This window comes from Oncorhynchus tshawytscha, linkage group LG01 (assembly GCF_018296145.1).
Source record: "Oncorhynchus tshawytscha isolate Ot180627B linkage group LG01, Otsh_v2.0, whole genome shotgun sequence".
Taxonomy (NCBI): domain Eukaryota; kingdom Metazoa; phylum Chordata; class Actinopteri; order Salmoniformes; family Salmonidae; genus Oncorhynchus; species Oncorhynchus tshawytscha.
In genome coordinates, this window is record NC_056429.1 from 53,440,648 (window position 1) to 53,584,826 (window position 144,179).

Here is a 144,179-nt window from a genome sequence, read left to right on the forward strand (position 1 = left end):
CTTTTAGTTTATGGTTGAAGCAGCTTGTTGGCTATTAGCCAATTGGCGTTTCTTAACGAGTTCAAAGCACGTGAATACATCCAACTGGTATTTACCATGGTGATGGGAAGTTCAGCTCTTTTTACTGACTTTTTATCGGAGCATTTGTGACTGAGACTTGTAAAAGTGTGCTTAAACATTTTTTTCTTTTTTGCTAGGCATACAAATAATTGTATTTCTTGATACATCTGAAAAGAGGTTTAGTTGTGGCCGCAACCGGATTAGATTGTGAGCAACTCTTGGCAGAAGGCATTGCTTGACTGCCGGAGGGTAATAAGCACAATATAGTTCATGATTCGTTCTGGAGTTCGAGTTTGTTGAGCAGAGGCTTTGTATATTTTGGTTCTATAATGTTGTGTCCATCATAACATTCAATAATCCATTAATCAAAGTAATTCTTGCACCATGCGATCAATGATCAGTTCTAGGCATATCTTTCTTTGCCGTGTTGCCTGCAGCATGATCTATTTTCCTGCGTGCATATACTGTACAATGAGAATACAAAACATTAAAAACACCTGCTCTTTCCATGACATCGACTGACCAGGTGAAAGCTGTGATCCGCTATTGATGTCACTTGTTAAATCCAGTTCAATCAGTTTAGATGAAGGGGAGGAGACAGGTTAAAGAAGGATTTTTAAGCCTTGAGACAATTGAGACATGGATTGTGTATGTGTGCCATTCAGAGAGTGAATGGACAAGACAAAATATTTAAGTGCATTTGAACAGGGTATGGTAGTAGGTGCCAGGTGCACCAGTTTGTGTCAAGAACTGCATCACGGCTGGGTTTTTCATGGCCAACAGTTTCCAGCGTGTATCAAGAATGGTCCACCACCCAAACGAAATCTAGCCAATTTGACGGAACTGTGGGAAGCGTTAGAGTCAAATGGGCCAGTATCCCTGTGGAATGCTTTTGAACCTTGTAGAGTCCATGCCCCGACGAATTCAACTAAATATTAGGAAGGTGTTACTAATATTTGCTATGCTCAGTGTATGTTGGTTGGAGACATAGGTCAGAGCACGTCTCTGGTGACACTGAGCCGGAGGAGCGTGTATCAATCTTTCTGTACGACTCATTGCGGCTAGTAGATCAAATAACGACTAAAATGAGCGAGTCACTCAGAAAAACAAATCATAACTCTCGAATCAGTAATATGAGTTATTGAAAAAACAAACAGATTGCTCTCGAACAGCACATCACTAATTTACGACTTCACAGCTGGTAATTACCACCTTCCCACTTGGTTATGAACGCAGCATTAACCCCTTTTTCAATGATCTGGCGCCAATAATCTCTGAATTAGATTCGCATTTTTGCAACGACTGAATCCAGTTGTTTAATATACAGCAGAACTTCCTGTAATATTGAAAACGGTCTTACATTATAACACGAGACCTGCAGAAAGGCAAGGTTCTTGACATCCATGACAGAGACTCAAGCTACGACGACTAGAGGCGAAGTGTCACACACAGCTCCGCGAACATAGCTAAATCAGTTGAGGACGGAATAGAAAAATAGGCAAACCGAGTGTTTTTCTTTGAAATACAGTATTGAGACTCTCTCTCCGATCTAATCGCTCGTCTTCATTGGTTTAGCGAGACAAAGTCGCGGTGCGTAAATGAGAGAAAATCATCGACAAATAATAACCGAGAACGGAGCGATGCATTTGTTCAACGTGTGCAATACAGAGCTGTAGCTAGTTTTTTAAGTGGCGAGGAATGCTATCTGAGCTCACGCATCAATGTTTCACTGGGGCAAGTGGAAGAAGAGGATGGGCGCGAATAGTTCTAAGAGACCGGTCTACGATGAAAAGGAAGATGGTAAGAAAACACAAAGAAACGAACGCATCGCTATTCTTTTGCGTTGATAGTGAACTATAGCGCAACATTGTAGCGCCACCTAAATTGCATTTGAGTCAAAGTTAGTTCAATGGATCAAGCAATTTCATCACGATGTTGCCTAGGCTATAGATGATGAACTCCTATTGATGTCACCTCGATCATTTTTGGGGGAAATATTAGCCTCCTCAAAATACATGGTCTTGCAGCCTAGAGATGAAAGCATATGTCGGGGGTGTGGGGTTCAACTTTAGATTGATGGACAGTGAAACAAAATGTAGAATGTCGGCTAAAGTCTAGCAACTGACACCATATTTCACATGTACACTTTTTTTTTGCCAAATTATACCAATGTTTTGTTCTTGATGATGACACAGGACACTGAAATATTGGTTGCAATTGATTCATTCTGGAGATCAATCAAGTGGTTACAGTGTCATACAGTCAGTGTAATTACTGGGGATTGCATTTCATGTAGATGTCTCATTATTTGATTATTTTTCTTGCTATTCTTCAGACTTCTCAGGATGTGTTTGCTGAATGCAATACCTGCACACTTCACTTCACCTTTACATGCCTCGTTTGTATGCAGCTGTCTTTGGGGAACTATTATGAAATATGAGTATGTGGAGTCATTGTGTTAATCGAATAATTCTTACAAGATTAGTGGCATGCATGAAAGTAATGCACGTTCATGTCTGTCACTGTGATGGAGAATAAGCCCATTCGAGCTGAACCAAATATGCCTTGCTTTGAATCATCAATGCCCCTTTATACTGTTGCCAACAAATCTGAAATGACAGATGAACTGACTAAATCAGTGAAAAACTGTAACTAAATGAGGTCAGTTCACTGCAGACTTGTGGTCATATGATTAGGAGGGGATGGAGATTGTGTGTGTGTTCCTGTGTGTATGTGAGTTCTTGTTTGTTTGTGTGTGTGTGTTTAGCTACAAGGGTGACCCATTTAGAAGCTACATTTTGTCCATACAGTTCAAATGGTACTTTTGATGTATCAACAGACATCAGTGAAAATGATGTAAATGTTATGAAAGGTGTAATGAGAAGCTGTGAACTTGCAAACAGTGCAATTTTTGTTGTTTTTGTCAATGTTAATTTTTTTTATGTGGAGCTGTGTACAGTATATCTGTGTTTGTCAAATAAACAATTATAGAGGTGGTTCTATTTGCAGAGGGAAAAGGGTCGGCAGTTTGACAGGCATTATGATATTGTTTTTTCCCCTATACTTTTGATTAACGAGGAGCCTTGAGGCTCAAGGCTGGCATGGCAAAAATGGGGAGGAGACAAAATACACTGAGTATACAAAACATTAGGAACACCTTCCTAATATTGAGTTGAACCCATCCCTTTGCCCTCAGAACAGCCTCAATTTGTCGGGGGATGGACTCTACAAGGTGTCGAAAGCGGCCCATGTTTACTCCAATGCTTCCCACAGTTGTGTCGAGTTGGCTGGATGTTCTTTGGGTGGTGGACCATTCTTGATACACACGGGAAACTGTTGAGTGTGAAAAACCCAGCAGCGTTGCATGTCTTGACACACTCAAACTGGTGCGTCTGGCACCTACTACCATACCCCGTTCAAAGACACTTAAAGCTTTTGTCTTGCCTGTTCACACTCTGAATGGCACACATACACAATCCATGTCTCAATTGTATCAAGGCTTAAAAATCCTTCTTTAACCTGTGTCCTCCCATTCATATGCACTGATTGAAGTGGATTCAACAGGTGACATTGTAAAGGGATCATAGCTTTAAAATGGTCAGTCTGTCATAGAGAGATCAGGTGTTCCTAATGTTTTGTACACTCGGTGTATATTCTGTTTTTAAGTCTTATATCATCTCTATGGGCCGGGGTGATTGCTGCGTATTCTTTACCATACTGCCGTATCTGAATCACTAGTTACATGAATAACTAACCCCGCCTCTACTCCACCTCACCCAGAGTGAGCATGCCATGTATGATCATAATCACCATCCCATCACAGGAGGTTGGTGACGGCTTAATTGGGGAGGACGGGCTTGTGGTAATGGCTGGAGCGGAATCAGTGGAATGGTATCAAATACACTACCGGTCAAAAGTTTTAGAACACCTACTCAATCAAGGGTTTTTCTTCATTTGTACTATTTTCTACATTGTAGAATAATAGTGAAGACATCAAAACTATGAAATAACACACATGGAATCATGTAGTAACCAAAAAAAGTGTTAAACAAATCAAAATATATTCTTCAAATATCCACCCTTTGCCTTGATGACAGCTTTGCACACTCTTGGCATTCTGTCAACCAGATTCATGAGGTAGTATGGTATGGAAAGCATGTCAATTAACAAGTGTGCCTTAAAAGTACATCTGTGGATTTTTTTTTCCTTAATGCATTTGAGCCGATTGGTTGTGTTGTGACAAGGTAGGGGCAGTATACAGAAGATGGCCCTATTTGGTAAAAGACCCAGTCCATATTATGGCAAGACCAACTCAAATAAGCAAAGGGACGACAGTCAATCAGTAATTTACGAAATGAAGATCAGTCAATACGGAAAATTTCAAGAACTTTGAACGTTTCTTCAACTGCAGTAACAAAAAGCATCAAGCGCTATGAGAAACTGTCTCTCATGAGGACCGCCACAGGAATGGAAGACCCAGAGTTACCTCTGCTGCACAGGATAAGTTCCTTCGAGTTACCAGCCTCAGAAATTGCAGCCCAAATAAATTCTTCACAGAGTTCAAGTAATAGACACATCTCGACATCATCTCTTCAGAGGAGACTGTGAATCAGTCATTCATGGTCGAATTGCGGCAAAGAAACCACTACTAAAGGTCACCATTAAGAAGAAGAGCCTTGTTTGGGCCAAGAAACACTAGCAATGGACATTAGATCGGTGGAAATCTGTTCTTTGGTCTGGAGTCCAACGGATGAGTGGAGGGATGATTTCCGCATGTGTATTTCCCACCATAAAGCATGGAGTTGGAGGTGTTAATGACCCAACAATGACCCAACACAACCCCAGGCTGTGTAAGGGATATTTTACCAAGAAGGAGAGTGATGGAGTGCTGCATCAGATGACCTGGCCTCCACCATCTCCCGACCTCAACCAAATTGAGATGGTTTGGGATGAGTCTGACCGCAGAGTGAATGAAAAGCAGTCAACAAGTGCTCAGCATATGTGGGAACTCCTTCAAGACTGTTGGAAAAGCATTCCAGGTGAAGCTGGTCGAGAGAATGCCAAGATTGTGCAAAGATGTCATCAAGGCAAAGGGTGGCTACGTTGAAGAATCTCAAATATAAAATTATATTTTGTGTTTAACACTTTTGTGTACTACATGATTCCATATGTGGTATTTCATTAGTTATGTCTTCACTATTATTCTAAAATGTAGAAAATAGTAAAAATAAAGAAAAACCCTTGAATGAGTAGGTGTTCTAAAACTTTTGACCGGTAGTGTACATCAAACACATGGTTTGATGCTATTCTATTTACTCGGTTCCAGCCATTATTATCAGCCATCCTCCCCTCAGCAGCCTACACTGATCCCCATCATCATCATCATCATCATCATCCTCATGCGTAGATGCACATACATTAAGTGGAGGCTGTTGATTGAATTCCGTTCACAAAATGAAAAACATATCTTCACAGAGCAGAAATACTCTCCTGAAAGGGTAGGTAAAGGCACAAGTAGGGTTGCACATTTTGGGGAATATTCAGGGGTGGACACTTTCTGTGGGAATTAACGGGACTATATAGGAATTAACGGAAAGATATGCAAATTAATATTAATACCATTTAAATGTAGATGTTTTTTGCTTTGGATATATTTACCATATCATATGGAGACAGAATCATAAACATTTTACCTTATCATAAGTAAACATAATTGCAAATGACTAAATTCTTCCAATAGAATTTAAATAAACAATTTAGTTATGAATTGAACTTTAATTAAATTAGTTGACTCTTGACATGGGATGATTTTGCTGAACAACAAAAGAAAGGGAATATTGAATGATCCATCGCATCTCCCAAAAACTTTTTCAAAATGCATCTGTAAAATGATAGTCTAAAAACGAAAGCTTTGGTTGTCTTCTTCTCAAGCTTTTCTCGTCTTCTCCCTGGACCTCCTCAATGTCCACCTCTTGAACATCAGACTCTGAGGCCTCATCTACACTGTCACTTTCCAACCTTGTTGAGGATGGCTTTGTTGTCGGGCTCAAAAAGCCTCAAATTTGCCCGGGTGGCCACCAATTTTTCAACCCTTGTATTGGTTAGCCTGTTGCGTGCTTTGGTGTGTGTGTGTGTGTGTGTTCCAACATAAGGAACAGTTGCGCTCTGAGGTGGCTAATGTTGGTGGGATTTGGAGGATGATGGAAGCAACAGGGGAAAGAGCCTCAGATCCACAAAGTCACTTCCACCAGGTGGCTGATGAAATATGTTGGCATGACTGCCATATTGCATCTCCATCCCAAAGCCCTTGCTATGCAGTGTACTTCACCAGACTGCCAAGAACCATGCCCTCATCCAGGCAAAGGTGGCTAGACATGGTAGTGATGACACCATAGGCATTGTTGATCTCTGCTCTTGCCAGCATACTTGGAGTCTAACATGTACGCTGCTGCGTGTTTTGACTTCAGGCAGAAGTCTATACGCTTTTTGATGTATTTCAGAACTGCAGGTTCCTCTGCTTGGAGCAACAGTGAAGTGGGCTGGGCAGTACGGATTTCCACTCTTACATCTGCAAGCAGAGTCTAAACATCAGTCAGGATGGCATTGTCTCCCTCAATCCGTGCAATGGCTACTGCTATAGGTTTCAGGCTGCTTACCACTCTCCCAAAATACATCATCAGGATCCTCTTGATATGGCTGTACATATCGACAGAAATATGACCATTTCTTGGAAAGACTCCTTCCCCTCCAGGAGACTGTCAAACATGATGACAACACCACCCCAGCGGGTGTTGCTGGGCAGCTTCAATGTGGTGCTCTTATTTTTCTCACTTTGCTTGGTGATGTAGATGGCTGCTATATGACCCTTCACATACCTAACCATTTCCTTGGCTCTCTTGTAGGGTGTATCTGTTGTTTTTAGTGCCGCAATGTCCTTGAGGAGTAGATTTAATGCATCAGCAGCAAAGCGAATAGGTGTGATGTGAGGGTCGGACTCCTCCACTTTAGACCAAGTAGCCTTCATGTTCACAGCATTGTCTGTCACCAGTGCAAATAACCTATGTGGTCCAAGGTCATTGATGACTGCCTTCAGCTCATCTGCAATGTAGAGACCGGTGTATCTGTTTGCCCTTGTTTCTGTGCTCTTGTAGAATACTGGTTGAGTGTTGGAGATGATGTAGTTAATTATTCCTTGCCCACGAACATTCAACCACCCATCAGAGAGGATTGGAATACCGTGGCACTTATAACTCTTGTGCCTAGGGTTGCAAAGGGTCGGAAACTGCCAATACGGCCTCCTTTCTCTATGATTTGCTTGACCTTCACTTGAACTCTATTGAACTCTGCATCCAGCAAATTAGTAGATAAAGCATGTCTGGTTGGAGGGGTGTATGCTGGGCGAAGAACATTTAGAAATCTCTTCCAATACAAATTACCTGTGAGCATCAGAGGTGAACCAGTTGCATACACAGCTCGAGCAAGACATTCATTAGCATGTCTCTGACTACGTTCCTCCATTGAGTCAAAAACACTTCTGATTCCAGGAGGACCATGAGCTGTTGCTATCGATAATGTGTCTGATTCGTCATTTTTACCTCAAATAGAAGTAGAGGGACTTTTTTCAGAGGTTACTTGTTGTGAGCACTGAGGGAACTTTATGCACTTGGCCAGATGATTCTGCATCTTTGTTGCATTCTTCACATATGATTTGGCACAGTATTTGCAAATGTACACAGCTTTTCCTTCTACATTAGCTGCAGTGAAATGTCTCGACACATCAGATTGTGCCCGTGGCATTTTCCTGTAAAGATTAGGAAAATAATTGTAAAAAAGAACCCCAAATACAATTCCATGTACAGATAAATAGTTATGTAGTTAGAATAAACAACTCCGTTGTAAGATAAATGTTTTAAAATTAACCCTGTATGGAGTTAGCTCTCCTCAGTTAGCAGGCTCATGCAGTTTTAAAACCCATATGGTAGCAAAAACTAACTAGCAGAAATTGTTAAGTTAGAAATGATTTAAACACGCTTTGCTGTAGGCTACTGTTTACTAGTTAACAAAAAAGTATGTATGTCATCTAAAATATATTCACCCCACCCAGTATTTTATTCAAAACTTACCAGAAAGCATGTAGTCCTTGGCTCAGACAGTGTGTGGTAGTGTGGGCTCAATAGCATCTCATTAGTGTGCAAGATTTTGAGAATCAGCTGTAGATGTGATGGAAGAATGCACTGTGTATGCATTCCATTGAATTGGTGGATAGTTTAACCAAAATATGCCACAAGACCTAGAATTGCCTTATGCAACCCTAGGCACAAGAGTTATAAGTGCCACGATACTATCTTAATGTATTATCCTTCGATGTATATGATCTCTACTAGGGATGTGATGAGTCACCGATATGCACCGGTGCATCGGTCTGCGGACCCCAAACTGATCCAGATGTAGCATGCATCAGTCAGAAAATCGCTTCAAATGTTATGGATCGCCATGTTACATTCTTTTTAACTTCCGAAAATACCTCATCTTTTGTGACAACTGATGTGTCGTCTCCTTCAGCATCGAACCACATGTAACTGTTGACAGTCATTGATCTATACTTTATTTTTCATGCCGAACAACAGGCAATATCAGTAACCTAGTCAAACTGCACTGTGCCCAGCTCACTAACGCGAGGTAGGCAGCCTGTTCCTGATCTTGGGATAATACAGGGTAAAGTAAATAATTTCATAACGAGGACAGCAATCACATTTACGAGATGCGCTGCACGGCCAAAGCGAGAGGAGAAGAAAAGATCACTTCCTAAAAACTTCCAAAAACATTTGATATTAAGATGGGGAGTGAAATCCAAAGTTGTGCTATATATTCATTACCTATGTTGTAGCCAATTTGTAAACGATCAATATTGATGGATACTAGCTCAAACAGTTCATTTGCAAAAATGACAAGTTAATTAGAGGGTGATGATATTTCACAACCAAAGTGAGGGGACAAAAAACATTGGCTACATTGCCTACTAATCCGATGGTGGTTAGATGCCTAGTCTCCTTTATGGCTGAGCTCAGGTGCCTACATAGTACACACACCATAGACACTCACACACAGAAGTAATTTCAGACAGATCCAGCTCCGAGAGGCCCATCTCCTGATCTCTATCAGCAGCAGAATTTAATTTAGAATGGAAAATGAATGTGTTCATGCAACAAATGTATCATATTGCATCCGGCTCCAATTGTTTTCTAATCAAACCGAATCCCACCGAATTCTTTTAAACTACAACGTATCGTATCAGAGCCCATGTATCTAAATACGAATCGAATCGTCTTGAAAGGGAAAGATGCACATCCCTAATCTCTACACATTACACCAATAGTAGCATCACATCCCATTCAGCCGACTGTATCGAAGTTGCTGAGTTGGCTTCATGGAAAGAGCATCCACTAAGTGTTGTTTGTTTCTGCCTGGGTCTCTCAGAAACAATATCTCTTGGCTTCTTGGAAAACGGTATATGGTCTACATTGGGCAGTAATATTAGAGCAGCACTTGGCTAGAATGGAGTTATCAGGTTAATGTCTAACAGAAGCTGCCCGAGGGCTATTTTAGTAGATTTTTAAATTTTTTAAAACATTTATAGCAAGGAGATAAGAGAGAGCCTATGGGATTGATTAGGGCACTCATCCTCCTTGCTTGGCTGTTGTACAATGCATTATTTCTCAGAACTACTTCCAGCCTTGGTGACAAATGAATTATTTCTCAGAACTACTTCCTAGCCTTGGTGACAATTTAACTTGTGTCGTATAAACAGACCGACATATGACCGGATCCCACTGCTCCACTCAAGCCTTTCTTCAGAAAGGTCATGCAAACACTAGCTGGATGAACGTGTTGAAGCACGTGCCAAGGCAAGCCCCAGGAGAAAGAAGCACTTTCCTTTGAGAACCTTGACCGGACCACTGCAGTAATGCACATAACGTCGCCCGCTTTTGAATGGAATGTGTTCGCATCAAAAGAGTAGACAATCCAGGGAGACGCCGAATGGAGATATCCATGCGTTCTTTGATAGAGCCCACCAGGCATGTTCTTTGTGTACTCCATACGTTTCATTGCTCCTTTGATTGGCTATACAGAGAAGCCTACTGTGCGCGTAATGTGCTCGATATGTAGTGTGTGCAAGTTTGTATGTTGGGGATGTGTACTTCCGTGAGTATGAGGGTTTGAGGAACAAAACAGCGAGGCAGACATGGAGGAGTGTAGGAAAGAGATAAAGAGAGAGATGGCAGATTGCTTGCATGGAATACTGAGTCCCGGTTTTCTTTCATCTCCAGCATTAGTGTCTCTCTCTCTCGAACAGAGCAGGAGCCCTATGCCTGCAGCTTTTAGCCTCACTAGTACTGACTAATTCCCCTTATGCCAGTAGTAATCCAATACGTGGCTGATTATGGTGGTTATATGTATTATCTGATTTGTGGTGAGAAAGGAATACCTCACCAACTTCACAAGTTGGACATACAGTACAGTTATAGAATAGCAATAACATCACAAACTTTGGGTGACGGATAGACTACTTTGAACAATACCCCTTTTGTGTAGTAGTAGGCAGTAGTCCTTGTTAAAATAGTGTATCTACAGGTCTTGAATATATTTGCAATTCCCTTAACTTACTTCCGGTGATAAACAGGAGACAGGTTTCATAGCAAAACTAGTTTCAGACTGTAGGTGTCTTCAAAGAGATCAGCTCAGTTGGGTTCTGAGATTAAAAAAAAAAAAACGAAAGGTCGCTCGGTGTGCGTGCGTGTGTTGGCCAGCGCATGATGTGAGGAGCGGATGAGGGCACACAGAGAATGTAATTGACGTCAGCCCAGTGGGTTGGATGAGAACCTGTCATATATTCAGGGTGTATTCTCACAGCTGCAGACTTCTCTTTTTTTATGTTTTCCTTTCTCTTTACTGTGCTTTTTGTTGCTCTTATTCTCCATTGATTTTCCTCTCAGTTTTAAAATGTGTATTGATGTAGGCTAATAAGAAAATGATTGATTATGCAAATCTCTTTCTGCCCTTTTGCAGTGTTTACTGTCACTGTTGTTTCCGTCGCTATTGCAGATGGTTGTCTATGCAGCTAAGAATGATTAATACACACAAGTAAACCTTGTTCTTTTAAAAAATGTTATGGACAAAACATTATTTAACACTGCTTATAACCCCCACAGTTTACAGTCTACTACACTGAACAGAAATATATAAATGCAACATGTCAAGTGTTGGTCCCATGTTTCATGAGCTGAAATAAAAGATCCCAGAAATGTTCCATACGCACAACAAGCTTATTTCTCTCAAATATTATGCACAAATTGGTTTCACATCCCTGTTAGTGAGAATGTTATCCTTTGCCAAGATAATCCATCCACCTGAGAGACGTGGCATATCAAGAAGCTGATTAAACAGCATGATCATTACACAGGTGCATCTTGTGCTGGGGACAATAAAAGGCCACTCTAAAATGTGCCGTTTTGTCACAACACAATGCCACAGATGTCTCAAGTTTTGAGGGAGTGTGCAATTGGCATGCTGACTGCATGAATGTCCACCAGAGCTGTTGTCAGAGATTTGCCTATGCCCTCACAGGCCCACTCATGGCTGCACCCCTACCCAATCATGTGAAATCAATAGATTATGGCCTAATGAATTTATTTCAATTGACTGATTTCCTTATATGAACTGTAACTCGGAAAATTCTTTGAAATTGTTGCATGTTGTGTTTACTGCATGAATCAGGCCTTCGTGGTCGAATTGCTGCCAAGAAACCACTACTAAAGGACACCAATAATAAGAAGAGACTTGCTTGGGCCAAGAAACACGAGCAATGGACATTAGACCGGTAGAAATTTGTCCTTTGGTCTGGAGTCCAAATTTGAGATTTTTGGATCCAACCATCGTGTCTTTGTGAGACGTGTGTGGTTGAACGGATAATCTCCGCATGTGTATTTCCCAACGTAAAGCATGGAGGAGGAGGTGTTATAGTGTGGGGGTGCTTTGCTAGTGACAATGTCTGTGATTTAATTAGAATTCAGGGCACACTTAACAAGCATGGCTACCACAGCATTCTGCAGTGAATACGCCATCCCATCTGGTTTGTGCTTAGTGGGACTATCATTTGTTTTTCAACAGGACAATGACCCAACACGTGTTATTTCATCATTTTGATGTCTTCACTATTATTCTACAATGTAGAAAATGTTAAAAATAAAGAAATTCCCTTCAATGAGTAGGTTTTGACCGGTAGAGTGTGTGTGTGTGTGTGTGTGTGTGTGTGTGTGTGTGTGTGTGTGTGTGTGTGTGTGTGTGTGTGTGTGTGTGTGTGTGTGTGTGTACAGTACCAGTCAAAAGTTGTGACACAACTACTCAAGCTTTTTTCTTTATTTTTTATATATTATACTTTGTAGAATATTAGGGAAGACATCAAAATGATGAAATAACACATACGGAATCATGTAGTAACAGTTATTTTACATTTTAGACTCTTCAAAGTAGCCACCCTTTGTCTTGATGACAGCTTTGCACACTCTTGGCAATCTCTCAACCAGCTTCACCTGGAATTATTTTCCAACAGTTTTGAAAGAGTTCCCACATGTGACCCGATTCAGGAAACTAGGCGTATGTCGCAAGTCACGACATCACAGGAGAGCAATTTTGAATGTAAAAAATATATTTTATCAAAATGCGTTTTGTGATAGAAATGCGTTTTTTTCCGAACATGTGAACGTTCATGTGCCTTAATAACAAACTGTATGCCATCTGTAAATATGAATAAGATTGTTAAATTACGAGCCTTGTTAAGCCACAGAAAGAGAGCATCTTTCCCACTAGCCATGATTGGCTGAGATAATGAGTAGCCTGGACATGCCGAGAGAGGAGTTCGGATTGGTCTGCCACATTGAAGGCTTCTGTCAATTTGAGCTCGTCAGTCTGTTTTGGTAATCCTGTTTGAACGCGGCTTTAAAAAAAAATATATTGGGTAGTGGAGCTGCATAAGTGTTGCTCTCCACTTTCTGGAGGATCAAGTTTTGAAATCAGTGGAATTAGAGTACGATAGCTAAAGAGCTGGAGAAAACACCTGTCTCTGGATTACATCTTCAAACTAAGGGCAACCATGGTATGGCATTCCTGACCGGGTGACTCGTCCATCATGCATGATGATGTATACAGGTAAGATAGTCCAACATTAGCTAACTACATTTTCAGATATTACACGTTTCTAATTTTGACAGAAAGTGGTTTAATTTCAAGCTAAAGTGTACTGTTAACTAGCTAAAGTGCTAACGTTAGCTGGCTGGCTCCCTAGCTAACATTAGGCTCTAAATAGAAAAGCAAACTTTGGACCTGGTTGGTTAGCTCCCAGCACTGTGGCCTTGTTGTTCGTTGTTTAACTAGCTAACGTTAGCGGTCTGGCTCGTTAGCTAACGTTACGTGATGTGTGTGTGATCTTAAACGTTGTTTACCTAGCTTGGTTCATTGTTTAGCTAGCTAGTTAATGTTAGCTGACTGGCTCTCTAGCGGAGGTTATTATTAGATTCCCAGAGCTGTTTGCTTTTCTTGTTAGAGCCTAATGTTAGGCATTGTTGGCACTTTGTTCATTGTTGTTTATCTAGCTAACGTTAGCTGGCTGGCTCGTTAGCTAACGTTAAGTGACGTGTGTACAACACTCGTTGAATATGGCCGGTGTCAGTAATCGTCTGCAAAAAAGTAATACAATTGTTTCCAGCAGAGCTGGTTAGGCTGTTTTCATGTTATCCAGAGGTAAACAAATAATCGGCCAGAGCGCCAAGTGTGAGAGCGAAACGAGATGAGTGGGGCTAAAGCTTAAGAGTGTGTGAAAGATGCTGAATGTGTGTAGTCAAAGAAGAGCTCTTCAGTAGATACCAAAACATTCAAAGGCTGTTTTGTCAAAAGTGAAGTTCCAAGTTTATCAACTTTCAAATCAGAATTACTTTCCCATTGTTCCTCAAATGCAGTGTATGATATACCATTTTGTAGCTCGGAGTGTTTGTAGCTCGGCTTTTATCCAACGTAAAAAACACAATTTCAAATTTTGCTACATGAGACTGAATCAAGGCGGTTGGTCACATTTTTTAAATTTTTTAATTTGATTTTTTATTTCACCTTTTATATAACCAGGTAGGCTAGTTGAGAACAAGTTCTCATTTGCAACTGCGACCTGGCCAAGATAAAGCATAGCAGTGTGAACAGACAACACAGAGTTACACATGGAGTAAAAAATTAACAAGTCAATAACACAGTAGAAAAAAAGAGAGTCTATATACATTGTGTGCAAAAGGCATGAGGAGGTAGGCGAATAATTACAATTTTGCAGATTAACACTGGAGTGATAAATGATCAGATGGTCATGTACAGGTAGAGATATTGGTGTGCAAAAGAGCAGAAAAGTAAATAAATATAAACAGTATGGGGATGAGGTAGGTAAAATTGGGTGGGCTATTTACGATAGACTATGTACAGCTGCAGCGATCGGTTAGCTGCTCAGATAGCAGATGTTTGAAGTTGGTGAAGTAAATAAATATAAACAGTATGGGGATGAGGTAGGTAAAATTAGGTAAAAAGTTTGCTGAGTAGAGTGTTGGAAGCTATTTTGTAGATGACATCGCAGAAGTCGAGGATCGGTAGGATAGTCAGTTTTACTAGGGTAAGTTTGGCGGCGTGAGTGAAGGAGGCTTTGTTGCGGAATAGAAAGCTGACTCTAGATTTGATTTTAGATTGGAGATGTTTGATATGAGTCTGGAAGGAGAGTTTACAGTCTAGCCAGACACCTAGATGTCCACATATTCTAGGTCGGAACCATCCATGGTGGTGATGCTAGATTCACTGTCCATGAGAAAGCAAGCGAGAACGATACTAAGCAGAAAAGAAGAGAGATGATAAAGATGTCAATTTTCAATCCCAAAAACGAAAGAGTTGTTTGACTAAAGCATATATTGTAATTTTCCTTAATTTATGTATAAATCCTGGCTCAGTTTTTTTTAGACCAGTGGTTCTCTTTTTTGTGTGTGTGTGTGTGTGTGTGTGTGTGTTCAAAGGGGAGTACTGGAGCTTCTTCTCAATCCTCTGGGCAGTGCACTGAAAGCTGGCCAGATTCTTGCCTTTCATTTGGCCCCTCTGCTTTAGACATTTCAGAAATGCCTGTTGAATCCAATTAGGCTCAATTTATAGGTAATCTCATAATCTCAAACAAGTCTCAGATTGGGCTGTGGAAGTTCTGCAACATTTTAAGATGCGACTGGACTTGCCTACTTTTACATAGAAAACAAAATAGCCTCTGGAAACCTGTCTGTGCGTGGAGGTGTTGAGGGGTGGTTGTCCTTTAGGAATAAGAGATGCCTTGGGAAGATTTAGTGTGTTAATTTATTCATGTGGCACTTTGGAGTTCAGGGAGGGATTGTATTTTGTCTCGAGCAGCAGATTCATAACAGTAAGAGATTGAGGCCAGGGGAGGTTACTGTAGTGCTGTATTCTCAGGCTGGTTGTGTGTCTTCCGCGCTGTGCATATTGATTGCTATATTGAATGAAATTGCATTTTGATTGCTATATCATGAAAGAGAGAGTGTGAAATTTTGGCAATTAAGCCCTTTAGCTACTTACCCAGAGTCAGATGAACTCATGGATACCATTTGAAGGAAGTTGAAGATAGTTTTGCGAGCCATTGCTAAAAGCGTTAGGGCAATGACTGGAAGTGTACCGGAACAACTAGCATGCTGGTACCCATGAATTCATCTGACTCTGGGTAAGTAGAAAAAGTGCTTAATTGGTAAAATCTCACACGATACTTTTGAATGTTTTCTGGGAAGTTTAACACTTCTCCAAGGCTTTTTGAGGTGTGATAATATGTGCAACACGACTGTGTTAAAGACGGGTCGGAAATACATCAACCGATATGTTAGAGTCAGCCTGTTGGGCTTAGGACAATGCCAGCTCACTGTACCACACCACGCCTCTAAAGATGTGAGCCTCACTCGTGATGCCAGAGGGGGTGCCACTCACGGTGGCAGCATGCTTGGCTCATTCATGAAACACTGCTCACTGAACCCATGAATCGGCCATGAAATGTGACACCATCAAAGCTGACAGAGGCCCCTCCCCCCCAGCTGCCCGTTGGTCCCCCAGGGAGCATATATGCAAATCAACCTGCAAAGAAAATCCTACAACAGGTGTAGACTTAAAGTGAAATGCTTCATTATGGGCCCTTCCCAACAATGCAGAGAGAAATTAAACAAATAATTGAAAGATTATAACACAAGGAATAAATATACAGTGAGTAATGATAACTTGGCTATATACACAAGGTACCAGACTGTGCAGGGGTACGAGGTAATTGAGGTAGATTTATTCATATAGGTAAGGGTAAAGTGACACCCCCCCATTGGTTCTTCAATCACATTCGGAACACAGGACTTCTTTCAGGTGCCACGAGGGATCTGTCATGCCCAATTGAAAAGCAGCGTTTGAAGAAAACTGTCTGGAATAATCATGTAAATAGCTGTGGTGTAGCCAAAGCCACAACACAGATTATGGCCATTCCACTATGCCTGTTTGTGCAGATGGTGGATGGACATCATTCACAATTTACTGTGACTAGGGTGTTTATTTTAGCGTTTTAGAAAATTAAATGATAATGTGTGTTTGTGTTATGCACCTGTGTGTGTGAATGAATATATAATTGCTGGAGCGCTGTGTCCCAGATACCTGGTAAGGCTCACAGAAGCAGGTGTATCTGGGCCAGAACTCAACGTGTCCTGCCGCAGCCCCAACCAAGAGCTGGACAGAGAACTAGGCCAGCCCCCCCCCCAGTCACATGCAATGTCAGAGGTTGTACTTATGAATTTTGTCATGCACGATTGCCAAAATAATATGTTTGCAGCGTCTGAAGTTTGTAGGTGCCATCAACACTTCTCGTTATGAATCAATATGCCATGAAGGAGCAGACTCATTTTTCATGGTGTTCATCCTTCCCCTTTGCACCATGCTTTCAATTTTACACCGTAATTGTTTTTGTGCGTGTTTCTGTTTGTGTTTCTTTGTTTGTGCATACCTGTTTGTGTGTGTGTGTGTGTGTGTGTGTGTGTGAGGACAGCTGTTGTAAAGATGAATTATTCAGCCCTCTATGTGTACTTCTCACCTCGGAAAGAGTCTTAAAATAGAACAACGGTGTAATTCCCTCTCCTCACAATCACCCCTTAACCCTTTACACTTGTGGGAATTGGCCTATATAGATGTTTCTTACAGAAGAAATATGAAAAGCATATGCATAACCACGGTGGCAATTGAAAGGGAACAGTGTGTAGATTATGGACAAATTATTAGACCAAAAGTGAGGACACAACAAGTTCACCTGACACAAGACTGAATCCAAACATTCCACTGTGGATTTGTATGTGCATTCTACATTTGTTGTACTTTTTGCCGTATTTGTTGATAAGCAAATCTGAAACTACTCTGGATACATTTAGTAACACCATAAGAATATTCCTGGAAAATATGGGGTAGGTGCAACATAAGAAAATAATTGCAAGGGTTTGAGTGAGAGGACCAACCAGACCCACCATGATAAAGTGACCAAGGGGGCAGTTGAAATCCGTGAGGGGCAAAACATTTTGAGGTTCTTGCAGTGGAATTTATATTTAATTCTGCTGATATAAATCACGCTATTCCACAATAAACATAAAGTTCAAATGCCAAGACTCCGAGATCATTAAATGATTTTGAAATCTGTAGCATTTCTCTGCTGCGCTGTATCAGCATAATGGACAGTGCTCTACAGTTAGGCAGTTTTGGTAATTAATATAGGCTATAAGATAGGCTGTTTGTAATAGGAGAATGCAGCCATATACATGGCTGGCTTACCAAAAAAATGCGAACTAAATGCCGAAAGTAATAGCCTAGTTATTCATGCATGCAAACAAAAATACTGAATAGCAGTTTGGCTTAGAATACCGACTGCGAATGCAACCTAGGGTTGGGCAATATGGCCAAAATATCATATCACTGTATTTTTCAAATCTTTGATGGTATTTTATGGTTTAGAAATATAAACTTTCTACATTTGCTTTATGAGTAGTATGTGACGCTAGGGTGTCGACACAACTTCTAAATGATTTCAATGGGTCTCCCTCCATTTTGATTGTTATATACTGTTCAATATATACAGTGGCAAGAAAAAGTATGTGAACCCTTTGGAAAAGCTGGATTTCTGCATAAATTTGTCATAAAATTGGATCTGATCTTCATCCAAGTCACAACAATAGACAACAAGTCTGCTTAAACTAATAACACACAAACAATTATACGTTTTCATGTCTTTATTGAACACACAATGTAACCATTCACAGTGCAGGGTGGGAAAAGTATGTGAACCGTTGGATTTAATAACTGGTTGACCCTCCTTTGGCAGCAATAACCTCAACCAAACGTTTTCTGTATTTGCGGATCAGACCTGCACAACGGTCAGGAGGATTTTTGGCCCATTCCTCTTTTCAAAACTGTTTCAGTTCATTCTTGGGATGTCTGGTGTGAACTGCTCTCTTGATGTCATGCCACAGCATCTCAATCGGGTTGAGGTCAGGACTCTGACTGGGCCACTCCAGAATGCGTATTTTCTTCTGTTGTTGATTTACTTCTGTGTTTTGGGTCATTGACCTATTGCATCACCCAACTTCTGTTGAGCTTCAATTGGCAGAAATGTACTAACATTCTCCTGCAAAATGTCTTGATAAACTTCGGAATTAATTTTTTCAACGATGATTGCATGCTATCCAGGCCCTGAGGCAGCAAAGCAGCCCCAAACCATGATGCTCCCTCCACCGTACTTTACAGTTGGGATGAGGTTTTGATGTTGGTGTGCTGTGCCTTTTTTTCTCCACACAGTGTTGTGTGTTACTTCCAAACAACTCAACTGTAGTTTCATCTGTCAGAATATTTAGCTAGTAGCACTATGGAACATCCAGGTGAACTTTTGCGAACTTCAGACTTGCAGCAATGTTTTTTTTTTGGCAGTGGCTTATTCCGTGGTGTCCTCCCATGAACCCCATTCTTGTTTAGTATTTTACGTATCGTAGACTCGTCAGTAGAGATGTTAGCATGTTCCAGAGATTTCTGTAAGTCTTTAGCTGACACTCTAGAATGCTTTTTAACCTCATTGAGCATTCTGAGCTGTGCTCTTGCAGTCTTCTTTGCAGGATGGCCACTCCTAGGGAGAGTAGCAACAGTGCTGAACTTTCTCAATTTGTAGACAATTTGTCTTACCGTGGACTGATGAACATCAAAGATTTTAGAGATACTTTTGTAACCCTTTCCAGCTTTATGCAAGTCGACAATTTTTAATTTTAGGTCTTTTGAGACCTCTTGTTCGAGGCATGGTTCACATCAGGTAATGAGTTTTTATAGGGCAAGGCAGCTCTAACAACATCTCCAATCTCGTCTCATTGATTGGACTCCAGGTTAGCTGACTCCTGACTCCAATTAGCTTTTGGAGAAGTCATTAGCCTAGGGGTTCACATACTTTTTCCAACCTACTCTACACTGAATGTTTATATTATGTATTCAATATAGACAACACAAATTATTGTATTTTTCTTATCTGTTTAAGCACATTATGTTTGTCTATTGTTGTGACTTAGATGAAGATCAGATTCAATTTGTTGACCAATTTATGCAGAAATCCAGGTAATTCCAAATGGTTCACATAAACTCCTCTCACTGTCAACTGCGTTTATTTTCAGCAAACTTAACATGTGTAAATATTTGTATGAACATAAGATTCAACAACTGAGACATAAACTGAACAAGTTCCACGGACATGTGACTAATAGAAATGGAATAATGTGTCCCTGAACAAAGGGGGGGTCAAAATCAAAAGTAACAGTCAGTATCTGGTGTGGCCACAAGCTGCATTAAGTACTGCACTGCATCTCCTCATGAACTGCACCAAATTTGCCAGTTATTGCAGTGAGATGTTACCCCACTCTTCCACCAAGGCACTTGCAAGTTCCCGGACATTTCTGGGGGGAATGGCCCTCACCCTCCAATCCAACAGGTCCCAGACGTGCTCAATGGGTTTGAGATCCGGGTTCTTCGCTGGCATGGCAGAACACTGACATTCCTGCCTAGCAGAAAATCACGCACAGAACGAACAGTATGGCTGGTGGCATTGTCATGCTGGAGGGTCATGTCAGGATGAGCCTGCAGGAAGGGTATCACATGAGAGAGGAGGATGTCTTCCCTGTAATGCTCAGCGTTGAGTTTGCTTGCAATGACAACAAGCTCAGTCAGATGATGCTGTGACACACCGCCCCAGACCAGGACGGACCCTCCACCTCCAAATCGATCCCGCTCCAGAGTACAGGCCTCAGTGTAAGGCTCATTCATTCAACGATAAACACGACTCACCAGTGAAGAGCACTTTTTGCCAGTCCTGTCTGGTCCAGCGACGGTGGGTTTGTGCCCATAGGCGATGTTGTTGCCGGTGATGTCTGGTGAGTACCTGCCTTACAACAGGCCTAGAAGCCCTCAGTCCAGCTTCTCTCAGCCTATTGCGGACAGTCTGAGCACTGATGGAGGGATTGTGCGTTCCTGGTATAACTCGGGCAGTTGTTGTTGCCATCCTGTACCTGTCCTGCAGGTGTGATGTTCGGATGTACCGATCCTGTGCAGGTGTTGTTACACATGGTCTGCCACTGCAAGGACGATCAGCTGTCCGTCCTGCCTCCCTGTAGCGCTGTCTTAGGCATCTCACTGTACGGACATTGCAATTTATTGCCCTGGCAACATATGCATGCCTCCTTGCAGCATGCTTAAGGCTCGTTCACGCAGATGAGCAGGGACCCTGGGCATCTTTCTTTTGGTGTTTTTCATAGTCAGTAGAAAGGCCTCTTTAGTGTCCTAAGTTTTCATAACTGTGACCTTAATTGCCTACCGCCTATAAGCTGTTAGTGTCGTAATGACCATTCCACAGGTGCATGTTCATTAATTGTTTATGGTTCATTGAACAAGCATGGGAAACAGTCTTTAAACCTTTACACTGAAGATCTGTGAAGTTATTTGGATTTTTACAAATTATTTTTGAAAGACAGGGTCCTGAAAAAGGGACATTTATTTCTTTGTTGAGTTTACTTTTTCTTGCCACTGTGTGTGTGTGTGTGTGTGTGTGTGTGTGTGTGTGTGTGTGTGTGTGTGTGTGTGTGTGTGTGTGTGTATACACAGCATTTTCTTCAATTTCTTTATTTCCTTCTCTCATTTGTGATCATTTCCACACTGCCATGCAGGGCGACTGCACAACATGTTCCAAAAATATAGACCTTTTTTTTAAACCAAATGTTACAATTGCGATTTACTTGCGATTTAGATCAAACTGTTTGAATAATGGAAAAATTATGATTATTCAAATTCTATAGTGGGCAAATTTGAATATAGTGTTTGACATGAAAACGAATACAAATGCCAGGGAGAAGTTTTTGTGACCGTGTAGGAACCAAAGTGTTGGTTAGGGTTTCCTAGGGGACCATATAATCTTTGGCTACATTAAATGTTTTCTCTTAACTACTTCATGTAGTTAACATATTCATGCGTTGCCTATTCCTCTTTGATTTAGAAAATAATGTTGCACAAACAACATACTGATTTAGCCCTACACCACCACTGGTATCAGGCTGTATAGCTAGCTACATTTATTCTGACTCCGTACATTTATTAGCTAGCGAGTTAGCCAGCTAGCATTAGCGGCTAACTCGACTTAGCCACAATCTGCTAAGAAAATACAAACTTGCTGTTTGCAGATTTAAGAAACACAAACTAATAATGTAATTGTAAAATCAACATTGTTGCATATGCTGCATTGACCATGCAGACTGAACGCAAGTGTCTCGTGCTTGAGCAACAACCAATGCTTTCCTTGAGTGACAGAGGGCGGGACAAGGTCTGTATGGAAAGCAGCATGGAGTGTAGAGAGTGTAGAGCGGAGAGAGATGATTCGAGTAGCGAGTAAACTATAAAAACGGATGTTACACAAAATTAAACTTTTAGCATTTCCCTCACTGAGACAACAAAACATTTGCAAAACTTGGCAACTTCTTGTTGTGCGAGGTGCTTAATTTCAGAACTTCTGTCTGTCAACCCATACAGCGTTGTGAAGCGCAGAACCAGAGCTCCGACGTCATGTATAGCATGTCACTGCACAGCCACTACTTTCCAATTTATTAGTGCCCAAATCTGGAATTCTAACCCGTATACGGGGACTTACGGGTATGAGTGTAAAGGGTTACCCCATTGCAACCTCCTCCAACCTGAACACAGAAGGCTGCTACACACTATTAATATATTGTAGCTCTCACCCCCGTCTTTTCATTTCTTCCAATTCCTCCCCTCCATCCCTCGCTCTCTTCCTGTGGTCTTTAAATAGGTATCTAATGTTATCCTGTGTGCTTTGTGAAGAGGAGAATATGGCATTTTAACCATGCAATATGGGCCATTACCTTTCCGACCCAATGGTTTGTTGATTCATTGGCTGCGAAGGAGGACAGTGTGGTAATGATGATGTTTATGATCAATTTAATATCTTGATCATATTACAAAAAACAGACAGACATAGAGCCCTCTCAATGCATGTTGCCGCTAGTCTGTTGAGATTGGTACTTTTGGCAGTCTCTTTAGCTAACATTCCAGTCTCTTTAGCTAACATTCCACTCCTTGCCACTCCTTCTCATTGCCAAGGAGACTGACATTTTGGCAATCTCAACATTCAATATGTGCTGGATTTACGGCAGAGTTGCTCATTGGTTGTTGTAAATAACATGAATATTTTCCATGGTAACATGTGGAGCCTCGAAAATAGAATTAGAATTTATAACAAAGTCCCCCAAAAACATTTAGCTGTAGCTAGGCAAGTTGATGTATTCTGTGGCTTAAAAATCTAAACTAAGACAGTGGCCAACATGTTTATAAAAATGTTAATGACATTTTATAATTAAAAAACATTATTTTAATGAGTATTACTAGCCTGTTCAACCTCTCTTTCGTATCGTCTGAGATCCCCAAAGATTGGAACGCTGCTGCGGTCATCCCCATCTTCAAAGGGGGAGACACTCTAGACCCAAACTGCTACAGACCTATATCTATTCTACCCTGCCTTTCTAAGGTCTTTGAAAGCCAGATCACCGACCATTTCAAATCCCACCGTACCTTCTCCGCTATGCAATCTGGTTTCCTAGCTGGTCATGGGTGCACCTCAGCCACGCTCAAGGTCCTAAACGATATCATAACCACCATCGATAAGAGACAATACTGTGCAGCTGTATTCATCGACCTGGCCAAGGCTTTCGACTCTGTCAATCACCACATTATTATCTTAACAGCCTTGGTTTCTCAAATGACTGCCTCTCCTGGTTCATCAACTACTTCTCAGACAGAGTTCAGTGTGTCAAATCGGAGGGCCTGTTGTCCGGACCTCTGGCAGTCTCTATGGGGGTTCAAATTCAGGGGCCGACTCTTTTCTCTGTATACATCAATGATGTCGCTCTTGCTGCTGGTGATTCTCTGATCCACCTCTACGCAGACGACACCATTCTGTATACTTCTGGCCCTTCTTTGGACACTTTAACTAACCTCCAGACGAGCTTCAATGCCATACAACTCTCCTTTCGTAGCCTCCAACTGCTTTTAAATGCAAGTAAAACTGAATGCATGCTCTTCAACCGATCGCTGCCCACACCTGCCGGCCCGTCCAGCATCACTACTCTGGACGGTTCTGACTTAGAATATGTGGACATCTACAAATACCTAGGTGTCTGGTTAGACTGTAAACTCTCCTTCCAGACTCACATTAAGCATCTCCAATCCAAAATTAAATCTAGAATCAGCTTCCTATTTCGCAAAAAAAGCATCCTTCACTCATGCTGCCAAACATGCCCTTGTAAAACTAACAATCCTACCGATCCTTGACTTCGTCGATGTCATTTACAAAATAGCCTCCAACACTCTACTCAGAAAATTGGATGCGGTCTATCACAGTACCATCTGTTTTGTCACCAAAGCCCCATATACTACCCACCATGCGACCTGTATGCTCTCGCTGGCTGGCCCTCGCTTCATATTCTTCGCAAACCCCACTGGCTCCAGGTCATCTATAAGTCTTTGCTAGGTAAAGCCCCACCGTATCTCAGCTCACTGGTCACCATAGCAGCACCCACCTGTAGCATGCGTTCCAGCAGCTATATTTCACTGGTCGCCCCCAAAGCCAATTCCTCCATTGGCCGCCTTTCCTTCCAGTTCTCTGCTGCCAATGACTGGAACGAACTGCAAAACTCACTGAAGCTGGAGACCTATATCTCCCTCACTAACTTTAAGCATCAGCTGTCAGAGCAGCTCACAGATCACTGCACCTGTACATAGCCCATCTGTAAATTGCCCATCCAACTACCTCATCCCCATTCTGTTATTTATTTATTTTGCTCCTTTGCACCCCAGTATCTCTACTTGCACACTCATCTCTTCAGTATCTCTTCTGCACATCTATCACTCCAGTGTTTAGTTGCTATATTGTAATTATTTTGCCACTATGGCCTGTTTATTGCCTTTACCTCCCTTATCCTACCTCATTTTCACACACTGTATATAGACCTTTTCTATTGTATTATTGACTGTATGTTTGTTTATTCCATGTGTAACTTTGTGTTGTTTGTCGCACTGCTTTGTTTATCTTGGTCAGGTCGCAGTTGTAAATGAGAACTTGTTCTCAACTAGCCTACCTGGTTAAATAAAAGTGAAATTAGAAAAAGGTGGCCCAATCGGCTAAGACGTTTCAGGCAGGACGGTCACGTGTTTGTGAAGCAGAGGTCCCGAGTAATGCTCCAGGTTTGGGCCAAATCGGAAGGAAGTGTTACTTGCCTAGGAAGTGAGTAACTTGCTTAGCAAGCTGCGTGCTGTCATTTACACTTCGCAACCGGATATCAACGTGTTCTGTGGAGAGACAAAGTATTAGAATTCCAATACTAATTGCGTAATCATTGTTATTGGAAGATAGCTGTGAGGGTGATCGAATCCAGATCAAATCCTCTGTGCTCCTCTAGCTCATTGATGATAGAATGGTCTTTCTGCCATCTTCAAATATGAACAGTTTCTTTGGCACATGACATGAGTACAGGAAGTGGCCTGCATGCAGTGCCATGAATAGATATTAGGTTTTTATCGGTATCGGACGATAATTTCACCGATAACAGATATTCAATATATAGGAGGAAAAAGGGAATCTCAAGCTTATCTGAACATTTGTGGCTATTCTTATAATGTAAGAAATCAACATTTGATGCATATTTCTTGGACAATTGCTCTTTGGGACTGCAATTTATGAGAACTCAGTGTGGAAAAATGACACGTTTTAGTTTCCCTGATGGAAAACAGTATATCGGTAGATGTATCTGTAAGTTTTGTATGCCGCGATGATATGGCATGTCATTACTATGGTAACCTCAGATGTTTTCTTGGGTATTTTGATCAAATTGCTTCTTGTTGCTTAGTGGCACCAGGCGCACCACTGTGCACCACTGTGCAATGTCCCGATCAACTGAAGGATTGAAGGTTCTCTGTCTGTCTCTTTCTCGCAAGAACATTGTTACCCTTTAGAATCACTGTATATTCTCCTGTTGTGAATGCTGTATGCAAAGTAGTCCAATTTCACATCACTATTAGAAACTCAACATGTTTGTGAGGATCTGCTGTGTGGATTTATCATCCCTCCAAACTTTTATAAATGAGTCATTCATACGCGTGAGCATGCACGCACACAGAAACACACACACACACACACACACACACACACACTGTAAACATAAGCATAGCCAATTTGATCTCTTTTTGTGCTGAGTGTAGAGGATTCAACGTAAACAAGCCACTTTGCGAGATGTGTCAAGCAGCAGTGCTTTCAGTGTGTGTGTGTACAAACAGCTGATGAAGCACATCTGTCTAACAGCAGTGCGGAGAGGGACCCTGCCACTGCTTACTGTAAGCCAGAGACTATAATGACAGGGTACCGGAGAGACAGGCAGGAGGAGGTTTGGCTCATCATGTTAAAGCCTCCATCTGGGGTAATGCACTGAGTCATAAGGCATCTCTTATGATGTTTTATTTCTGATAGGCCTACAGAGAATGGTAAGATGGAGAGTCGAAAGTATGGACCGAAGAATTATGTTCACAGGTGAAAGCTAGTCTGTAGAACAAAGACCTAGTGTTATTGAAAGTTAAAATGAATGGGCAGGCAAAGAGAGAGAGGAAAATAATTGGACAATTTGGAGAGGATGTTAGACTTTTGAAAACTGATTACTGATTGAGCCCATTTCCCCTCTGTCGGAGTCCGTGGAACACAATCATTGAGGATGTGGAGGTACTAAGGACAAATAAACAAGCGCAACCCCCTTGTTGGAAAATCAATGGCTTCTATTCTCTGCTGCTGAGCCACCCAATAGTGTGGAGAGTGTTGATGCACAAGCCTGTGATCTGTGCCCTCTATTGATCCGACTGAGATTCACACAAGTTCATTCTAATTCGATCAACAAGTTTAGACATGGGTTTTTTGGGGAAAAGGGATGGATTTCATGCCTCACTGTATGTTTTGGAAGAGATGTGCATTGCATTAGGGAGTCAGTCCAGTTAGTGGACAACATGCACAGGAGAAGCTGAAATGCATGGGGCGGCGCGCACACAATATTTTGTCACCATAAGATCAGCCTGACATGGGATGTAGGGTATTACACTGCCTTTGATGATGAGGGATAAAACAATGGTACTAAGGACAATTAATACACTGCTCAAAAAAATAAAGGGAACACTTAAACAACACAATGTAACTCCAAGTCAATCACACTTCTGTGAAATCAAACTGTCCACTTAGGAAGCAACACTGATTGACAATAAATTTCACATGCTGTTGTGCAAATGGAATAGACAACAGGTGGAAATTATAGGCAATTAGCAAGACACCCCCAATAAAGGAGTCGTTCTGCAGGTGGTGACCAGACCACTTCTCAGTTCCTATGCTTCCTGGCTGATGTTTTGGTCACTTTTGAATGCTGGCGGTGCTTTCACTCTAGTGGTAGCATGAGACGGAGTCTACAACCCACACAATTGGCTCAGGTAGTGCAGCTCATCCAGGATGACACATCAATGCGAGCTGTGGCAAGAAGGTTTGCTGTGTCTGTCAGCGTAGTGTCCAGAGCATGGAGGCGCTACCAGGAGACAGGCCAGTACATCAGGAGACGTGGAGGAGGCCGTAGGAGGGCAACAACCCAGCAGCAGGACCGCTACCTCCGCCTTTGTGCAAGGAGGAGCAGGAGGAGCACTGCCAGAGCCCTGCAAAATGACCTCCAGCAGGCCACAAATGTTCATGTGTCTGCTCAAACGGTCAGAAACAGACTCCATGAGGGTGGTATGAGGGCCCGACGTCCACAGGTGGGGGTTGTGCTTACAGCCCAACACCGTGCAGGACGTTTGGCATTTGCCAGAGAACACCAAGATTGGCAAATTCGCCACTGGCGCCCTGTGCTCTTCACAGATGAAAGCAGGTTCACACTGAGCACATGTGACAGACATGACAGAGTCTGGAGACGCCGTGGAGAACGTTCTGCTGCCTGCAACATCCTCCAGCATGACCGGTTTGGCGGTGGGTCAGTCATTTCTTTGGGGGCCGCACAGCCCTCCATGTGCTCGCCAGTGGTAGCCTGACTGCCATTAGGTACCGAGATGAGATCCTCAGACCCCTTGTGAGATCATATGCTGGTGCGGTTGGCCTTGGGTTCCTCCTAATGCAAGACAATGCTAGACCTCATGTGGCTGGAGTGTGTCAGCAGTTCCTGCAAGAGGAAGGCATTGATGCTATGGACTGGCCTGCCCGTTCCCCAGACCTGAATCCAATTGAGCACATCTGGGACATCATGTCTCGCTCCTTCCACCAACTGTCCAGGAGTTGGCGGATGCTTTAGTCCAAGACTGGGAGGAGATCCCTCAGGAGACCATCCGCCACCTCATCAGGAGCATGCCCAGGTGTTGTAGGGAGGTCAAACAGGCACGTGGAGGCCACACACACTACTGAGCCTCATTTTGACTTGTTTTAAAGACATTACATCAAAGATGGATCAGCCTGTAGTGTGGTTTTCCACTTTAATTTTGAGTGTGACTCCAAATCCAGACCTCCGTGGGTTGATACATTTGATTTCCATTGATAATTTTTGTGTGATTTTGTTGTCAGCACATTCAACTATGTAAAGAAAAAAGTATTTAATAATAATATTTCATTCATTCAGGATGTGTTATTTTAGTGTTCCCTTTATTTTTTTGAGCAGTGTATATAAGCCAGAGACAAAAAAAAAAGGCAATTCACACGACAGTCAACCGACTTGGAGCAGCAACTGAGGAATGGCTTTAAATAGACTGCCTGACTATCGGTAGCAAATGGCTATATTCATTTCAACATCCTTGAAAGTGGAATTGCCTAGTTAAGATACTCCAGCCTGCAAAGACAATGGACCTGCTTCTGCTAGTGCTCATGAGTATGTATGAGTGTCTGTTTGGAAGGCAAGCAATTACACTGTATTAGGACTGCAATGTATAAGGGGAAAATGATGATGACTGCTTAACAATGATAGTAATTTAAGTAAACAGATTCGCCAAATGTAGTCTTCAGTGTTGCGTAGGGACATTGGCCCCTGTTTTGAAAGTATGTTTACTTACTTTTATGTTAAGTGTTTGTTTGATGTCAGTTATGTTGCTTTTCAGTCCTTTGTATGTCACTTTGCAAAGTGGCAAGTTCAGCTCATCAATTATGTAGTTCTGTTAGAGCTGGGATGATAATCCAAAAATGATTGACACCGACCACTTACCGAGACATTTTGCTGATTTCGTTCATTACGAAAAATAACCTATAGGGCCCTACTAGAGAAATGTGAAGTTTGAACTGAAATAATTTTTCTAATATCGATGAGTATTGTTGGGACATTGATAGCTACAACATATTAAAGTAGTCGTAGTGGCCTTGTGGTTAGTGTCCGCCCTGAGATTGGAAGGTTGTGAGTTCAATCCCTGGCCGAGTCATACCAAAGACTGTAAAAATGGGACGATGCGTCTCTGCTTGGCACTCAGCATTAAGGAGATAGATTCGGGGTAAGGCCCTGCGATAGACTAGCGTCCTGTCCAGGGGGTGTACTTGTACATCAAGCTGCCTCGCGCTACAGAAACAGGAGATAGGGCAGGAGCCTATGAGCCGTTCCGGCTCGCACAAGCCAAGGTCCGTGCAAGGCTACTTACATGGCTGTTCTACATGTATCGATCAATGAATCGTTATCGTGATAGTTCAGTCAATTTAGTGTGATATGGAGTTTTGTCCAAATCGCCCAGCTCTAAGTTCTACCGTGTTAGGAATGTTCCTCAACCTAAATGGTAATGCAATTCCAAGAGTGACACACTCTCATTCTTTGAACACAGTATGCTTTTTGTCTTTAGTCTGTAGCACACCAAGGCACATGTCTGCAATAGAAATGGCAGAATTGCTGCCCCTCGTGCTGCCATAAACAAGAGTTCAAAAGAACATGATTCTCATCTCCTGTAGATCAAAGCCAAGGTCTGCCTGGAGACGGGATGGGCTTTACAAGTTGCACTCCAACATTGAGCTCTCATGAAAAAAATGAACACTGCTAGCAAAGCTGTCACCGTTCCCGAGCCGAACACGCTCTTCTCCCACATGCTGCTCTCGATGGCCTTGTTTGGGGAGATTGTCATTAAAGACTCTGTCCTTGTGGTAGGAGTAGTTATTCCACCACTACAGCCTATGTAATCCAGCGTGATCAGGGTATCGTATCACTGTCAGGGCTGACCTATATAACCGTGGTTAAGAGACGTCACTATTTCCCCCATATGATTAATATTTAATGTATATGAAATATTAATCATATGGGGAAATAGGGATGTCTCTTAACCACGGTTTTATAGGTCAGCCCTGACAGTGATACGATACCGTGATCACTGCGGTGTGGTGGGTCTCACGTGTTCATGCGTGATGCCGAGGCATATTCTCAGAGCAAAACACAGGTTGATCGATAATGGGATTTTTTTATTTATTATTTTATTTTATTCAGCTCAAATCAATCTGTGCCAGCTCTGTTCTAAAAAGTGCAAACAGGGTGCTTTTCACTTACTGTGAGATCTAATTAGTCATTCACTTTAGAAAATATATTCTGTGAATGACAGATTGTGGAGTTGGTTATTCAGTTGAGTTTTCAAAGGCTATTAGGTCTTTGAAATGTTATCCTTTCTATGTTATCCTTTCATCCATAATCTGGGAAGTACAGACTGCAGAGAATATTGGGCCACTTACCAGCTTCAATTCACCTTCCAACTGCCACTGATCACCTACTGGAAGGCTAATTTCAATGACGCTTATTCAAATGAACTTTTATTCATTTACCAGACAGTGTCCACTGCAAAACAGCAAATGTATCCCAACAAGTCACAAGCTTTATGTAGTCATTGTGTTCTATGAATATGGGACCCAATATTTACATTTATTCTACTTTAATACACATACAGTTGAAGTCGGAAGTTTACATACACCTTAGCCAAATACATTTAAACTCAGTTTTTCACAATTCCTGACATTTAATCCTAGTAAAAATGTCTTAAAGTGTCTTAGTAATGATGGACTGGCATTTCTCTTTGCTTATTTGACCTGATCTTGCCATAATATGGACTTGGTCTTTTACCAAATAGGGCTATCTTCTGTATACCACCCCTACAACACAACTGATTGGCCCAAACACATGAAGAAGGAAAGAAATTCCACAAATTAACTTTTAACAAGGCACACCTGTTAATTGAAATGCATTCCAGGTGACTACCTCATGAAGCTGGTTGAGAGAATTCCAAGCGTGTGCAAAGCTGTCATCAAGGCGAAGGGTGGCGACTTTAAAGAATCTCATATAAAATATATTTTGATTTGTTTAACCCTTTTTTTTTGTTGGTTACTACATGAATCTATTTGTGTTATTTCATAGTTTTGATCTCTTCACTATTACTCTACAATGTAGAAAATAGTAAAAGTACAGAAAAAGCCTTTAATGAGTAGGTGTGTCCAACTTTTGACCGGTAATGTACTGGTATATAAAGCTGATCTCACAGTTCAGCAGCATCTGCATTCTCCATGAACCTCCGCCATAGCACCCCCTAACAACACTTTGTGCCGAGGAGCGGTGACGTTGATGGTGATTAATAAAGAACGACTCATGAAAATGACGTCATCTCTGGATTCATAATTAATGCCAAAATATGACCAAAAAAGCTCAGCGCCTGGGAGCAAATTTAGTCATTTACATATATTTATAACTTCTTTTTTTTTTAAGCCTTTTACAGTCTGTCTCACACCCTGTCTTATTTAGGTCCCATATGTTTTCCATATCTTCGCCATTTGGTGTTTTATTGAAGCACACGATGTGTCAGTACGGTTCCCACTGATCTCGCCTTTAGCTGAGTGAAACCTGTACTGTTTTCATTGCCGTTTCATTCCACATCTCCATTTGTTGGAACTTGCCGTGTGAAAAAAAGTGAGTGGTGATTTGTTCATATAACAGGTTGAAAGGGATGTGTCTCCAGACAGTCTAAACCCACAGTTGTCAGTATTGTCTTGTGTAGAATTAGTCTGGGTAATGATGCTGTCACATCATTGACCATCTTGCAGAGCCTTTTTTGAGGTCTCTCACTAAACTCGGCAAAGGGTACCATGTTTCGCAGCCTGTAGGAAAACTCACTAAATGCTATTAGGGTTAACCCACTTGGGATAGACTGTAATGACACTACCTAGTTAAGGGTCGTTACAGTGTTGTGGTCCTTTCTCGATAGCAGATTCATTTCTGCAGCCCCAGATGGTTGAGGTGGAGGTTTTGATAGGATTAAAGGATGTTAGACCAGCGAGCTACACTATGGTGCTCTCTCTCGCTCTGTCACCCCGGGCACTTCCTGTTTCATCACTGGAACCAGAGTTGCTCAGGGGGTTATACTCCCAGTTCCAGAGTAGTTACTGTCATTTGTCCGAACAAGCCAGAGGGAGGGTTAGATCCACCCCCCTGCCTCAACCAACCATTCACAACCCCCATGAGGCCTACACTAAGCTGCTTCTACATAGCAGTGGAGTTTTGTCAAACTGATGTGGTGCCATGTAGTGCAACGCAGTATCAAAGAGGCTGAGGAAAACGTTAATCTTGGTATAGAATCACAATCGGGCTTATCTGGTGTTAAATGCCTTCTTTGCAGTCATGGTATGTCATGTCAAATCTTGCAAACGGGTTGCAGTATATATCATGAAGGCTAGCCAAGTGTAATAGAGTGGACACACACACACACACACCTACTCTGTGGGCCCAGGAGCCAACCAATCATCCAGAGAGAAGCCCATCACACAGGGGAGCCTGCTTAGCACATCCTGGTGTGTCAGCAATCAGCTTCTTATTGTGACCATGCTGCCAGATCTCTAACTCTTGGAAGCTCAAATTCACCTGCATCACTCTGTCTGCTTGAGGGCAAAAAACCACAGCCCTAATGCAAGCACTCACAGAAGCCTGAAGCGGGAGAGAGGAGGAGAGTCGATGTCATGATTTCAGACGCTTTCTCTCAATCTATCAAGTCAACCCCGGCTTCCGCTGAGCACCACTTAACCCAGAAGTGACCCAAATTACAGGAAGCGTCTACTCGATCTTTGCCGTTTGAATATCGACGTCTCTTCTCAGACTGGAGGTAATTTCCAGAAAAGTTAACTAATGAACTGATTCAGAAGATGGATTGCAATAACATAATTAAAGTGTCCCCTCTTTCAGTGTGGATGAATCCTAAAATAGGCAACCACTATCCCTCACTTTAGATTCACCCCTGTGATATGAATCCGTTCCTGGGTGTTATTCTGTGTCAATTATGCAATAAATCCAAGACCAAGGACACTTGTTGTGGAAGAGAAGCAATTGGAAGTAAACACATTTTTGAAGTGGTGACATTGATGACTGAAAGAGCGAGTGTGCAGAGAGAGCAATACATATCACTTTTAAAGGGGTGAAAGGATCCGTGGGATATCCAGGGAGACTCATTGTGAGAGGAAAGAAACTGGGACATTGGTTGCTGAAGTTCAAGGGGCGATAACATGGCAAGGTCAGGCAGAGTTGACGATTGAAAGAACGACTGCAGTAAAACGGAACGAGGAGGCGGAATCTGCGGCCCGTGCTGCCGTTTAGCAGCAACGTGTTTTGTATTGGGTAAAATGTGTTGAACCTGGACACTTACTGAACTCAAACAAGGGTGATTTGTTAGTCACAGAGTCACTGTCATCTAAAGAGTGTGAAGCAGGCTTAATCCGTGTCTGGGAGCCACATGTCTGCAACATGAAAGCCCGGGAACTGCCTCCCCCATAATCATGCTCTCAGCATGACCGTGAGCTAGCAAAGCGTATGAAGAGACTAGGGCCTCTGACAATGAATGGATGGCTACAGGAAGTAGCGTGTCCTTTCTAATTACCTTGGCCTTTTCTACTCCATGCTAATTCAAAGGAGTGGCCTGATTCACAGGACTACTACGGGCAGTGTTATGTTTCCCATCATACAATGACTCACACTTCTGGGAAGATCCAGATTGATGAGATGAGCTGGAAAGGTTGAGGCAAAGGGTTTAACCGTCACAAATGATGCTGGTCATTTCCATGTAAAACGACCCATAAGCACGTGAAGTTCATAGGAGCATGTCAAATTGGGTGTCAAATGAAAGCGAAGAGTCCATATGTTTCAGTTATGTTTTCAACCATTTACCATCCTCAAAATGTGGAATAAGCGAAGGCTTTGATTTCTGGTCAAACAGATAGAAAAGGGGTCTTAGAAAACATCTACCAGTAATAGTCTTCAAATGTATTAGAAATACATCAAAAGACAGTAATGTTGAAGTAAAGACCCTTGCCAACTAATAAACACTCTTATTTAGTTTTACTGACTTCTGTAAATGTTGCCTTGTGCCTTGAAATTGCATCAACAAAAACCCACATATCTTTAATTTCTCTCCCTCATGAGGGAGGATAATGAAAGTTCACAGAAGTAACAAGTAAAGGTAGACCTATCATTTACTGATATCAGTTTTGTATATTCATTATTAAGTGATTAACCAAATCGGTAATGGAATTTCTGAATTTTTTTTAATGAAATATCTGCAATTGAATTGGCTAGAATGGGAAATCATTGTCACAAACTACAGTTGGGTTCACAAGTTTGGACAGCACTGTACAGTAAGTACAGCATAGTAGAGTACAGTAAAGAGTAGAGTATAGTTCAGTACTCTACTGTAGAGTTCAGTACCGTACACAGTAAAGCACGAGTTGAGTACACTATAATGTAGTTTATTTTACTGTACTGAACTCTACTGTACTGAACTCTACTGTACTCAGTGGTGTAAAGTACCAAAGTAAAATTACTTTAAAGTACTACTTAAGTAGCTTTTTGGATATCTGTACTAGAAAAGCCGATACCGATTAATCGGACGATTTTTATATATATATTTGTAATAATGACAATTACAACAATACTGAATGAACAATGAACCCTTTTATTTTAACTTCATGTATTTTATTTATGTATTTAGTCTCAAATAAATAATGAAACATGTTCAATTTTGTTTAAATAATGCAAAAACAGTGTTGGAGAAGAAAGTAAAAGCGCCATGTAAAAAAGCTAATGTTTCTTGCTCATAACGTGAACATATGAAAACTGGTGGTTCAATATTCCCAGTTTTAGGTTGTAGTTATTATAGAAATTATGACACGTTGACTATTTCTCTCTATACCAATTTTGTATTTCATATACCTTTGCCTATTGATGTTCTTTTTTTTGTTCTTTTTTGTTGTTGAATTTTTACCCCTTTTTTTCTCCCCAATTTCGTGGTGTCCAATTGTTAGTAGCTACTATCTTGTCTCATCTCTCGTACTGGCTCGGGAGAGACGAAGGTTGAAAGTCATGCGTCCTCTGACACACAACCCAACGAAGCCGCGCTGCTTCTTAACATAGCGCGCATCCAACCCGGAAGCCAGCCGCACCAATGTGTCGGAGGAAACATTGTGCACCTGGCAACCTTGGTTAGCACGCACTGCGCCCTGCCCACCGCAGGAGTCGCTGGTGCATGATGAGACAAGGATATCCCTACCGGCCAAACCCACACTAACCCAGACGACGCTAGGCCAATTGTGCGTTGCCCCACGGACCTCCCGGTCGCGGCCGGTTACGACAGAGCCTGGGCGTGAACCCAGAGTCTCTGGTGGCACAGTATAGCACCCTTAACCACATCTCGGGAGTTGATAGGCTTGAAGTCATGAACAGTTCTGTGTATCAAGCATTGTTAAGAGCTGCTCGCAAACGCAGTAAAGTGCCTTTTGAATGAATGCTTACGAGCCTGCTGCTGCCTACCACCGCTCAGTCAGACTGCTCTATCAAATCATAGACTTAATTATAAACACACAGAAATATGAGACTTTGGTCATTTATATAATGTCAAATACGAAAATGATAATTTCGAAAACAAAACGTTTACTCTTTCAGTGAAATACGGAACCATTCCGTATTTTGTTGAAAGGGTGGCAACCCTAAGTCTAAATATTGCTGTTATATTGCACAACCTTCAATGTTATGTTATAGTTATGTAAAATTCTGGCAAATTAATTACGGCCTTTGTTGGAAGAAACACATTTCGCAACGAGCCAGGCGGCCCAAACTGCTGCATATACCCTGACTCTGCTTGCACTGAATGCAAGAGAAGTGACACAATTTCCCTAGTTAATATTACCTGCTAACATGCATTTATTTTAACTAAATTTGCATGTTTAAAAAAAAATACTTCTGTGTATTGATTTTAAGAAAGGCATTGATGTTTATGGTTAGGTACATTTGTACAATGAATGTGCTTTTTTCGTGAATGCGCTTCTGTTAAATCATCACCCGTTTGGCGAAGTTGAAGTAGGCTGTGTTTCGATGATAAATTAACAGGCACCGCAATGATTATATGCAACGCAGGACAAGCTAGTTAACCTAGTAATATCATCAACCATGTGTAGTTAACTAGTGATTATGTGAAGATTGATTGTTTTTTTTATAAGATAAGTTTAATGCTAGCTAGCAACTTACCTTACCTCCTTGCAACCACAAGGTCCTTTTGATGCTGCACTCCAGTAACAGGTGGTCAGCCTGCCACGTAGTTTCCTCGTGGATTGTAATGTAATCGGCCATAATCTGTGTCCAAAAAGGCAGATTTACCGATTGTTAAGAGACCTTGGGATCGCCCCTAAACAATCGGCTATGCCGATTAATCTGTCAACCTCTAATCTGTACTTTACTATTTATATTTTTGGCAACTTTTACTTCACTACATTCCTTAAGAACATTATGTACTTTTTACTCCATACATTTTCCCTGACACCCAAAAGTACTCATTACATTTCGACAGGAAAATGGTCCAATTGACCCACTTATCAAGAGAACATCCCGGGTCATCTCTACTGCCTCTGATCTGGCAGATTCACTAAACACAAATGCTTTGTTTGTAAATGATGTCTGAGTGTTGGCGTGTGCCCCTGACTATCCATCAATAAAAAATAAAAAACATGGACTACTTTTTCCACCTCTGACTGTACTGAACTATACTCTACTTCAGCGGTTGTCAAAGTGGGGTCCAAGGGGGTCCTCAGCCAGATCTCAAAATATGTAAATATTAATGATTATTACTAACAACAATCACGTTTTGACCAAGGGATCCATGGAATAATTATATTTAGAGTGTGTAAAACAATACAATGTAATATTATTAATCTACAATGTACACTACCAGTCAAAAGTTTTTAGAACACCTACTCATTCAAGGGTTTTTCTTTATTTTTACTATTTTCTACAATGTAGAATAATAATGAAGACATCAAAACTATGAAATAACACATGGAATCGTGTAGTAACCTAAAAAGTGTTAAACAAATCCAAATGTATTTCATATTTGAAATTCTTCAAATAGCCACCCTTTGCCTCGATGACAGCTTTGCACAATCTTGGGCATTCTGTGTATGTTCTTAACCCTGGGCAACATGGGCCTGAGAGGTTTACAGGGATATCCACAGTACTCCCCCAATTATACATTTTTCAACTCAATACTATTCCCCGAAAATTGTGTGGAATTGCAGGAAATTAACTTGAAAGTGCAACATTTTCTCTCCGATGCCAAGGGCCTTTAAGGCCAGGCACCACACGCAGAAATTACTTTTTGCATCTACCTATCAATTTTGAGATTTGTTGGTATTTTGGTCCATTTTAATATTAATATTAAAAAAAAGTAAACATAAAAATGTCAAAATCGTGATGAAAATGTATATTTTCTTGATTTTGTTATAACCACCGTCATCAAAATTGCATGACTTTTAACCACTTTAAAATGCACATACATCCATAATTTCAAAGCTCACTACATTGAATTACACATAATTCAAAAGACAATTTCACAGAGAATGTAACAAACTGGACAATACCGTATGTAGTAACTTACTTTGAAGAGATGGTGATTGGGTCTAAATAGGTGTTGGGCATTTGGTAGTCTAAATTCAGTGTACTTGACATTAACTGCCATTTGCTGAAAGTCTGACTCTTCCCAAATGCTTTCCTCGGCTTCAGAAGCCACTACATTCACCACATTGTGTGTGGTTATCCAATATATTCTTGAGACTTGCCCAGAGGAAAATGTCCGGAGTTTCTGGAACAAAATTAAACCAAACTGACTTATTCCAGTGACCTTGAAAAAAGGATTCGCTGAATATGCAAATAATGTGCATATTTAATGCCATTTTTGTTTGCACATTTTAATACAATATTTTAGACATATTTTAATACAAAAAAAGATTGTTTTTTAAAATTCTACATTCAACTGGTAAAAGTTGACTATGATATGAATAAATACATTTAAATAATCCCTATTGGGGTGTGGTGCCTGGTTTTAAATGTTGGTTCGTCCTGCCATGCACTGCCAAAGTCATAGTAAAACTTCTTTGTATGCTATTTAACTCGCTCAAGTTGTATTCTGATTATGAGGGGGTCCCTGATGAATTTGCTATCGCAAAAGGGGTCTCCGGCCCCAAGAAGTTTGAGAACCCCCTACTCTACTGTACTGAACTCTGTTCTGTACTGAACTCTCCTTTTCTGTGCTGTACAGTATTGCACTCTACTGAGCTGTACTGTACTTTGATGTCCAAATTGTGAAACATAGACATCTATTATTGGTTCAGATTTGGTCCAGACCGGACCAACCAAATATTGGTATTGTTTGGGGGCTCATTAAAATAATAGCCAGTGTGTAGAATAATACCCCAATATGCAAAAGAGGATATTGAATATTTATACCTTTTGTGTAGCTATTTAGGCTACATCACCATGAAGAGACTGTTATTATTTTTTACCTTTCATTTAACTAAGCAAGTCAGTGAAGAACAAATTCCTATTTACAATAGCGGCCTACCGGGGAACAATGGGTGAACTTCGTTGTTCATGGGCAGAACAGATTTTTACCTTGTCAGCTTGGGGATTCGATCCAAAAACATTTCGATTACTGGCCCCACACTTTTAACCACTAGGCTACCAACTAGGCTACCTAATTATGATATCCTTAATTAGGCATTTTTATGTAGTAGAGTTCAGGGGCCCATGATGAAATTCCGTTACCGTAGTTCTGTTACCGGATGTAAATCCACGTCACTTACTGTAGTTCAATAAAAAAAAACATTGTTGAATCATAAATCGGAGCAGATATTTAACAGAACCCCCCCAAAAAAAAAAAATGTGCCTCCAAAAAAACAGAGGGAGATTTTACTGAAATTCTGTTACCAAACTTTGCATCTACACAGTTCTTCCTGGAAATCAAATCAAATTGTATTTGTCCCATGCGTCATAAGCACAGGTGTAGACTAACGATTAAATGCTTACTTACGGGCCCTTCCCAACAATGCAGAGAGAGAAAAAGAATTAGAATAGAAAAGTAATAACATATGGAATGAATACACAATGAGTAACAATAACTTTGCTATATACATAGGGTACCAGTACCATGTTGATGTGCGTTGGTACGAGGTAATTTAGGCATATACACTACCGTTGAAAAGTTTGGGGCTAGCATCCTGGATTCGCCTCTTCACTGCTGACGTTGAGACTGGTGTTTTGCGGGTACTATTTAATGAAGCTGCCAGTTGAGGACTTGTGAGGCATCTGTTTCTCAAACTAGACACTAATGTACTTGTCCTCTTGCTCAGTTGTGCACCGGGGCCTCCCACTCCTTTCTGGTTAGAGCCAGTTTGCCGTGTTCTGTGAAGGGAGTAGTACACAGCGTTGTACGAGATCTTCAGTTTCTTGGCAATTTCTCACATGGAATAGCCTTCATTTCACAGAACAAGACTAGACTGACGAGTTTCAGAAGAAAGGTCTTCGTTTCGAGCCATTTTGAGCCTGTAATCGAACCGACAAATGCTGATGCTCCAGATTCTCAACTAGTCTAAAGAAGGCCAGTTTTATTGCTTCTTTATTCAGAACAACAGTTTTCAGCTGTGCTAACATAATTGCAAAAGGCTTTTCTAATGATCAATTAGCCTTTTAAAAGGATAAACTTGGATTAGCTAACACAACGTGCCATTGGAACAGGGTGATCGTTGCTGATAATGGGCCTCTGTACTCCTACAGTGGGGCAAAAAAGTATTTAGTCAGCCACCAATTGTGAAAGTTCTCCCACTTAAAAAGATGAGAGGCCTGTAATTTTCATCATAGGTACACTTCAACTATGACAGACAAAATGAGAAGAAAAAAAAATCCAGAAAATCACATTGTAGGATTTATTATGAATTTATTTGCAAATTATGGTGGAAAATAAGTATTTGGTCAATAACAAAAGTTTATCTCAATACTTTGTTATATACCCTTAGTTGGCAATGACAGAGGTCAAACGTTTTCTGTAAGTCTTCAGTTTTCACACACTGTTGCTGGTATTTTGGCCCATTCCTCCATGCAGATCTCCTCTAGAGCAGTGATGTTTTGGGGCTGTTGCTGGGCAACGCGGACTTTCAACTCCCTCCAAAGATTTTCTATGGGGTTGAGATCTGGAGACTGGCTAGGCCACTCCAGGACCTTGAAATGCTTCTTACGAAGCCACTCCTTCGTTTCCCGAGCGGTGTGTTTCATCTTCAATGCCCTTGCTGATGGAAGGAGGTTGTCACTCAATCTCACGATACATGGCCCCATTCATTCTTTCCTTTACACGCATCAGTCGTCCTGGTCCCTTTGCAGAAAAACAGCCCCTAAGCATGATGTTTCCACCCCCATGCTTCACAGTAGGTATGGTGTTCTTTGGATGCAACTCAGCATTCTTTGTCTTCCAAACACGACGAGTTGAGTTTTTACCAAAAAGTTATATTTTGGTTTCATCTGACCATATGCCATTCTCCCAATCTTCTTCTGGATCATCCAAATGCTCTCTAACAAACTTCAGACGGGCCTGGACATGTACTGGCTTAAGTAGGGGGACACGTCTGGCACTGCAGGATTTGAGTCCCTGGCAGCGTAGTGTGTTACTGATGGTAGGCTTTGTTACTTTGGTCCCAGCTCTCTGCAGGTCATTCACTAGGTCCCCCCCGTGTGGTTCTGGGATTTTTGCTCACCGTTCTTGAGATCATTTTGACCCCACGGGGTGAGATCTTGCGTGGAGCCCCAGATCGAGGGAGATTATCAGTGGTCTTGTATGTCTTCCATTTCCTAATAATTGTTCCCATAGTTGATTTCTTCAAACCAAGCTGCTTACCTATTGCAGATTCAGTCTTCCCAGCCTGGTGCAGGTCTACAATTTTGTTTCTGGTGTCCTTTGACAGCTATTTGGTCTTGGCCATAGTGGAGTTTGGTGTGTGACTGTTTGAGGTTGTGGACAGGTGTCTTTTATACTGATAACAAGTTCAAACAGGTGCCATTAATACAGGTAACGAGTGGAGGACAGTGGAGCCTCCTAAAGAAGAAGTTACAGGTCTGTGAGAGCCAGAAATCTTGCTTGTTTGTAGGTGACCAAATACTTATTTTCCACCATAATTTGCAAATAAATTCATAAAAAATTCTACAATGTGATTTTCTGGATTTTTTTCCCTCATTTCGTCTGTCATAGTTGAAGTGTACCTATGATGAAAATTACAGGCCTCATCTTTTTAAGTGGGAGAACTTTCACAATTGGTGGCTGACTAAATACGTTTTTGCCCCACTGTATGTAGATATTCCAATTAAAAAATGCAGTTTCCAGCTACAATAGTCATTTGCAACATTATCAATGTCTGCACTGTATTTCTGATCAATTTGATATTATTTTAATGGACAATTTTTAAAAAATACTTTAAAAAAACAAGATAATTTCTAAGTGAGGTTATATAGGTTGGGATAAAGTGAATAGGCAACAGGATAGATAATACACAGAAGCAGCAGGGTATGTGATGACTCAAGAGTTAGTGCAAAAGGAGTCAATGCAGGTATTCCAGGTAGCTATTGGTTAACTATTTAACAAATTATTTAGCGGTCTTATGGCTCGGTGGTAAAAGCTGTTCAGGAGCTTGTTGGTTCCAGACTTGGTGCTTTGGTAACGCTTGCTGTACGGTAGCAGAGAGAACAGTATGACTTGGGTGCCTGCAGTCTTTGACAATTTTTACATCGCATTTTGCCATGTCTCAGTGCATGAAATGCAATATCAACACACAGAGAGACTTGTAGCCTAGTGCATATTCTGCATGATAAATTCAACTCACTGGTGTGGAGAGGATGTTTTTCCCTGTAAGTGATTTAAGACTGGAATTCCAGATTGAATCAAATCAGCAATAATAGTGTTTACTGTTTTATGCTACAACCACTTTACAGAGCCCCAAACTATTGTACAACATTATTTGACTCGGGAATAGAAATATGTTGTTTAGCCCTGTGTGACCAAAACTTGAAATATAATGAAAAGATCGGTCCTCTCTGACGTTTCTGTGCACCTATCCATATCAATCATCTAGTTACATTACGAGTACAGTCATTTCCCCTGTCTTCTACACTGTTCCTGTTGCCCCTTTCCTCTGCTGTGGTTCTGTCTAAGCACTGCCATATGAAAGGATTAGCTATGTACAAAATGTTGAGCGGGAAGAATCCACGGAGGATTAGCTCGTCTTGCAGAGCAAGACATGCAAACCAGGCCTGATGCCTTTTGTGTGGCGCCGCTGCAGTACCCTCTCAGTAACGGCCTGTGTGCCCAGGTCTGATTTGGTGGGTGGCATCGTGGGCATAAGTTAATAACGAGGCGCATGCCGAGGGGGGGGGGGCATCAAGATATCCCTTCCCATGTTTTATTGTAGACTGGCACTGTGATCTGTGCGTGGTGTGTTGGAGGCAGAGGAACTTTTTAAGATAAGCAGGGCAGGTGCGTCAGAGAGAGGTCTGCTGGCCCCCTCCTGTGCCACTGTTAGCTGCTGGGCACACCTGGGCTTCACACACACAAACAGAGAGCTCCCGCCTGGCACACGCCACAGGGTGAAGCCAGTGGAGGCCCCTCACGACACCCACACAACATGCACTCCAACAGGGCAGCAGAGGCTCCCTCCAAGCCCCCCCTGGGCCTTCACCCATCATGACATACCAGTCAGATACACTGTAATTGCAAATGTGTGGCTTTCAGCTACACTTAGTTTACTTTCCATCTTCAACATCACAGCGGCATGATCCTTTTATTACTGCTTATCTGCAATGGAGAATGATGCCCGCATCACATGGGAGCTTTGCCAAATGATCCACATTCCCAGTTACAATACCAGGGTTACAGTAAGCTCATTATTTTACAGTCACGGATAAGGTTGTACTGTGTCTACAGTACAATAGCATACTAACAGGATCACGCTAGGCTTTAGAAATGGAGATTGTTGTCTGTAGATGTTTCTGTAGTAATAACCTGAATTAACCGTGTCCCTGTTACTGTGCCTCTGATGTCCAAAGTTGTTCTCAAACTGCTGTCAGAATGTGGGATGCTACTACTGTACGACACCAACAAAGCAACTTATCGTGCCTGTCTGTTTTTTGCCAGTGACAGATTTTCTTTTCTCTGTTTTCACAGTAACCTTTGACCACTTCCAGATTCTCCGGGCCATTGGGAAGGGGAGCTTCGGAAAGGTAATGAAGCCAGAGCTCTGACTCTACTCTCTATCTGCTCTTTGTGAGTACATTTGTTCCTGGGAGAAGTGACCGTTACGCAGCTCGAAGGCTTGGGGGAGATCCAGTACCTCCAACCAGCCAGCTACAGATATGTGTGTGAGCTTTGCGGGCAGGCGGTGGCTGCCACCGCTCAGGACCCTGGGTAACTCTGTGGCACTAATTACCCCCTACAATCATTATCCTCAACGAGAAAGCAGAGACGGTCTGGTAAAGTGGGCCTGAAGTAATTACCTTTGAATTCTGATTAATCTAAACCGCAGCCGTTAATTAATTTAGCTGTGGCTGCATTTTTGTTTCTTTTAAATGTAATCTCGTGTCAGCTGGGATGTAAGTAGATTTGACTCGCTGTCTTATATCTAATTACAGACCATGTAAGTTAGCTCAGATCGCTGTTTTGCTCAATGCTTATCTTTGTGTAATGAAATGCCAATAGGGAAAGTGTGTGTGCGCGTGTGTGTGTGTGTGCGTGTGTGTGTGTGTGTGTGTGTGTGTGTGTGTGTGTGTGTGTGTGTGTGTGTGTGTGTGTGTGTGTGTGTGTGTGTGTGTGTGTGTGTGTGTGTGTGTGTGTGTGTGTGTGTGTGCCCGTGTGCCCGTGTTGTTTTGAAACTAAATACCACAACTCTTCAAATCCCATCTCAAGTGACATTATGGGTTTTGATTGGTACTCTAGTGCAGTAGACTCAGTTGAGTATAGTTTGCATTTGATGTGTGGAGAATAAATCAGTATGGTCATGCACAACAATGTTTGTATCCAGCCACACTTTATAATCATCAACGATATAAAAGGAGGACTGTGGTTGTGCTACGTCGGTTGAAAAAAGCTTATCTGCAGTTTGACTCTAAAATATCATGATATTTGTTCATTATTCTTGCTGTCGACGCAAGCCCCTATGCAATCTTTCCGCTTTGCTCTCATCAAAATCTTTTTTGGGGGGGCAAAATAAGTGTCTCTTCTATACAGAAAGTCAGCCCCGGCTGCAGAATACATTACCATCTGAATTGATGTTCATTTCACTTATTGCTTCTTTCCCTCAAGCTGCTGTCACTACCCTTATGATGTTAGAGGGAGTATGAAATCCACAGCACCCAGCCAGGGCTTTAAAGGCTGAGCCATTAGACACAACAGGCCATAGACTAGTGTCCAAAAGGGTATTACATATCACTGGATATGAAAACCCAGAGGGAGAGGAGCCCTGACAGTTATGTCTCTCTCGCACACGTACGTGCTGACACGCATGCCTGTATGCGCACACACACATGGGTACACACACATACACTTTTACAAGCATTCAACACATCCAGTTGAAATCAGAAGTTTACATACACCTTAGCCAATTACATTTTCACAATTCCTGACATTTAATCCTAGTAACCATTCCCTGTCTTAGGTCAGTTAGGATCACCACTTTATTTTAAGAATGTGAAATGTCAGAATATAGTAGAGAGAATTATTTATTTCGGCTTTTATTTCTTTATTTCTTCTCCTGACAGAGCTGGTGTAACTGAGTCAGGTTTGTAAGCCTCCTTGCTAGCACAAGCTTTTTCATTTCTATTATCCAATAGAAGTTGTTGATTCGGGACACATTATTTGAAAATACTCAAAGTATTTTAAATAACATAATCAAATACACATGTATTTAAACTAATTTTCTGCTCTGTTGTAAACTTTGTTGTTTAGTATTTTGCTCATAAAGCATGAGTCCTCTACCTGTGGTGTTTTTTGTCATTTATCATCTTTCATCTGACTCTTCGTGTGTGTGTTTGCAGGCTAGGTTGTAGATAACACTTCCTTGTAGCTCAGGGTCTGATTGTAGATATGTGATGGGAAGGTTGTGCAGGCAGACGGACAGAGGGACATATTGCTCAAACACTCGGACTCAGACTTCCAGACCAAGTTTGAACAGTTTGGAGGTCATCTTGCCTCGACCATGGGGAGCTGTGTGATGTAGCTGCACTTGGTATGCATGCTATTACAGAGCAGCATGGTCTTCCTACCAATAGGGGACTGTCACATGGGAGAATGTGCTGACCGTGTGTTTGTGTGTGCTTTGAGGTGTGTTTTGTGGTGTTTGAGGTTTCACAGGTTGAATGCAGCACGAATGGGTCTTTTCCTCCATGTTTTATACCAAAATAGTCCCTGCCGTGTGTGTACTTGTGCGAGCCAGGCATGTGTGGAGAGCCCGCCTGTGGGGAATGAAAGGAGGCTCTCAGTGGGAGAACTGTTTGGAGCTGCGGAACCCCACCGAGACCACCTCTACACTGGCTATCTAATAGACATCCTCTTTGGGCGCTGATACAGGCTCTTGTGCCTGTCCGCTCCTGCATGCGTACACACACACACACACACCGCTGCTGTCTGTAGGAGTGGCTGCCTTCCCATCTTCCTGTGATGGGTGGTAGTAATAGAGGAATTGGAGAAGGAGAAAGGTCTGATTATTTCTCTCGGTCGCGATGGAGAGTGACGCCGTCCTACTTGTGACGCCGAGCAGCCTGCCGTCCCCTATGGCGAGGGGAAATGGCCCACATACGGGCTGCGGAATAATTGCCTCTCCCCCTGTTGCTCGCTGTGCTCTCTGGTCCAGGAGTGGTCCGTGGCGCCACTAGACTCATTAAGGCCCTTGCGACGGCTCTGTGTGTGAGAAGAGACTCCACATAAAGCCGCCCAGCGTGGGGACCACCACCTGAGACGGTGACAATAAGACAGAGACGGATCCTTAATGGCAGCAGGTATAGATTGACAACAGTCTCAGCCTCTCAGTGGAGAGCAGGGCACAGGAAGGTCAGGGGAGAGATGTCAGCGATGTCACAGAGCTTGGTTAAGGTTGCGTTGACAGCGGAGCTCAGCTGGTGGATTCACAATGTAAAGGTCCCTCTCGAAGTGCTGTGCGAAGACTCGTTATGATATGGCTCCTGTGGCGGACTGGCAGTGACAGTGAGAGGAAACCGAGAGGCAGGGGGACCGGAGGAGGGGGATAACAGACCAGAGAGATAACATGGAGAGAAAAGGACACACAGACAGGGCACACAGATGGGACACGCAGACAGGTAGGGTTTTGTGCTGCTGACGTGTCTGTCAGATTGTACGGTAGGTATCCACATTGCCTGTCTCCAGAAAGGTCAGGGTGATCACTGATGACAGGTCTTTGTGACTGGTTCTATATCAGGCTTAACAGCACGATATGGCTGTGTCTGAAATGGCACCGTATTCCCTGTACAGACCGCTACAATACCCCATAATGTCAAAGAGGAATTGTGTTTTTAGAAACGTATACAAGTTAATGAAAAATTTAAAGCTGGCTGTCTTGAGTCAATAAGTATTCAACCCCTTTGTTATGGCAAGTCTAAATAAGTTAAGGAGTAAAACATTTGCATAACAATAAACATAAAAAGTGTGCAATAATAGTGTTTAGCATGATTTTTGAATGACTACCTCATCTCTGTACCCCCCACACACATACAATTATCTGTAAGGTCCATCAGTCGAGCAGTGAATTTCAAACACTGATTCAACCACAAAGACCAAGGAAGTTTTCCAATGCCTCGCAAAGAAGGGCAACTTTTGGTAGATGGGTAAAAAAACAAAAAAACACATTGAATATCCCTTTGAACAAGGTGAAGTTAATAATTACACTTTGGATGGTGTATCAATACACCCAGTCACTACAAAGATAAAGGAGTCCTTTCTAACTCAGTTGCCGGACAGGAAGGAAACTGCTCAGGAATTTCAATTACATTTTTTCCTGATTACAAAGTGTTATATTTGGGGCAAATCCAATACAACACATTACTGAGTACCATTCTCCATTATTTCATTCATAGTGGTGGCTGCATTATGTTATGGATATGCTTGTAGTCGTTAAGGACTGGAAAGTTTTTCAGGATACAAAAGAAATGTAGGAACCTCCTGAGTGGCGCAGCGGTCTAAGGCACTGTATTGCAGTGCTAGAGGCATCACTACAGACCCGGGTTCTATCCCGGGCTGTATCACAACTGGCCATGATCGGGAGTCCCATAGGGTGGCGCACAATTGGCCCAGGGTTAGGGGAGGGTTTGGCCGGTGGGGTGGAGTTTACTTGTCTCCTCGTGCTCCTTGTGGCGGGCCGGGCGCCTGCAGGCTGACCTTGGACGTCAGTTGAACAGTGTTTCCTCCGACACATTGGTGCGGCTGGCTTCAGGGTAAAAAAAAATCTATTTAATACATTTTAAATTCAGGCTGTAACTCAACAAAATGTGAAAAAGGGGTGTGAATACTTTCTGAAGGCACTGTACATAAACAGTGAGTAAATAACAGTATATACAGTTGAAGTCGGAAGTTTACATACAGTTAGGTTGGAGTCATTAAAACTCATTTTTCAACCACTACACACTTTTCTTGTTAACAAACTATAGTTTTGGCAAGTCGGATAGGACATCTACTTTGTGCATGACACAAGTCATTTTTCCAACAATTGTTTACAGACAGATTATTTCACTTATAATTCACTGTATCACAAATCCAGTGGTTAAGAAGTTTACACACAATAAGTTGACTGTGCCTTTAAACAGCTTTAAACAGAATATTATGTCATAGCTTTAGGTGCTTCTGATAGACTAATTGACATCATTTGAATCAATTGGAGGTGTACCTGTGGATGTATTTCAAGGCCTACCTTCAAACTCCGTGCCTCTTTGCTTGACATCATGGGAAAATCAACAGAAATCAGCAAAGACCTCAGAAAAACAATTGTAGACGAGTCCTATATCGACATATCCTGAAAGGCCGCTCAGCAAGGAAGAAGCCACTGCTCCAAAACCGCCATAAAAAAGCCAGACTAAGGTTTGCAATAGCACGTGGGGAGAAAGATCATAGTTTTTGGAGAAATGGCCTCTGGTCTGATGAAATAAAGGTAGATCTGTTTGGCCAACAGGATGCATGTTTTGGAAAAATGGGGAGGCTTGCAAGCCGAAGAACCCCAACCCAACCGTGAAGCATGGGATGGCAGCATCGTGTTGTGGGGGTGCTTTGCAGCAGGAGGGACTGGTGCACATCACAAAATAGATGGCAACACGATGAAGGAAAATTTGAGGATATATTGAAGCAACATCTCAAGACATCTGTCAAGGAGTTAAAGCTTGGTCGCAAATGGGTCTTCCAAATGGACAATGATCCCAAGCATACTTCCAAAGTTGTGGCAAAATGGCTTATGGACAACACAGTCAGGGTATTGGAGTGGCCATCACAAAGCCCTGACCTCAATCCTAAAGATAATTTTTAGGACAGAAATGAAAAAGCTTGTGCTAGCAAGGAGGCCTACAAACCTGACTCAGTTACACCAGCTCTGTCAGGAGGAATGGGCAAAAATTCACCCAACTTATTGTGGGAAGCTTGTGGAAGGCTACCTGAAACGTTTGACCCAAGTTAAACAATTTAAAGGCAATGCTACCAAATACTAATTGAGTGTATGTAAACTGGTGACCCACTGGGAATGTGATGAAAGAAATAAAAGCTGAAAGAAATCATTCTCTCCACTATTATTCTGACACTTCACATTCCTAAAATAAAGTGATGATCCTAACTGACCTAAGACAGGGAATTTTTACTAGGATTATATGTCGGGAATTGTGAAACTGAGTTTAAATGTATTTGGCTAAGTTGTATGTAAACTTCCGACTTCAACTGTAAATGGATTATGAGGTGACCAGCGTTCAATGACTGTATACAGTGCATTTGGAAAGTATTCAGACCCCTTGACTTTTTTCACATATTGTTACAGCCTTATTCGAAAATTGATTTAATATTTTTTCCCCTCATCAATCAACACACAATATCCCATAATGACGAAGCAAAAACAGGTTTGTAGATTTTTTTTGCTAATTTATTAAAAATTAAAAACTATCACATTTACATAATCATTCAGACTTTTCACACAGTACTTTATTGAAGTACCTTTGGCAGCGATTACATCCTCGAATCTTCTTGGGTATGATGCTACAAGCTTGGCACACCTGTATTTGGGGAGTTACTCCCATTATTCTCTGCAGATCCTCTCAAGCTCTGTCAGGTTGAATGGGGAGCCTTGCTGCAAAAGCTATTTTCAGCTCTCCAGAGATGTTCGATCGGGTTCAAGTACGTGCTCTGGATGGGCCACTCAAGGACATTCAGAGACTTGTCCCGAAGCCACTCCTGCGTTGTCTTGGCTGTGTGCTTAGGGGCATTGTCCTGTTGGAAGGTGAAACTTTGCCCCAGTCTAAAGTCCTGAGCGCTCTGGAGCAGGTTTTCATTAAGGATCTCTCTGTACTTTGCTCCGTTCATCTTTCCCTCTTTCCTGACAAGTCTCCCAGGGCTTCCCGCTGAAAAAGATTCCCACAGCATGATGCTGCCACCACCATCATTCACGGCAAATGATGGTGCCAGGTTTTCTCCAGACGTGAGGCTTGACAGTCAGGCCAAATAGTTCAATCTTGTTTTCATCAGACTAGAGAATCTTGCCTTTTGGCAAATTCCAAGCGGGCTGTTGTGCCTTTTACTGAGGTGTGGCTTCTGTCTGACCACTCTACCATAAAGGCCTGATTGGTGGATTGCTGCAGAGATGGTTGTCCTTGGTACCACCTCTCTGACCAAGGCCCTTCTCCCCTGATTTCACAGTTTGGCCGGGCCGCCAGCTCTAGGAAGAGTCTTGGTGGTTCCAAACTTCTTCCATTTGAGAATGATGGAGATCACTGTGTTCTTGGGGACCTTCAATGCTGCAGAAATGTTTTGGTACCCTTCCCCAGATCTGTGCCTCGACACAATCCTGTCTACGGACAATTCCTTCAACCTTATGGCTTGGTTTTTGCTCTGACAAGCACTGTCAACTGTGGGACCTTATATAGGCAGGTGTGTGCCTTTCCAAATCATATCCAATCAACTGAATTTACCACAGGTGAATTTTAGAATACAGCTTTAACGTAACTAAATGTGGGAAAAGTCAAGGCGTCAGTACTTTCTGCACTGTACATGTGATATTTTTGCAGGGCTGAGTACCGGGCAGGTAGCTGGCTAGTGATGGCTGATCAACAGTCTGATGGCCTGGGGATAGATGCTGTTTCTCAGTCTCTCGATCCCAGCTCTGATGCTCCTGTACCGTCTCTGTCTGCTGGATGGTAGCAGAGTGAACAGACCATAGCTCTGGTGCTGAGGTCCTTAATGATCTTTTTGGCGGCCTTCCTTTGACACAGAGTGCTGTAAAATCCTGGAGGGCAGGCAGTGTCCCCCGCGGTGATGCGTTGGGCTGACCGCACCACCCTCTAGAGAGCCTTGCGGTTGAGCGGGGTATAGTTGCCATACCAGTTGGTAGTACAGACAGACAGATTGTTCTCCATGGTGCTTCTGTAGAAGTTTGTGATGGTCTTGGGAGCCTTGCTGAATTTCTTCAGCCGCCTGAGGTTGAAGAGGTGCTGTTGTGCATTCTTCACCGAAGTGTCATTGTGATTGGAACATTTCAGGTCTGCAATGATGTTCACAACAAGGAACTTTAAGCTTTTGACCCTCTGCACTGCGGCCCTGTTGATGTGGAGGGGGGTGTGTTCCCTCTTCTGTCTCCTGTAGTCCACAATCGGCTCCTTTGTTGTTTTTTTGCGTTGAAGGAGAGTTTATTTTTCTGGCACCACTCCTCCAAGGCTCTCACCTGCTCCCTATAGGTTGTTTTGTCGTTGTTGGTAATCGGGCCTACCACTGTTGTGTCGTCAGCAAACTTAATGATTGCGTTGGAGTGGTGCGTAGCCACGCAGTCATGGGTGAAAAGGGAGTACAGGAGGGGCCTGAGCACACATCCCTGTGGGACCCCTGTATCCAACCTAACATACTATTACAGTATTGTAAGGAACGGTTTGAATGACTAGAGATTAGTCATATTATATTTTTTCCAATTCATTCCAAATATCCCAGCTAATGCGTAAAGCTGTTTTACTAAGGGTAAAAGCCAAAGTTGTAGTTGTGCGAGATGAATAGTAGTCTATAATTTATTGACTGCTGGCAGGCTGTTGTTTGGACCTCCATACACTTATATCCACAGGATGGTGTGAAGGAACTAGTAAGATGGGAAAGCTCTTTCATCCTTCCCCGGCACTAGGAGGGCGACAGTTCCTGAGAAAACAAACTTTCCTGTTAAGCTCTACTATCTCGCTCTGAGGCCAAGCTCAAGCAGTCAAATGGAGGCTGTTTTGTTATTAATGACTATGGCAGCCTTAAAAGTGCGTCATGTAGCTCTGAAAATGGCCCCCAAGCTCGGTAAACATTTTCCTCCCGCCTGTCACTAGCGATATAAGGGAAGATGGCAAGGGGAATGAATTAAATAAAAGGGATTATTTACTCTTCTCTCTGTGACTGACAAGTTCATCAGAGCCTGAAAACATACAGTATTTGCCTTGCTCATCACTGCCTCTCGAACAAAACAGACAGCTAGAGCCCATGTTACATCCTATTGTTTGTTTGTGTGTGTGTCTATGTTATTTTATGCTTACATCACTCTCTGTTTCAATCACGTCCTACTGCTGTTTGCATACAGTATGATATGCGCTACACTATTATACTGACAAAACCAAACCTATCCCTCTCACGCAACACCCCACCTGAAACCCCAATATGAGATGTTGATATACAGTATGTGAGCACTTGTGTTTCCCCAGAAACAGGAGCACATAGACCCTAAACGGACTTTTAAACTATGAGGAAGTTCTTCCCTCTCATCTCTTAAAGCAGTGGTCATCAACCATTCAATCGCGACCGACTGGTCAATATTCAAGGCATTCCTAGTCAATTAGCAAATATTTCTGTAGAAATGCCAACGATAAAGCGTTGCACTTCTATTTTTTTTTTTTTGTCATGCACTGTAGGTGTTCCCATTTTTAAATATAACATTTTTCTGAAGGGGCACACTCCACCTACCCGATTGACCAGGAGAGCTAAATCAGGAGATGTAAATCAAGTGTGCCTTCTGCGTTGGCCAATCGGATAGCTCAAATCACTGTGCCTACAACTTCCACGACCGCACAGCAAAGTTTGATACTAGCCTTCCTGAGAGGTAATAACTTTTAAAACCATGATCAGGGCGAGACTGTCAAATAATACAGCAAAGAGCTGCTGTTTTTGAGTCACTTCATGTTTGTTTTTATTCAACACTTTTACAAAACTTAAAACATGCTTCTCCCTACTTCCACTCACGCTACAACCAGCACTGCAGCTGCAATGAATGAGTAGCCAAGCGTAGGCCTGCATTTTTATTATTAGCAGCTCGTTGTGTCTATTTTATCGAGGCATATTTCACTTTCTCTGGTCATAGGAACAACATTAATTTGTGCATGAGGCAGAAATAATGTGGTGCGATTCAAGTTTTGCCATCAGGTGGATGATGTGTCCCCTCTCCCTAGTCAGTCTCACCTTTGGAAAGGAAAGAGCAGACCCTCTGCTGCTCTCTCCATCCTTCCTGTGAAACTGACAATCAGAAGCAGGTTCAGTAAAATAGATGCAGTCGAGTAATATCAAAAAGCTAATTATTTGCAAAATATTTCAATTGATTTATGCTCAGCTGTGCTTCACATGTAGTTCAATTGATCTATTTTGTTATCAAAGCTCTAGTCTTTAAATACAGTATAATAGGGTCTGAGAAAAACAATATTGGCAGGCCAAGCATTACCAATATGCTGTGATAATGTTTAAAGCCTACTGCACGAACCTCATTCCTACATAACCGTTTTTATTAGGTTAATGTTGGTTAGGCTTACAATTTTTAAGTCATGTTTCAAAAAATAACCTGGCGGTAGGTCTAGGCTTGCTTTTTAAATCCAAAAGTAATCTTGACTCAGAAAAGGTTGGGGACCACTGTCTTAATGTCACAACATAGTGTGGTTAAAGACATAAGCTGTGTTCGAATACTCATACTAACTGCACTAACCCGTACTATTTGTGACATAAATTGAGTATGTAGTATGCTTAACGGTCATAGTATGGATATAGTTAGTATGCCAAAAATTCCTGGATGTCATACTAAATTTGCCAAAATACGAAGTATATAAGCAGTCGACACAATTTCCCTGCTTTTACGGCCCATAATGCAATTCTTCAGAAAATGAGCGTGGCTTCACAGCGTTTTCAGATTTGAAGAAAATGGTGCAAAATATGCAGCTGAAGTCCGACGAGAGCGGACACAAATTAATTGCTTTAATTAATTATGACAAATGTTAAGAAAATATTGAGCAATGTAATAAAGTAATGGCTTTTCAAATAAGTTACGATACACGTGATGTTGGCTGAGAATTTGTTAGCTATGCTATCCTTACAAACTGCATACTTTACAGCAGTATGTACCTGTATGTTAGCTAGTTACGTAACGTCAGTTGGCTACTAATACATCGAACTTGCCAGGCAGTATATTAACCATAATCTAACTAACTACCCAATGTTTATTGACTTGATTATTCACGTCATTCTTAGCTAAGTGGTATAGTTGTGGTGTGTTTTCAATGGACAATGTTAATTCTGCCTATCTACTCTGATTTCAGAGCACTCTCGTCTGAGTGTGCCAGAGCGCAGAATAACTGATGAATTTATGAACGCTCAACACCCGTTGAATATATGGCCGGTGTAAGTAAGCGTCTGCAAAAAACGCAATTAAATTGTTGCCAGCAGCACAATTACAATCACCAATGCTCTGGGCAACATGAAAACAGCCTAACCAACTCCGCTGGGGTGAGTGAAATGGTCAGAGTGAGGTGTCATTTGTGTCTGGAAATGGCTAACAAGCTAGCCAATGTTAGAAAGTTAGCTTTGGTGCTTGACTGTCGTTGTGAGGTCAGAACGCTCGGATCAACCCTCCTCGGCCAGAGCGTCCAATTACACGCTCCAAGAGTTTACAGAATTTACAAACTGACAATCTGACAACGCGCTGGATTTACGAACTCACAGAGCGCACTCTGGCACTTCAGATAGAAATTATGAACACACCTGAAATCGTAAAATGTCTAGCTCGTCATTTGTTATGCTATCAAGCTATCAAGATGTTGCATAGCAACAGCATCAACTTCCGGTAGACTAGTATGCTCAACTGAAAGGATACCGTTCGTTTACAGTATACTAAAATGAACTAATAGTATTGTTAGGTTCTAAATGAACCAAGTAAAACTCACAGATGAATAGTAAAGCTTAAACCATTTTTATTCACCCATTGGGTTATACAGCTGCATAAGACATGGTTCCACCAGTGGTAGTATATATACCCCAATTTGGGGTGGAATCTCCTCCTCCTCTCTAAATATTACATTTTTGTTGCTAGGCAGGAAATTAAGTGACGCGGGCAATAAACTGTTCCTTCTCCCGGAACGTGACCTGACCTGACCTCGGCCCCCTTCCTCCCTAAACCACATCTCCACTCTGATCAGTGCCTGCCAACGTCTTTCCTTCACTCAGTACATTCCCAGCTGAATTGCCTCCACCATATACATTTCTCCTACAGATAACAATTAGCTTCTGGTGTAGACCCTAGACTATAGCACTCAATATTTCAATAGGATACCTGATAATTAACACTATCCCAAGTTTAGGAGTCAGAACCCAGAATCCATCAGTATGTAGTATATACTCATTAAGTATGTAGTATACAGTATGTTAGTATGGGTATTCAAACACAGCTTTAGTAACTTAGTTGTAGTCACAATCTGGTTACCTATTAGTACAAACATAGTTATGTTTTTGGGTTATTAAATATTTATAAATTATTTCCATATCTTCTAAACTACCCACAATGCACTATTTCTCAATGTCATATGGAGGATGTACTATGTGCTACCAAGTTCGTATGCTAGCTCAGTAGCTAGCTCAAGCTGGCTAACACTAGCCACACCATGCGCTTCACGGGCTTTGTGGCTGTGTTATCTAGTGGGAACCTGTTAGCGCGGCAGGCCATGGGGCCCTCAAAAAGAAAGAGACAATCATACCTGCTTGCTCTAGTTGTGTAATACCTCGTCTGTTCTCCTTTTTGTTTTGTCAACTTTTACGGCATTTTCTCTGAAGTAGGCTACGGGAGTTTTGTAACTTTTCCCACCTTGGCAAGTGCTAGCGTGCTAGCTGCCAGATATCTGGAATCTATCTATTTTGGATTCGCTATATAGTTATTGGATTTCCATGACTCTCCCTTGGGCTGGTGTAGACCCCGCCTCACCTTTGCTTTGGTAGTTACTCAGTCTGCACTTTTTAAAAACGTTTTACCATCGGAAGGACCCAGCCAACAATCTGTACGTCTCTGCTCACTTTTTGCTTTTGATCTGCAGTTATGTTTTAGTTGTGTTGTGTTCTAGCAGATCTCCAGGCGTTGGGATCTAGCTTGCCAGCCATAACCATGGTGATTGGCTAGGCTAATAGCAAGTTGGCTAAATACCTAACATTTTCTGGCTAAGATAACTGCATACAGCTAACATTCTTTGATAACTGGTTAGATGCCATTATGCATTTAAAAAATGTTGGTTTACTTTAATGTAGCTGTAAGGTAGTTGTTGATAGGAACTGGCTGACCCAGTCAGTGTTAATGTAACGTTACCAGGCTGGTAGGGATAATGTTAGCAGGCTAGTAGGGCTAACGTTAGCAGGCTAGTTGGCTAGCAACCTTGCAAGTTGATTTGTAACAATACATTCATAAAGTATTTGCTCATAAATTGGCTGAAAATGTCATTTAAACCAGTAGTCATGAGTGCAAACGATTTGGTTTAATATATGTTATACATTTGAAGTTATTTATTTTGGAGTTTACATTATAGGGAATAGGCTGGTTTGCGGGTCCTCCATATTACATTACACCCTGGAAAAACATTTCCCGACATGACTTCGGAATTATGATAGGTTTTATGTAATAATTTGAAAAATATAAACGTGAGTTGTAACTTTGCATTGGGACTTTTGATGCGTATACTAATGCAAATCCATATGTTACATGTGGTTACATTTAGGCTTCTTACCCTTTAAGACCGGTGCCTGATGCTGTTCACGTTGTATGTTTTTCCTCATCTGTCCTAAAACAGCTGCTGCTTGGTTCACTTGGCACTTAGCTGACCTAGAACAAGATAATCCTATGCTTCCTGACTCCACTAAATTTAATTAAGCCAACCTTTTTTTCCTCCTTCATCACACCGAGGGCTCCCTGGAGTTCTGGGCTGTGACAACAATTGATAGGGCAGTGGAATCAAAGGGATAGGCGTTCTTTAAAAGGTATCATCCCGGGGCAACCTTGGAGAGCCACTATTTATTACGAGGACAACTAATAGTACTGCCTCATCTGTGCAATCACCTGCTTTAAAACTGGACCCACAAACACAGTTAGCCTAAGCACATTAGCAACAGAAAATGGTTGCTTTTCAGGCCAAGTGTTGCCTGGCTCCGAAGACCCAGCTACATAAATGTAGTTCAAGGGATTGTTATGATTTCATATCCGATTATATGTGTCGTAGGGGTAAGGTGTTAGTAAGGCTGTACACGCCCTTAAGCAAACAGAACAATGCTCATCCAGAGGCGGCGCTCCTAGTGGCCGGGAACTTTAATGCAGGGAAACTTAAATCCGTTTTTACCTCATTTCTACCAGCATGTTAAATGTGCAACCAGAGGGAAGTAATCTCTAGACCACCTTTACTCCACACACAGAGATGCTTACAAAGCTCTCGCTCGCCCTCCTATTTGGCAAATCTGACCACAATTCTATTCTCATGATTCCTGCTTACAAGCAAAAACTAAAGCAGGAAGCACCGGTGACTCGGTCAATAAAAAAAAGTGGTCAGATGAAGCAGATGCAAAGCTACAGGACTGTTTTGCTAGCACAGACTGGAATATGTTCCGGGATTCATCCAATGGCATTGAGGAATACACCACATCAGTCACTGGCTTCATCAATAAGTGCATCGATGACGTCGTACCCACAGTGACCGTACGTACATACCCCAACCAGAAGCCATGGATTACAGGCATTATCTGCACTGAGCTAAAGGGTAGAGCTGCCGCTTTCAAGGAGCGGGACTCTAACCCAGAAGCCTATAAGAAATCCCGCTATGCCCTCCGAGGAATCATCAAACAGGCAAAGCATCAATACAGGACTAGGATCGAATCGTACTACACAGGCTCTGATGCTTGTCAGATGTGGCAGGGCTTGCAAACTATTACAGACTACAAAGGGAAGCACAGCCGCGAGCTGCCTAGTGACACGAGCCTACCAGCCGAGCTAAATTACTTATATGCTTGCTTCGAGGCAAGTAACACTGAAACATGCATTCCAGACGACTGTGTGATCACGCTCTCTGTTTCACCAGGCCGCAGGGCCAGTCGGATTGCCAGGACGTGTACACCGAGCATGCGCTGACCATCTGGCAAGTGTCTTCACTGACATTTTCAACCTATTCCTGTCCGATTCTGTTATACCAACATGTTTCAAGGAGACCAACATAGTGCCTGTGCCCAAGAACACTAAGGTAACCTGTCTAAATGACTACCGACCTGTAGCACTCACGTGAGTAGCCATGAAGTGCTTTGAAAGGCTGGTCATGGCTCACATCAACACCATTATCCCAGAAACCGTAGAGCAACTCCAAATTGCATACCACCCCAACAGATCCACAGATGATGCTATCTCTATTGCACTCCAAACTGCCCTTTCACACCTGGACAAAAGGAAACCTATGTGAGAATGCTATTCATTGACTACAGCTCAGCGTTCAACACCATAGTGCCCTCAAAGCTCATCAATAAGCTAAGGACCCTGGGACTAAACACCTCCCTCTGCAACTGGATCCTGGACTTCCTGACGGGCCGTCCCCAGGTGGTAAGGGTAGGTTACAACACATCCGCCACGCTGATCCTCACCACGGGGACCCCTCAGGGGTGCGTGCTCAGTCCCCTCCTGTACTCCCTGCTCACTCATGACTGCACGGCCAGGCAAGACTCTAAAACCACCATTAAGTTTGCAGATGACACAACAATGGTAGGCTTGATCAATGACAAAACAGCCTATAGGAAGGAGGTCAGATACCTGGCCGTGTGGTGCCAGGACAACAACCTGTCCCTCAACGTGATAAAGACAAAGGAGATGATTGTTCACTACAGGAAAAGGAGGACCATCGACTGGGCTGTAGTGGAGCAGGTTGCGAGTTTCAAGTTCCTTGGTGTCCACATCACCAACAAACTAGCATGGTCCATGAACACCAAGACAGTCATGAAGAGGGCACGACAAAACCTATTCCCCCTCAGGAGACTGAAAAGATTTGGCATGGGTCGTCAGATCCTCAATAGGTTCTACAGCTGCACCATCGAGAGCATCCTGGTGGGTTGCATCACTGCCTGTTATGGCAACTGCTCAGCCTCCGACCGCAAGGCACTATAATGAGTAGTGCGTACGGCCCAGTTCATCACTGGGGCCAAGCTTCCTGCCATTCAGGCCCTCTATACCAGGCGGTGTCAGAGGAAGGCCCTAAAAATTGTCCAAGACTCCAGCCACCCTAGTCATAGACTGTTCTCTCTGCTACCACACGGCAAACGGAACTGGAGCTCCAAGTCTAGGTCCAAGAGGCTTCTAAACAGCTTCTACCCCCAAGCCATAAGACTCCTGAACATCTAATCAAATGGCTACCCAGACTATTTGCATTGCCCCCCCCCCCTCTTCTACGCTGCTGCTACCCCTTATTATCTATGCATAGTCACTTTAATAACTCTACCTACATGTACATAGTACCTCAATTACCTCAACTAACCGGTCCCCCTGCACATTGAATCTGTACCTGTAATATAGCCTCGCTATTGTTATTTTACTACTGCTCTTTAATTATATGTTACTTTTATTTATTTATTTATTTGGAGGGGGGGGGGGGTATTTTTCTTAACTGCATTGTTGGTTAAAGGCTTGTAAGTAAGTGTTTCACTGTACGGTCTACACCGGTTGTATTCGGCGCATGTGACAAATAACATTTGATTTGATAAGGGCGGTAATGGTTTCTGCTTCGTTTCCCATGTTGACCAATTTGGAGGCTTTTCCATTTGGAGCTGTCAGTTAAAAAATGTTTTTTTTTAACAATCTCCTCGGAGAAAGCTCATAAATGTGGCAGCACAAAGCTCAATTGTTGGATTTCAAATATTCACTGGTCCATAAAACAGGTATTTGAAGAGCTGGTCTTCTTTTAAATTGTTCTGACGATTAAACCTGAAGCCGCCGTGTGCATCTCTAAACAGACTGGATGCCTTTTTTGTTTTGGTCACATGCTCCAATAGTTCTATGTGCCGATTTAAAGTTTAAATAAAAAAATATATGTTGATCATAATTAAGTTAGGAATGCAGAGATGGGTAAATAACTGACACCTACAGTATGACTTACTGTACATGGGCTTTAGCTATTTTGAAATCTCAACGTGTTTCTGATGTATTCTTTTGATACACAGTACAAGATACTATTCTACGAAAACCATTTCCTTCCTTGAATAAAAATGACTGGTTTTGGACATGATGAATCATTAGTGGTTTTGATATGTATTTATTCATGCCAATAAGCTGTATAAAATCTTTGCCGCCGTTTTTGAGTGACAGGCTCTATTTTGTTGTCGGATAAACCCCTATTGTGTATTTTGCGGCGTGCACTTGGCACCTTCTCCTGTCGTCTGTAGAAGAGTCTCTTTGCCTTGTCAGTCATGGACTGTATCTGTCTCATTTTCAGGTCCAATTAAGAATTTATACTCCATTAGAATAGCAGAGAGATTCAAATACCCTGACAGGGACAGGGTATTTCGAGTCAGAGGGATGGGGTGTGGGATTAGGCTCGATAATAGAGGAGATGATTGCGCTAGCAACAACTAGCGAATGCTTTGCGATTGCTTAAATGGATGCTCCCATTACGACTCCTGACAAGTCCACAATCGTTGTTTTGTGTTTGCTGGTGAGAGTCTCCTCATTAAGCATAGGCTTACTCTAAATTCTAAGGATTATATGGATTAATAAGTTAATGTTATGATGGCCTTTTTTTGTCTCTTATTTATTTATTTACAGGGGTCAATGCATATTAATCAACATCAATATTACAATAATGCAACATCCATGTAAAGGGGCCGGTGTCACGTATACTTCCGCTCTCACTGCTCAGCGTCACCGGTGTACTATCCACCGGTCCTGGCAACCAATCATTACGCACACCTGGCAACCATCATCAGTCACACCTGAATTTCATTACTACCTTGATAACTTACCATTTATCTAGCAGTCTGTTCTTTCAGTCATCAGGTAGTATTGTTTGTTTTCCTTGTTAGACTCTTCTCTTGTATTGTATTCGTTCCATGTTCATTTTCATTAAACTCACACGGCACTTGCTTCCAGACTCTGTGTCTACGTTACAGAATACTACCTAAAAAGAAGAGAGAGAGAAACATATATATATATATATATATATATCAGACGGTCGGCGAACAGGGACACCTACTCCACCAACACAACGATCAGCTGGCGCAACAGCTTGCGACTATGGATGAGGTCCACCATCCAACAACGCTCCTCTGGACCGTACCCCTCCCAGTCCACCCATTGCTGGAGCCGACCCCCACATTGGGAGTCCAGGAGGAAGCTGAGGCTATAGACGGGACTCCCATTACTGTCCTGGGGAGGGGTGTCGTGGGGGGGCATCAGCCAGGGGACCAGTACCCAACGGCTTGAGAAGGGAAGCGGTAATGGACTTAGTTATTCGACCAGATCTGTTAGTGAACACCAGATACATTTGAGTCTGGGACGTCTGCTACTCTGGTTGGTCCTTGTATTATTTTAGTGAGGTTGAAATGGTCTGTGATCTGAGTTTTTTTTTCCCTGCAAGTTTTGTTTTCCCAGTTTATATTGAAATCGACCATGAAGATTCTCCTTCTTATGATCACATTCTTTAAGCATGGTATTTAGATGGTCATAAAACAAGATATCATATATTGGTGGTTGATATGCAGGGCATTTCGAAGGTATTTAGACCCTATGACTTTTTCCACATTTTGTTACATTACAGCCTTATACTAAAATGATCACGTTTCAGGTAACACCCAGATACAGACAGGAGTTTATTACTAGTACAGGGGCAGGCAAAAAGACAGGTCAAGGGCAGGCAGAGGTCGGTAATCCAGACAGTGTTCGAAAAGGTCCAGAATGGCTGGCAGTCTCAGGGTCAGAGCAGGCAGGGGTCAATAATCTGTGTGGTGTGGCAAGGTGCAGAACGGCAGGCTCAGGGTCAAGGCAGGCAGAATGGTCAAAACCTAGAAAACAGGAACTATAGAAAGACACGCGCAAGGGGAAAAACACTTGTAGGCTTGACGAACAAAGCGAACTGGCAACAGACAAACAGAGAACGCAGGTATAAATACACAGGGGATACTGAGGGGAGATGGGAGACACCTGGTGGGGGGGATGGAAACAAGCACAATCAATACCCCTAAATGTATTAAAAATACTAAACTGAAATATCACATTTACATAAGTATTTAGACCCTTTACTCTTTGTACTTTGTTGAAGCACCTTTTGGCAGCCATCTTTCCAGAGATGTTCGATTTACATTAGCATTACAGCCTCAAGTCTTCTTGGTTATGACGCTACAAGCTTGGCACACCTGTATTAGGGGTTTCTCCCATACTTCTCTGCAGATCCTCTCAAGCTGTCAGGTTGGATGGGGAGTGTTGCTGCACAGCTTTTTTCAGGTCTTTCCAGGGAAGTTCTATTGGGTTCAGGCTCTGGCTGTGCCACTCAAGGACATTCTTGAGACTTGACCTGAAGCCACCCCCCCCTCCCCCAGTCTGAGAACCTGCTCCAGAGACCTCAGGACTTCATCAAGGATCTGTCTGTACTTTGCTCCGTTCATCATTCCCTCTTTCCTGACTAGTCTCCCAGTCACTGTCAACTGTGGTACCTTATATAGACAGGTATGTGCCTTTTTAAAATCATGTCCAATAGGTTTCATTTACAACAGGTTGACTCTAATCACGTTGTTGAAATATCTCAAGGATGATCAATGGAAACAAGATGCACCTGAGCTACATTTTGAGTCTCATAGCAAAAGGTCTGAATACCAATGTAAATAAGGTATTTCTGTTCATTTTTAATACATTTGCAAACATTTCTAAAAACCTGTTCATTTTGTTATATGGTATTCTGTGTAAGATTGATGAGGAGAACATTTATTTTAATACATTTTAGGAGGCTGTAATATAACAAAATGTGGATAACGTCAAGGGGTCTGAATACTTTCCAAATGTCAAGTTATCGTTACTCTTTGTGTATTTTATTTTATTAAAAAAAAAAAAAATACTCTGCATTAATGGGAAGTAAGCATTTCACTGTTAGTCTACATCTTTTGTTTATTTATGTGACAAATTAAATGTGATTTAATTTGAGTTTGCTCATTTATTATTATCTGCTTTCTGGTCACAGAACACTGATTTAAATAAGAATTGTGAAAAGAGGGGGAAAAAAGTGACAAACTATAATGTTCAAAACAATTTAAGTTTGTCGTTTGATCCTCTCCAGTGATTGAGCATTTCGTTGAGGTGTGGATCTCTTTTAGGACAGGTGTTTTTCATCTCCAGCCTCCACCCTCCCTTCCTTCGACTCTTTCCACATCAAACGGCTGCTGCACACTTCCCTCTCTCCAAGGCTGTGCAGGGAGGAAATCAATATCCAACTTGACCAATGGATGGGTAGTCCCTCTTTTGAAAGGCCTCTTTAGAGGCAAGATAAGCAGGTGTGCTGTGCAGCTGGTGGCCAGAGATTACAACCATTCAGCTAACGTTGTCACTACGTAGGGTGCCTCACCTCCAGGCAACGCTGTCCACCGCGCTGCTCCTGCCAACAAAGCTGGAAGCAGGCAGTACACACAGTCTGTTCCTGTGATTGTGCCAGTTTATTAGCCGGCGCTTCACCAAGTCACACCGCATGCCCCAGTCGACAGCCTGCCGAGCGGTTTGGCACCATCCTAAGGGCTGGCCCAAAAGTAAATAATCCCAGTTTCCAAAAAGGTTGACCTTTTACTGTGCCTATTTATTAACTCTGAAGTTAGCCTGAATAGCAGGGCTTCATAATGAATATTTAACAATGAAATATAGCCAGCGGGACCATAATGCTTTGGACTGTGCCGCCCATTAGCATTTTAGAGAAAACAGTTCGGAATTAATTAGGCTCACTTTGGCGTCTATTACCCTGAGAAAGGCTCAGACCCAGAAGCCATCGCTCTGACAGTCAGTGCTACAGTCCTAGTCTAGGACCACCATGCTAATCTGTCCTCGCCATCTCCAATGATTTGAATTTTAGATGGTGTATATACTGTACCCTATATTCATAAGCTAATAGTTATGAAAAATGTCAGATTCAGACCTTCAGCTCAGTTTGATTCCAATTGTCTATACCTACACAGAATTGGTCTCTGATCTATTGAATCGCTAATATTCTCTATGAATAAATGAATAAACTCTTAATACATTATCTTTCTGGCTGCTGGTCACGCCCCCATCCACATTGACAGGGCTGTAGTGGAGCGGGTCGAGAGCTTCAAGTTCCTTGGTGTTCACATCACTAAGGACTTAACATGTTCCACACACACCTGCACAGTTGTGAAGAGGACATGACCGTGCCTATTCCCCCTCAAGAGGCTGAAAAGATTTGGCATGGGCCCTCAGATCCTCAAAATGTTCTGCAGCTGCACCATCGAGAGCACCTTGACTGGCTGCATCAACGCTCGGTATGGTAACTGCAACTTAGTTGACCGCAAACGCGCCTCAGAGGGTGGTGCGGACGGCCCAGTACATCACTGGGGCCAAGCTCCCTGCCATCCAGGACCTCTATCAGGCGGCATCAGAGGAAAGGCCAGAAAAATTGCCAAAGACTTCAGCCACCCAAGCCATAGACTGTTCTCTCTGCTCCATCCGGCAAGCGGTACCGGAGCATCGGGTTTCGGACCAACAGTCTCCAAGAAAGCTTATATTCCCAAGCCATAAGACTGCTATATAGTTAATCAAATGGTTACCCGGACTATCTGCATTGACCCTATTTTGCACTGACCCTATGCACACTCGCAAGACTCTACCCACACACACATTCTCACACATACTATACTGACACTCTCACAGAAACTCACACACATACATACACTACATGCGCAGATACACATTTAATACACATACAAGCATACTGATGACACACACACACACACACATACTTTCACACTCATCATATAGTATATGCTGCTGCTACTCTGTTCCTTTTTTAGTCTTAGTATTATCTATACTCTGTGTATATGAACATATCTCCTCAAGTACCTCGTACCCCTGCACTTTGATATGGTACTGGTACTCCCTGTATATAGCGTCATTCTTATTTTTGAACTCTACATCGTAGGGGAAGGGCTCGTAAAGTAAGCATTTCACGGTAAAGTCTACACCTGTTGTATTCGGGAAACATAAAATAAACAAATAAAATGTGATTTGTTCAGTCATACAAATGTGTCTGAACTGAAATGAGGGGCCAGAGATGGGGTATTTGACAGCAGATTTGATAGGTCTGATCGGTCGTTGGCTTCTCGGTGCGATAAGACAGTTTAGTGTAACTGTGGCCTCGAGTGTGAAAGGCCGCTTTGCTCTGGGGCTGAAATCACAGGCTGTCACCAGCGCTCCATGCTTTCCAGCGACAAGGGGAGTCATGAGAAGAGCTAACAGCCTTAGAAGGACAAGTGGTAAAAGCTTTAGCCGTTTGGTTAGCAGTTGCAGTGTTTCATTTTATTTCCCTTCATCGTCCATCCCCTCGCGCAGTGCAGATGACTGGCTGGCCTCTATGAAAATGAGGCTGAGGAAATTGGGTCTGTGTGTAGGCTAGGGCAACAAGGGAGGAAGGAGGAAATCTGGAGGGCCGTGACCCGCGGTGTCACCACGAGGGGGCAAGAAAATCTTTAAGAACATAATTAGAAAAACAACCCCCCCCCATGATCTGTCCATTTTATGAAGGAGCCTGGTTTTACTCAGCAAGCTTCTCCTCTTCCACCACAAACATGTCCTCTGTCATCTACCCAATGCCTCTTCCCACACCATCTCTCCTTACAACTTAACACAGATCCGCAAGGAGGAGGGAAATGGTATTACTTTATGCTGTACTGTAATGAGCCTATGACAAAGACTGACAGAGAGAGAAACCCTGAGTAGGAAAGACGAGCGGGACGGAGAGCAAGGTGGTAGAGCAGTTCTTATTTGTGCTCCAGCTAGAGGGAGAGGGAGGGAGGCAGGCAATTAGATTGCGTTTTGGAGAGTAATAGATTTCCTCCTGTCATTCCATCCTCTAATGCTGTAAACCAACCATCTGTTGTAACGAGGACACCTGGGCTGTTGTGGACAATTCAGTTAGATAGCTGGAGCAGCACGTGAATGTTAGGTTTCACTGATCTGTGTGTGGGTGCGTGCTCAGCCACATCACTCTGCCTCCGGCACCGCAGTAACTTGGTACTACCTGAGACGTGACAGTTGGGGTGGGCTGTATCATCCTGGTACTTTGTCATTCCAACTGTTCAATGGGGTTTGAGGCATTTGTTTTTTTCACATAAAAAGCTATGTGAACATGTTCCAAACTTGCATGAATTGTTTTATCACTCAACGTGGGAGTGGGATAGGTGTAAACAGTGTGTTAATATCACAATTGATTACTTCAATCTTTTACTGGGTACAGTTGATTTTCTATGTTCTTCATTGGAGATACGTACTTATTTATAGAAGTGAGTTTTCTTCCCAAACCATTGTTTATTTTCTGCAGCAGACCGTTTGCGTAACAGTAGCTGAGGTCATAGCTTCCTGGTGTCTGATGTTTTCTGTATTCACCTTCGTGATAACTGTTTTACAGACGCTTGCTAAAAAACTTGAATGAGCAACCCTTCCTTCATGAACCGGCCTCTGTAAAATGGTGTAGAATCAGCTTGATCCCCCTCTGTCGAAGACGCTTGGACCTTCTTTTTGAAAAATATTTTCTGTGGTATTGTTAACAAACACGCCCCCAAAAAGAAAATGAGACTTAAAAACGGGTTCAGCCCCTGGTTCAACCGCGATCTGGCAGAGTTACTCCACCTCAAGAATTGCATTTGGCGAAAGGCTCGGCACACGCAAGCTGACTGGCTATCGTTCAGACAAATGAGTAATAAGTGCACTCAGGCTATTTGGACGGCCAAGGTTAGTTACTTTAAGGAGCAGTTCTCTCTCTGTGGGTCTAACTCCAAGAAGTTCTGAAGACCTGAAGAATAATCCCTCCTCCTCACAGCTGTCCATGTCCCTTAATGTTGATGATGTGGTTGTTACTGACAAGAAGCACATGGCTGAGCTCTTTAATCACCACTTCATTAATTCTTAGGGATAGCCCCCCTAACATAACAAATCTAACTGCCTGTAGCTCAGGCCCTGAAGCAAGGATATGCATATTCTTGGTACCATTTGAAAGGAAACACTTTGAAGTTTGTGGAAATGTGAATTGAATGTAGGAGAATATAACAATAGATCTGGTAGAAGAAAATACAAGATTTTTATAAGATAAGATATAAGATTTTAATTTTTTTACCACCATCTTTGAAATGCAAGAGAAAGGTCCCAGTTCAAGCCATCACTCCGGTTGTAATTCCAATGCAGTGTATGTGCAAAGTTCCAGACAGATAACTTGAAGTATATGAGCGAACTACATGACATTTAATGTGAAGTCTCCCAGGTACATATAGGCAAATCGTGACGGAGACGGTTGCATTCATATTACATTTTTCTTCAAGAATATTGTCAAATCTGTATACTTGGAATTTGATTTAGCTTTCCCAGTATTAGTAGCCATATTATAAGTTCAACATTTGCAAAACAACCAGTTTTCATAACTCTGAATATTCTTATAATTTTTGGCCAAAAGGAAAAGGCATACTGTTGCAAAAGCGTAGCACCTACATTTTTCGACAGACACCCCTGTATAGCCCAGGACAATGGATTTCTACCTAGCTTTGTTTGACCCCGATTGGTGCTTATTTGACAAAGATACAGTCATTCAAGTGAAGACCACCCGCGTTATCGGAGTGCCATGAAGGTGTCGCTCTCTGACTAAATATGGTGTCATATAGGATATACTACACCCCTAATGATATAGTGAAGTCTTTTTACATTCTAGGATCTCTGAGGAATACATTTGATTGTGATTTGACTTGTTGAAACAAGGTTAAAGATGAGATTTTTACAGATTCCTTTCTTTGCAAATTGAACGAGTGGAAACACAAAATAGATCATGCATGCTATATGGATTTTATCTAACAAAACAACACTTTATCTAACAAAACATGTTTTCTCTGGGACCCTTTGGATGATACATTCTGAAATCTTGCTCTGATTTAAGTACACATTTCACCTTCAGAGGTGAATTCATCAAACCTATCACGGTGAAAAAAGTGTTTTGTTGTTGGGAGCTCTCCTCAAACAATAGCATGGTGTTTGTTTGCAGTAATAGCTACTGTAAATTGGACAGTGTAGTTATGTTAACAAGAATTTAAGCTTTCAGCCGATATAAGACACTTACCTGTACCGACATTTGTTGTTTCTCTCAAATCTGCCATCTTGACATGAGGCGCTGCATGATTTAATGTTGATGATGTGGTTTCTACTGACAAGAAGCACATGGCTGAGCTCTTTAATCACCACGTCATTAAGTCAGGATCCCTATTTGACTCAGACATGCCTCCTTGCCCGTCCAACATTTCCTCATCTCCCACCCCTTCTAATGCAACTATCCCCGATGCTTCTCCCTCTTTTTTTCCCCTGCCCCGCTAAAAGTTTCTCCCTGCAGGCAGTCACTGAGTCCGAGGTGCTAAAAGAGCTCCTTAGACTTGACCCCAAAAAACATCTGGGTTAGATGTTTTAGACCCTTTCTTCTTTAAGGTTGCTGCCCATATAATCTCCAACCTTTTTTAACCTGTCTCTCCTTTCTGGGGAGGTTCCCATTGATTGGAAGGCAGCCACAGTTTGTCCTTTATTTAAAGGGGGAGATCAAGCTGATCCTAACTGTTATAGGTAGACCATTCCATTCTTGTGGGCCGGCTATGGAGTATTGGTGTCTCTGAGGGCTCTTTGGCCTGGTTTGCTAAAAACCTCAGAGTGCAGTGTATAAAGTCAGAAAATCCGCTGTCTCAGCCACTGCCTGTCACCAAGGTAGTACCCCAAGGCTCAATTCTAGGCCCCACACTCTTCTCAATTTGCATCAACAACATAGCTCAGGCAGTAGGAAGCTGTCTCATCCATTTGTATGCAGATGATACAGTCTTATACTCAGCTGGCCCCTTCCCGGATTTTGTGTTAAATGCTCTACATCAAAGCTTTCTTAGTGTCTAACAAGCTTTCTCTACCCTTAACCTTGTTCTGAACACCTCCAAAACAAAGGTCATGTGGTTTGGTAAGAAGAATGCCCCTCTTCCCATATGTGTTATTACTACCTCTGAGGGTTTAGAGCGTTAGGTAGTCACCTCATAAAAGTACTTGGGAGTATGGCTAGATGGTGCACTGTCCTTCTCTCAGCACATATCAAAGCTGCAGGCTAAAGTTAAATCTAGATTTGGTTTCCTCTATTGTAATCGCTCCTCTTTCACCCCAGCTGCCAAACTAACCCTGATTCAGATGACCATCCTACCCATGCTAGATTACGGATCCATAATTTATAGATCGGCAGGTAAGGGTGCTCTCGAGTGGCTAGATGTTCTTTACCATTGGACCATCAGATTTGCCACCATTGCTCCTTATAGGACACATCACTGCACTCTATACTCCTCTGTAAACTGGTCATCTCTATACCCGTCACAAGACCCACTGGTTGATGCTTATTTATAAAACACTCTTAGGCCTCACTCCCCCCATCTGAGATATCTACTGCAGCCCTCATCCTCCACATACAACACCCATTCTGCCAGTCACATTCTGTTGAAGGTCCCCAAAGCACACACATCCTTGGGTCGCTCCTCTTTTTAGTTCGCTGCAGCTAGCGACTGGTGCGAGCTGCAACAAACACTCAAACTGGACAGTTTAATCTCAATCTCTTCATTCAAAGACTCAATCATGGACACTTACTTACAGTTGTGGCTGCTTTGTGTGATGTATTGTCATCGTCTCTACCTTCTTGACCTTTGTGCTGTTGACTGCCCAGTAATGTTTGTACCATGTTTTGTGCTTCTACCATGTTGTGTTGCTACAATGCTGTGTTGTCATGTGTTGCTGCCTTGCTATGTTGTTGTCTTAGGTCTCTCTTTATGTAGTGTTGTGTTGTATTGTTGTGATATTTGTTTTGTCCTATATTTGTGTTTTATTTTTTATTTTATTTTTTTAATCCCAGGCCCCCGTCCCCGCAGGAGGCCTTTTGGTAGGCCGTCATTGTAAATAAGAATTTGTTCTTTAACTGACTTGCCTAGTTAAATAAAGGTTAAATAAAAGAAATCAAAAAATGCTAATGACTGGATGTTACAGTAATGAGGCTTCCCTCCCATACCCCCTGTCCTGCTCTTGACATTTCACATTTACTTTTCTCCACTTTGTCCACGGAACGTCTAGTTTTAATGAGCACAACATGATGAGGATCGGAGACTGTTTGTGGCTTGTTTTCCATGCCAGACTGGAAATACTGTAATGGAGGGCAGTAACATCAGCCATTATGAAAAGGCATTGTCTCATGCCATGGTGTACTGGATATCATTGCATACTAATGTGTGCGTGTCTGTGTGTGTGTCTGTGCTTCCTTGCTTTATGTGAGTCCGGTTCCAGTCCTAAGTTAGTTGGTAGCTCACTCTCTGTTCTTCTGTCCTTGTCTCCCCTGCAGGTGTGCATCGTGCAGAAGAGGGACACAGAGAAGATGTACGCCATGAAGTACATGAACAAACAGCAGTGCATAGAGAGAGACGAGGTCCGAAACGTCTTTAGAGAGCTAGAGATTCTACAGGAAATAGAACATGTTTTTTTAGTAAACCTCTGGTGACTATCCTGTGTTTTTTTTCACTTTCGATACTGTTTGTACATTCTGCATGCCTCGGCTGGTACCCTGTGTGTGTGTGTGTGTGTGTGTGTGTGTGTGTGTGTGTGTGTGTGTGTGTGTGTGTGTGTGTGTGTGTGTGTGTGTGTGTGTGTGTGTGTGTGTGTGTGCGTGCGTGCGCGTGTGTGCGTGTGCTGTGTGTGGTTGGGGGTGGATGCATGTTTTAACCCTCAATTGGACAATGAGATGAGAACGTTTAATTGAAGGGAAACAACAGCTGTGGTCTGTGTCTCAAATGACACCATATTTATAGTGCACTACTTTCGACCAGAGCCTTTTGATAAGTCGATGCCTGCTGACTGTGCCAGTTTTAACGGACCCAGAAAGTGGTGATGCGGCTCTGGTCAAAAGCAGTGCACTATACAGGGAACATGAGATTTTGACCAGATTATTTTCATTCAGATCCATGCGCCCATTGCACCACACATTTCTTAATTGCTGTAATGTAAAGTAAGTTGACCCAATACTTTCCCCTCAGGAGTATATCTGGGTGATGTCGGGGACCAGCTTCATTATTCAACTCCGTGTCTCTGCAGCACATATTCTAAATGTAATTGGGAAGCTAGCACAGTGTTTACAGCATATTACACCAAAGCACTTTGCTCCTGTTTAATTGGTAGAATGATATTGCACACGGTGGTAATATCCTCTGAGTAATTGATACAGGGAGCATCAGTCATTTCATACAGACCCTTTTATCACCGAGCACCAAGACAAAAGTACACCCGCACACACTGCAGCTTTATTACTCTAAGTCTTATATGCATGTTAGTTTTTATCCAAAGTTGGCGATGATTAAACTTTTAACACTGGAATGTTGTTGTTGTTTTTTCTCTCAGAGAGAAGCTTCCAAACTAAAATAAACAGAGGGCTTTTTAATGAGGTGGTGGTAGTAGTAGTAGGGCCTGTGTGTTTTAAAAAATATATATATAATTCCCTCAAGGAGTGTACCGCCCTATCCTTGTTCTAGTTTCCCAGCTTTTCTCTGATTGGCTCTGCTCAGCTCTGTTATCTGTGCATCTATGGCACATCAAAAGCCCCATTAGCGACAAAGACACAGCAGCGTTATGAGTAGGCAGGAATTATAGTGCTCCTTAGATCGCACCTCATCTTCCTGCGATTCAAGTCAACTTCAGAGGGAAACTGGGTAAGTGGTCAGCCCATCTCAAATTACGCTGGAACAAAACAACAACAACAAGGCATGCCAGAGTGGCGTGGAATTGGTTCCATCCCCCTCAGCCAGTATACGCTTTTTTTAATCGAAAGTTTGAGTTATTATGTATCCCTTTGCCGGTAAATATTTTGTTTGGATAATTTATCCATTGTTTTGAACTCCTCTCCTAAAACCATACACAGTCTATCAAATCTGCATTACAAAGACCATCAATGCATGGGGCGGGGGGGTTGATAGGAAGGCACATCTGCAACCGTCGCCATCAAACTGTTCAGATTTAGCCAAACAAAGGTAGAAAGCTGGCAAAACCCACATGGAGACGGCCTGCCTGTCAGGCCACAGCTGTTCCCGTCTGTCGACTCGAGGGAAAAAAACGATAGTATGTTTTTTCCAAAGTTGATTTGCTTTTTGAAACCCACGGACCCCAAACCTGAGCAGCTGTCGGAACCGTAATACTGGCCAGCCTGGTCCCCTGCCAAGCCACCAGAGAACGAACGGCAGAGTTTCTAAAAATAACTTTGTACAGAGTGTATCAATCACACTAGCCTCATTGTGTATTGCTCCTGCAGATGAAGGCTCTCACTGACCAGACTCCTTTTGTTGGTTGATTTGGCCTTGCCGTTGGGTTCTTCCTTGGCTTGTCTGAAGTTGACATCTGATGTCCTGCTGAGCCGATCATGATTACTCAGTGAAAAATTGAATGAGTAAAGGTTCTGACTTTTCTCCTCAAACCAGAGAAAGAGAGCTCAGCACGGAGACAAAGGAATTCACTGTTTATTTTCCTGCTTAAACAGGGAACTGTCTCCTTCATTAACTTGTTCTTACTTTCAATCAAGCAGGTGATGAGGAGTTCCTAATATGGATGTCATCACAATATTTGGTGATACTTTTACTACCTTCTTTACAGTGTAAGGGTCAGGAGTTTAATTAGTACTGTTCGTAGGGTATGCTGCTGCACATCGTAAGTCTTTGCTGACTTGCAGAACATTGGCAGTGTCCATGGGCATGCACTGTGTTATGTGTTCTGGCTGTAGGAGTTTGCCCAATGAGGTGTTCCATTATTGATGGACTAAAGATGGGCCAACCAGTGTTTCTGGGAACTGCAGTGCCTATATTCCCCAAAGTAAACATCAGAGGCTGCCACTCATCAGAACGCCAACTTTGATTAAGATTAGTAGGAGCTGTTTCCTAGACACAAGACACAAAAAGAGAGGGGGAGAGCGGAAGCTTGGGAGAAACAGCCATCTCGTAAAGTAACGATTCTTGAAATCACAATGAAGGGGAGAGAGGGGAGGGGGGGGGGGGTAGACAGGTGGTGGTAAAAGGTGTTAAGAAGGGATTTGGGCATTGTTTGGTTTGTCAAAACAGAGTTTCACCATCTACGAGGCTTTGGATTTGCTTCCTTCTCTCTATCTCACACACACACCATTTTGAAGCCTAGGTTTGCTTTCATTATGATGTCCTGAATTCTGTTTGCTTTTCTTTTGAAAAAAGCTCAATCCATTGCTTCAGAGAGAATTCATTAGAGGGAACCTGGGCACCGAATCCACATCACTAGAAAAAGACTGCTTAAAAGCCTGGAGGACTGTCAAGTTTGCGGCATGCGGTACTTGCCGTGACCATTCACTTGCTGCAGATAGATGCCATATAATGTGTAGGAGTGGGATATACATGTATTCAAATGGATTAGCCACCTTGAGAGAAAAAAAATGTGACTATCATCTGCAGCATTCAAGAAATCCACCCAAATCACCCAAGCCATCACGACACAGGTGTAGACGCGGTCTACGTCTCATCCCCCGATCAATTTGTATTTCTAAATTGCCGAGGTCATTTTTCCCTACCCCGGACGTACAGTGTTACATGCATTGTGTATGCCGTGAAATTGATCCTGTGCACTTTCCAGTGTAAATCATTACCAGGACAAGGTTTTTGCCTTAAGCATTTTACACTGAAACAAATCTACTCTCAAACACCGTTGGCCAGATTCCCCTGAGATGTGGACGGAGGCAGTGAAAGCTTGAACCAAGTGGAGAAGAAAGTGATGCGAGAGGGAGTTAATGTGTCAGAGCTGAGCACTGGGATATTTGGTCATCTGTGAGCTATAAGGCTTTGGAGACCCTTTTTTTAAAAAGAGGGTTTTTAAGGCATCGCAGAGGGTGAGTCATCAGTGGGATCCGCTGAGCTGCGTTCTTCCTCCGCTGTCCATCCGTCCTGTCCATCAGAGAGAGGGAGCGACTGAGCGAGAGAGAGAGAGAGAAGTCACTGTGGTGAGAATGGATGCACACCCTGTCCTCCTCCATGTCTATTAAGAATATTGATTCCTTGGCTGAAGAGAACAATGCTCTGGGAGGCGGTGAGACAAATTAGGGCTTTACCCCAAACACAATAGGCATAACAAGCCCTGGGTGGAAGCTCAGGTTCTGTTGACAGCCATAAAAATAACTGAGGGATATTTCCTCAGGGGGCTAAGTCCTATTCGATTTCTTCTTCTGCTGTTACAAACACATTTATGCAGCAGTCTTCATTAGATACAGAGCGCCACAGGAGTTAGTCACAGTCACAGGACTCTGTAACTTTCCAAAGCAACCTCGCCATTAAAGTGATGTTCTGTTCTCTCTGCAATTGTAACTTTCCAGAGCCACCATACCGTTTTACGGTCCTGTAGGAGGTCCAAAGTGCACCTTGTGAAATAAGGCCAGTGGAGGTGGGGAGAGGGGTGTGCTGAGGGGACCAGAGGAGGGGGAAGGGGGAGGGGGACTAGGCTAGGGACCGCAGAGCGAGAGGCAGCGCTCACTCATTCATTGCATTGTTAAGAGGGATCCTCAGAGGAGCCGGATGTGTCTTGTGATCCAGCCCCTTGACCAGCCTGAGCCACGCTGTCTCTATCGCAAGACTATCTAGGCCACAGTCATGAAGCAGACCACATTCAGAGCCCCGTGTCTCTTTTTTTTTTTCTCTCTTCCTTTCTCTCGCTCTCTCTCTAACCCATCTCACCCCCATCTCTCTTTCACCCTCTCTCCCCTCTGTGTCTCTCTCCTCCCTCGCTCTCTCTCATCTAGCGCTCTCTCTCTCTCTATCTCTCTCTCCTTCTCCCTACGCTTCCCTGGGCTCATTTGTCATCATGGCCTGATTATTTCAGCCTGTTTCTCAGACTCTTTCCAGCATGGTAACCTTCCTTTGTACTCTGCTGTCCCAGTCAGTCCAGGCCTGTCCTGACTGTTCCACATGGCCCCTCTTTTCCTTGGCCCTGCCAAAATTCTCCCAAGGCTCAGGCCTTAGCCAGGTCCCCAATCAACTGTCTTGGTCATATTTGACCCATGACAAGTCCATTCTCAGGCTGTTTCCTCTTATAGCTTTCTCTTTATAGTCTTTTTTTCAGAACTTTAACTTCTGTAATATCGTCAATGAGAGAGGAGATAAAAGGAGGTGTTTGGAGAACTCCATTTGTCTGGTCACACACATTACAATTCTCTTTCACCAACTTGCTTTCATATCATCCATTTGTTTGAGCTGCTGCCTTGGCCTCTCCTTGAACGATTTTTACAGACATTTTTACAGGGTGCTTGTGTGCTTTGATTTTTGAATTCCCCAAACGTAGTGAGACACATGCTGTATTTGCTAAAGCATTCATCCGGAATGTTCTCTCTCTCTCTCTCGCTCTCTTCTTCTCTCTCACTTTCTGTCGCTCCCTGTCCTTGGTGTTAAATCTGAATGTGACAAGGCTGTCACTATCCAAGCTTAAATACGGCTCAGATGTCAGCTCCACGTCTGACAGTTTACCTGAAGGGGATGTGAAAACCGTTCTAATCTCAGCCACGGGGGCTCAGGGAACGGGCACTAATACCACTGCTATCACACTGGACGCCACAGAGGGCATTCTCTTCACCATCAGCTGCATGCTGCTCAGGTTCAGGGCATGACAAGGAGGTGATAAGAAGGTGACAATAACTAAGGGACTTGTGGACAGCAAACTCCATCTCAGCCTGGCCATCTGTTGATGCTGTGTGTGTGTGTTTGGAGTGGAGGTTAGGTTTGTTAGAAGATCTCCAGTCATCAGACCAAGCTATCGGGACACGTCAACAGGATGTCCACGGATAGATCCTGCATCCGTTTTCTCTTGATCTGAAGGAAGATGGGAGCTTTGGTGGAAATGATTTTGTCATGCTGTTTTTGACCTCAAAATTTTACCCCTAGGTCAGTGTTTCCTGAACTTGGTCCTGGGGATCCCAATGGGAGCACGTTTTTGTTTTTGCCCTAGCACTACACAGCTAATTCAAATAATCAAAGATGAATGATGAGTTGATCATTTGAATCCGCTGTGTAGCGCTAGGGCAAAATCCCCAGGACCGAGTTTGGGAAGCACTGCCCTAGACTATAGATGATTTCACTGACTTACAATAATAACCTTATACAATGCTGATCACATAAATTCAATATTGTGTTTAGCATGGATCCCTCCCTATCCCTCCTTCTCAGAACTTCTTCTCAACCAATCCCTCCTTCTCAGAACTTCTTCTCAACCAATCCCTCCTTCTCAGAACTTCTTCTCAACCAATCCCTCCTTCTCAGAACTTCTTCTCAACCAATCCCTCTGACAGAAATGGGAAACCCCTGTCAATCATATTTTATTTTATGGGGAATATTCATTGAGGCAGTAGTCTTTTTCAAACTCGGACCATTTTATCAGTTGATCTATGTGTTCCTTTTGACGTCAGGCTTGACATTGTTGTGAACAGCGTTCGGTGTTGCAAAACCGATGTCCTGTTGAGGATAGGTTGATTTTTCACTTTCTCTGAAACATGGTGCTCCATTTTCTCTGATATAGAGAGAAGGAAATTGCGCATGGAGAGGGCCAATCAAAATGCCCCCTGAGTGTGTGGGGTTAAGCCTGGTGATATAGAGGTAGGATGAGGAAATCTGCCAAGATGAAACATATATAATAATGCTGCAATAATCTACCAGGCTTTAATGGGAAAAATAAAGAAATCTCCCGCTATCTCTCAGCTTGAGCGCCTCCGGAAAGCCTTCTCGCTCTCTCTATCTCTCTCTCTCTCTCTCTTGCTCTCTCGCTCCCTCTCTGTTGTGACTACTGTGAGATGATTGTGGATTTCTGACATTTTGTGTTTATGTACTGTGTGGTTTGGGTTTCTAGTGTGCCGCTAGGGCTTGGTGTTTTTAGTCGACACCTGTGGGGAGGGGGTGTAGTAGAGTGTCCCAAATCCCACCCAGATTATTTTCTGGACGCGTTTTAACGTGATGTGCTTGATTAGTAAGCCTGATTGACAACGATCTTTAGCCGCCCATCAGCCGTTTTCAATTAAGAGACATCAATCAAAGGTTGTCTCTGTTCTTGCCTTAATTTGGCAATCACTCTCCTGCATTCACACGCTCCTACAAATGTCAGCTCATTTAAGATAACGATCACTCTCACTGTGCTTGTTTTGAGTTTACATGCGAGTACGCACTCACACCAACTCCTGCATACATTAACACATAATAGGCTATAGGCCAGGGCTCTCTAACCCTGTTCCTGGAGAGCTACTCTCCTGTAGGTTTTCGATCCAACCCCACTTGTAACTAACCTGATTTCAGCTTATCGACCTGCTAATTATTAGAATCAGATGCGCTAGATTAGGGTTGGAATGAAAACCTACAGGACGCTAGCTCTCCAGGGACATAGTTGGAGAGCCCTAATCTACGCACATGCAAACTCAGTTCCACACATACATACATAGTGAGTGTCTTGTGTGAGCTATTCTATGGTTGTGTGTTTTTGCGGTTGGTAGACGCAGGGTTCAGCAGGAGGCATGTGTGTCTTGTTCCTGTGTGTGTGTGTGTGTGTGTGTGTGTGTGTGTGTCCTTGTTTGTCTGTATCCTGGCCCTAACAGGATGTTGACTGAGCCCTTTGACCTCCGCCTTGTGTCCCAGGTACTCGTTCCAGGACGAGGAGGACATGTTCATGGTGGTGGATCTGCTGCTGGGAGGGGACCTGCGCTACCACCTCCAACAGAACGTCCATTTCAACGAGGACGCTGTCAAACTCTACCTGTGTGAGATGACCCTGGCACTGGACTACCTGCAGAGCCAGCACATCATCCACAGGTATGGGCAACATCCATAGACACAACATCTACTGCACTGGGCTACATATAGGCACATCATCCACAGGTATGGGCAACATCCATAGACACATCTACTGCACTGGGCTACATATAGGCACATCATCCACAGGTATGGGCAACATCCATAGACACAACATCTACTGCACTGGGCTACATATAGGCACATCATCCACAGGTATGGGCAACATCCATAGACACAACATTTACTGCACTGGGCTTCATATAGGCACATCGTCCACAGGTATTGGCAACATCCATAGACACAACATCTACTGCACTGGGCTACATATAGGCACATCATCCACAGGTATGGGCAACATCCATAGACACAACATTTACTGCACTGGGCTACATATAGGCACATCGTCCACAGGTATGGGCTAGAATAATGACACCGTTTCTCCAAAACACCCAGCAGGTGATTGCTAACACACAGCTGGCCACCGTCTGCTTTTAGCTGTTTGTCTTCCCTCCCTGACTATGCCTACCCTGGGTGCCACTCCTGGGACTCCTGGCCATCTCTCTCTCTCTCTCTCTCTCTCTCTCTCTCTCTCTCGCTCCAGAGACCCGACATCCCATCACCTGCATGTCCAGTGGGAGATGAATGGCCTGCGTTAGGGGTTGTAATGATTCATCATCATCCTTTTCTCATCTGTCTTGAGTGTCCCCGGGCAGAGCGGGTAGTCCCGCATCACTCTTTTCACTGTCCCAGCTCTGACACCGGCTACATGCTCACCTCACTGCAGTACTTGAGAACCGCCACTTTTGGTCTGATGATGTAGCCTTTCAATATGTGTGCTCATTGGAGGAAAAGCCACAGCTTTTAATTGACTAGTATATCACTGGACAGTGGTTTAGTTCTTTTGTATGCTTTTTAAGGCGCTGAGTTCTCTCCATCGGACTTTGAAACTTAAATGGGTTTAGTACCCTATAAGCTATGTGTGTCCAACAGTCTGTTGTTTGCGGAACAGAATTGTCTCGATAATCACCTGGGCATTCTCCTTTCATTTTTGCTTCTCTGCACATCTAAACAAAGCTCTGGTATCTATGTTGCTGTAACCATCAATCTTCTTCAGCGTGGGATGACTTGAGGTCGTGAGTTTTTGTTGGAATTGCCGAGTGCAGTAAAAAAATAAAGTGTCAGTGCTCGTAAATGAGAAGTGTTTAGGTCCCTGTAGACCACGAACTCCACTCACTGATGGCCTCAAAATGTTTTAACCTTTTATTCCAAAGCTCGTTTTCAGCAAATCGCTCCTCGAAAGTGCAAAGAACTGTGTGGGTGCTTGCATACTGGTGAGAAGGTGAGTGCGCGTGTGCGTTTGTGCCGTGGAGCGCACACATACACAAAATGATGTCGATCCAACTAGATCATCACACACATGTCCTTTTCTTTAAACTCTGCAGTTAATTTAAAAACACTTTCACCTCGTGAACTTGATAAATGTGCTTCACGATAGGGTTGGGCGGTATCCAGATTGTCATACCGCTTCAAAGAATATCATACCATCGGTAATTCGAAATACCGCAATATATATATATACGGTATATCGCCCTAGCCTTCTTGGTTATCTAAATACCAATGAAGTCAGTTAAAAATAAGATTCAGTGAGTTTTACCAAGTCTCTCTGTTTTTATCTCATCCTGGCATCAACTGTTCTGACTGACACAATTGCGTCTGCTGGAGGAGGCCAAGTCCAATCCCTAGGTATCTGTGGCCATCTCCTGCTCTACAACTTGGTTTCACGCTGTGGGTTTGTGAAAGGAAAATACTATTATTTTGTTGCACCAACTGGGGGAAGAAGTGTCTCCTAGCAACAGTCTGCTGCTGCCACGATGCCCGAGGAATGAAAAATTAGTCCAAGCGAAGAAGTCCCCAAAGAACGCCCAGAACATTCCCCCTCTTTTCTTCTTCTTCTTCTTCTGCACCAGAGACAAACTAAAACAGTGGAGAAAAAATGTTCACTTCGCCACTTCTAAAGTGGAGGGCTTTGAGGTGGAATTCCACCTCACACTTGTCAGTCGTCTGCTGCTGGAGTTTCCATGCTTGGTAAACACGTTTGACTGCATTGCTAGTCACGTCAAATAAAAAATTGTGTTCAATGAGCAATGCTCTGTCTGGTTTTACATATCAAAATATCTACGGTGGCGGTATGGCAGGGTGGCAGAGCTTTCACATTGGATTTTCTCGCATGGCTATAGGGCAGGAATAGAATACATTTCCATTAAAACTCTTGAGAAATCCATCAGTTAGCAAGGGAGATGTACTTTTTGGTATAGTATAGCCTCGGCGCTAACAGGAATGTTACTTCCTTATCGCAAAACCAGAATGAGCTGGTTTTGCGATATCGGGGCTTTCATATTGGAGTTCTTCCTATACATGTCCATTGAAATCTCTTGAGAAATACATCAGTTAGCAATAGAGACTTACCTCTTGCTATAGCATAGCCTTAGTGCACATGCATGTTATAGTAGTGGCGTGTATGAGACAAAGACTCTGTGGGCTAAATGGCTTGGGCTTGTGATTACAGTTCCATTTTTCTTCATTTTTTCTTCAACCTTTATTGAACTAGGCAAGTCAGTTAAGAACAAATTCTTATTTACAATGACGGCCTACACCAGCCAAACCCGGACGACGCTGGGCCAATTGTGCGCCGCCCTATGGGACTCCCAATCACGGCCGGATGTGATTCAGCCTAGATTTGAACCAGGGACTGTAGTGACGCCACTTGCACCGCTGCGCCACTCTGGAGCCCCATTAAACCTCTTGAGGAATGCACCAGTTAAAAAAATACCTTGATATACCCTGAAGTGGTCTTGATACATCCTGATATCATGTTAGTGTAGTGTATGAGACTCTCTATGTGGACTAAATGTATTAGTCACACTTGCGTGACAGGCTGCATAATTTAGAAAGTGGTGTGGGCTTTGCTAATTGGCTGTGGGCTGCGCTGGTGGGTAAACACCAAGGTGTTGTTGTTTGTGTTGGGACTCCTCTGCACGGGTGCCCCATGTAATAAGCATGTGTGGAGAAAACCTGCAAGTGTCTCCAAGGGATTGGATTGGAAATCGCCATGTTCCCGTTCATCCATGTCCAATGTAGTGTTGTAGGGATCGATACATCGGAACACATACACACATGGGCACACATTCACATGTAATACACAGCCACATGATGTAAGCATAGAATAAAATATGCCAAGACACACACACACACACACCTACAAGCCTCCAACATGCCGATACACATGTAACACATACAGCTACCCATTCTGTTCCACACACGTGCAAGCACATGCACGTGCGCACTTAGAAACGCACATTCTGTGACACACGTTTTATATTGACTATAAATAGTCCCATGTTCTTAGACGCGCTGATTTATCTGAGGTTTCTCTCCCTCTTTCTCTCACAGGGATATCAAACCAGACAACATCTTGTTGGATGAGCAAGGTGAGCCTGCCTCTTCTTAGAGATGACTTTATCCTGTACTCATTACATGTTCGCGACATGTCACAGACAGACCTGTGTACATGTTTTACCTTCATGTAGCATACTACAGTGCATTCAGAAAGTATTCACACCTCTTGACTTTTTTCCACATTTTGAATTTACATTTAAATTGAGATTTTGCGTTTAGTGACCTACACACAATGCCCAATATGTCAATGTGGAATTGTGTTTTTAGACATTTTTACAAACTTGACTAAAAATGAAAAGCTGAAATGTCTTGATTCAATAAGTATTCAACCCCTTTGTTATGGCAAGACACATAAGTTGCATTTACTCACGCTGTGTGCAAAAATAGGGTTCATCATGATTTTGAATGACTACCTCATCTCTGTACCCCACACATACATACAGTGGGGCAAAAAAAGTATTTAGTCAGCCACCAATTGTGCAAGTTCTCCCACTTAAAAAGATGAGAGAGGTCTGTAATTTTCATCATAGGTACACTTCAACTATGACAGACAAAATGACAAAAAAAAATCCAAAAAATCACATTGTAGGATTTTTTAATGAATTTATTTGCAAATTATGGTGGAAAATAAGAATTTGGTCACCTACCAACAATCAAGATTTCTGGCTCTCACAGACCTGTAACTTCTTCTTTAAGAGGCTCCTCTGTCCTCCACTCGTTACCTGTATTAATGGCACCTGTTTGAACTTGTTATCAGTATAAAAGACACCTGTCCACAACCTCAAACAGTCACACTCCAAACTCCACTATGGCCAAGACCAAAGAGCTGTCAAAGGACACCATAAACAAAATTGTAGACCTGCACCAGGCTGGGAAGACTGAATCTGCAATAGGTAAGCAGCTTGGTTTGAAGAAATCAACCGATTTTGACTTAAATCTGATTGAAAATCTATGGCAAGACTTGAAAATCGCTATCTAGTCATGATCCCCAACATCGTGACAGAGCTTGAAGAATTTTGAAAAGAATAATCGGCAAATATTGCGCAATCCAGATGTGGAAAACTCTTATGGACTTATCCAAGAAGACTCACAGCTGCAATCATTGCCAAATGTGTTTCTAACGTGTTGACTCAGGGGTTTGAGTACTTATGCAACAGCTATTTTAGTTATTCCATTTTTTTCTTCCACTTTGACATTAGAGTATTTTGTGTAGATTGTTGACAAAAAAGGACAATTTAAATACATTTTAATCCCACTTTGTAACACAACACAATGTGAAGAAGTACCAGGAATGCTTTTGCAAGGCACTGTATATGTTTTATTGTCACGTACACCGGATAGGTGCAGTGAAATGTGTTATTCTACAGGGTCAGCCATAGTATTTTGGCACCCCTGGAGAAAATTTGTGTTAAGTGCCTTGCTCAAGGGCACATCAACAGATTTTTTGCATTAGTAGTGGCCATGGCAGGATTCATAACCCCGTCGCTAGCGGTTATATGTGGTCTGGATTTGGCAGTTAGATACTGTAACTTGAAGTTCATTTTGGCTAGTTTTGTTGGAGAAATAAAGATGTTTTTTTTAAATTTTATGGATGTAGTGTTAAATATAAGTAGTTTGGTTCTGATGCTGCATTCATGACAAGTGGGAAACTTTGAAAATACTACTAATAACAAATTCTAGTGTTCAAAAACCATATTAATAGATTGTTTTTATAAATCATGTTTTATTGCTCCATTTAACCGCCGAAAATGCTGTTGGCAAGGTAATTTCCTTAATATGTGATGTGAGAGTTCAGCATATGGGAGAAGTCGGAGCTCAGAGATGGTAGACACTTTTCCCACTAACCAATAAAATGAGATGTAATGAATGCAGCATAAGCACGATATCTTCACAGGCCATGCCCACCTGACAGACTTCAACATTGCTACAATAATCAAGGATGGAGAGAGGGCTACTGCCTTAGCTGGAACCAAGCCCTACATGGGTAAGACTCTCACATGTTATTCCTTCAGCCATTGGAAACCCTTATCACTGGCCTGGTCCCAGATCTGTTTGTGGCATCTTGCCAACTCCTATGGTCATTGCCACAACTATGACAAGACCAATCTGGGACCCGGAAACCTTATCAATAGCATACTGTGTAAATATCCCATCAGTAAGCTATGGTCTTGACTGGGTGTAGCCTAGCTGTCTGACCCTGTCTGTGTTGTATCCCCTTCAGCACCAGAGATCTTCCAGTCGTTTGTGAGTGGGGGGACGGGTTATGCCTTTGAGGTAGACTGGTGGTCACTAGGCGTGACGGTCTTCGAGGTGCTGCGTGGTTGGGTAAGGAAAGGCCTTATGGGCAGTGAGGCTGTTCTTGAGTTATGACAACTGACGCTTACTGTATGTGGTTGATACTCATCCTCTCTCTCTCTCTCTCTCACTGTCTATCTATGCTCCCCTCCCCCTATCTCCCTCCCTCTTTTTCTCTCTCTTTCTCTTTCCCTGCCTCTCTCTCATGCCCCCTTAATCTCTCTATCTTCTCTCCCTCGTACCCTCTCTCTCTTTCTACCTCTGTCAGAGGCCCTATGAAATCCATGCCAGTAACTCAGTGGAGTCTTTAATGCAGCTCTTCAGTACCGTTAGTGTGCAGTACAACACCGCCTGGCCCAAAGACTTGGTCCATCTCATGAGGAAGGTGAGTGGAAAGGGGAGGGGAGGGGGAAAAGTGGACAGCAGAGGAAAGTTGAGAGGGAAGAAGTGGAGAGTTGCCGGGGGAGAGTGTACAATGGAGTAGAGAGTCGAGGCAGTGGTCAGAAGACAGTGGGAGGCTAATCATAATTGCGGGTGGGGAGGGAGGGGTGGGGGGGGCTTGCAGTAGTGGAGGTGAACGTGGATGGAGGGAGAATGGCCTGAGGGTAAGAATGGAAGAGATTGAGAGAGATCATGTCAGGGAGGAGAGACTGATGGAGTGGCAGGGAGACGGAGGAGTGAGGGACTTCTCTCTACTCTGTCCATTCAGAGCCAGAGTGGAGGCTCCAGAGCGATGGCATCGGTCTCTTCCGCTCGGCTGCTAGTCTATTACCACCGAGACAGACTTAACCAGCCCTCTGGGAGAAATGACTCGCCGTCGGAATTTCGGGAGTGGGAGAGTTGGGAGAGAGACTGTTGCCACGACAACAGACCACATCCCCAAAATTATTTCTCCTAGGTGTATGTTAAGCTGTACCAGGGAGAAGTCAAACAGCTGTTTTCCTCCATTGTAGATGCAACACTATTGATACAAGTCACATGTATTTAGTTTCTCCCCTGACAATGATCTCAATCCTTCTCTGATTCCATCTATGCTAATCAGGGTAACATCTTCATTTTGGATTCATAAGGGACCTGATCCTTGTACTGTACGACGGTGGCTGACTTAAGAGCGCCCCCTAATGGTGACACCACCTAGGTTATTGGATCTGATTTTAGCATTCAACTTGTCTTGTCTACAGTCATAAGGTTTTTTTTCACTTCAATACAACTTTATTAATCCCTGAGGGGAATTTAGGAAGGAATGATGTGTATCTCTCTGTAGAGATGATATTCTTTTGAATCTTTAATGGGTCTAAATTAGGTGTGTGTGTGTGTGTGTGTGTGTGTGTGTGTGTGTGTGTGTGTGTGTGTGTGTGTGTGTGTGTGTGTGTGTGTGTGTGTGTGTGTGTGTGTGTGTGTGTGTGTGTGTGTGTGTGTGTGTGTGTGTGTGTGTGTGTGTGTGTGTGTGTGCACGCCTTCCAGCTGCTGACAGTTAACCCAGAGCATCGTTTCTCCAGCCTGTCTCACATGCAGACAGCTCCCTACCTCTCTGACATCAATTGGGACGCTGTCTACGAGAAGAAGATAGATGCTGGGTTCGTTCCTAATGTAAGTATGGACCATAAACCTATCACAGAGGAGCATAGAAGTTTCACCTTTTGTGGACCATAAACACTGATTCTCACATAATACAGTATGTGGACACCTGCAAATCGAACATCTCATTCCAAAATCATGGCCATTAATATGTAGTTAACCCCCCCACCCCAAACCCTTTTGCTGCTATAACAGTCTCCACTCTTCTGGGAAGGCTTTCCACTAGTTGTTGGAACATTGGTTTGGGGACTTGCTTCCATTCAGCCACAGGAGCATTAGTGAGGTTGGGCGCTGATGTTGGGCGATTAGGCCTGGCTCGCAGTCGGCGTTCCAATTCATCCCAAAGGTGTTCGATGGGGTTGAGGTCAGGGCTCTGTGCAGGCCAGGCAAGTTCTTCCACTCTGATCTCGACAAACCATTTCTGTATGGACCTCCCTTTGTGCACAGGGGGCATTGTAATGTTGAAACAGGGAAGGGCCTTCCCTAAACTGTTGCCACAAATTTGGACGCACAGAATCGTCTAGAATGTTATTGTGTGCTGTAGCATTAAGATTTGGCAGTGAGCTTCACTCCAGCTGACGCTTGGCATTGTGCATGCTGATTTTAGGCCATTTCAAGGATACACCTAAGCTCAATTTCGAGTCTCATAGCAAAGGGTCTGAATACTTTATTTATTTTATAAAAACCTGTTTTTGCTTTGTCATTATGGGGTATTATGTGTAGATTGATACGTTTTTTTTTATGTAGACAATTTTAGAATTAGGCTGTAACATAACAAAATGTGGAAAAGGGGAAGGGATCTGAATACTTTACGAATGTACCGTATTTGTCATATGCACAAATACAGTACACAGTACAATGAAATGCTTACTTGCAGGTACACCTGTGTGTGTGTGCTTGCGTTCGCCCGTACGTGTGTGTGTGCCTATATTAGTGTATAGTCATTCATTAGTGTACTGTGTGTCTTGGTTCCACAGAAGGGTCGTCTGCATTGCGACCCAACCTTTGAGCTGGAGGAGATGATACTAGAATCTCGTCCCCTCCACAAGAAGAAGAAAAGACTGGCCAAGAACAGGTCACGGGAAGCCAGCAAGGATTCCCAGTCGGTGAGTGTCACATCAGCCAGTCACTACTGACTGTGCCTGGGTCATGTTCATTAGGCACCAAACTGAAGAAAACGGACTGAAACTTGGAGGTTACTACCTGAACTTGTCCAATTAGAAACGTTTATTTTTGTTTTCCGTTGCAAAATGTTTTGCTACGGCATACCCTAAAGAATTCAACCCTTGTAAATAGTGCTTTAACCTAAGGTATTAGACAGTTTGGCAGGTCTTGGTTTACTCAGAGTGCAGGGTGCCTTCTGTAGCCTTCTGTTCCCCAGTTGTTATTTTTGTCCCTTCATTTCATGAATATCATCTCTTTGTCTTGAAGACCGGTTATTTGCTTGCATGATTACAGTATTTTAACAAACCCACTTTATATTATCTGTGATTGCGGCCACAATTTACCATGGATTTTAGACCATCCATATTTATGAGCTGTGCCAGGTTTTCATCCGCCAAGCCTCTCATTACGAGCTCCACATTATTATTGTCGACTTTCAGTGTTATCGAAGGTGATCTCTGGGCGCTGTAAATGCAGTAAAACTTGTATCATCTAACAATAGCCCCCATCTTACTCCGGGCCTTCTAGTGTGTGAGGCGGCTGGGTTATTACCTAGATTATTAAATGATGAAGCCTTCAGTGGTGTTGTGATGCCCCCCAAGTGCTTTTGTAAATATGAACTTCTATTTTTGTCCCGTGCCAAACGTCTAATTTGAGGGAAAGAACACAAACAAATCACCAATCATTATTGAAAGTAGGGAAGAAAGAGGAAGAAGGGGGTGTTTGTAATCTTTCAGGTTTCGCTGGTGATTGTTTGAGGTGAAATGTATCTCCTCGTCCGCCGTTGTCGCCCTATATGTGTGTGTGATGATGATGGCTGTTCCCTTTCCTTACTGCCCTCAGGAGAATGACTACCTACAGGAGTGCCTTGAAGTGGTGCAGTCTGAGTTCATGATCTTCAACCGTGAGAAGTAAGACCACAAACCAAACACTTTGCCTGGGGGACCAATCAAAATACATTCATGTTAAACCATTTAGGGAAATTGTATTTAAAGTGGCATGCATAAGGCTAACATAACACCTACATAAGGTCTCGGCAACCTGACATACACATGAATAGATATTTATGAATATCCCAAGCATTGTTAGCTCTATAATATACTAAGACGATATAAACGAGGACCCAATTACTGAACCTGGGAGACCAATAAAAAAAACTTTGCTACATCAGTCTTAGCTCTATTTATACCATGGTATTGTTTAATACTCATTCCTGATTGGCTTGAAGGGCATTCTAGAGCGTGCATTATTTTCGTATAATGCACAATATATCAGCACGGTAGAAGTCAATGGCGATAATTAAATCTTCCATTGTTCTATGTTTGAGCTGCTTTTGAATGCAGAAGTCGAATTGAAAACATAATTGGAATTCCAATTGTTGAATTGAACTTTCATATATCAAGTTAGGACCAATGTTTTGGTAAGTTAAACTAGCACGTCTGTTTGTTTGGTTACCAAGGCAACTGCTGTAGCTATCTATATACTGTAGTAACTTGCTAGCTACTTCAGTGGACGTTGAACACATTTCTAGTGGCAAATGTGTTAAATTATAGCCATGGTATAAAAGGGATAATCAACTCGGGGCTCTGGGTACTCTGGAACGTGATGCAATTTCGTTGAGTTCCTCTCCGCTATTGTATCGCATCGTGGAACGCCATTCATTCTTTTCGAGATCGCAGAAGCCCCCTTGTTGATTATCCCTTACGTATGACATAAGCACCAAGATGATATAACGAATATTTACATGGTCATTTCTCCATGTAATCTATCATTTGCAGAACAATATGCAATATGTGGTCATCGTATCAAAGGTTAGAAGGTGGCGTTATGAATCAACCATATGATAGAGTTGGGTTTCTGCCGTCATCATTTTATGGTGAATAGCTGTTTATGCGCTACTGTACATCCTCCCTGTTCAATGTTGCTTACAGTGACATCACTCTTCAATAAATATAGAAATGCTCTGTACATTACCTCGACGTAATGATAGCGGTACAACAATATATATAGCAGTTTTATGACCCTATATTGTTGCCCTAATGCTGTGTTTATATTAAGAGATTCTACAGTGGTGGTGATAGTTCATATTTCATGTAATAAAAAAAACGAGTACCTCATTTATTATTTACCTGTCTGAGATTGCAGCATAATTTGAATTCTTCCTGCATGGCAAATTTAGTTTTCTTATTGCTGTAATTAATGGAGCTTGAGTTCTATTTTTACTACTTGGGCATAATCTCTAGACAGATAGTATATCACAGACTCCCACTATGTATTCTAATCACATTTTTCCCCCTCTCTCCTATCCTGTGTGTGGTTGAGCGTGTACATGTGTATGTATGTATGCATGTACACTACCGTTCAAAAGTTTGGGGTCACTTAGAAATGTCCTTGTTTTTTAAAGAAAAGCTTCTTTTTTTTCATCCATTAAAATAACATCAGATTGATCAGAAATACAGTGTAGACATTGTTAATGTTGTAAATGACTATTGTAGCTGGAAACGGCTGATTTTTTTAATGGAATATCTACGTAGGTGTACAGAGGCCCATTATCAGCAACCATCACTCCGGTGTTCGTTCCAATGCACGTTGTGTTAGCTAATCCAAGTTGATCCTTTTAAAAGGCTGATTGATCAATAGAAAACCCTTTTGCAACAAAAAAATGTGCTTTTCTTTCATAAACAAGGACATTTCTAAGTGACCCTAGACTTTTGAACGGTAGTGTATGTATGTATGACCCCCAACACTTTTTTGTTTACTCCATGATTCCATGTGTGTTATTTCATAGTTGTGTTGTCGTCACTATTATTCTACAATGTAGAAAATAGTAAGAATAAAGAAAAACCCTTGAATGAGTAGGTGTGTCCAAACTTTGAACTGTTTCTGTATGTCTCTCAGGTTGAAAAAGAGGCAGGAGGAGGGTGCAGAGGGAGGGGAGTCTGAAGGAGCTGCCGAGGGGGGTGATGATGGTGATGGAGACGGATCCGGGGAGGCTGATGGAGGCACAGAGGATGAGGATCCTGAACCCGAGTCCTCCTCCAAACTAAGCATGTGTGGCTCGGTCTGCTCCTCTCCTGGCAGCTGCTAGCACCACACCACCACCTGGTGGTCTCTCAGGCTGCTGTGTGTGTGTGTGTGTGTGGAACCATGCCTATAGATACTCTAACCTCTCCTATGTAGCCATGATGACTGGAGGAACTGGAAGGCACAGCAGGACAACAACGCACAGCAGGACACAAAATGGCTCTCCTATTTCTTCTTCTGTAGCATCCACCGTTAAGGCATGAATGAAACTGCAGGGTTACAGGGTGGCCCCGCCCTCCGCACCCTAGAATAAGCTCTAACTCATTTCTATGCAACGTATAGCATGAAAGTAAGGTATCACTACAAGAGGGGATAACAAGCAGCAGAAGCCACACGATATATGAGCATGACAACATACAGAGAAATTAGGAGCCAGGTTTAAGAGTTTCTTTTTAAATATTTGTCTTTTGTTTGCGCTCCCGCTCTTTTAGCCTCGAGTAGATGTAGCTACCTCTGCAAACTCACATACTGAATTATTCAACTGAGTTAGACAGTTGCCTGTGTAGCTCGTGCAATCCCTCTCCTACTCTCTGTGCAGTCCTCCTATTCTGAACGGCTATTACTGTTGCCCGGTTACCTTCTCCAAATGCCTTTCATTTCAATTATAGTATATCATTGTTCAAGTATCACAATGCCAATATACAGTGCAGTGCACATAGACATAGAATAACTATTATATTACTATGTTCTATGTAATTCTATTCCTAAGGTAGTGCAGTGGAAAGAGACTTTTAGAGGAGGGTAAATGTTGTTTTCCAGTCACAGTAAGTGAGTCTTCTAATAGATACATGCAATAACAGTATGGGCCATTCGGGACAAGGAGATTTTACCATTTAAAATAAATCACTCGTTCAATCTGATAACGTAGTACCATTTTTAAGTGGTGTTGATTGTTAATCAATAGCCATTCATTACGCGTTAGTTGTGACTATATTATGCATCGGCATGCTGGTTTGATTATTACTACGGGCGATTACGCTCCTCCAACGGAACCTTCTTCCAGACATTGTTCGTTTTTTTTTTTCAAACGCCCTGTCAGTTAGAGGGACTTAGTACATCTGTGGTGTAAATGGAAGGTTTCCCTCACCGTCGACCTCTGTGACTGTAGCCAAGATGCGGTTCTATTATCCCACTGCTCCACTGTGGGTTACATGCTCATACTGCTTGAGTTCTTATACGTTAAACATTGTCACCGCCAGGGGATCCGACCATAGAAGAAGAATCATATTGAGTGTACCCCATAAGGGTTTAGTTAAATTGACCTGGTCTTGGGGAGGCTTTTCCTGTTCTAGTCTGTTCTTTTTCCCATGGATCAGACATGATCAACTTCTATTGAATAGCTACAGAAGAGTGTCGTAGTTGAACATCGTCCCTTATTAGACTAAGATGACCGTGACATTTGAACAATCGTCTCTCATATGATTGTCTCGATCACTCCCATATGAAAAATGATCATGGGGCAGTATTATTAGTTGTGTGGTTGAAACGGTCACCTAATAGGGATAGTGGTACATTTTAAGGTGGTGCCATTCGTCTCAGCCTGGACATCTGGGAACATGTAGCATCGTCCACCTTAAAACCCTAAGGCCTAACAAAGTAAGGTGTAAATAGCCTAACCTAACTCTCCACAGTTCTATGTGGGACTGCTTACTAAACATACATGTTAGTAAATGGAGAGCAGTATGAAGCCAAACGTTCATACACTGTTGTACTCATTTTATTTCCAAGTGTGCAGGCACAACTTGTAGGCAGATATGCCAAAGCTTTTCTACCATTTGCATAGCCATTTCTAAGAACTTTGTGTGTGAACGTATGTTTCCTCTCTGTAGCGCATAGAACCACTGTTCCTTCTGTGAAAATACTATCATTTGTATACAAACATTTATTGTGATTAAATATAAAGGAATGTTTTTTGTTGGGGGGAAATAAAATATTGTTCAATTATATGGGGGTAAAAAAATAAATATCTGACTTCCTGTGAAAATAAGCTCATTAGTTACCCCGATAGCGTCTCGAACCCTGCATTTTTGCATGTACCTCTATTTACAGTTTTAAAGCAGATCTTGTAGGAGAGCCAACCGCTAGGGTTTGTGTGGCTTACAGTATGTGCACATGCAAGCTTCAGGCAGTAGAATTCCTTGATGTTCACCTGTGTTCTGATGATTGACAGAGGAGAGGCCTCATATAATCAGTGTAGCCCTGTCCTGCTTGCCTGTCTATGTGATGTCTAGGTTTGCTTTTTAAAAACTGATTTTAAGACCTACGACTATACAAATCATTTATTCCCAGTGTTATATGGATGCCATGATATTTTAGATGGTATGCAGTGACTTTTGGCATCCCATAGATTGTCTTAAGAATATGTTCAAGTGCACAGGCTTTTCTTTAAGTGGATGATTGAATAAGTCAGTATCTATGCCCTCCTATGCTCCAATGTGGGTATGTTTAGGTTTTCTGTGCTTTGTTATGTATATGGGAAAGGGCCAAGGGTTTGGGGCATTGTGTGAGTCTGCCCTTAGCTATGTGAAAAGTCTTAAATACTGCTCTTCGACATGTCTTTACATTGTCCTCACTACTGACGACTAGGTGAAAAAGCTTGACTGAATGTCTCCAGTGCTAGAAATGGCCATGGAATTGTGTTGATTTCTTGTAATGAATAGTCATTGATTTTAATGGAAGCCCTGCTCTGTAGTTTATTTAAGTTCAACAATATTGTAGCCTAATGTCATTCCCTTGATATCATTTCAAATGCATCTCCATTCCTGATTGGATGTTGCTTGCCTAACCCCCCCAAAAAAAAAATCTTTAATATGTTTGTACCATTGTGTTTACAATGCTAGTTTATTGGATAAAATTGTAAGTATATTTACCTGGGTGTTTCAAACAGCATTGTGATAGAACGAGTGACCAATTACCACAGTACTTTTCCCATCAACTGGTTAAGGATTAAAGCTCTCACAGATAATATTACTGTCTTATCTTTGTAGCAACATTTTAGTATTGTGGTGTCCATTTTTGAGAAAACAAAATCTATGACCACTCTTCTCTTTGTGTTTTCGATTTTGAACATGTTCTGTAAGATTTTTATGGGGACTAAAATAAATAAAAATGCAACTAGCCTGGGTCTCAGTGGAAGCCATGTACTGTACCTATTCAAACTGCTCTGTGTATTGAAACATGTTGCTTTAGCTGCTTTGATAAATAAAATCCTTCCAGTACTCTCTAGTGGTTTTCATCATTCATTCACATTGAGATTATTAGTTGCCCTTAACCACTGATACAAGGTTGGGTGTTATTTCAAGCCTCCCTAATGGTTTAGGATAGGGGTTGTGTAACCTGATTCTTGATCTGTGGTAAAGGGCACGGCCTACCTTGTGGCTCGGTGCTACATGTGTAGCTCTCAACTGGCACCAGGGGGTGGAACAGAGGCATGGGACGAGAAAGGGACACAATCCCACACAGAACAGAATACATTACTAGATAAAAAACCAACGTATCAATTGTTTAGAACTGTAGCCATCCTGAGAGGCTGAGACAGTTACCCTTGTGTGTAGGGATTCCGGTTTAGTCTAAGAAGAAAGGATGAGAGTGTCTGAGGATTAGAGGAGTGTATTATGCAGTCAAGTAAGCATTAGTGTCGTGATCTATCAACTGTTGCACAGAATACATACTAAGCCTGTGTTTACTCATCAAAGGGCTTGTTTTATACAGTTTGTGTACACTTTCAAGTCCAGAAAAACAAAGATTGTACATTCAAGTATCTTTCATTGTCTGTCCTTGCCAGGTGCACTCTCATCAGGGCAGAGTGAAGTAGCATAGCCCCTCAACAGCGATCTCTGCTCTCCTCTCTCAGGAGTCGCCACCTTCTCCCAGTCCCTGGCCATCCAGGATGTCCACCACAGGTTTTCCAGCAGTTTCCAGCAGGGGGCTCCACTCAGGGGCCTCTATGGCATCCAGGAGCACAGCCAGCTCATCCTCCAGCTTCTGGACTGTGTCCTCTACACGCTGCAGGGGACAGACAGAGTCATTATCAGCTCAACTCACATTGATTTCTAGGTCCTACCCCTAGAACCTAGACCCGTCTGAGTGCAGATCTGAAAGAATTGGATAGTAAGCAATATGGCAAAAATGTAATGTAGCCTATCAAGGTGACGATGTTACATAAAGGATAAACACTGACGTTCTGTACATTGCCTTGGAAGTAATGGACGACGCAGAGTTCTTTGCAGAGTTAATTTTTCCAAGGTAATGTACAGAATGGAGGCGTTTATCCCGCTTATACCACCGTTTCCAAAGAAAACAATATGAAAGTGCACATTCACCAGCAGAAAATATATATATATTTTCGCCTTTTATTTTCATTTTTTATAACAAGTTCCTATTTTCTCATCTTCTGGTTGCTAGAGATGCGACACTGTCGTTTGTTCCATTAGTTCGCTATTTACAGACCAAGAGTGTGCAAAGCTGTCATCAAGGCAGCTACTTTGAAGAATTTTGATTTGGTTACTACATGATTCCATTTGTAATATTTCATCGTTTTGATGTCTTCACTATTATTCTACAATGTAGAAAATAGTCCAAATAAAGAAAAACCCTGGAATGAGTAAATGTGTCCAAACTTGTGATTGGTACTGTAGGTTCTCCTCAGATGCAGTCAATACTCATTCAACAGCAATACTCCCTGGGCGGTGTGAACCAATACTTTTTTTGTAACTGAGTGATTTCCACTGCTGAGTGGTTTGGATGGGCATTGTTAGTACAAAAAACTTTTCCTTTTAAGGAAATAGTGCAGATTATTTTAGTGTCACCATTAAAAAAATGATACAATGTAGTAATGTTACAAACCACTGGGAAATCTCCCAAATTCCTTGGATGATTGAATGTCTGCCCTGGAAATTGGGAAATGTGAAACTATTTTTAAATAAGGCTAGATTTATTTGTGTGTGAGATACAAAGAAATATAGGTCACACTTTAAAGCAAAGTATATATGTTATGGTTTATTGAAGCCTACATAAATGCTTAACAAATAATTTATAAGAATTAGAATATCATTATAAAGTGTAGCCACAAAAGGCTACATTTTTGGAAAAGCACCATGTTATATCCCCCTCATATAGTATGACATTTGGTTTTGATTTAAATTTGACAGTGGATTTAGAAGTGGATATAAAATAAATCTTTACTTCAACTTGATTGGTCAACTCCCTCAGCCCTCCTGCAGCAATTGACATACTTGGTATCCTTTTGGGTTGCTGAAGTTCAGTGTTGTGGCACTAACTTGGCCCACTCAGAGGGCTGTAAGATAACTCTAAATCAGTCACCAAAGATATGGGATAAAAAGCAGGAATTCAGATGGTGAGGGATGAATATTGCACCATCCTTGTTAGTAGAGACCTTGAAGAGTAGGAATATATAAATTCCTTTCTTTACCAGACAGTTGATATGTCATTAAAAAGTACGCTGGACTAAGAATAAGGCACACATATTTTTTATAACAAATACTTCTTTTGGTGAAAAATATGATTGGATTGTTGGCAACAAATGGCTTAAACCCCATTTCATGCCCATGGGGTCAATTAATCAATATTCAGATGAAAGGTCACCTGTAAAATAAGGCCTATAATAGTCATTAAAACCTGCTCTTTGTCATTCATTATCTCAAAATGTAGTCGGATCATGTGGAAACATGATGGAAGAAGCTGGATCGGGGACGGGCGACCTCGATGGGGGTGGGGGCACAGTGGCTAGCGATTCTGCGTACCCACATCTGTGCCATGGGGCAAAGAGAAGAATGTCGCAGTTTTAAAGACCGTTTGATGCAATTCTTTTGCCATGGGGCGGAGTAAAGATTTAGCAATTTCCTAACTAATTTCATGCAATTCTACTCATTTAAAATGAGCAGTTTTAGAGCGAATTCCCATTCATTCTAAACATTTTGCCATTGGGCATAGAAAACATTTTGCCATTTTAAAGCAAGTTTGATGCAATTCGACACATTTTGCCATGTGGCAGAGGGAAGATTTTGCAATTTTATAACAAACTTCATGCAATTCTACTAATTTAAAATGAGCAGTTTTAGAGCTAATTTCCATTCATTCTAAGCATTTTGCCATAAAGTAGAGAGAAATGTTTGCGGTTGTTAAGCAAATTTCCTGCAATCCTACATTTGGCCTGACTAATATGATATCAGAGTGAGAGTGACTTACAAAATCAATGGGGTCCCCAGGTCCATAATTCAACCATGATTACCACACGTTTGGATAGCTGGCTAGACAAATTTACCAATCTAAAAATGTTTAGCCGGCATGGACTAATTCAGTGACTGTCAGTGACTTACACAACAAGAGAGAAACTGCTGATGCACAACCAAATTTCAAAATGAATTGTCTATTCTACTATTCTAACTCTCAACATTAAGTTGAGACCCTGACTGAGTTCCTAACTTTAATTGAATTTTGGGGGGAAATTGATCTGTGGACCTACAAAACGGGGGCTTTGGGCCGCTAGTTGGCCATCCCTGACCTAGATCATTTCAAATTCAAGAAAACCATATTATGTCATTGAATATTCCTATTTGGACACACAAACATTATATGTTCAAATTTGAAATCAGTCCTTGTTTACCAATGCTTACCTATAAAAGCCATTGAAGTAATTAATGTTCTATTTTTGAGATGAGTAAAAAAAAAAACATGCAAATTGCCATTCTAATGTGACTTCTTAACCACGTGGTAGAGCTCTGTAATTTACTTAGAAAACATCAACTTGAAAAAATTATATTTCGAGTTCTTATTCGAGTTATTAGAAATAGGAATGCAAAGGTCAAATCATTTTTTCAACATGTTTCTCAAGAAGAGGCAGTTAAAGGGATACAGGGTTTATGAAGGCTTTGTAACTCCATCATATGATGTTGTTATAGTGTGATAGAAAGAGACCCGTGAAAAGCATTGCGTCTTACTCTACCTTCTCCACTACATCCAGTCTGTCATGAAGAGTACTGTGGTCCTGACAGGCACTCGACCGCACAGCTCTGGGTTGGAGCTCAGACTCAGGTCCTGATGGAAAACATAGAGGAGAAGGCATCATTTTCCATACAATACAACAATATTTCTAACAGTATTTCTGATATTATCTTTCCATTACAACACCTTAGTATCCTACATAGAGCCTAGACTATAGGATACATTGTAGTATGTATGGACCCCAATACCCAGCACAGCAAAATTCTCAAATTCTCCCTCGGCCTGAGAATGCACAGTGTATTTTTGTCTACTATCTCTATCCACAGCTTGAGTTCCATTATAAATCTTCATCCAACTAATCTCTAAAGGTCACCAAAACAAGTCTTTCTTGTCTCCTCTCCTGCTCCTTCCTCTCTCTCTCTCCCTCTGACTGGTTCACAGCCCGTTCCAAGTGTTTTCTATTACCTCTACATCTCTGCTCTGCAGGCAGCCTGCAGCACAGCTATCCAGTTCACCACAACCTCTGACCACATGCCATTCTGTTGACATCACACTGCCACAAACTGAGTTGGGATCAGTTCACCCTCACTCTCACCAGTACGTGACCCAGTTTGTTTAGAAGAGATGCCGCTGATCCAGGGTAAGCATTAAGGAGCAGCATCACTGCCTGTGTTTTACCTTGCTACCTTTAGGCTTGGTAGTCTACTACAGGAAATGGCATAGCTTTGATGCAACCCTTTGTCTGGAAGGGAAGGCGGTCTCACTTTGAATCAACCTGGAACCTTTATGGGTTGGGTGTGGTGAAGAAACCTCCATATACATTGTTCCACCAGGTTATTTCTCTTGGTCATCCAGGTTTCATGGTTCCTATTAACCACCCAGACCCTTTTAAAGAGCCCCCCTATTTTCTCTGTGAGCTGAAGCTCTGGTCTCTGCCGATGAATGTGGCCGGGATGTGCGGTCCGTATGTCTGTGAAGACAAGTTTCTTCTTCATAATTAGTGGAGCATAGACCATGCATAATCTATTGCATGGTGTCCTTTCTATTCTCTTCAGCCACACTTCCTGTTGCATCTGGTTTCCATCACATCACAGAACTGTTTAACATAGGTCTTTTAGCTAGACATTTCTTACGTACTATATATTGTCCCAAGCCCTTGTGCACGCTGAAGGGTATTACAAACACAAGACAAAGACATTTACATACAACATACTGTACACTGCATACAGAGATAGGAGATATAATGACGAGATGCCTATGTCTCCGCTCTAACAATGGGATTTGTGGTCCCCTTAGCGGAACGGCAAGCTCTCAAGCGCTCGCCTTTTACTCTCTTTGGATAGGTGGATACATCTTGTTATTTGAATACTATTTTGAACATTCGATGATGGGAGTTGACGTCAGCCGCTTGTATTCAATGGAAAGTGAGATGCTACACTAGTCTCATGAATATGCATAGACCGTCTCCGACATAAAATGTGTTTTCTCTATGTTCCCGCGATGTCACGTGCATCACACTTGTATCGGTACACTCTTAACAGCCTAAGCAGTACGAAACTTCATTTAGTGAAAATAAGCCTTGTATCAAAATAGCAATACATGTTTATCTTGACTAAATTATCCTTGCCTCCCATATAAACACTGCTCACTTGCTTAATAACTAATGATCTTCTGAACGTGGAGAGATTTTAGGCGGAGTAAACCCTCTCGCTTCGCCTCTTCCTATCTGATATATAGCAGTCTACTAGGTGTTGAATTTGGCCTCATAGTTCTAGTTGTCTATTCCCTGCCTGTCAGAAAATGAGCACAAGATAAGGACCATTTATTTTCCTGGCGTGTCATGGCTGTCCTCCAGTGTCCTGTGAATAGCAGCCATTGATTGCCGGTTGTGCTGTTTTTATGGAGCTATCCCGCGGTACAATTTTACAAGCTCTATTACAACACCACAGATCATATCTAGGACAAAAGCCAAGGAAACCCAAGGGATGATTGTAAGATAGAGCTCCATAACATGCCAGGTGTCTCTGCATCAGTACTACAGACATAAGCAGACATAAGACATGTACACAGACATAAGCAGACATAAGACATGTACACAGACATAAGCAGACATAAGCACCATTCATTTTCAGTAAATGAAATTCATCTGAGTGTATAAGCCAGTTGGCAAACTACAATAAGGACTTTTTTTCTTAGGAAGACGTGTCACATGTGAGCATCGATTGATCCCATTCTGTGAAAGATGTGTGTTTTAGCACGTGACACAGTGTGTGCACGCACGCACACAGTGGATGCTGTCTCAGTTCGAGAGTTATGTGGCGTATGTAACCTGAACACAGTGGTTTGCTGTCAAATGCCAGACTTCCCTGCTTTGCCAGTTTAAACAGCCTTTGCTGCTCCTAGTTTGGTTATCAACATGGAGGGGAACCAAAAGACCCTAAGACTGCAGCTGAAGACTGCCAGGGAAGTGTGTGTGTTACTGGTATAACCCTGTTCCGAGCCAATTGTCCATTTTCCAAGGTCCCTCTTTGTGGCACCTGACCACACGACTGAACCAGTGGAGGCTCCTCAGAGGAGGAAGGGGAGTACGATCTATGTGTTGAGAAGCTTGGTGAGTTGGTGACATGATTAGATAGAGATTGAAAAATGATAGTTTAACATTTTTTGGGGACATTATTCAATTCAAATTAGTTTCTTCAAGTTACAGGAGACGGAGGAGGTAGATTATACATTGTTTTCTTGGTTTTAGAACTTTATTTTTGTGTCCAGCTAATGCAATTTATTTAAATTTGCCTTGCTAACTTCAGTAGCAAGTAGCAGTAGCTAGCTACTTACAACTGAAGAAGTGAATTAAAACCGAGGGTCGACCTCTGCCTGAGATCAGTTTCATGAAGAAGGATGAAAAGGTGAGGGCGTTCAATACCAATTGGTATCAAACGTATAACAGTAGCTGGTTAACAGGGAGCCTCTCATCAAGCCGCCTATATTTCTGGCCTTGCTTGCTTTTTGGAAAGTCATCCTTGGGCAAAAGAGGGGTACAGTGACCTAAAGAACATAGATTGTTTAGCTAAATGCCAAAACAAAATCAGGGAGCATATTAATGCCCACATCAGATTCAAGCTTCTGGGAAAAAGACAAGACGAGAGGGATAGTTCCGCTAGTGCAACTCCAACGAGTGCAACAAGTGCAACTCCAACGAGTGCAACAAGTGCAACTCCAAAGAGTGCAACAAGTGCAACTCCAACGAGTGCAACTCCAAGGAGTGCAACAAGTGCAACTCCAAGGAGTGCAACAAGTGCAACTCCAAGGAGTGCAACAAGTGCAACTCCAACGAGTGCAACAAGTGCAACTCCAACGAGTGCAACAAGTGCAACTCCAACGAGTGCAACAAGTGCAACTCCAACGAGTGCAACAAGTGCAACTCCAACGAGTGCAACAAGTGCAACTCCAAGGAGCTTGCAGCGGTCATTTCAAATGACGAGGAACTTGAAGCTCTCCACCTTCTCCACTTTGACGGAACCGCAGTGGTGAGGTGGAAAGCTTCAAGTTCCTCGGCGTACACATCACAAGAGGCGCAACAGTGCCTCTTCAACCTCAGGAGACTGAATAAATTTGGCTTGGCCCCTAAAATCCTCACAAACTTTTACAGATGCACAATTGAGAGCATCCTGTCGGGTTGTATCACCGCCTGGTACGGCAACTGCACCGCCCGCAACCGCAGGGCTCTCCAGAGGGTGGTGCGGTCTGCTCAATGCATCACCCGGGGCAAACTACCTGGCCTCCAGGACACCTACAGCACCCGATGTCACAGGAAGGCCAAAAAGGTCATCAAGGACATCAACCACCCGAGCCACGGCCTGTTCACCCCACTATTATCCAGAAGGCGAGGTCAGTACAGGTGCATCAAAGCTGGAACCGAGAGACTGAAAAACAGCTTCTATCTCAAGGCCATCAGACTGTTTAATAGCCATCACTAGCCAGCTTCCACCCAGTTAGGCAACCCTGTACCTTAGAGGCTGCTGCCCTATATACATAGACTTGGAATCACTGGCCACTTTAATAATGGAAAACTAGTCACTTTAATAATGTTTACATACTACTTTACTCATCTCATATGTATATACTGTATTCTATTCTACTGTATTTTAGTCAATGCCACTCCGACATTGCTCAATCTAATATTTATATGTTTCTTAATTCCATTCTTTTACTTTTAGATGTGTTGTTGTGAATCGTTTTTAGATACTACAGCACTGTTGAAGCTAGGAACACAAGTATTTCGCTACACCCGCAATAACATCTGCTAAATATGTTTATGTGACCAATGAAATTTGATTTGATTTACTTGCTGAACATATGGAACTTTCTACTGTCTTTTTCTGGGATGTCAAAATCAATTCAATGGCTTCCATCGCGTCATCCATTAACAGTTAGAATAAAGAGGCAGCGCATTTTTTTGCGCGAACTCAAGTAGGTTTTCCACTTTCTTCAGGTATTTATTTAGCAAAGATGATAACACATAACCATTCCGGACAGACACAAGCAAAAACTCATTACATAAATGTTATAGCAGCCTAGGCTTCACCCTAACATTAGAGATCTGACATGCTGAATGGGATGAAAACGAGACCAATTTTCAGTCTGATCAACTGCATACAGCCTATGTGCGCTGTCCATTTGGTCAGGGTAACTACTAATTGATAACTTCATGTATTTATAGTCCATTTGTGTGTCGGGAGAGAATGTGATCAAATTAGCTCAGCCCTGTGAGTTCTATTGTCGATCTGTTGTTGTCTATGTGTCTGGGTAGAGGAAATCCCCCTCCTAATCTAGTCTAAATATAATTCATATGAACAAGTATAAGGTTGCTACAGATTGACAGGATTTGTATCTGCTATTTGTATTTACAGCTAAGTCCCCTCCTGTTCCCCGATTAAGAGGTGATGACCACTTCACTACCATTGTCAACTCTCTCCTGACATGAACTGAAGCCACGTCTCATGTGCCTGCTCATCCACTGGCACATTGAATGTTTCCTCTCCAAGCACTGTGACCTATCAATTTTCTCTCATTAACGTATGTAGAGTCAGTCACATACACATATACAATCACATTATTACACATCAATAATTTTACTCTTTGCTTGGACTAACTCATTCTTAGCTCTTTTGTCTAACTGTTTAGTGTGTTGTGCTATTGTTTTTGTCTTTCCAGTCAAATCCTGTCCTGCACTGAAGTCAAGCCTCTGAACACCTCAACTCATGCCTCATACCTCATTCAATCACTGCTGTGATCCCTTCCAAACACTATGTAAGTAGCCCTCTCATTCCCATTCCCCATAGTCTTGTACTATACATGTCTTTATTAAATGCTTTAGGTTAAAATAATTACTCTGTCACGATTTTTTAAACACACTCCGTGCGTTCCGTGCTTATACCGTGAGTCTCCCATCCTTCTCAATTTTTCAAGTCACCAGCCTCATCTGGCATGAACAGTAGTCCAGGTGCAACAAAACTAGGGCCTGTAGGAACTGCCTTGTTGATAGTGTTGTTAAGAAGGCAGAGCAGCCCTTCACTATGAATTAGAATACTAGTAATTTAATAGGATCTCTATGTATAAAACTGCACATTTTTATCACTGCCCCATAGCAATAGATTCGCGAGGGGCCACAGGAAACTGTGCTACGCCACTGGTGTGTGTGTGTGTGTGTGTGTGTGTGTGTGTGTGTGTGTGTGTGTGTGTGTGTGTGTGTGTGTGTGTGTGTGTGTGTGTGTGTGTGTGTGTGTGTGTGTGTGTGTGTGTGTGTGTGTGTGTGTGTGTGTGTGTGTGTGTGCAGTATGTGTTGGACAAAGGCAGATGATGACATGCCTGATGAAGTGCACACTCATATGTGTATTATGTCACAGCTGCACCTGGAGAAATACTGACCCACACACTCAGAGGACATAGAAAAGGAAAACACAACAGCCCACAAGAGTCTGATGTAACACCATCTGCCCTGGGAGACAGGTTTGGAAGATGGTGTGTGTGTTGGCCTGTCTCTGTGTGTCTGTGTCTCTGTGGGGTGTTCATGTTTACATGTGTGTTTGCGCTGGCCACAGGAGCCAGGGCAAGACGTGCAGTGGAGTGAATACTGACGAATACAGCCCGAGCCAGAGCATTAGGTCAGTTTGTACACAACACCAGTGGTCCCACAAACCAGAGCTTGCCTTATACAGACCCGCCCATGGAAAAGAGACTAACAAGCTGTTAGTCAGATCTCCAGAGTATTTCCTGAATCAATATTGGGTTGGCAGAGAGAGAGCAAGAACTAGTGTGTGGTTCCATGTGTTGGCCATTCCTTGTGTATGAAGTCACACTCAAGCCCAATCAAGTCCTTAAAGAGTAGGATACGGAGGGGGGGCTAAAATGTTTACGATTTTCGTTGAGCAGTAAACAAGATTGGAATGATAGATAAACATTAGACATATAAGGATAAAATAGAAGATTTTTGTAAAAAATTCAATACCGATGAGTACTACATGGAGAAAGGTCACTGCTGCATTAAAAATAAGAAACAGATGTTTTAACCTCATGAGTGTAATCTCTCTCTATACAGTACCAGTCAAATGTTTGGACATACCTACTTTTTCCAAATGTGTACTATTTTCTACATTGTAGAATAATAGTGAAGACATTCCATCTGTGCTATTTCATAGTTGTGATCTTGTAGTAGCCAAAAAAGTGTTAAAACACCTCAATTACCTCGACTCAGGAAGACCTCAATTACCTTGACTAACCGATGCCCCTGCACATTGACCCTGTACCGGTACCCCCCTGTACCGGTACCCCCCTGTATATAGTCTCGCTATTGTTATTTTACTGCTGCTCTTTAATTACTTGTTACTTTTATTTCTTATATATTTCTTATATATTTTTAACCACATTGTTGGTTAGGGGCTTGTAAGTAAGCATTTCACTGTACAGTCTACACTTGTTGTATTCGGCGCATGTGACTAATACAATTTGATTTGATTTTAAACCAATTAAAATATATTTTATATTTATACAAAGTAGCCACTCTTTGCCTTGATGCCAGCTTTGCACACTCTTGGCATTCTCTCAACCAGCTTCATGAGGTAGTCACCTGTAATGCATTTCAATTAATAACAGGTGTGTTAATTTGTGGAATTTCTTTCCTTCTTAATGTGTTTGAGCCAATCAGTTGTGTTGTGACAAGGTAGGGGTGGTATACAGAAGATGGCCCTATTTGGTAAAAGACCAAGTCCATATTATGGCAAGAACAGCTCAAATAAGCAAAGAGAAATGACAATCCATCATTGCTTTAAGACCTGAAGGTCAGTCAATTCAGAAAATGTCAAGAACATTGAAAGTTTCTTCAAGTGCAGTCACAAAAAAAACATGACATGCTATGATGAAACTGGCTCTCATGAGGACCTCCACAGGAAAGGAAGCACCAGAGTTACCTCTGCTGCAGAGGATAAGTTCATTAGAGTTAATTGCACCTCAGATTGCAGCCCAAACAAATGCTTCACTGAGTTCAAGTAACAGACAAATCTCAACATCAACTGTTCAGAGGAGACTGCGTGAATCAGGCATTCATGGTCAAATTGCTGCAAAGAAACCACTACTAAAGGACACCAATAAGAAGAAGAGACTTGCTTGGGCCAAGAAACATGTGCAATGTTCATTAGACTGTCCTTGTGTCTGATGAGTCCAAATTTTATATTTTTGGTTCCAACCTCCGTATCTTTGTGAGATGCAGAGGAGATGAACGGATGATCTCTGCGTGTGTGGTTCCCACAATGAAGCATGGAGGAGGAGGTGTGATGGTGTGGGGGTGCTTTACTGGTGACACTGTGATTTATTTAGAATTCAAGGCACACTTAACCAGCATGGCTACCACAGCATTCTGCAGCAATACGCCATCCCATCTAGTTTGCGCTTAGTGAGACTATAATTTGTTTTTCAACAGGACAATGACACAACACACCTCCTGGCTGTGTAAGGGCTATTTGACCAATACGGATAGTAATGGAGTGCTGCATCAGATGACTTTGCCTCTACAAACACCGGCCATCAACCCAATTGAGATGGTTTGGGATGAGTTGGACTGGAGAGTGAAGGAAAAGCAGCCAACTAGTACTCAGCATATGTGGGAACTCCTTCAAGACGGTTGGAAAAGCATTCCAGGTGAAGCTGGTTGAGAGAATGCCAAGAGTGTGCAAAGCTGTCATCAAGGCAAAGGGTGGCTATTTGAAGAATCTCAAATATAAAATATATTATGATTTGTTTAACACTTTTTTGTTTACTACATGATTCTTTGTGTTATTTCATAGTTGTGATGTCTTCACTATTATTCTACAATGTAGAAAATAGTCAACATTAAGAAAAAACCCTTGAATGAGTAGGTGTCCAAACCTTTGACTGTTTATATATATACTTTAAATATCTATCTATCTATCTAATATATATCATGCGCACACACACACACACACACACATGTTCATCCAACTGTCACCCACGCACACACATATCCTGTAACCTATATGCTCATTGACAGATCCTGAATGGCCAAGATGGATATTCCTTGAAGAATCAGCCTATTTTACAGTGGAAAGATCTCCAATTCATGTAAGGTTAGACATCACAAAGAACTATTCAACTCCACTGCATAGTGAGTACTGTTCATCACTACACTGTTACAAAGTCACTTCGAAAATAGCACTTCTATCAAACAACTTAGAACAGAATCTAACAGAGTGAACCGCACATCTATTTATGGTTTGTTTACACATCTGCTGTGCCCCCTGCTCTTTCTCCTATGACCTCTAACCCCAGCCACACCGAATCACATATCTTACCTGCTGCTGTGTGGCCAATGAGGAGGAGCAGAAGTCCAAGTGAGATGGTGGTGGGGCGGGTCATGGCGGAGGAGAGGAGAGGAGCTGGAGGGTAAGAGTAGAGTCTAACTGGTGCTTGCAAGAAGAGAAATACAGGGAAGAAAGAAAGAAATACTCACAGTGTATTCAGTGCCCAAAATCTCCTGAATGCTAACCTAGACTGTATGCAATTTTTTCCTTCCTTCTCTCTCTCTCTCTCTCTCTCTCTCTCTCTCTCTCTCTCTCTCTCTCTCTCTCTCTCTATTTCTCTCTCTCTCTCTCTATCGCTCTCTATCGCTTTCTCTCTCTCTCTCTCTCTATCGCACTCTATCGCTCTCTCTCTCTCTCTCTCTCTCTCTCTCGCTCTCTCTCGGCCAGTTTCCTAATGAAAACATTAGGTACAGAACAAAAGCCCTCTATCTGGGAGGAGGCTGAGGGGTGAACGGAGGGGTGGGGTTATTTCTAGGGTGGGACTCCTCAGCAGAGCTTTACTCCTGTAGTTCTTTTCAGGGAAGGTAATTCCAACACGGATAACATTTAGTATGAAGGGCATGAAGATAGGGTTGTAATCATTGTGGAACGGTATGGTGTGTAGTGACACACTGGGTCAATGCAGCATGAAGAAAACATATCCTTTATAATCTGTAGGAATGCTTGTAGTTTCAGCTGCCTTAATTGATTTTGTAAAAATAAAAATAAAAATGGTGTACTGTCACATGCACATGCACGTGCACACACTCGCATGAACTCAGGCACACGCACACTGCGGAGGCTCTTACGTAGTGAACATGGTTATCTCCATTAAGCATTAAAGCTTGACTTTCTTTGGCTCCATCAAGGGCTGACTGTCTGGCCTCGTAAGCAGCTCTGAAGAGGAGAACTTAAGCAGGGTGGGAAAGAAGTAGAGGAAAAGTGGGGGGATGGTGGGTTCGGACAGGGACCATTGATATGACTGTCGAGAGAGAGGGGGCGAGAGAGAGAGGGAGAGGGAGAGAGAGAGAGAGAGAGGGAGAGGGAGAGAGAGAGAGAGGGGAGGAGAGAGAGAGGGAGAGGGAGAGAGAGAGAGAGGGGGAGAGGGAGAGAGAGAGAGAGAGAGAGAGAGAGAGAGAGAGAGAGAGAGAGAGAGAGAGAGAGAGAGAGAGAGAGAGAGAGAGAGAGAGGAGAGAGAGAGAGGGGGGAGGGAGAGAGAGAGGGGGGAGAGAGAGAGAGAGAGAGAGAGAGAGGGGAGAGAGAGAGAGAGAGAGAGAGAGAGAGAGAGAGAGAGAGAGAGAGAGAGAGAGAGAGAGAGAGAGAGAGAGAGAGAGAGGAGAGGGAGAGAGAGAGAGAGAGAGAGAGAGAGAGAGAGAGAGAGAGAGAGAGAGAGAGAGAGAGAGAGAGAGGCATGAAGATGGCTGGTTGTGGAACATGTTATTACCGCATACCACTAATAAACCAAAACTCAACAACAGAGAAAAGAGGCAGTCAAGAGACGCCTGACAACCAAGGGGACAGAGAGAGAGGGAGGGGAGGGTGGGTGCAGGGATAATATCTCTCTCTCTCTCTTGCAAGGAGAGTTGTGTGGGAAGCACAGCTAGGTCCCCTGGTAGCCTTTCCAGGAACAACAGTGGTTGGCCTGCCAAGAGGGTCATCATCAGATCGACAGGGAGTTGTGCTGAATGGAACAGAGCCTCCCAGCCATCTAAGCCTCAATGCTCCAGGGTAGGGGGTGGCCGAGTGCTACACAGCCCATTAGAAAGGACCTTTGGTGGCGGAAGGGGGACAGCTTGCACCCACGCCCAGTTTCTTAGTTCATGCCCCATCTCCTAGCATTCTACAGACCCTACAAAACACCATTGTCCTGCCAAAAGATTAGGTCAGCTCTGGATACCGGTTAACTCTTTGGCAGACACATCCCTCCCTGTCACTAACAATGGGGTTAGGGTTCAATCTGATGTGTGTGTGTGTGTGTGTGTGTTTCTGTGTAGATGGGATTGTGTACGTCAACGATGACCTTTGCCTCTGGTTTATCTCTTCTCTCACTGTTCCAGTCAGACTTCAGTCAGCCCCACTGATTCCTAGATTCACATATTGTAAACATCAAATATTACATTCTTTACTATATAGTGTATGTTGCTATCTTAATCACAATGAGATAGAGTTTTAGTCAAGTGAGCGTTTAGACAGCTGTACTATCTGAAATGAGTCAAAGGTCAAAGATTTTGTTGATCCTTCGCTGACTGTGGGGAACGTTGTAGGGGACATCTTCATCCTAGTTTAGAGATCAGAGGTGGAGGAAGCTTCTACATACCTTCTTATCCTGACTGAATAGGATCTCCCTGCTTAGAAAGTCATTGCGCTCTCTCTCTCGCTCTCTCTCATCTCTGATCCTCCTAGTGTCTCTATCTCGACTAACTGCCTAAGATCCCAGATCATTGTTCCCTAGATAAACTGTAAGTCTGTATCTATCCCCTTACAGCGTCTGATTACCAACACGCCACAGACCTGGAGGTTTATTCCAGGTCTGGGACCGGAATAGAGACAAGGGGAAGGAGGGGCCAGGCCAGGGCTGGAGGCAAGCTGGGCTGGAGGGCTGGGCGGCGGGCGGGCAGGTGCCTCTGGGTAATCGCTCCTTAAATAGCCCCAGGAAGGGATCCAGGGCAGTGCAGTTAACACAGTGGGAGCGCTCTGAGCCGACACACTGTCCCACACACTCCTGGACGCGCAACACAGGAGGAGCAGGGAGAGGACTTTTCGGGACTTATCCAGAGTGGATCCTGGGACTATAGCTGAAAAAGTGGTCCAGGATGAACTTTGCCGCCCAGTTCATCTACGCCAACTATATCAGAGATGGATCGCCTAACAGAGTGGGATTCAGCGATAGTGATGAGAATGACCCCTTCTGGCAGAGGTGGGACTCTACAGATTCATCACCCATCCACTGTACCCCATTAGACACAGAGGGATTTCCCACGCGAGCCCTGGCTGTAGACGTACCCCCCCAACACCCTAAGGAACCAAATACTCCCACTGCCGCTTCTCCTGTAGTGACTCCTGCTGTGGCTCCTTCTGCACCTCGTGTTGCACCTCTTCCTGTTCTCCTTCATCCTTGTTCTGCACCTCTTCTCTCTCCCCAAGGTCAACTAACCACACCAGCCACAACCTCCAGTCTCCACCATCTTCCTTCTCCTCGTGTAAGGATATCTACCAAGTCCTCTAGAGCCACCAGTAAACCCCTTCCAGTCCCCAAATCTAACGCCATCTCCAATCCCTGTTGTCCTCCTCCTCCACCTGAAACAGCACCTCCACCACCTCGAGCTTCCTCCCCTGCTCTCCCCAGGTCCACAGTAGTAGCCAAGGCCCCCCTTAGCCATGTCCCTGCCCCTGTGATACCCTCTCCAGACCCGGGGAACAGATTTCTCTTGCCAGCCTTCCACGTTCTGATATGCCTCCTCCTCCGCCTGGTTCTATCCTTCATCCTCTTCTTCCTCCCCAGGTAAACAGACTGGACACAGGGAAGGACCTAAAGATAGAGAGAGAGAGAGCGATAAAGGAGAGAGCGAAAGACAGAGAGAAACTTGGGGTCTTCCACATTCCGAGACAATAGAAAGGAGACGGAGAGGTGGCATTACTGAGAGAAAGTGTGAAGGATTAAAGAGGCAAATGGTGTAGATGGACATTAGTGTCAGAGGGTTAACTGGGGAATGGGGTGAAAGGGTGAAGCAGCTCTTATGGCTGAGTATACGATATTAATAGAACGACTGGTTGTGAAACAGGAAACAGAGCCAAATACATTGGATAGTAGGGGAATAGAATGTCAACAGAGTAACTCCACCTGGTGGTTTTATGTGCTAGTGCTGTTTGTATCTTGACATCGTTGCTATGACTTAGCTCTTGGAAATTCTGCCCATGTGTATACCAGTGGAGGCTGCTGAGGGGAGGACGGGTCATAATAATGTCTGGAACTGATTAAATGGAATGGCATCAAACACATGGAAACCATGTGTTTGAGATATTTGATACTATTCCGGTCCAGCCATTACCACGAGCCCGTCCTCCCCAATTAAGGTGCCACCAACCTCCTGTGGTGTACACACAATGGAAACTTAAAGTGAAGTTATATTTTAACAGCTGGTTTGAATCATGACATACAGTCTATCCATTTCAGTAGTGCATATAATGTGAGCAAAACTAAGTGACTTTTGAAAAGGAGTCTCCCCAAAACATAATATATCATACAATAGCATGTATATGAATGCATTAGGTTATTTAAATTCAATTTAATGAATACTACATGTAGTTGCTATGAATGTTTATAAGGCAATGTTAGTAGGTGAATCTAATCCCCGGTTTTATCTAATCCCTGTATGTCTTTATAAATAGAGCCTTAATTCTGAATGACCTGATTGCTGATAATATACAGTTGAAGTCGGAAGTTTAATTACCCTTAGGTTGGAGTCATTAAAACTTGTTTTTCAACCACTCCATACATGTCTTGTTAACAAACTATAGTTTTGGCAAGTCGGTTAGGACAGCTACTTTGTGCATGACACAAGTCATTTTTCCAACAATCGTTTACAGACAGATTATTTCACTTATAATTCACTGTATCACAATTCCAGTGGGTCAGAAGTTTACATACACTAATTGACTGTGCCTTTAAACAGCTTGGAAAATTCCAGAAAATGATGTCATGGCTTTAGAAGCTTCTGACAGGCTAATTGACATAATTTGAGTCAATTGGAGGTGGTACCTATGGATGTATTTCAAGGCCTACCTTCAAACTCAGTGCCTCTTTGCTTGACATCATTGGAAAATCAAAAGAAATCAGCAAAGACCTCAGAAAAATAATTGTAGACCTCCACAAGTCAGGTTCATCCTTTGGCAGCAATTTCCAAACGCCTGAAGGTACCACGTTCATCTGTACAAACAATAGTATGCACGTATAAACACCATGGGACCACGCAGCTGTCATACCGCTCAGGAAGGAGACTCGTTCTGTCTCCTAGAGATGAACGTACTTTGGTGCGAAAAATCAAATCAGTTTGCAACAGCACATGGGGACAAAGATCGTACTTTTTGGAGAAATGTCCTCTAGTCTGATGAAACAAAAATAGAACTGTTTGGCTATAATGGCCATCGTTATGTTTGAAGGAAAAAGGGGGAGGCTTGCAAGCCGAAGAACACCATCCCAACCTTGAAGCACGGGGGTGGCAGCATCATGTTGTGGGGGTGCTTTGCTGCAGGAGGGACTGGTGTACTTCACAAAATAGATGGCATCATGAGGCAGGAAAATCATATGGATATATTGAAGCAACATCTCAAGACATCAGTCAGGAAGTTAAAGCTTGGTCGCAAATGGGTCTTCCAAATGGACAATGACCCCAAGCATACTTCCAAAGTTGTGGCAAAATGGCTTAAGGACAACAAAGGCAAGATATTGGGAGTGACCATCACAAAGCCCTGACCTCAATCCTATAGAAAATTTGTGGCCAGAATTGAAAAAGCGTGTGCGAGCAAGGAGGCCTACAAACCTGACTCAGTTACACCATCTCTGTCAGGAGGAATGGGCCAAAATTCACCCAATTCATTGAGGGAAACTTGTGGAAGGCTACCCAAAATGTTTTTAAACAATTTAAAGGCAATGCTACCAAATACTAATTGAGTGTATGTAAACTTCTGACCCACTGGGAAAGTGATGAAATAAATAAAAGCTGAAATAATTCATTCTCTCTACTATTATTCTGACATTTCACATTTTTAAAATCAAGTGGTGATCCTAACTGACCTAAGACAGAAAATTTGTACTTGGATTAAATGTCAGGAATTGTGAAAAAGGTGTATGTAAACTTCCGACTTCAACTGTAACTATGTATCCTAATTACCACAATAATACAAAGGTTGAATTAACTATATTATCAATCCTATTGACAATAATGGAAATATTTGGACATTAAGTACTAGGTTTAACAACAATCCAACTAAATGCTCTACCAAGTTGTTCTTGAGTTACAGGATTTAGTCAAACTATCACTGATAATAAGCGTCTCTCTCATTTAACTTTATTCAAAGCATGTTACGTTTAATTACTGCATGCCCCTAAAAGACTGCATTGAAATGATTCAAATGAGTCATTGTTTAATCAGAGATCAAATAAATCAAGCAGAGGTGAAACTCTGAGAACATGATAGGTGACTAAATTAAATCCATCCATTCCCTTCCCCTCTGTTACCATCCAAACAGACAACAACATAAGAGCCGATTGTGTGTGTGTGTGTGTGTGTGTGTGTGTGTGTGTGTGTGTGTGTGTGTGTGTGTGTGTGTGTGTGTGTGTGTGTGTGTGTGTGTGTGTGTGTGTGTGTGTGTTGTGGTTATAGGTTAAAACCTACAGCTATTTCCGTTGTCATCAGGGACAGCCAGTTGTACCTGGACATGGGAAGATCTCTGTGGATTATCTCCTATTGTACAGAGCACAAGGTTACTGCCATCACTCCCAGACTTTGTAAAGCAGTGGCTAATCTATTCCCCACTTGTTCACACACATGGTCAAATCTTACTCCTGAAAACTCCACCCAGCCTATTAGCAATTCTCTCCTCCTGCTCCCTCTCATCACTCTAGTCCATTGCTGAGACCTTTGACCTGAAATACATGTGTATAACGGTAAGAGCTGTATCCATCATTACAGACACCCAACCAGAGAGAGTAATTCCAAGCCCTGTTGATCTTCCTTTCTCCCCCAGCGAGGCGCAGCGTCTTGGGTCAACTAAACAGGGCTGCTCCACCTCTTCCAAGACTACCTGCAACAAGGACGCCCCCGTTTGTAACGGGGTTGCGGGCGTGCGGCCCACCCTCATCCACCCAGAGCGCCTGAAGGACTTTGGTATTGAGGAGGAGTGCCTCAATGGGGAAGTTAAGACCAAGGAGACCAAGGTGATGGGGGCCCCTGAGATCCAGCTGATGGACCCGCCCAAGACTAACAAGAAGAGAGTCAGCGAGAGCAAAGCAATCACACCAACCAAGCCTGAATACCTCCGCTTCGATGACATCAGTGCTGCAGCCTTCAAAATCCAGTTGAGGATGCAGAAGACCCCCTGCATGGTATGTTCAGAGCCTTCTATACACTCTCACAAAAAAATGTACCAGCTAGAACCATAAAGGGTTCTTTGGATGTCCCTCGTCTGTAGGAGAACCCTTTTGTGTCCAGTTAAAGCCTTTTCACCAAAGGGTTCTTAAAGGATTCTTGGATAAGGGACAGGCGAAGAACCCTCCGTTTCTTCTAAGTAGTACTTTTTTCCCCCAAAGATTAATAACTGTAGATGATGAACCCTGCTTCATATGCGGAAGCTGACTCGCATCGTGCTTGTTTGTGTTCCCAGTACTCCAGACTGTCCAAACAGTACGGCATGGAGATCTTCCTGAAGAAGGAACACCTCCACTACACAGGCTCAGTGAAGGAAAGAGGCGTTCTCTACATGCTCACCTCCCTCAGCCAGGTATGCACCACAATGCATCTCTCAATGCATTCCAGCTGGGGAAAAGTCCAAGCTAACAAGTAGCTAACAAGTAGCTAACAAGCTTAACAAATTAACAAAACTAATTACTTTAACAGTTAGCCGTCTCCCATCCCCCAACACAGGAGCAGCAGAAGAAGGGGGTGATTGTGGCTACAGACTGTAGCTTCTCCATGGCCGTGGCCCACCATGCGGTGGAGTTGAGGATCCCAGTGTTTGTCATCATGCCAGCCAGCTGTGCCCAGCCCCACCTCAGGATGTACCGTGACTACGGCGCCATGGTAATCTCCTACGGCAGCACGGCCAGGGACTCCCTGAACCACGCCCGCCACCTGGCCAAGGAGAACGGATACCTTTACCTGGAAGAGTAAGTCACCCTGGGAGCCATTCCCATAGCTCTCCTTTGTTTTATAACATGCACTGATGGCAATGTGACACTAACACATGGGCACATGGTAATACTGTATTTCTCTCTCTATCAGGGATGATAGTGCTGTGTACTTGGCAGGACTGGGCACAGTAGGCATGGAGATCTATGAGCAGGTGCCCAAACTAGATGCAGTCATTGTGCCCGCTGGTGGGCAGTGTAGTCTACTGGTTGGCACAGCAGCCGCCATCAAACACCTCAACTCGCGCATCACTGTCATAGTAAGTGTTTCCTAACTCTGAATATTTGTTTAGTGTACTGTTGTCGTAGTGAGTAAGTTGCAAACATGTGGATCCCCATCATACTTAGCATAGCGCTGAATGTCCACTAAATCGGCAAAATAATATTGGGATTTATGTACAATTGTTCTCTTTGACAGGGAGTTGAACCAGAAGGATTCCCGTTGCTACTACAGTCCCTCAAAACAGGCAGCCCGGTGACTAGAGAACTATACAGCACCCCAAACAAGAAGCTTTATGGAGGTACTGTGCACTTGTACCCCTGTAGGCTATCTGAACCCATACCTCTACCCCCTGTGATATGTTTTTCTCTCTGTACGTTTTCTTCCTTTTTCTTAAATAGAGTGTCATGGCGCTGTACTCACTGAACTCAACGCCTATAACCCACTCTCTATCCCCAGACCTATTTGAGCACTCAATGGGGACCCACACCTTCCAGCTGGCTAAGACATTTGTGGATAAAGTCATCTCTGTCAGGTACTACATCTCTATGGAAGAGGAGGGTATCTCACCACACATTTGCCATCGTCATAGTATTCTACATGCCTGGACATAGACACCCCTCTGTTCCCCAGTGCTGTGATTGTTGCCATGGCTCTATATTGGTAGCACTGATGCTCCCAAGGTTAGAAGCACCAGACAGTACTTAGGAGCAGTATTTAGGAGCACCAGGGGCTCTATTAAATGCGTATCACGGAGGTTCAGCGTTATTGCGTGATTGACAATTAAAGACGATGTTCCCACAGTGGCGGAGACTGCATTCGCTTCAGCTATACAGATTGAATAGAGCCCTAGGCCTATATGAATCCATATCTCCTGGAGGAGCCCATTTCCTTTCTTCCAGTGCCTTCTTACTGGACAAGTTACCAGGTTGTTAGGCAGCTAGGTAATGTGACTGGACATTTGCTTGTTATCAAACAAGCAACATGGTTTCTGAAATGATCAAATGTGAATTGCGATCCGCGATGGAAAGGAAACATTTTGAACAGTTTGGGCAAAAGACTAGCAGTTCTATGCATTGTAAAGGTGCAACCATGGTACTCACAGGTGAGGTGCAAAGAGAAGTGAACACTGCCGGGTTACCTGCCTCTCCATGCATGAATTGAGGGGCAAACAGAGTGCTAAAAGCAAAAATGCATCTCTGCCTTATTAGCCTTTTGCAGATAGAAAAGAAGGAGGCTTTTGTATATTGCTAAAAGTTCTCCTATGCGTTCAGGGACCAACCACAATGGGAATACAACACAAAATATGATGTGATTATTTGCAATAATCGGACCAATAGGCGGCCATTTTGAAATATATAAAAGTCCCCTTTATTTTTATGTCTGTAAAACCTTGATCAAATCTAAGGGTCAATGTTTGTTTAACATTTTGTAATAAAGAAGCACTTTTAAAAGTTGCTGAATTCCCTCTTCAATCTCACAGGTGAGGTGAAAGTAATACGCAATATATGATACAAATGTAACAACTCCTAATGACACCACTATAATTTTGCCATTCAATGTATTATCTGGGCGAATATTTTTCTTCTACAGCTAAATATTTAGGATCATATTGGATCAAGATGGTCGCAAATTAGAGCCCAGAGTGCAGTAAAGTGTCTCAATCATTGTCATTTAGCACTGATGTTGTTGTGGTGTTATTATTGTTGTTCTCTCTCTCTGAGTATACCTGACCTTTTACTCTTCTCAACAGAGAGGAGGACTCTCTGGTAGCCATGCTAAGGTTCCAGGAGTTTGAACACTCCACGGTGGACACAGAGGGAGCCATGGGACTGGCGGCCATCTTGGCTGGTCAACTACCAGAGCTGAAGGGCAAAAGGTGGGTTAACGCACAGCTAGTGTGGGTTACTGTATCAAAACATATGAGTGAATCCTAACCCTTAGCCTTCAATTGACATCAATGCATGACTAAATGAAAATTCAACTTAAAGAAATTAGGATTTACCCATAGTGTCAATAAGGTTACCTATTGATATTCCGATGAATTGAGTCTCCATCTATGTCCTTGTCTGCCCGCTGCAGGGTAGCTGTGGTGGTCAGCAGTGCTAACATGGAGTTGGACCTGATCAGACAGTGTGTTGACCGAGCCCTGGTTCTGGACGACAGGGTCAACAAGTTTACGGTGCAGTTGGGGGACTTTCCAGGGGACATGGCCAAGCTACTGGACACCCTGGCCCGAGAGGACATCAAGTGAGTTAAACACTAACATGAGAACAGATAGTTATGAACTATACTGTACATCTGAATATAAATACACTAGTGTATAAGCGGTTGATTACTCCCTATTTCTCCTGAAACACAAACACACGTCAGAGTGTATGGTCAGACAGACTGACCATAACCCAGTACTACCAGACCTTATTAATCACCTAAGTTCTGATATCTGTGCTGCATATGGATGGAGATAAGTGTGTATAGTTAGATTATGGTGGGTATAGTTAGATCACTCACACTCTCTCAGTGACGGTAATGCCTCTGTGCCAAATCTGGCCCCGTGACCCTGTTCTCCCCACATCCGATCGCATCAGAATAAGCCACAGGACAGGAGGAGGCTTTACCTGGCAGGATGTTCAGTCTGGACAGACAAATCCTCTGATAACAAGACCAATGTGAATGAAGTCTGCTCCTCTCTTTCTCCTCATCCACTTTTTCTTTCTCTCGTTCTGTATGTTTACAGTGGCTTACGAAAGTATTCACCCCTGGATTTTTTCCTATTTTGTTGCCTTACAACCTGGAAATAAAATGTATTTTGGGGGGGTTCGTATCATTTGATTTACACAACATGCCTACCACTTTGAAGATGCAAAATATTTTTTATTGTGAAACAAACAAGAAATAAGTGCACTCAATACTTTGTAGAGTGCACTTTTGCAGCAATTACAGCTGCAAGTCTCCTGCGGTATGTCTCTATAAGCTTGGCACATCTAGCCACTGGGATTTTTACCCATTCTTCAAGGGAAAACTGCTCCAGCTCCTTCAAGTTGGATGGGTTCCGCTGGTGTACAGCAATCTTTAAGTCATACCACAGATTCTCAATTGGATTGAGGTCTGGCTTTTAGGCTATTCCAAGACATTTAGATGTTTCCCCTTAAACCACTTGAGTGTTGCTTTAGCAGTATGCTTAGGGTCATTGTCCTGCTGGAAGGTGATCCTCCATCCCAGTCTCAAAACTCTGGAAGACTGAAACAGGTTTCCCTCAAGACTTTCATTGTATTTAGCACCATCCATCATTCCTTCAATTCTGACCAGTTTCCCAGTCCCTGCCGATGAAAAACATCCCCACAGCATGATGCTGCCACCACCATGCTTCACTGTGGGGATGGTGTTCTCAGGGTGATGAGGAGGTGTTGGGTTTGCGCCAGACATAGTGTTTTCCTTGATGGCCAAAAAGCTACATTTTAGACTCATCTGACCAGAGTACCTTCTTCCATGTGTTACCTTCCCACATGCCCTTTTGTTCAACACCAATGTTTTTCTTTAAGCAATGGCTTTCTGGCCACTCTTCCTTAAAGCCAAGCTCTGTGGAGTGTACGGCTTAAAGTGGTTCTATGGACAGATACTCCAATCTCCACTGTGGAGCTTTGCAGCTCCTTCGGGTTTATCTTTGGTCTCTTTGTTGCCTCTCTGATTAATGGCTTCCTTGCCTGGTCCATGAATTTTGGCGGGTGGCCCTCTCTTGGCAGGTTTGTTGTGGTGCCATATTCTTTCCATTTTTTAATAATGGATTTAATGGTGCTCCGTGGGATGTTCAAAGTTTTGGATATTTTTTTTTATAACCCAACCCTGATCTGTGCTTCTCCACAACTTTGTCCCTGACCTGTTTGGAGAGCTCCTTGGTCTTCATGGTGCCCCTTGCTTAGTGGTGTTGCAGACTCTGGGGCCTTTCAGAACAGGTGTAAATATACTGAGATCATGTGACAGATCATGTGACACTTAGATTACACATAGGTGGACTTTATTTAACTAATTATGTGACTTCTGAAGGTAATTGGTTGCACCAGATCTTATTTAGGGGCTTCATTGCAAAGGGGGTGCATATGCATATGCACGCACTACTTTTCTGTTTGCCAAGGGGGATGAATACTTTTGCAAGGCACTGTACATCTGTCACCTCTCAGTAATGCTTCTTTTCATCTTCTTTCTCTCTACCTTTCTCTCTCTCTCTCTCTCTCTCTCTCTCTCTCTCTCTCTCTCCATCAGGTTGTTGGATGTTTGCCACCGTAGACACAATGACAGAGGCGATCTCTTCAAGGCCCTGGTACAACAGCCTTACCCTCTTCCCCCAAAATCCACTCAGCTGCTTTTCACACTGTCGTTGCCGTGGAAACCCTGGCTCGGGTTGCCGCTGTGTTGGTAGTGCAGGGTAGTGTGAGATGTGTGGTGGATTCTTGGACCAGTGGTGCTAGACAGTGTGAATATGCGATTGATTTGGAAGTGGTTTATGACTCTGATTGAGATGTTGCCTACTAATGGCAAGCATGATTTCGAAGTTCCAGATGTGTGACTTTAACTGACTGTAGAGTTGGCAGCTGTAAAACAAGTTATGTACAGGTATATTATGGGAAGGTACAATATTATGTTACTACCATGTACCGGGTTAAGTCTAGTCATAGAAAGGAGACAGGCTGGAATCGACAGGGACTTCAGATGCATCGAGTGTGTTGGGAGCTTGTTGCATCATGCTACAACCACGTAACAGTGGTATGTTCTAAACATGTGGGTCAATGTGTAATTATCTTAGAGATCATTCATTTACATTTCACAGACTGTGTGTGTGTGTGTGTGTGTATGTGTGTGTGTGTGTGTGTGTGTGTGTGTGTGTGTGTGTGTGTGTGTGTGTGTGTGTGTGTGTGTGTGGCAGTGAGAGATGATTAGGATTAAATCTGTGTTGTGTGCTCACAGGTGGAGTGTGTGGTGGAGACCAGAGATAAGACACAGAGCACTCAGCTCCGCAGGACACTGTCTGAGCGCTATCCCACACTACGCTGGCTGGACCGGTGATCAACACACGTCACGGCCTCGTCACGGCTCTCACTCTGAACACGCACACACACGGACAAAGCATGCACGCACATGCAACACGCATGTTCGCACATGCACGTCACTTGCAGACACACACACACACAATTAAACAGACAATGAAACAGAAACATTGTGAATGTATATGCAAACACACATAACACATGCATTGAACTTTTTTGCTGCAAAACTACCGAATTGCAAATTGCTTTTGAGTATCAGTGAGTATAAAAAAAGCCTTTTGATTAGTAGAGATTATACAGGGAGATAAACTTAAATACGGGACTATATGGGATTTACTGCATATGCTGCTCTGTTGAGAAAACAATACTTTCACCCCATACTTCTGTTATTAGGGAGCTCAGGGGGTACTTTTGGGCCAGTTTCCCGGACAATGATTAAGCCCAGCTGATCCTAACATAACAGTGGTAGTGACAATTAAAAGCATTATGTTCTGGAAATAAAAGTTGATGATAATGACGTATTCAACGATTTGTCTTTGTAATTTGTACGTCCAGTTCAGAGGAGACAGGATCAGGTAAGGTCAGCCAATGGGATCAACTGCACAACGCATGTTATTCATAGTTGTGTTAGAGCATCTGCTATCTACCCATCAATTCATCTGATCGTGGGAGCTAAATAAAGTGGGCTATTGTATAGAGTCAGACCTGATCCTTTAACCCCCACCCCTTGCTGAGCGAGAGAGGATGAGAAAGAAAGAGAATGAGAGAGAGAGGGAGAAGGAGTGTGCGATGCCTTGAAATAAAAGTTACCTCATGGTTCAGAAGATGACATCTCATTGATTAATGAGTGGAGACAGTGCCAGAGGAGAGACGGGATGATTTAGATGGGCTAATTCCCTAAGTTCGTTAGCAGAGGACATTCTGACCCCGCTGTGCTACTTTGGCCTGGTCAGTGCTAAGAAACTGACCACTATATATCAATGAAGCAATCTAGACCTCCCAATGTCCTATACTTCTTACCAATCCACGGCAGCTAAGACAGAGAAACACGTCGTCATCTACGAACCGAGTCATCTATTGATACTGAGATATTACAAATGTCCCACAAGATTAGGTGCCTATGAACTGTCCCCTCAAGCTTCTCCAGTTTATCATCTGTAAGATGACCAGTTGTATCAAAATTAAGACAGTGATAGCTTTACTAGCTGGTGCTAGTCTCGGGAACCAGACCCAAGGCAAGCTGGAGCATTTGAAAGAGACTCGACTGGAGCAACAATGATTCAATAAACATAATAAAGATATTAGCAGGAGGAGATGTTTGAGTGTAAGCTCTGTGTTAATCAAAGTAATCAAATAGATAGCTACAGACAGATAATTAATTACTCTCCTGTAATGGGGCGGCAGGGTAGCCTAGTGGTTAGAGCGTTGGACTAGTAACCGGAAGGTTGCAAGTTCAAACCCCTGAGCTGACAAGGTACAAATCTGTGGTTCTGCCCCTGAACAGGCAGTTAACCGACTGTTCCTAGGCCGTCATTGAAAATAAGAATTTGTTCTTAACAGACTTGCCTGGTTAAAAAATTTTTTTTTTTAAATGGCAATAAATCCTGTGACACAGAAACTGTGAGGGGAGAGACAGTGAGGCAGGCAGCGCTTTCTCAGCCAGTCGAAATCATAAATCAGATGGCATAATTTTGATGGATATAAAGAAGAAAGAAATGTCCATTTGAAATGTCTATCAGTTTGAAGTGATTGTGTTAGCTGTGTTGTTGGCTAGCTCCTCTGAACAACAGTGTCCTGGTGAGTGAGAACATTTTCTTGCCAGGCAAAATTGCACCTCATTAGCTCATTGTTATGGATGTATCCAAATAAATGTCACTAGAAAACCGCTTAAACAAATGCAAATGCAGCTATTTAATCTGGCTGGACATTTTGACATTGCTAGCCAGTATGGCAATGAAACATTTAGAACAAACGACTGGGTCGCGTCTCTAGCAACCAAACAGATAGAACAAATGAGCAGCTGGCTTGGCTAGATTTGTGTCGGGACTATATCTTGTGGAAGGATGAAATAGTATGAATAAATGCACCAAAATAACGTTTTTATTGAAAAAATGTCAATCAGTATTTGAATATGCTGGTAACCCATATAAAAGTGATAATGCCCTCGAAGCTTGTGTTTGGAGGATATACTTGCACGGTTTGCCGGATCTCGACTTCGTCTCGGGCTTAACAACACCAGTGTCAATGAGTTATTAAATTAATCAGTTATTCTGCACTCTGGCACAATCAGACGAGAGTGCTATGAAATCGGAGTAGGTAGCCAGAGTGAATTTACGAACACACCCAATATATCCTCCAAACAGTGTAGGCTCCTCAGAGGAGGAAGGGGAGGACCATCCTCCTCAGTGAAATTTCCTAAAAATAAAAATAGTGAAACATTACAGCTAGCTTCTGTCCTCCTCTGGGTACATAGACTTCAATACAAAACCTAGGAGGCTCGTAGGCCTCACCCCTTTCCATAGACCTACATGGTAATTATGACCACTTCCGGAGGACGACCTCCAACCAATCAAAGCTTTTGCAGTATGAACTGGATTAGGATCAGCGAATTAACCTAGTGTGTTGTATTGGGATTTTGCTGTGGAATAAGGCGCGACAGGGTTCTATGTGTTGAGAAGCTTGGTGAGTTGATGACATGATTGGATAGAGATTGAAAAGTGATAGTTGAGCATTTTTGGGATATTATACAATTCAAGTTAGTTCCTTAAAATGACCTGATACGGAGGAGTTTGATTATACATTGTTTTCTTGGTTTTAGAACTTTTGTGTCCAGTTAGTGCAATTTATTTGAATTTGCCTTGCTAACTTAAGTAGCAGCAGCTAGCTAGCTAGCTACCAGCTCCAGTGTGCAGTTTTTGCCGTCAGCGCTACCTCAAGTTTTGATGACTTTTTGTTGAAGAACCCCTTTCATTCTCTGGGGGTACACGGAAAATAAGTGAATTAAAACAGAGGGTCGACCTCTGCCTGAGATCAGTTTCACGGAGAAGGATGTAGAGGCGTTCAATACCAATTGGTGTCAAAAGTATAACAGTAGCTGGTTAACAGGGAGCCTCTCATCAAAGTATTGCTGGCCTTGCTTGCTTTTTGGAAAGTCAGCCTTTGGCCAAGGAGGGGTACAGTGACCTAAAGAACATTGATCGTTCTGCTAAACGCCAAAAGCAGACAGCATTTATATGCCCACATCAGGTTCAAGCTTCTGTAAAAAAAAGGCCACATCGATCATGACAAAGGTCTGCGTTTTCAAACTGCGCAACACAATGAGAATTTAATTAACAAATAAACCTACCATTAAAATTATAGACTGATCATTTCTTTGTCAGTGGGCAAACGTACAAAATCAGCAGGGGATCAAATACTTTTTCCCTCACTGTAAATCTTGTTGGGGCAATAAAATAAAAATTGTGGGATGCATGCCAGTAAAGCCACCACACAACACTAAACAATACATTATTTGCACTATAATGGTGACAAACGTTGCCCACAAACTGTAAGGGCCTACATAAAGCTGTCCCAACAGCAGAGTCCCAACACCTTACCACTGCAACAGTTCATTCAGCCTCATTTACGGCTTTAAAAAAAAACATAGCTGATATGGCTGACTTGCTTAAACAAATGTGGTTTCTACTGACAATTGAGATGGACAAACTATGGCATTAGGGGATGACAAGCGGATAAGAGGCAATCCGTAATTTCAATTAAGACATTAATGCGGTAGCTAGGTTGGACGTAGTCAATATAACTACTTGTTCAGGACTTTTGAAATGTACAGCGACAGAATTCAGAAAATGGGCCTTTCTTACAGTGTTCTCCTTGTACAGTCCTGGCCAAAAGTTTTGAGAATGACACAAATATTAATTTCCACAAAGTTTGCTGCTTCAGTGGCTTTAGATATTTCTGTCAGATGTTACTATGGAATACTGAAGTATAATTACAAGCATTTCATAAGTGTCAAAGGCTTTTATTGACAATTACATGAAGTTGATGCGAAGAGTCAATATTTGCAATGTCGACCCTTCTTTTTGGCATGCTGTCAATTAACTTCTGTGCCACATCCTGACTGATGGCAGCCCATTCTTGCATAATCAATGCTTGGAGATTGTCAGAATTCGTGGGTTTTTGTTTGTCCACCCACCTCTTGAGGATTGACCACAAGTTCTCATTGGGATTAAGGTTTGGGGAGTTTCCTGGCCATGGACCCAAAATATTGATGTTTTGTTCCCCGAGCCACTTAGTTATCAATTTTGCCTTATGGCAAGGTGCTCCATCATGCTGGAAAAGGCATTGTTCGTCACCAAACTGCTCCTGGATGGTTGGGAGAAGTTGCTCTCGGAGGATGTGTTGGTACCATTCTTTATTCATGGCTGTGTTCTTAGGCAAACTGGGAAGTCAGAAAACAAGGTTGAATCATGATGACTTTAGTGATCTTCAGGTCGTAGCTCTAGAAAGAGGCCCGAGTTCCCAATTTACAATTCCGAGTTGGATGAAAGTCCAAAACATATTTTCCCAGTCGGATCTCGTTTTTCTCGAGTTCCCAGTTGTCTTGAACTCATTATTCAGATTTTGCCGTTCCAAGTTAAGTGGTTTTGAATGCGGCACAAATCATGCTTCATTGACAGCATGGCCAATGTTGAATGTTTATAATTGTAAACTAGGAAAAGAGACCCTTAATCGTAGATTTGGAACCACAAAGTCACTCCACTGAATAGCAGGCTAATGATTGCTTTGCAATGCTTGCAGTTAGGCACTGAGTCCTTCCAAACCACTCATCGTTGAATTTGAGATTTCCAACTTGTTTATGTCAAATGGCCGATGAGCACTGATGTTTTATCTGTAATTTTTCTTCATTATTTCTCTTCATATAACAAGGATTAAAACGGATTTGCCAGAGGACTTGATGGTCGACTTGATTCATGAAGATGACTGCTAGCTAAGATTTTGAAAGTATGAGGTTGACACGATCAGTCCAATCAAAGCTACTATAGATATAACGTGATTTGACGTCATTTTATCTGTGGCCAATGATCTTGAGCCTTCTTGGATGTGCACTTCTAATGTAACTCTATAGCAGCCCCCAAGGGGCTTGAGTTTTCGAGCTCTACCCTTAGACTTGGCAGTGACTTAGTGTCCCCATGAGTGATAGAACACTGAGCGATAGAACACTGAGCCAATCACTGCACAACGCTCCGTATTTTCTGCTGGCTTGCCCCACCACCACAGAAACCACTGAGCTAGGCTGAAACACCTGCATTTTGGAGCTGCCTTACTCAAGAAAACAAAAAAGAGACAATGTTTGTATGCACTGTTATTAACTCAATGATATATATATTTTCTTTACATTGTTTGTAAACTGATATGCGACACGTATTAATAATAAATAACACGCATAACAGGTTTTTTTTTGCTACAAATGTGGGCTTACAGCCCCACCTTCCCTGAATGACTGGTCACCACTGTATGGTTCTAAGATGAACTTAGCCTTAAGATATTTTTGGGAAACCGGGCCCTGTACAAGAGATTCTGTGGGACAGTACACCATGATGTTATGTCCTCGTCATGGCTGGTGTAGACAGTATGATAGACAGAGGCGGACAAAAATAAAGTAGATTTAAACAGCCAAGTTTGTTCATCAATCACTCTTTATTTGTCACACGTTATAAATTAGAGAACTTCACTCTTCGTCTCTCATCTTATCCCTTATCTATATTAATTTGTGAATTAATTCCCAGCATGCTCATGCTTAAAGGCAAATGGATTAATCTAATCTAATGTAATCTAAGGAAAGTTAAGAAACATCTGTAGTCCTTTTTCCTTAAAACAAGAAACAGTGATTATAATGGGTGATCTGAACTTAACATTTGAAAATGCTGTAGCATGATTAGAAAACATTTTGTAGGAAAACTTGGTACTTTTCCATCATGATATAAAACAGAACATATTTTGTCATTTTGAACCTTGTGATAATCTCTGTGTAAACAGTGCATTGCATTCTGTCCTAAAATATGCTCTGGATAAAAAAAGTGCATTTATTTTCTGAGGAATGTTGGGTGTGTGGTGGGAAGCTTCACAATAGCTATGTATTGTAAGATGAAGAGTTTTGATGGCTTGAATGTTTCTACTGTTCAAGCAGAAGGTCTAAAGGTCCTTAACAATCACAATGTTGTAAGTTATTTTATTTATGGTCCTCTCTGGGCACTGTTCAATCTGGAATCACAAATTACTATCTTGTTCCCAAACAGATTAAACAGTTTGCAGATAAAAGTTCACATCATGCCATGGCCACTCATTATTTGTAGAGGAAGTGGTGGTGTAGTCTATAAAAACTATAGACTCTGTTCTGCAGCAGGGTCTTCCTTGTGGCATCAGTGTTGTTTGGTCCTGTGGTCAGGTTTGTATTTGAGAAGCAGGCCGAGAGAGGCAAAGCCAAACAGCACCGTCTGGACAAACCAGAGGCAACGTGTCATTGTGCCGTCCACCCCTTTGTCACTGTGAAGAGACACAGACAGGCAGCAGTTTAGTCTCAGGTTCAGTGTCAGTGACTAGAACACAATGGCCCTTAAGGTATTGAGTAGAGTCCAAATTGGCAAATATAAAGAGAGGAGACAGAAGGCTGTGCATAGTAAGATCTTAAATGTAACTAGACATGCCGTTATACGATGCCCCCTTCTGGCCAAAACAAAACATGATGTGGAATGGTGCACTAGAAGAATCACAATAAAACTATTGTATTCGGTACAGTCAACAGTAGCTCTATGACTCCCACTTCTTCAATTCTCTTTGACCTTTGGGCAACATGAGTCAACACATAGGCTTAAACACCTTAAGAGTCGATTAGCTCCCCATGTGTTTATGCTAGAGACACCATTTCTTGTAACGGCTGTAGCTCAATCCCCTCTTTACACCGATATAAGGCTTATTCCATAACATGGGGCTTGGTAAAGTGGCCTTTTTCTACACACGAGAGGCTCCGGATGAGAAAATTGTCACAAAATTGTCTGTAAAACCCGAACCGTGTGAGCTAAGTAACTAATATGCCAAAACGGGAGACTTTCACAAACACGACAGTGTCGGTTGTTTTGGCTCTACGACATCCACAAGCTTCACAGCAGTCGTCTGACCTCTGTCGCGGACATCCTCATTTCGAAGAGGAATACAACCGAATACAAACGAATATGTCCCCAATATCGAAAGGGGAGACTCTCCCAAACAGATGTTATGCTCTATGACGCACACAAACTTCAGGGGAGTCGTCTGAAGGTTAACCCAGTACCGGGCTGTAAAAATTGCTAAAAGTGCGTAGGGGGTAAAATGTGACAAAAAATAACATGACCAAACATGTGTCAAAATAAAATACAAATATTTATTTTTGAACTTTTGGTTTTGCCATTTATCAATGTGTTATTCAATGCATTGGGCTATAGCAGTAAAGGCCAAATTCAATGTATTATCAAATATTTGTTTTATAACGACAAGGGTCCTACAATTCTAAATTAAAATGGCTAAATTCTACATTTAATGACCATCTTAAAACAATGATACATGTTAGCTTAGTAGATATTGCTTAGGCTTAGACCTACAGGGGTTTTAAGGTTTTGGGTTTTAAAGTAGGTGTGATAGCATATCACTAGAGGGAGCCTGATAGAAAGCAGAACAATTAGCACCCCCTGGAGGAGACATGGATATATGAACATCCATCTTACCTGCAGACCTTCATGGCAACAAGGGCTTCTGCCACGTGGATGACCCAGGTTGCCCACCATCTGAAACACAGAGCAACACCCAACATTCAGAATGAGGGTGTTTCTAATCAATGTCTAACAGCTTTCTTTAAAAAAAGTCTTACATTTTTTTCAGGCAAGTGACCAATGATTTTATGATTTCCTCAAGCTACAGTGTAATGGTCCCACACCACAGCAATTGATTAGAGATTCAAAAACAGAAAACACATTGGTCTTGTGCGGATATAAAATGTGTGAGTGTTTCTTTGATATTTCATAAGCGGTCATGCATGTGATTGATGAGTGGAAGTGTTACACTGTTAGAAAATGTTGTGAAAAGAGTGAGAAAATGGTGAAAGAGAGTGGGACACTGTGGATTATGCAGACTGACCAAGCCTCTGTATTCTGTGGGTACTTGGCACATCACTCGAAATCTCATTTACAGTGATATGGTGTGCTGGCAAACCTACCCAGTGCAGTAATTATTCCTTGATCATTTGCATGCTAAACCTAAAAGTATTGGTTATTACAGAGTTAGGCATAACAACTGTAGAAGCTGCATGTGCTATACATTGTAACTGCAGTTTCATTCAGCATTTCTTTCAATTTCACATTGACTATCCTCATTCTGACTATAAGGTTGTTTGGCCAACATTTTGACGAATATTACTTGATGACAGAATCTTGTAAACATTACCATGGAGAAACACTAACTTACCCTTTGTACATGAGAGAATGGTAATTGTCCACCAGGTATCTGGACAGGGTGCCAAGCGGGCCCAGGTTGTCATAGGGGACCTGCTGTGGCCAGAACACTGTCCACTGAAACACAGAACAGACATGCGGTCAGACGGTCAGTTCATGGAAAACACATAGTTTTCACTAAATAGCATGTTATAAACAGTGCCCCATACACATGAATTGCTTCCAAAACTTTTGACAACATTAATTAAGTACACATGTCCCCCATCCAAGTAATTTTCGAATATAATCACATGGTCAATGTAACATTGAGTTTTGAATATTATGTCCACGTCTGACAGGTTGCAACATGCTTAACAAAAAGACTATTCAGGCCTATACATTCCAGAGGGCTTCCAGCTTGTGCAGAGGCCATTGTGCACTAACTCTCCACTTTTGGCTCATCATTGTTCAGATATAGCCAAACTCATTTAGCTTCGCTGACAGTCCTAGCAAGCAGTTGTCACTGGGGTTCCAGTGTTGGCGCACACATCCTAACATTAGTATGACCTCATTTACATGACTGAGGAAGGCAACGCATACCATAGATGTGGTGGGGAAATTATGTGTCAATGAGGGGATATTATTTAGCCAGAATAGAACTAGACTACTAAGAGCCATATTGCACCCAAATGATCTTTTCACGCCTGCTATGTTAGGTTAAACTCACCCTTTCCCCACATTCCAAACATAATGCGTTATCTATGGCTGATAAATAGGCCTGCTTAGAGAAATGTCAAAGGCTATCTAACGTTACAATATAATGGAATTCTTTCGATCCTTTCCATTCCGCAGCGCAGGTACATTCTTCCACTCCCCCCACCCCCCTTAAAAGTCGGTCATTACAACGGAAACTATACAATATATATATTTTTCAATGAATTACACATTTTCAAATTAATTGTATTAGCCGGGATCTTACAGCAGGAATAATTAATATTTAACTCGTAGGGTTGATGACCTGGATACACTTTCATTGCACGCGCAACATCCAGGCTAACTTCGTAAGCTAAATACTGTATTACTTCGTCATGGACTTCACGGGAATTGAATAACAAAAACAACAAAAACAAATGTCTGAATAAAAGAAAGAAAGTTGGCCGAGTAAAATGGAGATCCACCCGGAGTCTATTCGTGGTGACGCTTTGGCTATGTTTACGCCACCGTGGCTGTGGCACAGTCAACTCAACCATTTGCTTTATAATTGCGGTGGTATTGCTTCAAAACCATCCACGTTTTGTGGCTTTGACTTACTGTGAAATATCCCATCGAAAGCGCCACTGTAGTTATCCAAAAAACACTGGTTCTTCTAAAATAATGACACCCGTCGCTTTTGGCCATGGTTGCGTTTAACTTGTCCCGCTCTCAAATTAACACGTGCAACAAAAACAGTAGGTACGCTTTTGTACCGAGACGGCTGTCTCTGAATGGGATTAGAGTAGGATGATGTCAATCTTTCTTTATCAGTCATATGATATCCAAGGTTCAATATTGATTTGAGACAAGTGCTATTTTGTTTCGAAATAGGAATAGCCTTGATAGAAATAAAGAGAAAAGTTAAAAGTGCATGCATTGCATGTGTGCATGTATTGTTGATTTATTATACATTTACAACTTTGAATAGAATAGACGAAAATCATTGGCAAGTAAATGTATTTGCCAATGGTTTTCGTCTATTTTATTCAAAAGGTATAGGATTAAAGCTCAGTAAAAGTGGGACATTATCCATCTAAGTGGCTAATGGATGTAGACTAGATCTAAACTAATGGTTCTACAGTAAAATGGTCGTGGGACCTAAGGTATTTACAATCTGATCCTCATAGTCTAGATATCTCTATCTGCATGACAATAACGAATCAATCACTTTATAGTAATTACACCATTAGTCAAATGGAAATTGGTCAAACTAGTTATTATTACTTACTTATTCACTGATTATTGCATGTAAAACTGTGTGTCGGAAGTATTTAAATCCTGAGCAAAACAGTTCATGAACTCAAAGAATAGCCTACATGAGGCCATTGTGAAATAGAGACAATGTATTTGCATGTGCTATGAGTTTAACTTGTTTATTTTGTAATATAGCTTTTATTTGAAGCAGTGATGAAACAGTATGTGAGGAGCCACCATATGACACGTTCAGAAGTGTGCAAATGCAAATGTTATAGGCTATGCATGTATTGAGGAGGACAATACCAATTTTGCAAGAGGCTTGAAGGACCAAAGGGCTACACATAATGTGTAATAGGATTTGGATAACCCCCAGAATGAATTGCTGTCAGGTCCAATGGCCCCGGAAAAGGAGGGACTCAGGAGCCGTCCCAAAGCATGGAGAAACTGATCCTCGCAGACCAGATAAGGAAAGAAAAGACAAGGAATGTCTCACCGGCTGATATTAAAAGTAGAGATAACAGTGCTGTTATTGCATTTTGTTATATGTTATTTAGGATTATTACTATATAATCATATTAATACCAGTAAGAGATAAAAATACTAAGGTATATTACAGTATATTGTACTATTTACATAATATTATTGTTTTTTGGTTCAACTACTTCTGTGTTAAAATACCTGTGTCTGGTGTCCCTACATTTCTATCAGTGTCACTGAGCTGAAAGTTCACTGTCCTCAGGGCCAGTCTTTCCCATAGGCCATGATGAAACCAGCGCAACCCCTGACCTTTCACTGTATTGGGCCTATACATCAATTGGGAGGTGAGGTAGCATATTGATTATGGTCCTATTAAATCACCAAACAATTACACATCCTTGTTTTTCTTATTTTTATATCTTGCATCTGTGTTGCTTTTCAATAGAACACAGCAGTCGTGGAAAAGGTTCTGTTCATGAATGGCATTTTGCATTTCACTAATAGGCACGTGAGTTGATATTTCTTCAAGCCAGTTGTTCGGTTAATGGATGCAAACAAACCGAGGACTTTGTGAATACAAAAAAAGTTAGCAGCTGTAATAGTTTCTGTGGACACAATGCCAAACACTTGTTTATAAGGCACCTTGAAAATGCAGTAAGCTCCACATTATATACACACAAAGAAGTAAGCACGTATTACTGTTATACAGCATCAATTTTCAGCTAGTCCGTAAGAGTCGTGTTTTATTTAGTCATGTATTTTATGTCTCCTTGTGTGCCAATGACCTTGCATGTGATGAGGATGGGAGAGGGCCATTCACATTATCTTGGCCTCAGTACCTCTAAGACAACCCCCAGGTCAACACAAACATACCCCCCTCCAAACTGTCAAACTTTGGATACTGGTTGGGTACAGAGTCTTGCAAATGATATAAAAGGGCGGTCTATACATTTTGGAGACAGAGCTCTTGAGAGCCTTCATGAAGGAGCATCTATACCGACTCACAGAACACTTACAGATTCCTACACATCTTGGATACCATCAAGGCACCATGTGGAAGGACACCAGCATCAGTAAGGATGGCTGACCCAGCATATAGACAATGTCAGATTTGTATTTTTGAGTAGGCCAGGTGAATCACAGATTATAATTATTGTCATTTTTGGGGGGAAATGTATTTATTTTGTACTTTTTTTAAATTCTCTAAAGCTGAACATTTGCTTTCGTAAAAACAATGGATTTTTAGGGGGTTTGAAATATCAAAGGAACTTTACAGATGTTTTTGTCCTATGGGCTAGGTTTACCAGTCGTAATGCTTCAAAGTGACAGAGAGTCACATAGAGATTCTTGCCTAAGCAAACCTATCCTGGAGACAGACTCACTACATGATAAGACCACCCTCCACAACCTGTCCTGCCATGGGCTCCTCTGGTTCATCTCTGATCTGGAACCTGATTTTTTTCCCCTCAGATGTACCAGGACAGATGGCGGTTAACGGAGCCTCGTCCCGGAGTACCAACCGCAGAAAGAGGACCAGCTTCTCCAAAGAGCACGTGGAGCTACTCCGTGTCACCTTTGAGACAGACCCTTACCCTGGCATCAGCCTGAGAGAGAGCCTGTCCCAGAAAACAGGGCTACCTGAATCTCGTATCCAGGTAAGCAGCTACGCACACATGTAAGCATGCCGGAATGCGCTCGCACAGACGCCCGCACACGCGAGTGTAACGGGCTTGGTTTATATTACAAATGCCCTGTGTTCAAAATGGGGCCTGCATGTGTGCTGCTGATACTGGTGTCGGGGTTTCTGTTTATCTTTTAATTCACTACGATGATGTAAGCGGTTTTATCTGTGGTTCGTTTGGTCTGACTGGTAGAATGTAAAACACTTATAGTAAACAGAGGAGACAAAAGCAAGATAAGCCCCCAACGCTCTCACTGTATTCTACAGGTGTTTGTGAGTGGGCTTGGTAAATTATTAACATGGGCTCAAAGCAGATAATTCTATCTTAGTCAGGTTGTTTCTGTTTGCGTTGGATGTACATTCTAAATGCAGTGTTATAACACAGTTGTTTTGCAATTTCTCTCCAGGTGTGGTTCCAGAACAGGAGGGCTCGGACTCTGAAGTGTAAGGGAGCTAAGATGTTTCTGTGCCAGTCAGACTCTGGCTTACACTCCCCTGGTGGGTTCACCCCTGTCCAGGATCCAGTTTCCCAGCCCCGCACCATGGGGACAGGGGCTACCCAGCACAGCCTTGCCCCTCTGTCCACCCCCCCCTGCCAGCCCCCTGCCTACTCCGCCCAGGTGAAGGAGGAGGATTACTTTTTCTATGGACGCTACTTTCCACCCTACCCTGGAGCGGAGGAGACTGGCCACAACACCTCCCAGTTTGGGTTAAGGCAGGCCAAGGTGCTGGGATACAGCTCCAGCATGCACCTGAAGAGCCCCGGGCACCAGATGGTTCAAGGAGCCTGGCCCCAGGCAGTTGACCAGGCGACCCCAGTCCAGTCCATATGGAGCCCCTCTCCTCTGGAGGTGAGGAACTACAGCTCAGGCTCCAGCAAGGCCTTCCTCTACCATCGCTCAGCCGAGCAGCAGCCCTTCTACAACAACCCCCAGGAAGCCTATGGAGGCCCCATTTCCCAGACCCAGGCCCCAGCCACCCCGGATTCCGGCTGCTGGGAAGTTGGACAAGAGAACACCCCTCCGATGGAAGGCCAAGGTTCCCGATTGGATGGCTCCTGGAGAATGGCTATGTCTACCCCAGAATACCCAGGACAAGCCCCGCACCATGCCCCCTTGCCAGAGCTCCCGGCCATGTCCCTGCAGGAGATCCTGGGAGAGCTGGAGGGAGAGTGGCAGTAGGGAGATGGACTGGACAGCCACCCCAATGGGGACTAACTGGTTTACTGCTGAAGTTTTATCTCACTCTTCTTTTTTTTAACGATAGACAACCTCTTCATTGTTATTATTATTATTGTAGCATTTTGTATGTTTGTGGGAGTACGAGAGTGTTTACTGTATAGCCTGGGTTTCTGTGGACTAAATGCTCTCAGAGAGAGAGAGAGAGAGAGAGAGAGAGAGTGATAGAGAGAGAGAGAGATAGAGAGTGATAGTAGAGAGTGATAGTAGAGAGAGAGAGAGAGGATCATACGTCCTTAATTCCACAATGATTCAATTTATTCTCCCATGTACTTCATCCCAATTAATTGTAGGTTATCTACTTATTTATCTATCGCTTCCTGCACTATCGCTTCCTGCACTACCCAGACTATTTGCATTGCCCCCCCCTCCGCTGCTGCTATTCTCTGTTATTACCTATGCATAGCCACTTTAATAACTCTACCTACATGTAGATAGTTACCTCGATACCGGTGCCCCTGCACATTGACAGATTGACTCTGTACCGGCACCCCCTGTATGTAGCCCAGCTATTGTTATTTACTGCTGCTCTTGAATTATTTGTTATTCTTAACTCTTACTTTTTTTTAGGAATTTTCTTAAAACTGAATTGTTGGTTAAGGGCTTGTAAAGTAAGCATTTCACTGTAAGGTCTACACCTATTGTATTCGGCGCATGTGACATTAACATTTTATTTTATTTTATTTGAACAAATCCATTGTATTAAAACACCTTTGATTTAGAGGAAGTAATATTGTGTTGATTCTTAAAGTATCATGCCATAATGAAGGGTATTTAAAACACAGAGAGACTAAGTAGGCCTTCAAGATGGTTGTGAATCCACTGAGTAAGGCTTTGAATTTACGTTCCTTTACACTCATCTGTATTTGTCATGCATTTGATCAGTTGTCCCTCTTGCACAGTGTAAAGCAACATATGTCCACTAGATGGTGCTTGTAAGTCACAGATTCATAGTATGGGAATGCAAGGAGCTGGTCAATGTACCGTGTATCAATTATAATGCTGTTTCTGACCATAACTCTTAAATTGTCCATACAAGCTGCCTGATGAAGGAGCTTTTGTCATTACTCTTATGCTAGATTACCACGATGACCAATTTTAATTACCATATATTATAGGATACATTTTTGTAGATTTTTGAAACTCCATTCTGCTTCTATATAATGTATTGTAGTGCCGGTGTTTTGAAACTCCATTCTGCTTCTATATTATGTATTGTAGTGCACGTGTTTTGAAACTCCATTCTGCTTCTATATTATGTATTGTAGTGTCCGTGTTTTGAAACTCCATTCTGCTTCTATATTATGTATTGTAGTGCACGTGTTTTGAAACTCCATTCTACTTCTATATTATGTATTGTAGTGCACGTGTTTTGAAACTCCATTCTGCTTCTATATTATGTATTGTAGTGTCCGTGTTTTGAAACTCCATTCTGCTTCTATGTTATGTATTGTAGTGTCCGTGTTTTGAAACTCCATTCTGCTTCTATGTTATGTATTGTAGTGTCCGTGTTTTGAAACTCCATTCTGCTTCTATGTTATGTATTGTAGTGTCCGTGTTTTGAAACTCCATTCTGCTTCTATATTATGTATTGTAGTGCACGTGTTTTGAAACTCCATTCTGCTTCTATATTATGTATTGTAGTGCCGGTGTTTTGAAACTCCATTCTGCTTCTATATTATGTATTGTAGTGCCGGTGTTTTGAAACTCCATTCTGCTTCTATATTATGTATTGTAGTGTCCGTGTTTTGAAACTCCATTCTGCTTCTATATTATGTATTGTAGTGTCCGTGTTTTGAAACTCCATTCTGCTTCTATATTATGTATTGTAGTGCCCGTGTTTTGAAACTCCATTCTGCTTCTATGTTATGTATTGTAGTGCCGGTGTTTTGAAACTCCATTCTGCTTCTATATTATGTATTGTAGTGCACGTGTTTTGAAACTCCATTCTGCTTCTATATTATGTATTGTAGTGCCCATGTTTTGAAACTCCATTCTGCTTCTATATTATGTATTGTAGTGCCCATGTTTTGAAACTCCATTCTGCTTCTATATTATGTATTGTAGTGCCGGTGTTTTGAAACTCCATTCTGCTTCTATATTATGTATTGTAGTGCCGGTGTTTTGAAACTCCATTCTGCTTCTATATTATGTATTGTAGTGCCGGTGTTTTGAAACTCCATTCTGCTTCTATATTATGTATTGTAGTGTCCGTGTTTTGAAACTCCATTCTGCTTCTATGTTATGTATTGTAGTGTCCGTGTTTTGAAACTCCATTCTGCTTCTATGTTATGTATTGTAGTGTCCGTGTTTTGAAACTCCATTCTGCTTCTATGTTATGTATTGTAGTGTCCGTGTTTTGAAACTCCATTCTGCTTCTATATTATGTATTGTAGTGCACGTGTTTTGAAACTCCATTCTGCTTCTATATTATGTATTGTTATGTATTTTATTTCTTTGATTTATTTGATGGTTGACGTACACTTCTAATGCTTTCCCCGTGCTGACATTTCTTCAGGTCTCTCTCTCAAAAGAAGTCAACCTTCATGGGAAAAATAAAGGATAAATGGTTCAAAAAGACTGTATATGTTTCCAACTATAATTCTAAAACCACAATCTTTTATAATACAAATAAGATCGTCTGTGCCATCCATTTTTCTATCGCTCATGGATATTGTCATATGATATTGTAAGATTTCTATAGACACCATAGAAGATCCCTCCCGTCATGCGCCAAACTGACCACCCTCCTACATGAAGTCTTACCACACAGAAAGGGGAGACAGTACTGGCAGAGTTACTTTACAACCAGAAACGACTGTCCAGCATCCACACAAGGACAAACAGGCTGAAACGTTCTACCATAGCCACTAACCATCAGACTTTTTAACAGCCAAATGTGACTTTTGAAACTGTCATTTCTTGTAAGCTAGGAACCTTTTCATCGAACGTAATACCCTGTGTTTTTGTTTTTTGAAAGTTTTTGTCTAAATGTAACTGCCTTCTGCAATATTCAGTCTTGTCGACTGCAGGCATGAATGAAATCAACCGAATCAACCGATGACCTCACTCGCCCTCTCATAATACAACAGCATCCACCAGATCAGCTGAGTAGGGAGGTGCATATCTGTTGCTATGACCAACGTTTTCCTGCAACTGCTACCCCTGTAGTCGCACGTGCTCCACAGGGGGAAATGGGCTGCGAGACATAATGGAAAGAGAGACGACATCTGTTGCTCTCACCCAGCAGCACAATTCATTCACAGTAGCATCATTCATTACACACAGGCCATAGAGGAACATTTAGGAAAATGTTTGTGTACAGGAGGTAAACATAACAAACGGATTATTTGCATACAGGGATATTTTCTAGTAGTGTACCTGAGAGACCTAAAGAGGACATGGATATATATGCATGTACACATGCACACACAAACACACACACACACACACACACACACACACACACACACACACACACACACACACACACAGCTTTCCCCCATCCCATTCCAAGCAGCATCAATCAATGGCTGGAAGTGAAGATGTGCAATAAGACAGGAGAGAGGGGAGCAATCACAAAGCCCTGAGATGAGCTCTTAAATTAGACTGTGCAATACAGGACCACACTGAGGGATTGATGAAATTACAGGCCATATTTTTTTTTGTGAAGGCTGGACTCATACCCTAGAAGTGCCAGCAGCTGATGGAACAACCCATCACTCATATGCGTGTCTTCCCCAAGCTTGTTACACATTGGAAAATTGACACTGCGTGTGAGTCCGCGCGTCTTTGCGTTTGTGTGTGTGTGTGTGTCCATGTGCGTACACGTGCATATGTTTGTGCGTGTAACTATGTGCATGTGCGTGTCTGCGCATGCATTTGTGTGCACGTGTCACATGAAAAAATGCAGTATCTAGAAATATGATAGAAGAGCGCACCAATCCAAATGAAGTGCTGGGGATTTATCGGTTACCGTAGCTACTGAGACAAAGATTTAATTTGCGTGCACATTTAATTTCAAGTAAATGTTCTCTCAAGAGTGGTAAATCAAAACAATCAAAAAGGAACTACTGAGATACGATAAAAGACAAGACCTGTCTTTTATAGATGCCTTCACCTTTAAACCTTGTCCGGTTACAAAAATAGACCGTTGATATTAAATGTCATCTACTGGGAAATAAGGTCAGCAGCTCACTAATGAACTCATGTAGCTTAACAACATCAAACTTGCAACAGTAGCCTAGCTTATGCATGCTGGGTAAAATGAAGCAATGTATTATATACAGTACATATACAGTAGGCTAAATTAACATGTGCATTTTATGTGCCTTCATTATAGATTACATAAAGGCAATGCAGATAGTCTCATTTGGAATTTGACTAAAGGCTGTTGCTTCTCTTCTCTGATTGGCTCATGTGTAACATCTAATACTTTACATGATTTTAACAGCAAGTATGAGGTAATTGTTTGGTCATGTGACAGCTGCAGTAACTGTCAAAATGTGATGATAGGGCTACACTGAAGGTTCAAAGGCACATTTTCTCAGCTCTTCTTAGCCACACCCCCTGATGCTGATTGGCCCTTCGACATCTGGCTAGGGACTATCAACAAAGTGGACGTGAACTGTAGAGTTGTTGTGGGGAGGAATGAATGCATATGTGCACATGTGACATCAAATGGAAATATACTATAAAGAGAGAAGTCATCAAATGTTTGGTGTGGCAAACATGTGTAACAAGACAGCTGTTCCCACAACTATCAGAAACACAGGTGTGTCTTTGTGTTGGTCAGTTTGTTCTTCCTCCTCTTTAGAAAGGTAATGAAGATGAGTGCAACACAGAGGTCAAGTAACCTCTTCTTCGATGGTGATTTCACAGCACCCACTCCCTCCTGTGTTGTCTCCATCTGCAGGATCCTCACAATAACTCCCTTCCATTCTCTCGGAGGGGTTGGGTTAAATGCGGAAGACACATTACAATTGAATACATTCAGTTGGACAACTGACAAGGTATCCCCCTTTCCCTTTCATCCATTGCCAGCAACCAGCCAGTCTCTTCCTGCAGACCCCCAGACCTCTCACTTAGGCTAAATCCTCAGGTCATTATGACATTGTCATACTTTGCTAATGCAGATCTGGGCAGTATAATCCCTATGAGTCAGAGCTAATGATTTTGTGCAATGTTTTAAAATAATTTTGGATTCATCAGGAAAGTAACAGAGAAAGTCTAAATCGAATACCATTATGCATAAGGTATATGCCTAAACATGCTTGTCTAAAGATGCAAATCAAGTGTCAGAACGATGACAAATAGGATATTTAGAGACACTCCAATATGAACATTGCAAAAAAGTAGACTAAAATCAATAAACTAACCACAATATGTGGATTTTTTTTTACCAAAGCCCCTTGGTCTCGGGTATAGCCCCGCCTCTACAACAAGCGAACCCACCTTGTCTACAGTGCCGAAGTAATTTAGGCGAGGGACCTAGAGTCAAGGGGCGAACTGGGGAACAGGCTCGGCAGTGGGCTTCTAAGCGGGTGTCTTGTAAAGACAGCACAGATAGGGCGGGGAACGGGAGTGACGCCTTTTTCGACTTTGTATGTGTACCCTACACAGTGTATGTGCAGTTTGTGTATGCAGAGGGGAAATGAAACTAATGTAAGCCAACATTTGGAAATCGTGAACCTTGGCGATGAGAAGAAATTGAATTTCCATTGGTCTCCGTGTGTCGCGCATTCGGACTCCGACTCTGGTGATGCCTGTGGTGTGGGGATCGCCGTGCATCTCAGGAAAACAGGGCGTCGGAGGATGATGGTAGTCAAAAGATCATCATGGCAAACGGAACCGGCACTATTATGTTGAAATGCGTTGTGGTTGGTGACGGTGCTGTGGGCAAAACGTGTCTGTTGATGAGCTATGCCAACGACGCCTTTCCAGAGGAGTACGTACCCACTGTGTTTGACCATTATGCAGGTATGGGGGACTTTGGAACATGTCATGATTTTATATATATATATATATATATATGATAGATATATATATGTGTCTATGTATATGTGATATATATATGTATATATGTATATGATAGATATGTGTGTGTTTTCTGGGTAATTTGTAATGTTTCCATTCTGAATCGTTAATTATAAAAGCTGACATCATTCCTTCAGTAGGCTAGTTAGTTGCATGAGTTTAATCTATATGCCAATTTGCTTGTATAGTCTACCGAAATCCAATGTTTAGGTGAAGTGTATGCTCGAATGTTTTGCTGACTTTTTTTAAACCTTTGGCTCAGATTGCATAGGAATACATCTGTTTCTGTAATCAAAACCACTTGTTTGCCTCCAGGTGAAGGGAGGGGGTGAGACCTCTCTCTCCAAACTAGCCTTTTTCATTGTTTTGCAGTGAGTGTCAACGTTGGCGGGAAGCAGTATTTATTGGGATTGTACGACACAGCTGGTCAGGTACAGTGGGTTTATTATAACTCTGGCTGCATGCCACATCCAAGGACACAACCTATCCTCACGTGCTCCCCCCACTGTTAACCAATGGGGCTCTGTTGACACCCACATGCTTGACATTCTGACCAGACTCTATAAACTGCAACAGGTGTGGTTTTCACACATTGCTCTAATTTCAGTCTGGTCTGTGGTAGACGTGGTTGTAGGCCTAGCAAATCATTTCAATGGTAGACGGTGGTTGTAGGCCTAGCAAATCATTTCAATGGGTCTATTATGTGAGGAACAGGGGTCTTATGTCCAGTAGGAATGTTTTCACTGGCTGTCCGAATACCCATACTAGCATATTACATAAACTGTATACAATTTACTCATCGTGGCATACTGTTTAGCACGGACCTTTTAGTGAAAAGTGTGCAGTATGCCAGAGTTTCCAACTCAGAAGCTGCCCTTGATTGGCTTGCATCGCATTAACCTGCCTGATAATAGCTCATTTCCAATTTGATAAATTCCTCTAAACTGAATAGAATAGGAATGGAGTTATAGGCCTACTCAGGCTGGTTATGGGCAGACCATATAGTCCATCTATCCTATTTAACAATGACAGAAACAGATTTGATTCCATTTCAAAACATTTATTAGTGAAACCAAATTCCTGTAACATATACATTATCAGTCAAAAGTTTGGACACATACTCAAGGTTTTATTTATTTTTTTACTATTTTCTACATTGTAGAATAGTGATGACATCAAAACTATAAAACCTCCAGGCTGTGTAAGGGCTATTTTACTAAGAAGGGGAGTGATGGAGTGCTGCATCAGATGACCTGGCCTCCACTCCACAATCACCCGACCTCAACCCAGTTGAGATGTTTGGGATAAGTTGGACTGCAGAGTGAAGGAAAACCAGCCAACAAGTGCTCAGCATATGTGGGAACTCCTTCAAGACCGTTGGAGAATGCCAAGAGTGTGCAAAACCGCTCCCAAGGCTGTGACCCTCGCCATTATAAATAAATCTAATAGCCCCTGTGATCCGGCAGGATACTGTAGAAGAATGACTAATGTGGTTACCCAATGAGCAAAGAGCATAACACCCTGAGCGCTTGTTCAATCCTAGTAGTTGCGCAATGTGTGTCCTGGACAATCGTGTCTCTTCTGGAAAGGCTACAGGTGAAAAGCTGTGGGCTCCAAAGTGGGGGAACAAAAGGTGCATTTTTCTCATGTGAGCACGGTCACAAAGAGAGCTGCTGCACAGAGAATAGGGTTTTTGTCCTAAGGAGTGGCAAACGGTAAACCTGAGGAGAGAAGGTAGGGCAGGGAGCCATAGGCTTTGCTCTCTATCCACCTCAGACGCCAGGGCCGTGCCCTAGGTTGGCCGACCCTTACCTTCCTTAGGAGGGTTAGAAAGGCGGAACCCTGCTGCAGCATAGGACTGCTTACCTACAGGTTTGGCCTGGTTCAGGGGCCTAGCCTGAGTCTTAGCAGACTGCTGCATCGCTGGGGACCTCAGTCCCCCAAGGCCAGCTAGTTGCCTCCTTCCAGCTGTGAGACTGGAGTGAGATGTTGGAACCAACGGCCTGCCACGAAGCCTGGGTCTACAGGGCAGGTAGAAGCTGACTGCGTCACGTTCTTTCTTACTTATATCACACTTCTGTTGCATTGTGGTGACAGTAGTCCCCAACTCCTTGGATGTAATTGGGGCATCCAGGAGGTTTTAATTTGTCAATCTGGATAAGCTCAGCCAAGGTACCTTTTTTTCTCCCACTGCTCAGCTCATGGTACGACCACAGCCTTGAATGACACTATGGGAGGCACAGAAGTTCAGGACTGTAATCCTAGTGATCTCCTCCCACGCATCTGGATCTAGGTTATCCGAGTCCAGTTGCTTCCCCACCCCCTCCAGTAGCTCAGCCGGATAACCTAACAATAAAGAGGTCACATTGAAAGCTCTGAGGATGAATGGCTGAGCCTCCGCTTTTGCGAGTTGGCTCAGAGGTGAGGGGACATTGAGATGCTCTTTTAAGCCTCCTCCTCAGAGCTGCTCTAGTCAGTAGTTTGCAGTGCTCACAGGACTCCGGGTTGTCAAGCCCCTGTTGGGCATGTTCTTTTCCCAAGCAATTGCTGCATTGTCCTGGGATGGTTATGAAGGTTTGCTCTAGCTAGCTCAGTGATGGCTGAAGGGGAAACGCGTGGGTGCAGAGTTGGCCTTCGGGTATTGTGCTCCTGCAACCGAAGGAGCCATGAAGCTGAGATGGTTGGTCTATTTAACGCAACGGGTGAACGTTGGTTAAGCTAGATGAGAGAAGGGAGCTAGCAATGCTACCGTGTGTGCAGGTTAGCTTGCCTCTGAGCTAGCCTAGTTAGCCAAAGTCTTGCAGCATGGGCTAACCGTGTCTCAATAGCTAGCTACCAATGGAGACTGAGAAACAGAAAAGCAATTAATTTCTACAGACAGCAAAATCACTTTTGGTCAGTACTCAACCTTTCCACGGGGTCTAAAGACGTACACCAGGCAACAATATCCTTCACGGTTCACTTGGGAGCAGGAAACCAGGGATCCAGTTGTGCTAGGGAGCCCTTAGACCAGACCTGGGCAATTCCAGTCCTCAGGGCCTGATTGATGTCACACTTTTCCCCCATCTCTAGCCAACACACCTGATTTAAACTAATTGCATTTATAACTGAAGATCATGATTATTTGATTATTGGAGTCAGGTGTGTTAGCTGGGGCTGGAGGAAATCAGGCCCCCGAGGACTGGAGTTGGCCTGGCTTAGAGAGTAATGGTCTTCGTGAAGAAAAGAAGCGAGAATGACCAGAGGGCGGGAGAGTGGCTCCTTCATTCGCTCACCTCATTCACCACATTACCTGTCTGTCTCCCAACAGATGCTATTGATTTGTTCTTCAGTGACTATTGGTGGTCCTGACAAATCCCCATATGTGATACACAGAAACACATTTTTGAAAGAGAACATACTCACTCACTTTTTCCTTTTAAGATCTTTTAGCTCTGTTTTTCCTAGCTGGGTCTGAAGCTAAGGCATGTCACATGAAGCGATGAATTGTTAACTCTCGTCTGAACCGGATTTTTATCTGTGTGAATTTCAAACAAGGTCTTGAACTGAAACATTATCCACCCGGTGAAAGGTGACTAGATTTGAGGTTGAGAAATGTTTGTTCATTTAATCAAATATAAGTACATGTGTCATGAATTACAGTTGCTATTGTTTCCACCGACTCAATCATTATTCCCACATCAATCTGTGGCTGTGATAACTCATTCTTAGGGGAAACTAAATCATCGTAAATCTACTACTCAGTCGTGATTCACACTGCTTTTTGTTTACCCCTTTGCCTTTGATTGCAATTCCATGTCTAGAGCCTTTTTGTTTTAGCTGATTCAGAACTGTGAAATTGAGAAGTTTGCCAGATGTCGACTGTGGGCGCCGAGGCCACAGAGTAAAGTTACTTCCCTTCAAACGCAGCGCCTCCAATCCCCCCCACCCCACCCCCGCTGACTTCTTTAGGCTGAGCACAAGGCCAGCTGGTAATGTTTTATAGCTTCAGCGTCTGATCAAAGAAGGGAGTGCCAGAGAGCGAGGGGAAACCAAGAGATGGAGAGGAAGCGAGGTAGACGGTGGGGAAAGAGGAAGCGAGCGAGACCGAGGGGCTGGCTGAGGGGGGGAGTGGACCGCTGCAAATCTGCTCTGGAATCCTGTAATTCAACCCTAGGAAGCTCAGGCCGGGGATGTAGAAGAGTGCAACACACTTAATGCTCTACCTCTGTTGAGGAACCTTGTCCAACCCAGCCACCAACCCCCTCAATTGACACTCTCCTGCTACAGTCCCCACCTCTTGCTCTGCATTACACATGTTTTATTGGCTCCAAGGACCCTTTTTAATATTTATGTACCTGGCAGATCTGAAGCTCCCAGAATTCTCAGCTGTTTCATAAGGGAAGATTAACCATTTTCTCAAAGAGAACATACGGCTTTGCAGACATGCTCTGTCTCAACTGACTTAAAATCGTGTTCTCTTTGCCTCTTCATCACTCTGATCTGGAAGAACAGACGAGGTGAAAGCCAGCGTAAGGATGAGCTTCCACCATATTGTTGTCACCTGTCAGGTCTGTTGAAGTCAGATGAAGGAGAGGATGTATTTTTAAGCAATTGTGATGCTGTCGCATGTGAACCCATTAACAGTCACATGAGCACAACAGCATACAGGAAGGTGTGTCACTGTTCTATCTGCATTGCCCTATGTTTTTGTCTGGGTAATGCTTATTACACCACCTGTATATTCCATGAATCTTTTTATTTATTTTTACCCCTTTTTCTCCCCAATTTCATGGTATCCAATTCTCTCATCGCTGCAACTCTCGTACGGACTCGGGAGAGGCGAAGGTAGAGAGCCGTGCCGAAACACAACCCAATCAAGCCGCGCTGCTTCTTGACAGAATGCCCACTTAACCCAGAAGCCAGCCGCGCCAATGTGTTGGAAACGCCCTACACCTGGCTACTGTCAGCATGCACTGCACTCGGTCTGCCACAGGAGTCGCTAGTGCGTGATGGGACAAGGACATCCCTGCCGGCCAAACCTAACCCGGACGCCACTGGGCCAATTGTGTGCCACCCTATGGGTCTCCCGGTCGCGGCCGGCTGCAACAGAGCTTGGACTCGAACCCAGAATCTCTAGTGGCACGGCTGTAGACCACTGCGCCACTCGGGAGGCCCGCATATTCCATAGATCAAACGTGTTATGTATAGATCACATCTCTTCGCTCTTGAAAGTGTGGGCCAAGAACAGAAGGAATGGAATGGAGAGTCTTTATTCATTCAGTCATCCTCTCCCTAGCTGATGCACTCATCATAGCAAGCTAGCATAGCATTGCTTCTGTGTATCGGAGCAGGAAGTGGATGTTATCTGTTGTTGTAGTACCCATGGCAACACTGGGCTCAGAATGGAGTCCCGCTGGGATCGGTCGCTTTACTCCTTCTCTTCGCTCTCTCTCCCTTTTGTTGCTGCTCAGTTCCTAATTTTCTCACTCCCTCCTGCACTCACACTCAGTTGCACATCCTTCCATTACTCTTCTATGACTATTTACCCTCCCCCTTTGTTTTTTTGTACAGCGCCTTGTTAAGGTTGACTCGATGCCCTCCCTGAGATATGACCCAGTGACCCCTAGACATCCCCGCAGGGGGTAGAGAGTAAAATGGGATCCGCTCTGCTGCTGCCGCAGGGCCTCATTCCTCTCCACTCAGCTGAACCCCAATGGGAGGTAACTAGACATGTCATGCCCCTTTGAACACCAATGAGAGCTCTAGACATGTCATGTTCATTTGAACACTACAGCCTGCGGGTGGATGTTTTTAAACTGTTTCCCCATTGACCATCATGGGTCTAAAGCGCCATTGTATGGCGTGTGATGTAATCACCTTGAATGTGATACCACAGATTGAACTAGCAATCTATTGTACACGGTTCATCCCGTGTTGGGAAATGCTCAGACAGTTTTGGTGAAGTACTGTAATATGAAATTCAGTAACTAGCTGGCAACTAGGGATTAATATGGGTAACCTGGATCCTGGGACTGTCCGGGAACACTTCACATTTCCCGATTTTTATAAAGACCTGGTACACACATCGCCTTA

At 42.6% G+C, this 144,179-nt stretch overlaps 5 protein-coding genes across 8 annotated transcripts in view; 3 read left to right on the forward strand and 2 right to left on the reverse strand.

Moving 5' to 3' along the window:
• Positions 1 to 1,311: 1,311 nt before the first annotated feature.
• Positions 1,312 to 92,067, forward strand: LOC112253086 (serine/threonine-protein kinase 32C-like). The gene is made up of 12 exons (XM_042323073.1): positions 1,312 to 1,860; positions 43,297 to 43,352; positions 70,233 to 70,384; positions 77,548 to 77,721; positions 81,154 to 81,191; positions 83,054 to 83,143; positions 83,381 to 83,484; positions 83,723 to 83,839; positions 84,919 to 85,044; positions 86,010 to 86,138; positions 87,040 to 87,107; positions 89,095 to 92,067. Exons 1-12 carry the CDS (start codon positions 1,782 to 1,784, stop codon positions 89,282 to 89,284), a joined length of 1,323 nt encoding a protein of 440 aa, XP_042179007.1. The 5' UTR covers positions 1,312 to 1,781; the 3' UTR covers positions 89,285 to 92,067.
• An 806-nt stretch (positions 92,068 to 92,873) lies between these two features.
• LOC112253096 (placenta associated 9) lies at positions 92,874 to 105,423 on the reverse strand. 3 transcript variants are annotated; one of them, XM_024425028.2, is made up of 4 exons: positions 105,266 to 105,423; positions 105,108 to 105,191; positions 96,245 to 96,336; positions 92,874 to 93,285 (listed from the first exon to the last, which is right to left on the reverse strand). In XM_024425028.2, the coding sequence occupies exons 2-4, from the start codon at positions 105,169 to 105,171 to the stop codon at positions 93,130 to 93,132; spliced, it is 312 nt and encodes a 103-aa protein (XP_024280796.1). In that variant the 5' UTR covers positions 105,172 to 105,191; positions 105,266 to 105,423; the 3' UTR covers positions 92,874 to 93,129. The 3 variants fall into 3 exon arrangements, with proteins under 3 accessions (XP_024280796.1, XP_042179017.1, XP_024280786.1); XM_042323083.1 differs by lacking the exon at positions 105,266 to 105,423 and having other exon boundaries at positions 105,108 to 105,259; XM_024425018.2 differs by lacking the exons at positions 105,108 to 105,191; positions 105,266 to 105,423 and adding an exon at positions 96,492 to 96,646.
• Positions 105,424 to 107,751: 2,328 nt separating this feature from the next.
• Positions 107,752 to 118,789, forward strand: LOC112253104 (L-threonine ammonia-lyase). 2 transcript variants are annotated; one of them, XM_024425040.2, is made up of 11 exons: positions 107,752 to 108,597; positions 111,843 to 112,200; positions 112,479 to 112,595; positions 112,739 to 112,980; positions 113,096 to 113,261; positions 113,420 to 113,522; positions 113,681 to 113,756; positions 114,975 to 115,100; positions 115,304 to 115,471; positions 117,482 to 117,539; positions 118,184 to 118,789. In XM_024425040.2, exons 1-11 carry the CDS (start codon positions 107,909 to 107,911, stop codon positions 118,280 to 118,282), a joined length of 2,202 nt encoding a protein of 733 aa, XP_024280808.1. In that variant the 5' UTR covers positions 107,752 to 107,908; the 3' UTR covers positions 118,283 to 118,789. The 2 variants fall into 2 exon arrangements, with proteins under 2 accessions (XP_024280808.1, XP_024280814.1); XM_024425046.2 differs by having other exon boundaries at positions 107,753 to 108,012.
• Positions 118,790 to 123,941: 5,152 nt separating this feature from the next.
• Positions 123,942 to 128,205, reverse strand: tmem254 (transmembrane protein 254). The gene is made up of 4 exons (XM_024425058.2): positions 128,034 to 128,205; positions 126,757 to 126,860; positions 126,021 to 126,080; positions 123,942 to 124,806 (listed from the first exon to the last, which is right to left on the reverse strand). The coding sequence occupies exons 1-4, from the start codon at positions 128,118 to 128,120 to the stop codon at positions 124,683 to 124,685; spliced, it is 375 nt and encodes a 124-aa protein (XP_024280826.1). The 5' UTR covers positions 128,121 to 128,205; the 3' UTR covers positions 123,942 to 124,682.
• Positions 128,206 to 137,540: 9,335 nt separating this feature from the next.
• The window catches only part of LOC112253125 (rho-related GTP-binding protein RhoQ), a 13,499-nt gene continuing 6,860 nt past the window's right edge, over positions 137,541 to 144,179 (forward strand). Inside the window, exons 1-2 of the mRNA XM_024425072.2 lie at positions 137,541 to 138,047; positions 138,477 to 138,535. Of these exons, the coding sequence (XP_024280840.1) occupies positions 137,906 to 138,047; positions 138,477 to 138,535 (201 nt within the window). The 5' untranslated portion in view covers positions 137,541 to 137,905. The remainder of the gene's footprint in view (positions 138,048 to 138,476; positions 138,536 to 144,179) is intronic.

Bases quoted from the DNA above. Each gene is read 5' to 3' on its own strand.
- LOC112253104 (XM_024425040.2), top strand. From the start codon at position 107,909: ATGAACTTTGCCGCCCAGTTCATCTACGCCAACTATATCAGAGATGGA. The intron at 112,981-113,095 runs GTAAGTCACCCT...TCTCTCTATCAG, and splicing joins GGATACCTTTACCTGGAAGA to GGATGATAGTGCTGTGTACT. The intron at 113,757-114,974 runs GTACTACATCTC...TCTTCTCAACAG, and splicing joins GATAAAGTCATCTCTGTCAG to AGAGGAGGACTCTCTGGTAG.
- LOC112253086 (XM_042323073.1), top strand. From the start codon at position 1,782: ATGTTTCACTGGGGCAAGTGGAAGAAGAGGATGGGCGCGAATAGTTCT. The intron at 43,353-70,232 runs GTAATGAAGCCA...TCTCCCCTGCAG, and splicing joins GGAAGGGGAGCTTCGGAAAG to GTGTGCATCGTGCAGAAGAG. The intron at 83,485-83,722 runs GTAAGGAAAGGC...TACCTCTGTCAG, and splicing joins TCGAGGTGCTGCGTGGTTGG to AGGCCCTATGAAATCCATGC.
- LOC112253096 (XM_024425018.2), bottom strand. From the start codon at position 96,594: ATGAAGATTTATAATGGAACTCAAGCTGTGGATAGAGATAGTAGACAA. The intron at 96,337-96,491 runs GTATTGGGGTCC...GTTTTCCATCAG, and splicing joins TGAGAATTTTGCTGTGCTGG to GACCTGAGTCTGAGCTCCAA. The intron at 93,286-96,244 runs GTAGAGTAAGAC...TGTCCCCTGCAG, and splicing joins GACTGGATGTAGTGGAGAAG to CGTGTAGAGGACACAGTCCA.
- tmem254 (XM_024425058.2), bottom strand. From the start codon at position 128,120: ATGGCCAAAAGCGACGGGTGTCATTATTTTAGAAGAACCAGTGTTTTT. The intron at 126,861-128,033 runs GTAAGTCAAAGC...TCTGTGTTTCAG, and splicing joins TTTCGATGGGATATTTCACA to TGGACAGTGTTCTGGCCACA. The intron at 126,081-126,756 runs GTAAGTTAGTGT...TCTGTGTTTCAG, and splicing joins CATTCTCTCATGTACAAAGG to ATGGTGGGCAACCTGGGTCA.